This window comes from Choloepus didactylus, chromosome 4 (assembly GCF_015220235.1).
Source record: "Choloepus didactylus isolate mChoDid1 chromosome 4, mChoDid1.pri, whole genome shotgun sequence".
Taxonomy (NCBI): domain Eukaryota; kingdom Metazoa; phylum Chordata; class Mammalia; order Pilosa; family Megalonychidae; genus Choloepus; species Choloepus didactylus.
Window position 1 is genome coordinate 47,716,923 of NC_051310.1, and position 144,179 is coordinate 47,861,101.

Genomic DNA, 144,179 nt, shown 5'->3' on the forward strand with positions numbered 1-144,179 from the left:
TCCTCCAAAAGACCAAAGTCCTGTCCTGAAACCCAGGCTGGAGATATGGACCCTGAACCCTGCTCCTCAAAGCACTAACAACTGTGAATCCAGAGCAACTTTCCCAGCTAGAGTTTTGGTTTTGTTTTTTTACACTGCTTTCTGGAACAGGTGCTAATCCCAAAATATGGATAGCCCGCAGGATAAAATCCTTGGATGCTTCCTGGTCCTGGCTGTTAGGAATCTCAAAAATAATTTTATGCTCCATTGCTGTAGCTTTTCTTTTGCAGCAATTGAGCAAAAAGCTTCTTGATATATTTTCATTTATTCATTTAGCCAATAACGCTCTATGCCATGCACTTTGGAATATGGTAATAAACAAGACTGACAGAATCCCTATCATCCAGAGATTATAGTCTAGCTGGGGTTTGTGACATCAAATTTTCACTAGGTAAGTGCTATAAAAAGGAAGGCGCAAAGGAAGCTTACAACATCCAGTTAACCTCATCTAGTTAATGTTTATGACTTGATTTTTTTTTTTTTTTTTGCCTTTCATTCTGGATTTATTACTTGTTCTATTCTTATAGCATCTAATTTTATTTCAAGTCAACTTAAATTCTTTTTAGTTGTTGGCAAAGAGGTGAGATTGTGCATGTAACTACACAATCACTTTCATCTCTCCCTCCTTTCACAAAGAATTTCATGTGATGCATCACAGGCGTATTGACTGGAATTTCTGAGCTGTATTTTATTGATTCAACTACTGTCTTAACAAATGGCTCCTAAATGTCATAGAAGCCGGTTTGATACCAAAGCACAGCAAGCACATGAGGGTGACAGATAGTACAAATCTTTAGCCAGTCTAGAATGAAGAGAAGAAAGAACAGAGGATTACTTGTCTGCAGGGCCAGGCAAGTGATATCAATGACTGGACCAGGTAAAGATGGGAATGTGTTGAACTGGAGAGGGCCTACTTCAGAAAATTTTTACCTTGTGGCAATGATAGCCTACTGTTGCCAGAACATCCTAGTTTACAAGAGAAGCTACAATTTGGATTTGTATATAAAATCTTTCCATTTTAAAATGGTGTTGAAATAACTAAAACTTCCTTTAAAAAGTGTGCAGGCTGAAAAAACACCCCTGCCTTATTGTGACGTCTATTTTAGACTAAATTTTATGCTGACTTTTTAAGCATGGACTCATCAGCTAGAACAACTGGATCTTGTTTTCTCTCCCATTTTCATCAACCCTCTTTCTGTTGAACCACTAACCTTCAGTCCCGTCCCCATTCACTTGCTTCCAGTATCATAAGATGATCTAACGGGGAATGAATGAAGTGAATCAAAGGGCTTTTTTGCCCTACTCTCCCCAGAGAAGTTTTCCTTACAGAGGGAAAGGGGGAGCAGGTAGGGTAGGTGAACTGCAATACAAGGTAATTTATTTCCCCTTCCTTTCCTTAAGTGGTCCACAGTCTGAAAGGTTTAAAAAACAAAGTCCTAGAATTTCTTCTCTGTCTAAAGAATGGTCCACCTGGAAGACAGTAATCAGTGGAGCTCTTTACCCCCGCAAAATCCTAAATCCAGAATATGTTAGGTAATAATGTTACACTGTACAACTTCTGACTGCTGGATAACTGAATATAGTATAATAATTAGCTGGACAATAACAATGAAACTGCTCTCCGATTTACACCAGCTGTCCCAATATCTGTTGCAATAACACAGAATGGCACTCTAACTTTCAGGCAACTAGGTATTCAAAATTTAGGATTGTCAATTCTCTTGGAAAAATAATTCTATCCATAGATTTCTGTTCACACATTTGTTATGTAAAACTAATGGCAACTGTATACTGAATATACAAATAAATTTGGTATTTTGTAGCAATCCTGCATAAGTCAGGATATATTTAAAATGTTTTTTTCAAATCCTGTGTTCTGATTAGTCCTAAATCAATTCAAACATTATTACTATAAGGTCATATCCTGTGTTGTTTCTAAAAAGCCTACCACACATGACTATGAATTTGAGAAGTTTCAGCAAAAGAGCAAAAAGAATGTGTGCCTACCATCCTAGCTGCTTGCTTTCAGATCTACTCCTTATCCTTTCCCTTCTCTGCTTTTTATCAAGAGACACAATTTTCCTGAAACTCCATTGCCCTATGACTTCCTAACTGGTTTGTCATGGAGAAGCACTGGTAGAAGGTTAGAGGAGGGAAGGAGGGGAAAAGGCAGGGATTGCTGCCCCTATGGCGGTAGCTGTCTCCTCTGTAGATCCAAAGAGGCCCCTTGCTACTCCCACCTTGGCTCTAGCTCCCACTGGGCCTCCCCCACCCCAGCTACCAGGCTCTGATGACGCTCTGATGTCCCCTCAGGACTGGAGGTGGCAATCGCTTGTTGCTGCACTGAGTTACTTCACTGCTCCCTTTGACTTTCAGTCACCTGTGTAACCAATTCCTTGCATTAAATTCTCCCTTTCAGTGTTTTCTATTTTTCTGACTACACCCTCACTGGTACAAAAAGTATGGAGCTCTTTGCAAACACACTCTTAAACTTTCAGGTGTATGTCATTAATCCAATTCCCAGACTAGCATGTCAGTTTTATCTGTCACCAGGAATTCTTATATTTAGTCATATTTTCCACCTAAGTCAATAGCTATTCCCCACATTTTTATTATTCTCGTCTGATACCAAATAATTTTGCAATCTGCTTTTGAGTTATCTATGTTGGTATCTTTTAAAATTTCTTGGTGGAGAAAAAAGTTTAGTACCCAGTCATAAACCTGTACTTTAGCCAAATTAAAATACGATTCAGCAATTAAAAATAGGTTTTATTTAGCCTCTAAAAACCATGGACATTGTTCTTTACAAAGGCTTCAAGGGGAAAAACTCATCTGTAGGCTTCAAAAGTCTTTGTTTACATCATTTTCCTCCTACTTTTCTTTCAATCTACAGAAAAATAGAGATAATACTATAAAAGAGCCATTATATATCTTTTACCTGCATTCACCACCTGTTCGCAATTTAACAATTTGCTTTTTCTCTCTTTCTGAAACATTTGAAGGTAAGTTGGAGGCATCATGACATTTCGCCAATAAACAGTCCAATGTGTATCTCTCTCTTCTTTTTTATTGTGAACTTTAACATATATACATAATAGTGATAATTTTCAAAGTACAATTTCACAAGTAGTTAGCAAATTTCAAAGACTGTCATGGGTCACAGTTCCACAACTTCAGCCATTTCCATTATTGTAAAATATAACACACATACAGAAAGGTGTCAACTCAACAAGCAGTTATATAGGCAATTTCAAAAATTGTTATAATTATAGTTCCACAGTTTCAGTTCTTTCCTTTTTATGCAAAACAGGGTATATACAGACAGGTGAAGACACTCAAGGCACAATTCAACCAGCAGCTAGAGAGCAAATTGCAAAAGATGTTATAGGGTCAGTTCTACTATATCATGTACCTCCCTCCAACCTTTCTGACACCCCAGCGTCCAAAAAAATATATATATATTACATAAATATTTCAGTATTCATAGACCTTTGTTAAATCTTGTTTGTTGCTGCCCCTTCCTCTCACTTAATCTCTTTCTCTATCTTCAGGGGTGTCTAGGCAGTGAGCACCCTAACTTGTTCATATTGAAAGGGGGTGTCAACAGTACGGGGAAGGGGGCTCCATCTGATTGTTGATCTTGAAGAAGCTGTTGCCTCTGGGTGTTAGGACTTGTCTGGTACAGGAACACTCTGGTTGATTTAAGTTTCTGAAAGACAAAACTTAGTGAGTGAATCTTTATAGAATCTCAGGTAGGGATCTAGGTATTTGGGGACTGCTTTTGGTAAGGGCATGGCATACTGTGGCCACTTGGGATGTCTAGCCGGAGCTTGCATAAGAGCAACCTCCAGGATAGCCTCTTCACTCTATTTGGGATCTCTAAGCCACCATGACCTCAGCTTGTTACCTTTCTTTTCTCCCCCTTTTGGTCAAGTAGGCATTTTCAATCTATCACTGCCAGGACCAGGCTCATTCCTGAGAATCATGTCCTACGTCGCCAGGGAGATTCATTCCCCTGGGAGTCATGTCCCTTGTTGGTGGCAGGGGGTGGTGGTGGGGAGGTTAATGAATTTGTTTGCCAAGTTTGTCTTAGAGAGAGAAAGGCCTCATCTGAGCAAAAAAAGAGGTTTCCTGAAGGTGTCTCTTAGGCATAATTATAGGAGGACTCAGCCTCCTATTTAAAACCTAAATTTCACAAGAGCAAGCCTCAAGTTGAGGGCTTGATTTATTAAGTAGTGGGTTCCTAATTTCACTTAATATATATTCTATCCCAAAATAAATGGTCAGTTTCTTACATTATCTTCATTTAGTTGTATAATCATCATCACTCAACTTGAAACAAATATCATAACATAATACATCCCAGAGCTTTTATCAGCTGCTAATTATTCACCACTAGTATTAGTGTAGAATTGTTAAGATATTCCTATTAAATACAGTCTTTAATATGTAATGGGTACTTTTTCCATACCACACTGCTGTTAACCCTCTGCACCAGTGTCATGCCTTATAAGTATATCATGCTAACACTTATTTAGGTTTGTGGTGCTACTCTGTGGGTTACATGTCTTTAAACAACCATTTACAAACATGTTCACCTTCAATGTGTCACTGATACTCATAATCCCATTAATGAACCAGTGTCACACCTGACCATTCCCATACCATTAAGATCTCCCTCATTATCATATCTGTACATTTTAGATTATCATTCCCCCTTCACTAGCTTCTATCTCTAGGTCCTCTATATTCTACATTATAAGACACTTATTTTACATTTTTCACAGAGTTCACATTATTGGTAACCTACAATATCTCGTCTTTTGCATCTGGCTTATTTCACTCAGCATTATATCTTCAAGGTTTATCCATGTTGTCATATGTTTTAGAACCTCGTTCCTTCTTACTGATTCATACTATTCCTTCGTGTGTATATACTACATTTTGTTTATCCACTCATCTGTGGAAGAACATTTGGATTGTTTTCATCTCTTGGCAATTGTGAACAATGGTGCTGTGAACATCGGTGTGCAAATATCTGTTTGTGTCACTGCTTTCAGATCTGGGTATATATCGAGAAATGAAATTGCTGAATTGTAGGGTAACTTAATATCTAGTTTTCTGAGGAACCATCAAATTTTCTCCCAGAGTGGCTGTACTGTTATACAGACCCAACAGCAATGAATAAGGGTTATAATTTTTCCACATCCTCTCCAGCATTTGCAGTTTCCTGTTTGTTTAATGGCAGCCATTCTTATTGATGTGAGATGATATCTCATTGTGGTCTTGATTTGCATCTCCCTAGTAGCTAGTGAGGATGAACCTTTTTTCATGTGTTTTTGGCCATTTGTATTTCCTCTGCAGAGAAATGTCTTTTCATATCTTTTGCCCATTTTATAATTGGGCTGTTTGTACTACTGTCATTGGGTTGTAGCATTTCTTTATATATGGAAGATATCAGTCTCTTATCAGATACATGGTTTCCAAATATTTTCTTCCATTGAGTTGACTGCCTCTTTACCTTTTGACAAATTCCTTTGAGGTACAGAAGCTTTTGATTTTAAGGAGTTCCCATTTATCTATTTTTTCTTTTGTTGCTTGTGCTTTGGGTGTAAGGTCTAAGAAGCTACCTCCTAATACTAGGTCTTGAAGAAGTTTTCCTACATTATGTTCTAGGAATTTTATGGTAATGTCTCTTATATTGAGGTCTTTGATTCACTTTGAGTTAATTTTTGTATAGGATGTGAGGTAGAGGTCTGCTTTCATTCTTTTGGATATTGATTTTCATATGTTGAAACACCCTTGCATGACTGGGATGAACCCCACTTGGTCATGGTGTGTGATTTTTGTAATGTGTCTTTCGATTCAATTTGCAAGTATGTTGTTGAGAATTTCTACATCTATATTCATTAGGGAGATTGGCCTGTAGTTTTCCTTTCTTGTAGCATCTTTATCTGGTTTTGGTATTAGAGTGATGTTGGCTTCATAAAATGAGTTAGGTAGTATTCCACGTTCTTCAATTTTTTGAAAGAGTTTAAGTAGGGTTGGTATCCTTTCTTTTTGAAAAGTTTGGTAGAATTCCCCTGTGAAGCCATATGGCCCTGGGCTTTTATTTGTAGGAAGCTTTTTGATGACTGATTGGATCTCTTTGCTTGTGATTGGTTTGCTGAGGTCTTCTGTTTCTTCTCTGGTCAGTCTAGGTTGTTCATGTGTTTCCAAGAAATTATCCATTTCCTCTAAATTATCTAGTTTGTTGGCACACAGTTGTTCATAGTATCCACTCATGATTTTTAAAAATTTCTTCAGGATCCGCAGTTATTTCCCCACTCTCATTTATTATTTTGTTTATTTGGGTCTTCTCTTTTTGACTTTGTCAATCTAGCTAAGGGTTTGTCAATCTTGTTGATCTTCTCAAGGTACCAACTTTTGGTTTTATTTATTCTGTTTTTTTTTTTTGTTCTTCATATCATTTATTTCTGTTTTAATCTTTGCTATTTCTTTTCTTCTACTTGCTTTAGGATTAGTTTGCTGATTATTTTCCAGCTTCTTCAGTTGTTCTATTAGTTCTTTGATTTTAGTTCTATCTTCCTTTTTAATGTATGCATTTAGAGCTATAAATTTCCCACCACCTTCGCTGCAGCCCATAAGTTTTGATGTGTTGTGTTCTTATTTTTGTTTGTCTCTAGATATTTAGCAATTTCTCTTTCAATTTCTTCTTTGACCCACTGATTGTTTAGGAGTGTGTTGTTTAACCTCCAGATATTTGTGAATGTTCTAGACCTTTGATGGTAATTGACTTCTAGTTGCATTTCATTGTGGTCAGAGAATGTGCTTTGAAGAATTTCAATATTTTTAAAATTATGGAGCCCTTTTTTTTTTATGCCCCAGCATATGGCCTACCCTAGAGAAAGTTCCATGAGCACTAGAGAAGAATGTATACCCTGGTAATTTGGGATGTAATGCTCTATATATGTCTGTTAAGCATAACTCATTTATCACATTGGTTAGGTTCTCAATATCCTTATTGGTCCTCTGTCTGGCTGATCTATCTATAGGAGAGAGTGATGTATTGAAGTCTCCCACAATTATTGTGGAGACATCTATTGATTTCTTCAGTTTTGCCAATGTTTGTCTCATGTACTTTGGAGCACCTTGACTAGGTGCATAAACATTTATGATTGTTATTTCTTCTCGGTGAATTGTCCCTTTTATTAGTCTATAGTCCTTCTTTGTCTCTTATGACATCCTTGCATTTAAAGTCTACTTTATCTGAAATTAGTATTGCTATCCCTGCTTTCTTTTGGCTGTAGCTTGCATGGAATATTTCTTTCCATCCTTTCACTTTCAATGTCTTTGTGTCACTGAGTCTAAGATGAGTCTCTTGTAAACAATATATTGATGGTTCATATTTTTAAATCCATTCTGCCAATCTATATCTTTTAATTGGGTGCTTAATCCATTCACATTCAATGTTGTTACTGTGAAGGCAATTCTTAATGAGCCATCTTATCCTTTGGTTTTTATTTTCCAGATCTATTTTTACTCTCTCTCTCTTTATTTCCTTTAAGGTACCCTTAATAAAACTCTTCAGTTCTGTGCCCTTCTCCAGACCTCTCTCTCCTTTCTTTTTTTCTCAGCCGGTAGAGCTTCCTTTAGTATTTCTTTCAGAGCAGGTCTCTTGTTAACAAATTCTCTCAACATTTGTTTGTGAAAATTTTAAGCTCTCCCTCAATTTTGAAGGAGAGTTTTGCTGGATAAATAATTGTTGGCTGGCAATTTTTCTCTTTCAGAATTTGAAATATGTCATACCACTGCCTTCTCACCTCCATGGTGCCCACTGAGTAGTCAGTACTTAGTCTTATGTTGTATGTGATGAATCGCTTCTCTCTTGCTGCTTTCAGAACTTTCTCCTTCTCTTCAGCATTAGGCAATCTGATCAGAATATGTCTCAGAGTAGGTTTATTTGGATTTATTCTATTTTGAGTTCCTTGGGCATCTTTGATTTGCATATTTTTGTTGTTTAGAATGGTTGGGAAGTTTTCCCCAACAATGTCTTTGAATACTCTTCCTAGCCCTTTACTTTTCTGTTCCCCTTCTGGAATACCAGTGGTTCTTATATTTGCGCGCTTCATGTTGTCCATCATTTCCCTGAGACCCATTTCAAATTTGCTGTTTTTCATCATTCATTCTTTTGTGCTTTCACTTTCCATCACTCTACTCTTGAGTTTGCTAATTTGTTCCTCTACATCTTCAAATCTGGTGTTATGTGTCTCAAGAATATTTTTAATTTGAACAACAGTATCTTTTATTTCCATAAGAGCCACTATTTTTTTTATTTACTCTTGCAAATTCTTCTATATGCTCTTCTAGGGTCTTCTTCATATCCTTTATATCCTGAGTCATGATACTGATGCTTGTGTGTATTACTTTGATTAACTGCTCCAAGTTCTGTGTCTCCTCTGGCTTTTTAATTTGAACATATGGGTTGTCCATATCTTCTGGTTTCTTCATAAGCTTTATAATTTTCTGTTATTTTTGGCCTCTTGGAATTTGCTTATCTTGATATGATACACAGGATTATTTGAACCTTCATCTATATTTGGCAGAGCTACAGCTTAGTACTTTCCCTGACCTACAAGCAGGTGGCATTCTTGAGCCACCTCTTACCCTCAAGCCAGTTCTCCCCCAACTTCATCTATACACTGAGAGGGGAGGTCAAATCATGCTGATGTCCAATCAATGCACCAATTTTCCATGTGCACTGGGGACCACCAGCTCTGTGGGTGGGGGCATGCCCTTTGCAGTTTGGCAGGAAGTCTGCTCCAGGACTCGGAGGTCTTGGCCATTCTTGAGGCTGCAGGTGGAGTACTCTGGGGCTGCAGGGCTGCACATCTCACCTTCCAGCTCAAATACCCCACAGTCCCTCTCTGCCATGGGTCCATGTGTCCCTGTGATTGGAGGGAGGGCTCCTGGCACTTCTGTATGGCACCTCTGACTCTAGGCTGTGCATACCACGGGCTTCCATGGAGCAAGAGTGGGTGCCATCACAAGCCTGTGAAATCCCAAAATCTGTCAAGGAAGCTCTTGGCTGTGGGGCTGTGAAGGCTTGTTTCCCAGCCAGCTGCAAAGATGGCTGCGTGGGGCATGGAAAGGTACCCCTTTCTGTGATCATCTGCCAGCTCCCATGGCTAGTCCCTGGCACAGCAGCTCTCAGCCATGGGTCTGTGAAGGGTTATCACTCATGCCAGGTACTGAGGAGGGTGCCCAGGTGGTAGAAGGCTACTCCCCTCCATGCCATCAGCTGGCTCCAGCTGCCCATTCCCCAGCAGCATTCTGGGCCACTCACCCATCTTAAGCACAGCCTCTTGGTTTCCCCAAGTACACACTCAATATGGGTGTAGAAGTCCCTGCCCAGCTGGTGAAACTCTGGAACTGCTATCTTGGAGCAGTTTCTATCCTTTATCTATTGTTTTTCATGGAGGAGAATTTTGCTCTCTCTCTCCCAATCGGCCATCTTGGATTCCCGCCCCCTGCCCCCCGCAGTGTGTATCTCTTAAGAGCAAAACTTCTCTTACATAACCACAATACCATATTATACACAAGAAATACAACAATAAAGTCCATTCCAGTTTCCTGAATTGCCCCCCCCCAAAATGTTCTTTATAGCTCCCCTCCTGCAAATAAACTTTTTAAAAGGGAAGTATTACGCAAATATAGTCAACTGGATGATACATGAGAATGATAAACAAATGTGGGTATTACCCAGGTCTTGCTTATGTCATTACTTATTTGCTTATCCTACAAGCAGATAGATAAAAGTTAAATCGCCCAATTTTGCTTCTCTTAAATAGTTTTGACTAAAATTCTGAAAGTAAAGAATAAGGTTGATTAATTTGACTTAGATTTGGATATAATCCACTTGTTCATGCCATAAATGTAGACTGAACTTTTCACTGTGGTAGGTGCCTTGGATCCAAAACAACATTTTATTTGGAAATACCAAATATAATATATCATAATGCTTTTAAATATAGAGATATGAATATGCTGTGGGGAAACAGGAAAAAAATATGTGGTGGCATTAAGAAGGCTTCACTTCCAAGTAATATTTGGGGTGAATCTTTAAAAAAATAATGGAAGTTTATCTATCTTATCTCTAACCTTCAATCTCTAAAGGGGAGTTAAATGCAAAATCAAATCTCTGTTGCTGGTGGAAATTCTATTTGTGAAAAAGAAAAAGATGATTGTGTTTTCCTTTCAGTTTATTACCTCCCCAATCCTTTCTATTTAGATTATTGACCTAACATTGATTTGGTTTATTAAATATAAGTTTAATAGTTGATAAACCTCATTCCTTAATATTTTATTGTATCAGGGAACAAGGTTTCTTTTCTTCAAGGACATTCAATTTTTTTCCTCTTCATATGGCTTCAATATTAACTTCCCATCCCCTTATTTATATGTCTGTCAGAAAATGGAGATTGCAGAGATTGGAAACGTCTTTTGAACTCCTGCTTGAATTCCCTGAAATGTTTTCTTATGCTTGAGGAGTGTCCTACTGTCTTACAAGGCTAAAAGTAGCAGCCAAAAAATATTTTCACTCAAACCAGTAGTACTTGTCTTTCCACAATGACAGTTCCCAGATCATGTGCTAAAGTGAGTCTAAGACAGGTCCTATCCTTGCTCTGTCCACAACTTCTAGAATGTGGCCTTTCCTATAAAATTCTATAAAACATAATTTTTTATTAGAGAAGTGGGTTTACAGAACAATCATGCATAAAATACAGGATTCCCATATACCTATTACCACCTCATATTGGTGTGGTACATTTGTTACAATTGATGAAAGCATATTTTTTTTAAATTTTATTCTGAAATAAATTCAAAGTTACAGGAACAGTTGCAAAAACAATACAAACCCCATACGCAGCATACCCTGACCCCCCTCCCCGATACCCCGATTCATCAACTTTAACATGCTGTCACACCGCCATTGATGAAAGCACATTTTAATAATTGCACTATTAACTATAGTTCATGATTTAACTTAGGGTTAACTGTATTGTGCAGTTCCTTGTTTTTTTTAAAAAAATTTATTATATTACTATATATACAACCTAACATTTCCCCTTTTAACCACATTCAGATATGTATTTCAGTGCTGTTCCTCATGTTCAAAATGTTGTGCTACCATCACTACCATCCTTTACCAAAACATTTCCGTCATTCCAAATAGGAACTCTGTACAGCTTAAGCTTTGACTTCCTATTCCCTATCTCCACCCTGTGCCCTGGTAATCTATATTCTAAATTCCGACCTATGAGTTTGCTTATTCTAATTATTTCATTTCAGTGATATTATACAATATTTATCCTTTTCTGTCTGGCTTATTTCACTCAACATGATGTCTCAAGGTTCATGCATGTTGTCACACATATCAGAACTTCATTTCTTTTTACAGATGAGTAATATTCCATTGTGCATATATACCACATTTTGTTTATCCATTTATCAGCTGATAGACACTTAAATTGCTTCCATCTTTTGGCAATTGTGAATAATGCCACTATGAACATCAGTGTGCAAATATCTGTTTAAGTCCCTGTTTCAATTCTTTTGGTATATACCTAGAAGTGGAATTGCCAGGTCATATGGTAATATTATACTTTATGAGGAACCTCCAAACTGTCTTCTACAGTGGCTACACCATTTTACAGTGCCACCAACAATTAGAGAATGTTCCTATTTCTCCACATTCTCCCCAACAATTATAATTTTGTTTTTTTAATAGTAGCCATTCTAGTGCGTGTGAAATGGTATCTCATTGTGGTTTTGATTTGCATTTCCTTGATGGTTAATGATGTTGAGCATCTTTTTATATGCTTTTTGGCCATTTGTATATCTTCTTTGGAAAAATGTCTATTCAAGTCTTTTGTCCATTTTTGAAATTGAGCCATTCATCTTTTTGTTGTTGAAGGATTTCTCTCTATATTCTGGAGATTAAATCATTATTGGACATGTGGTTTCAAAATATATTCTCCCATTGTATAGGTCATTTTACTTTCATGCTAACTTTCTTTGAGGCACAAAAGTTTTTAATTTTGATGAGGTCCCATTTATCTACTTTCATTGCTGTTGTTGCTTGTGCTTTGGATGTAAAGTCTAAGAAACCATTGCCTAATACAAGGTCCTAGAAGATGTTCCCCTACATTTTCTTCTAGGAATTTTATAGTTATGGCTCTTATATTTGGGTCTTTGATCCATTTTCAGTTGATATTTTGTATCAGGTGTGAGGCAGGGGGTCCTTCTACTTTCTTTTGCAAATGGAGACCCAGTTTTCCCAGCACCATCTGTTGAAGAGACTATTCTTTCCCAATTGAGTCATCTTTGCCCCCTTGTCAAAAATCAGTTGGTGCTAAACATGAGGGCTGATATCTGAGCTCTCAATTCAATTCCATTGGTTTACATGTCTGTCCTTGTATCAGTACCATACTGTTTTGATTACTGTAGCTTTGTGATAAATTTAAGTTCATGGATTGGAAGACCAAACATTCCTAAGATGTCAATTCTACCCAAAGTGATTTATAAAACATAATTTTAAGTTGGGAATGCCAAGTTTTGAAACTGAATAGTAGATAAACTCAAGTCACTAAAGGAGAATGCAAAACATTGCCCTCATTTTCTTTCCAGCATTTACTCTGAAATCTTTTGTAAGTAAATGTAAAACCCTAATGATATTTGACTTTTTAGTTTTCTAAGGCAATGGTCTCCCAATTCCGTAAGTGTCCTTCAGAGCTACACGAGACAATCCACTGGTGCATGGGAAGAAAATATTAAGTAAATGTCTATTTACATCTTTATCTCATCCTTAAAAATGTCTATTTTCATATAATTCATAAGGTACATTTTATACTATACATCAGTACAGTAATACATATATATATAATTTATAAACAAAGGTGCAAAAAAGTTTGGAGAACACTCTTAAAGTTGGTACATTTTAATTTAGTACATTTTGTTCATATCTTAAGAATATTGTGGAATAAACTTTCTTTTACAAAAAAGAATAAACTAAAATGCACCACCAGACATAAAATGTCAAATTTTTCTTCTTGGACCATTGCAATAGTCATTGTATACTAAAAATCCTTGTATAGCTCTATGGATAAGCTAAAAGAATATTTTTAATTTAATTTTTGCAAATTCTAAAAGCAACACTCATAGAGAATTTGCAAATGATAAGAACATAGAATGGAGAACTATCATGAGGCAATCACTGCTATCTTTTTATGTACTTTCTTCTAGTCTTTTTACCTGTGCATTTTTGTTAACCTAGATCAGATCATATGTCTATATAAATCGCTTACTTTTTTTACTTGTTGTAAAATATACAGCTTTTATATATTCATAAAAATTTTTTAAGAATTATATGGTAGTTGAGTTTGCCATATATGCCCTTACAAATCTGGAATGGATAGATTGATATGTAGGAAGACTGTGGTGCTGATGATATTTCCAGTCAATCTATCCCAGATGGTTTTATAGGACAATGCTCTCTTGAAAATACTATCTAGATAGACATGATAACCTGTAATAAATTTTCATTAATTAGGTGTGTGTGCTTTTGTTGTGCAAAGTAGATCTTATTTCACATCTATATTTCTGTTCTATTATCTATCTATCTATCTATCTATCTATCTATCTATCTATCTATTGACACCAAGGAGAGATTCCTTAGGGTCTATTATACTAAAGGCATTTACCAAAGGAACCTCTTTCCAGGAGACCTGAAGGAACAATGAATGTTAACTGTGGAATCAGGCAACTGTATTTCTTCCATCAGTGCCCTCAAGCTGCTGGCTAGAATTTCTATTAAAAAAAAAAAATTAGCCTTCTTGTGTGAACAAAACTAAGAAAGAGTCATCAAAAAACCAGGTTAGGATGCAGGGTGAGGAAAGGCTATAAGTATAAAAGAAACTAAGCCAACAAAGTCAGTGAAAGGAAATAAAAGCAGATATCCAAAACAAAGAAGTGCTGTCAACAGCAGCCACTGAAAAAACTTGTCAAACAAAATAAGCAGCTTAAGCTTAAGACATAGAAAGCACTCTTTGAAACACGAAACAACTATTCCCACAACTCTAATCCTTCTTTAAGCCACATATTCCTCTTTTTAAGCCATGTATTCCTTTTTTTGGTCATTTGCCCTTAAGTACTGAAAATAAATACTTGACATCTGAAGTGAATTAAACCTTTAGTTCTCAGTTAACCTAAGATGAGGTTAGCAATTCTAACAGCATTTAATGGATAAGTCTTTGAATAGGTGTGGGGCCAGTTAATATCTGAGTCTGATTATTTTTAACATGCATGGTAACATAGTCTTACTCCAGGAAACATTAGGTTCTCTGAGCAACCATGACTAAGAAAAAGTATGGTTTTTTTAACCTACTAGGAGTAAAACTCATTGATCAGGGACATGACTAAAATTTTTATCCTTTACAATTTCCAACATTTGCAATGTTTAGATATTCAGAATATCCCAAAACTTCCAGTTTATAATGTTCAATAAATGTGAAAAACTAATAGAAATCTTTAAAATTGACTAACTTTCATTAGAATATGACAGCAAATAACAAAAGGGATAAAAATAAAAGCAGGTGTTCATTTGCTCAGGTTCTTTTATTAATAGCATCAGGAATGTTTTTAAAAACTATTTTAATAAAAGACTTAGTATGATACAAGCATTGAAGTAATACTTGACACCTTTAAATGCCTACCTACTTAAATTTCCTGGTTAAAAAAAAAGTATAAACATAGTACAATGTAGACCTGGAGGAGTATTTCTCAATTTAAACGAATTTATCTAACCAATTCAGTACAAAATGTTTATCACACACATGCCACTCCCATACACAGTCCCAATTAAAAACATTATGCATTCTTCAGTGTAGCAATATTTATTGCTATGCTTCCTACACTTTCACAGTATCTCTTCCTTCATCTTTTTTCTTTTCGAATGCAAATGTCATGAAAGAAGCTATACAACAATGATAAGGAGATTACCTTATCACTACCTCTGGGCTATAAGTTTCTAAAATTTCACAATTGTGGTCATCTATGTATTTGATAGACAGGCTGACTTTTTTTTTTTTAATTTTATTTTATTTTGAAATAAATTCAAAATTATAGGAACAGTTGCAAAAACAATACAAACCCCATACACAGAACTCCAGCATACCCTGACCCCCCTCCCCTGATACCCCAATCCACCACCTTTAACATGCTGTCACACTGGTATTTCTTTTCCTCCCTCCCTCCCTCCCTATCTATCATCCATCATCTATTGCTGTCTTCTGAACATATGAGAGCTAGCTGCACCCATCCTTGAACAAACACTATAATTCACATATACAATTCCCATGAACAAGAACATTCTTTTATGCAATCCCATTAAATGCAGCTAAGAAGTACTAGATATTCAACATTGATACAAAGCATACATTTCTATATTTCCTTTTTTTTTCCCCCCTGTTTCTCAACTGTATCCCTTTGAGCCTCCTGTCCTCCATCCTCAGAACCCATCTAGGGTCATCCTTGGCATTCAATTGTCATCTATTTAGACTGTCCTTTTTTTTTTTTTTCCCTCAATTGTGGAAACATATATACAGCCTAAATCTTCCCATTCTACCCCCTCCCTAGCATTCCATTAGTGGGATTAATCACATTTAGAACATTGTAATGCTATCTCTTTCCCACCATCCATTACTAGAAATTTCCCTTCACCTCAAACAGCAAACTTACACTCATTTCTTAACTCCCCATTGCCCCTTCCCCCATTTCTCTTAACCCATACTCTACTTTTCATCTCTATGGTCATATTCTCTGATAATTTCTTTGTGTTTACTGTGGGGCTTAAAATGAAACTCTTAAATCCATAACAATCTTGTTTTTCTTTGATACCAACTTAACTTCAATAGGACATATAAACTATGCTCCTATACTCCTCCATTCCCCCACCTTTATATAGTTCTTGTCAAAACTTACATATTTTACATTGAGTTCAAAACCACTGATTTGTCATTAGAGTTTGTGTATTTTATATCATGTAGGAAGTAAATAGTGGAGTTACAATTCACAAATTATTGACTTCTATTTGTATTCCATTGTGGTCAGAGAATGTGCTTTGAGTATATCCAATTTTTTTTTTTTTTTAATTTATTGAGACTTGTTTTATGTCCCAGCATATTAGTCCATTCTGGAGAAAGATCCATGATCGCCAGAGAAAAATGAGTGTCTTGGTAATTTGGGATGTAAGGTTCTATATATGTCTGTTAAAATTCTCTGTATCTCTTTCTCCTTTTTTTCTCTGTTGGTAGGGCTCCCTTTAGTATCTGAGGTAGGGCAGGTCTTTTATTGGCAAAATCTCTCAGCATTTGTTTGTCTGTGAAAAATTTAAGCTCTCCCTCAAATTTGAAGGAGAGTTTTGCTGGATAAAGTATTCTTGGTTGGAAATTTTTCTCTCCCAGTATTTTAAATATGTCATGCCACTGCCTTCTCACCTCCATGGTGGCCACTGAATAGTCACTACTTAGTCTTATGTTGTTTCCTTTGTATGTGGTGAATTGCTTTTCTCTTGCTGCTTTCAGAACTTGCTCCTTCTCTTCAGTATTTGACAGTCTGATCAGAATATGTCTTGGAGTGGGTTTATTTGGATTTATTCTATTTGGAGTTCACTGGGCATTTATGTTTGTGTATTTATATTGTGCAGAAGGTTTGGAAAGTTTTCCCCAACAATTTCTTTGAATACTCTTTCTAGACCTTTACCCTTCTCTTCCCCTTCTGGGACACCAATGAGTCTTAAGTTTGGACATTTTATTTTATCTATCGTATCCCTGAGATCCATTTTGATTGTTTTGATTTTTTTCTCCATTCTTTCTTTTGTTCTTTCATTTTCTGTTCTGTGGACTTCTAGGACACTGAGTCATTGTTCAGCTTCCTCTAATCTTGTATTATGAGTATCCAGAGTCTTTTTAATTTGGCCAACAGTTTCTATTTTTTCCATAAGATCTTCTATTTTTTTTGTTTACTCTTGTAAGGTCTTCTTTATGTTCTTCTAGGGTCTTCTTTATGTCCCTTATATCCTGTGCCATGGTCTTCTTCATGTCCTTTATATTCTTTGCTATGTTTTCATTTCTCGATTGTAGTTCTTTGATTAATTGTGCCAAGTACTGTGTCTCTTCTGATATTTTGATTTGGGTCTTTGGAATTGAGTTCTCCATATCGTCTGGTTTTATCATATGCATTAAGATTTTCTGTTGTTTTTGGCCTCTTGGCATTTGCTTTGCTTCATAGGATTCTTTCAAGTTGTAAAAAAAAAAAAAAATCTAATTTTTCAGAAATACAAGTTGGTGGCATACACTTTCTCTAACTAACCAGCAGATGGCGTCTGCGAGTCACCTATACCCCTCAAGTCAGTTCTCAACTTTGTTCTTGTGGTGTGTGGGGAAATGATACTTGTGGGGTTCAGTTGGTGAACTCAATTTGGGTGTGTTGCTGGAGCTGTCCACTCTGAATGTGGGGCGTGTCCGGGTGGCTAGGGAGGCAGGGCAGCTTTAATATTCAAACCTCTCAAGTGTTCCCGGAGATTCAAGGCTGTTGCAAGAGTCTAAGCCTTCATTTCAGTTCTGCCCCCGATCCTCTCTGACGCTGACCCACGAACCACTGGCATTGATGTAGCGTCCCTGGGTTTTCCAAGTGGGCCCCCCCTTCTCAGATGTGATCTTCCAGGACCTCTGCTGAGGGAAGGCTATGCTACATCACAAGTGTGAGCCATCCCTCAAGGGAAGCCCCAGGCCCCCGGGTCATGCAGGGAGGCTCTCAGCCTGATGCAAAGATGGCTGAATGGGGCTTCTGCACCCCTCCCCTCTCCTCGCACAGTTCCTCCTTCCCAGCTCTGGGACAACTGGCGCTGCTCTGGGCTGTGGGCACAGCCCCAGGCAGGAGTATCTCCAGCCTGCCGGGGAGCGGCTGCAAGCAGCGGGGTTTCTTTCTCCTTCCGGCTCTCCCCTCTGCTCCCCTGGCCCTGAGGGAATCTGCAGTCAGCTATCCGCCACACTAGACACCGAGAGGCTGGCTCAGACTGCTTCTGCTGTGCTTCACTGCGTGGTTTTCACCATCACAAATGCAGCCACTCCTGGGTTTTTCCCTTTTTTTTTTTAAAAGAACCAGTCCATCTCCAAATGCCAACCCCCGGCTTCCCCATACTGCAGTGTGGCTGCAGGTCTTTCAGCTGGCTTACTCACTCGTTTCGGAATGCAGACTCCCATTTTCACCAAGTGTACGGCCCCTGTGGTTCTAGCATACCTTGTCCAGCTGGTGCATCACTGAAACCGGTATTCTGGGTCACCTTCTGGTTTTTATCTAGTATTTTTCACGGAGGTGTTATTTTGCCCTGTCTCACCTAGCTGCCATCTTAGGTTCTCCCAGGTTGACTCTTTATGTATCATGTACCTCATAACTGCCAACTCTAGAAACAAACCCTAAACAAAACTGACTTGACAAACAAATTCATTTTACTCTCTCTGTGAGTTTTTCCTCAAGTGCGGTATTGAGATATTTTAGGATCTTTCATTGTCCAAATAAACTTCCTTTCTGTGATCAGAAGAAACCATAATAATAAATATGGTAAAATAGAAACTTTACAATGAATGCATTGAAGGAAGAAAAATAACAATTTTAGCCTGTTGTAAAAGGGGAGAGGATCAACAATAATAAGTACAACTTACTAAGTGTTTCCCATCTGCCAGGCACTGTGGTAAGCTTTTAACATAAAGAACCTCATTTATTGTGCACAAAATCCCTATGAGGTAAGTATTATTACTTATTCCAAGATCACACAGCTAATAAGGGACAGAGCTAGGAACTGAACCTCCTTCTAATTGTCTCTAAAGCTTAGATCCTAACCACCAAAAATACTGCATTCAACACAACATGTATTGGATATCTAATTCTGTAAACATAATGAAATGGCTCTGAGTGACATGAGAGGTAGAGAGTAAGTTTATTGTTTACAAATCAAAATGAAAATCAGGAAGAAAATTTGAGAGGTAATGGACAAAACTGTTATCTAAATGAGTTCCAAAATCTAGTCACTTAGCACTTGTCTGGTGTCTTGGTCAAAAATCCCTGCTTTAGGCAAATGTAAAATAACTAGTCTATGATCAAGCAATAAAGCCAAAAAAAAAAAAAAAAAAAAAAAAAGAAGAAAGAAAAGAAAAGAAAGCTATGGTTGTTGAAGTCATGGAGCCATTGATCAGAAATCTGTATGATTTATTTTTCATAAATAAAAAACTTCTGACATTATGCATTGCTACAATAGATGACTTTCTTGAGAAATTCTATTTGTAGAGCTGATCCTTGAACTATAATATTGTTGAGTACTTGCCAGATCCAGGTACAGAAATATTTCATATATCATAAGGAAAATAAATTCTTGGAGATGATTCCATAGTTAAAGAATTTGAGACACAAGTGCATATTGATGATCTGAAATTGTTTTTGAGAGCAACAAGTGCAACATGCTGCATACCAAAAGCCACTTTAATTTTGGTAGTGGACGGTGATGGTTATAGTTTTTTGTTTTGTTTTGTTTTTGTTTTTTTCTATCCAGTAGCCTTTTCCTCCCTATTTTCTTGTGGGGTTTCCATTTCTTACGGTTCAGGTGGGGCTGATTCCACACTCCTCACCACTATGCATAAACTTTCACATATACCATCACACAACCATCACCTTCAGAGTAAACAACGGTGCAGACAAAGTCAGAGAACTGCACACCTGTGCTATAGAGACTGGTTCAGGGAAGGACCAAGCAGGGGCAATCATAGTCCTTTTTGGTACATTTGCTAACAATGTTGAGGGAAAAAAAACACTCTCCTGTTGCTGGAATCACTAGCTGCAAGGAAATTATAAGCCTAGAGCTGCAGATGGCCATCTTTGCCACCACATGGAGAAAGCCTGTAAGAGAATACAGCCAAAAACAGCAAGAAGAGCTGAGAGGGTGAGACTCTGAATCTGCCTGTAATTGAAGTCAGCAGCAACCTTGTGTTTCCCGATTACAGCCCAGAGAAGCCCTTCTGTGTTTAAACCAGTTTGAGTTAGGTTTCTGTCACAAATGAAAGAGAACCTTGACTACTGGTACATTACAAATATATACTATGAATATCATATTACCCAGATATTATTACAAACACAGATGCCTGCATATCAGAAGTCCATAATCTTTGGCAAATGTAACAGAGCCTTTCCTTAGGTATGATGAAACACAACTCTATCATCATGGTCCTAATGTTAAAAAATTTGTTTTAATTTATTTTGTTCTGAAATGTGTCATACTTACAAAAGGCTACGAAATAAGTCTGTACAATATAGAGAATATTAATAAAATGAACATCCATATGCCAATCCCCAGGTTAAGAAATAGAAGGTCATCGGTACCTTAGAAGCCCATTTTCCACTCCTTCCACCTTCCCTGAGTTAACTGCTGTGTATTATTTGAGTTTGCATTTCTTTAGACTTTGTATAAATGAAGTCAAACTGTTTTTCTTATGACTTGAATTTTTCTCTCAACATTCTGTTTTTGAGAATCATCTATGTTGACAAACAGTGAAATTTGGTTCATTTTCACTGCTCTGTAGATTATTCCAATGTGAGAATATAAAACAATTTATTTGTCTATTGTACTGTTGAAATGATATTTAGGTTTCCCATTTTTTTTTGCAAACAATGCATCTATGAACATTCTTGTATGTGCTCCTAGGGCACATGTGCAAGATATTCCTTAACGTGTATCTAGGAGTGGACATGGTGGGTTGTTGGGTGTGCCTATGTTATTGTTTCTAGAAAGTGCCAAATTATTTTCCAAAGTGGTTGTATCGATTTACACTCCTACCAGCAGTGAATCAAAGTCCCAATTGCTCCACATCCTTGCCAACCCTTGGTATTAACCAATTTTAAATTTTTGCTAATCTGGTATCAAGATGGATTTCCAACCGTGAAATGGTATCTCTGTTTGATTTAAATTTCCTTTTCTTGATTACTAATGAGGTTAAGTATCTTTTTATAAGGTTATGAGCCATTTGGTTTCTTCTTTGGTGAAAAGTCTATCCAAGTCCTATCTATTTTTATTATTAGTTTATTTTTATTAATTCATAGGAGTCACATTTATTCTGATACTAATCTTTATGAGTTTTCTGTGTTTCAATATCTTCTCAGTTCATTACTCTTTTGGATAAACAGAAGTTCTTAATTTAAATCTAGTTGAATTTATTAGTTATCTTTTATTGTTTTATTCTGACTTAAGAAATCCTAACCTACCCCTAAAGTAATAAAGATATTTTCCTACATATCATTTAAGAAATGTGATAGTTTTGCCTTTCACATTTAGGTCTTAATCCACTTGGCATTTTCTTTTGTATTTGGTGAGAGGTAGTGATCCATTTTCTCCCATATGGATTTACAGTGACCTCAGCATTATTATTTATATATTAAATATTACTTAAATATTATTTATTGAATTTATGGAATCATATAAATGATATTGACTCTATCTTCCACTGACCTGCAATGATGATTATGCTTGAGGATTGTTCTGTTTGGCCTCCATTGTGTTCCATGGGTGTTTGTGTACAAGCACATGCCAATCCCATTCTGCCTTAATTAGTCTAGCTTCATAATAAATCTTTTATCTTTGAGGGAAAGTCACCGCAACTCTGTTCTCCTTCTTCAGGAGAGCCTTGGCTACCTTTGGTCCTTTGTCCTTGCATATAAATTTCAGAATTAGCTTTCAGTTTCCACTTAAAAAAAAAAAAAAAAAACATCTGGTTGTTAATTTGAATTTAAATGGAGCTGTAGATAAATTTAGGGAGAACTGAGACCTCTATCTAATGGAGTCTTCTTATCTAATAACATCACATTTATCCATTTAGATTTTTAATGCCTTTCATAATGTTTTATAACTTTCTTCATAAAAGGCTTGTATATGTTTTATTAAATTTATTCATGGGTGCTTTATTTTTTCTGTTGCCATGGAAAACAGAATCATTTTTTAAAATTACATCTTCTAACTGATATCTGCTGTTTGTGTAGCACTGCAATTGACATTTGTATACTGATTTTTCAGACAACAATCTTGCCAATTTCTCTCATTTAAATAATTTATTTCTGGATCATTTATGTACAAAGTTTTATCATCTAAAATAATAACAGTTTTGTTTTCTCCATTCTAATTTTTGTTCCTTTCTTTTCTTTAACTTGTCTTACTGAAGAGACTAGGATTTCTAATACAATGTTGAAGAGAAGTGGTAATATTGGATCTCCTTTACTTGTTCCTGATCTTAAAAGAAATGTGTTCAATATTTCACCATTAAGTAAAATGTTTAGTATAGGTTTTTGCAGATACCTTTTATCAGGTTAGGTAAGCCCCATTCTTTTCCTAATTTTTTAAAAGATTTTGTTGTGAATGGATTGAATTTTATTGAATATTTATTCTTCATCTGCTGAAATGATCATGTTTTTCTCCTTAGATATGCTACTGTGGTAAATTACATTAATCAATTGTCTACTATAAAATCAACCTTGTGTTCCTAGAATAAAAGCAATGTGTTAGCTTTTTCATGCATTGGTGGATGTGGTTTGCAGGTCAGGGAAGAACTATGTATTGATTTGGGGTCCTCGAATCCTTGAGATTTCCTTATATTCCAAGGTCTCTTTGGAGCCTCTTGTGTGGCCCTACAAAAATCAGGAATTTGAATTGACCTAAAACACTCATGTCCAATTCAGAACTATATCAGGGGGACTTTGATTTTGTTCACAGAATTGCAAAAAATTAGATCTGCACAAGGACCACACTAGGGATAAAATTCTATGACCATAATTTCCACATTAAACCAGACTCTAGTAATTTATTCCAATAGATAATGCACCTACATATGAATGGACTGGGATTCCCTACTTTACATCAGAGGCAGAATAGAACCTTTCAGTATCCCAGCATTTTTAAAGATACTTTTGTTTACCTTTCTAAGGTGTACTGGGAAGCAGGTATTGTATTACTGTTGCCCAAAATTCAATTCAGTGCTGCTTCTTTGGGCCATAGCCTGAAAGACAGAAAACAAGGGAAGTGAATTTAAGTCAATAAAAATTGGACTATGTCTTTTTAGAACAGAAAATTGTTTCCTATGAGTTTCAAATTTTTGTTCAGCTCATGCTACCATTATAATGCCAACATATAGTAAAAAAAAGAATGCAAATTAAACTGCAAAATGATACTACAAAAAGCAACCATAAACTACATGCAGAAAGCAGCTGTATCATAATGATCTCTTCTCAGGCTGAATTTTCTAACTGACCCCTCCCACCATCTTCAGATATCAGTCAATTACTGTGAGTGAAATGGAAGTTAAGATTACACTGAGAAATCTCTTTGCAGCTTACATTAAGACATCAAGTGGAGTTGTCTTTACTAACAATGCTTTTGATATAAGGGTTTTGGATTTTGAAAAAAAGAATGTTCTTAAGTAATACACTCTTGAATTTATCAACTTATCCTGGTCATCATTCTGGCCTTAAACTAGTACAGGTGACTGAAATGATAGAGATAAGATATCCTAACTCAAATCAACAATATCCCAAATCAATTACATATAGAGCTAAACTCTCTGGCTGCCATCCATGCATTTTCCTTCAGTACATATCTTTAATAGGTATGACAAGTAAATCTTAAAACTCAATGCCTTAAAGTTTTTTTTAAAAAATAAAGTTAAAAAAAAAACAAAAACAAAAACTCAATGCCCTAAGTTTACTGTCCTGTTTTATTGATTCAGTAAAATGTGGCTGTAAATCTTTATTATTAGTTACCCATTTGATTTCTGATTTTCACAGTATTGAGCTCATGAATCACCTAAAATTATGATCCTACATTCAGATATCTATGTTCAGATGTATAGTCATAAAGTACCATTCTAAACTTTCTTTTATGGACTGAAAATACATTTAAAATGGTCAACCAAAATGTGTATCAATTACAGTCTTAATCTAAGTTTTGATCCTTCTAGAAATAATGCCTACTCTCCTCTACTTGTAAGCAATATAGCTCTGGAATTGAAATTTAAACCCAACAAGAGTTACTGATTAATTAATTAATCATTATCATTATGGAATGGTACATCTAGAAACCATATCAGCTCTAGAGTTCTCAAAATAATAGAATAGTAAATTAAGTTATAGCATACATCCCTAAACAATCATTCAATCCCTTTCCATTAATATACTGACAAACAGGAGTGCCACCTAACCATAGAAAGAGAACCTACATATTTGTATATACAAATATTATTCTTCTATGAATAAGAATTTCTGAATTAAGTCACAGTTGAACCAGTTAAAGAATGCATTAAGGCAGATGTATTAAACATAAATGCCTTTACCTACATTATCATTTATAAATAATCTTTTTGCACTTTACATAGAATATTTTTCTGATTATACAGTATACAGGGCTGTGTAATGAAAGGAAAACAGTACTCCACTAATACCCAAATACTTAATTCTTATTCCAGCTCTGCCACTTTCCAAGTTTCTTCAACTATAAAATGTTGATAGTTCATTACAATATCAAATAAAATAATTTAAAAATCATTTTTATGGGAATGCACTATATAAATTATGAAGTGTCCTTATTTGTATATTCTGGTATTTTTGATAACATGACATAGGAGTATTTCATTTAACTTCTTTTTCATTTAAATATATTTTTATTGAAAATGTACTGTAATGCATTGTTTTAGTTTCTTGGCTGCTAAAACAAATACCATACAATGAGTTTGCTTAACAACAGAAACGTATTGGCTCATGATTTCAGAGGCTAGAAGGCTTGCTTCTTCCTGGAGTCAGTATCTTTTGGCTGGCCAGCAATTTTTGGGGTTCCTTGGCTTTTCTGTCATATGGCAATGCACATGGCAGTGTCTTCTTTCTCTTCTGGGTTCCACTGACTTCATCTTCTGGCTGACCCCTGTGGCTTCTCTCTGTCTGACTTTCAATATTAAGCCTCCAATATTATTTTTCATGTTGCCAGCAATATCACCTTCCAAAAGATGTCTACAATCCCAGCACTCTTTTATTCTTTGCTGGCTCTCTATTAACTCCAAATTCCTTAACATAGTTTTAAAATCTTTCTATAATCAGGCCTAACCTCATCTATTCTTCCTCCCATGAACTTTTTAACTGTTTTCTAAAAATGATTTTTTATTAGAAGAGTTGTATGTTTACAGAAAAATCATGCTGAAAATACTGAGTTCCCATATAATCCCCCTCACACAGAGTTTTCCTTATTATTAACACTTTGCATTGGTGTGATATTTTGTTACAATTGATGAAAGAATATTACTGTATTTCTACTATTAAGTATTGACCATAATTTACATTAGAGTTCACTGATTGGGTTTTTTAAAGATTTTTTGTTCTAGTAATATATGTACATATAACCTTTTAACCACATTCAAATATATAATTCAGTGGAGCTAATTACACTCACATTGTTGTGCTACCATCACCACCATCCTTTACCAAAACTTTTCAATCAACCCAAATAGAAGCTATATACAATTTAAGCATTAACTCCCCCTTCCCTACCCCCATCTCAGCCCCTGGTAACCTATATTCTAGTTTCTGACTCTATGAATCTGCTTATTCTAATAATTCACATCAGTGAGATCATACAGTATGTGTCCTTTTGGGTCTGGCTTATTTCATGAACATGATGTCCTCAAGGATCATCCATGTTGTTGCATGCATTAAAACTTCGTTTCTTTTTACAGCTGAATAATATTTCATTGTATATATACCACATTTTGTTTATCCATTCATCGATTGAGGCACACTTGGATTGCTTCTGTCATCATTGTGAATAATGCTGCTAGGAAACCAGTGTGCAAATATCAGTTCAAATCCGTGCTTTCAGTTCTTTGGGGGTATATACATAGAAATGGAATTGCTGGGTCATATGGTAATTCCATACTTTCTGAGGAATTACCAAACTGTTTTCCATAGTGGCGGCACCATTTTATAAGAACTACTATTATTTTTACCATGAATCTTTTGTTAATAGCTAAGACCTTGTCCTTATCATTAACAATGGTTTATTGTACCAATAGCAAGTGTCAACCCCTTCAAGTTTTGTTAACTTGCATAATTTTTTTTCTTCAGTGTAGCCGTAGGCCAAATTCCCATTTGCCTACTATCCATGTTCCCATTAACTTTAAAGAGAATATTGTATTCTGACAAAATGTACCAGTACCAAAGGAGTCAAAATCTAGCCTTGGGGTATAAAGGTCTATTCATTTTATGTACTTTCCTCTTTCTGTGTCATCTTTAGGGCAAGTAGTAACCAAAATTAGAAATTCCTTGGATGAATCTGAAAAATTCACTTGTAAACAAATTATTCTGACAGAAAAGCATGTGTAAACTCATGTGTAGAGAGATGAGGCTGTTCCCCTCATCTCTCTACAAACCAAGTAGCTCCTCGTTTTCAAATGAATCATTCATGGATAACCCTATGCATCCTCTCTGCTTATTTCACGTAGTGATTACTTTATGTCTGATTTCCAAGAGCAATTTGATGCCTGGCTTTTCATTTTCTTTTAACATACTAAGACCAGTATTGTTGCCCTTGCTAAATGGGAAATGCCTCAGTATTAGACACAATGTGTTCCAATCAGGATGTCCCAATATTTACCTGCAGACCTATGAATTCAAATGAAATTCTTTAACTTTTTCTTAGCTCCAAAATCTCATTCAAATCTATCCCCTGCCTTCCAATCCCCCAAACCCAGTCCTATTCCAGTCTCCATTCTCTCTCACCCAGATTACTGCAATCGTCCAATTATTTACCTGGCCTTTGGTTTCTGATCTCTGGCAATTCATCTCCGACTTCTTCCCAGTTCTCTCTCTAAAGCACAGTTTCGATGGTGTCACTCCTTAGCTTAAATGCCTTTTGTGGCTCCCTACTACCTACAAAATAAAATCCCTAGCATAGCATTCAAGGCCTTTCAATCTGATCCTATCTTTCCTTTCTAACTCCTTTTCCAACCACTTATGCTATCTACTCTGTATCATATGGTCTATTGTTTACCAAATACATCTCTGCACATTACCATGCCCTGTCCATTTTCTGTCTCCCTAAGATGGGCTTCTCCACCTATTCATATCTTGCTCTTTAAGATCCAGCACAACAGGATCTCACCTCTTAGCACCTTTGCTGCTGTCCTACACAAAAACTTGCTCCTTGTCCTCAGGGCACATTGTTTATTCTTAGAGGGGTCCTGTCTAGCTCTATCTCCCTTTATTGTTGAACTCCTCTAGGGCAGAGACAATGATCTAGCAGTCATCTTTCCATGGCCACAGCCAAGTAAGTGGATCCAAAGAGGGAGAGTAACCCTCACTGGGAAATGAAAATATTGCTAATGACATAAGGGTAGGGGAATTTTCCAGCCTCTTTCTTGGAAGTAGTTCAAATTATTTAATTACATTCATTCACCTTACCAGAAGTAACTTTCTGGATTTATGAAATTCAGAGACCGTCTAATAAAAACCATTCATTTAGAGTCAAGATTGTAACTTGTAAGATATGGAAGTCTCTACACCATCCTTATCAAATTCACCAATCTACATGTCCCATTCAAGCTACCAATTACATTTCTTCTGTGCAAACTCTCTAGTTATTAGAATTTATTAAAAGGACATTCTACATGTAACTGTAATACTGTAGACTTACATGTAGAATTTCTGTTTAATAAATATTTGATCACTGACATACTAGTTTGAACTTGTAGGTGACCGGTTTTTCTTTTGTATACCACAGCTGTTGAGTCTTACCAGTCATATATCCTTGCTGTGTCCTGGGTTCTACGTCTAGTCTTACCACCACTGGTCACTGGCACGTCGCTTTCCGGACACCAACGGTCGGAGGCACTCAATAATTACTTGTAATTACTTGAGCTGAACCATTCTGGGGGCACGGTGGTTACTTCTCATCCATTCATAAATCACCATTTGATTAGGTGCCAGCAGGATGTCCGGGTTCTTGGCGTTGGCACCGCCAAAGCTGGCACCAGGATAGTGGCCTCTCCAAGTCAACGTCCAGAGAGAAGCGGGTGACGCCCGGCAGGTCTCAGGGAGAACTTCACGGGCACTACCCTCCAGAGCCTCAGCGCCCGGCCACGGTCCAACGCGCTCAGGGAGGCCTTGCGCGGCGGTGCCCCCGCCCCCAGCAGTCAGGAAGGGGGGGCGGGGCGCGCGCCAGACGGTAGAGGCGGCGTGTGGCGGCCTGACGCGAGCGCGCGGCGAGGGAGGGGCGCGCGGGACGCGAACGCGCGACGTGAACGCGCGACGGCGGCTGCGGCCTGTGGTGCCGTCATCCGGCTGAATCGAGCGGGTTGAGCTGCGGCTTCCCAGGCGCGCGGGCACGGCTCGGAGCTGCGCCCGCTCTGTCGCCCTCCCGCCGCCTGTATTCTTGTCCGCCGGCCGTACAGGTCCCGTTATCATGTCGCTGAGGCAACGCCTGGCCCAGCTGGCGGGCCTTCTGCAGGAGCCGCAGAAAGTGGCCAGTTTCCAGCGGCTGTGCGGGGTGGAAGCGCTGCCGAGCCGCTCCCCCGCGGCCGCCGCCGACCGGAGGGAGGATGAGGGAGAGGCGGAGGTGCCCCTAACCGGAGATCCCCGACGACGAGGGCGGCAGCCAGGGCCACCCGGGGACCCTCAGCCCCCTGGGAGCGACCGCAATCAGTGCCTGACCAAGCCAGCCAGCGGCGGCGCCCCCAATGGTGTGCGGAACGGGCTGGCGGCGGAGCTGGGCCCAGCCAAGTCGCGGGTCGCGGGCGCTCTGCGCCGCAACTCGCTGACCGGAGAGGAGGGTGAGCTGGCCGGCGTGAGCAACTGGCCTCTCTACTACCTGTTCTGCTTCGGCACGGAGCTGGGCAACGAACTCTTTTACATCACCTTTTTCCCCCTCTGGATCTGGAACCTGGACCCTCTGGTGGGCCGGAGGCTCGTAATCATCTGGGTGCTGGTCATGTTCCTGGGCCAGTGTACCAAGGACATCATACGCTGGCCGCGGCCCGCTTCGCCGCCTGTGGTCAAGTTGGAGGTCTTCTACAACTCCGAGTACAGCATGCCCTCCACCCATGCCATGTCCGGCACCGCCATCCCCATTGCCATGATCCTCCTAACCTATGGCCGCTGGCAGGTAAGGTTCCCTCTCCTCGCCCCTCTCGGCCTGGTGGTAGTTCAAGATGCCCGGGTGAAGGGTGGATTAACAGAATCTCGGAATTCTCCTTGCTCTCTAGTTATTTTCATCTGGACGTTCCCCTCCAAAACCTTTCTTTCCACAGGTTTCCACGGTACCCACAAACAGACCCTTTCTAGGTTTTAAAAAATTAAATAGTATGAGAGGGGGATATAAGGGAGGGATATGGGATTCTTGGTAGTGGTGTTGTTTTCTGTCCTTTCTAATGTATTGTATGACACTTTATTTTTCTTTGTATTACTGTCTTTTTTATTCACCAAAAAAAAAAAACAAAAAAAAAACCTCACACACAAACACTTTTTCATAGTAATCAGTATGTTCAAGGTGCTGACTGTGGTGATGTATGTACAACTATATGATGAAACAAATTAAATAACCAGAGAAAACCTGTAAAACTGTATTGTAACTGTCAAACTATAGCTATCAGACTATATTTTAGTAGCAGTGCCTTTCTTAGAACCCAAAGGAAGTGCATTTTATAGAATACTATATAAACATTGGTCTTTGGTTGAGTTTTTAAACTTTTAATTCCTGTGATGCACAGTGGAAGTGAATTTTCCCTATAATTAATCACTAGGACCTTGTTTTCACAGTAATATACAGTGCCACCCCCAACATTGAATTCTTTATCAGATACAGGTAAAGTCTTTAGCTTTACTGTGAAACAATGTTTACAAAACCTTACTTTATTCAAAACCTGCCTTGTGAGTTCCAGGCAATGAAGGAATGATTTTTAAATGAAAGCTGCCCTTTATGGAAGTTAATGCAGCACGGTCTACCTGAGTAACTTTAAGGAGTGTGGTTGCTAATTTGCTGGCAGACATAAAGTTCATCTTCTGATCACTATCTGTAATATCAGTTGTTGACCTGTGGCAGTATTCTTGTACTGACTGGAATAAAAGCATGAGTTTAAGGTTATTCTTAAAGATAGGGTTCTTGAGGAGACTTGTAGGTGCGTAAAAATGGCAGCTGTGACAACAGGGTTATTCTGACAATCAGGGATGAGTTTTTAAAAGGGTTTTATGTTTTGATTTCTTCTTTTGGCCTCCCATTTTTCAGTTTTCTATGGTCCATAAGTGTTACTTAGGTTTTAAAAGTAAGTTGCTTTCACGTAGAAGCAAATGTTATTCTTAAACTGCTGTGCTTGCTTTATCTGTCCTTTAAGTTGTAAAGAGATTTATTGGTCCTGCAGACCAGTTCCCTTAATTTAACAATGAAGTGCAAAGTTATGGAGAATCTTTGTTAGGAAGCATACTTCCTCTGTTTTTCTTCCCTTATTGCATAAAATCATCTTATGTTCAGAAATTCACATTCTGTGTAAAACTACATTATGATAAGCTTCCTTATCCCAGATTAAATGCCAGTAGATAAAATCGTGTCCCCATGGATATGTCTATATAGTATATTTCTCTTACTGTAAAACAGAAAATATGTAATGTACATAGTAAGAATGGCAGAATTACTAGTGAAGAGTACCATAGAAGGTTTTTCTAGAGGAGACATACAGTGATATTCAGATTGTAAAGTAGTGCCACCTATTTTGCATGATAAATAATATCTCAAAATTTTTAGTTAAATTTAAATATTTCAGAATTTAAGATTGTCAGTGGATTATACTTGGCATGATAATTACTGGTAAGCTAATGATGTTTCTCTTAATTTCATGAGACACTCAGGATTCTATAACTATAAGGCCTTTTATAACAAACTCCTCCTCAGAGAGTAGCTATGTTTCATACTGGTAATATTAGCAGTCCAAGTAAGAGAAAATAGTTATTTTTGCTCTTCACTTATTCAAAGCACATGCTAAGCAGGAAGTCTGTAAACAGTACTGTCAAATTGTTTAGGGGTTACAGCTATCAATATAATATTTCTGCTTATTTGAATTATCAGAGTAAGTTTAAATTATAGTTTTTGAACAACCTAGTGTGTTTAATTTAAAGTTTGAGGCATTTGTATATTATATAATTTTACAATTTTAGAATTTGAGCTGGATAGGACTTTGAAAATCGAGTCTGAAACTGTCATTTTATAGATGTGGAAACTGACATCAGAGTTAACCTTGTAAAATTAGTTTAAGTTTCTATTTTATGTCTTTTTTATCCATGAAAACATACGTTTGAATAATTGTTTACTTTTCAGTTAGCTGTTTTGAAATAAAGACTCCCTTAGATGAAAATTTTGTCTTTATATTTGACTGTAATAATCCAGTACATAAACCAAAATGACTAATACTTTTTTTTTTTTTTTTACTTCTTTTTGTCCTTGTCATCAAATGAAAACAAAAGTACCTTCCTTTCCTTAAGTCATTTTAGTTCTCTGTCAGTTAGTGTTTTATATTTGCAAAGGGGGCCCCTTGCATTTCCAGAATGCTAATGAAAAAAATTTTAGAAACCGGAGTAAGAATGAAAACAATGAAGACCTGGTGTTTTTCTAATTAACAGCAGTTTGGGTTGACTGTCCTGTCCTTCTGCTGTGCCTCTGCTGCTTACTCTGGACAAGCATGGTTTCTTCTGTATGCCAAGGTTGCTGAAATAGCTCTAGAAACTGAGTTAGCTCACGTACATCCTTTTGGCTTGCAGTAGCTACTTCACTCCCCACCACTTAATGTTCCTACCCTACTTGAAATTTGTTCAGGATTTACCTCCTACATTGAGCCTTTTTAATTAACTCTTTCTGTTTCATTATTCCTTGGTTCTTAAAATGACAGGGTAGCAAAAAATTGCCTGGGGACTTATTAAAGGACAGATTTCTGCACTTCACTCCCAGAGATATTCTGATCCATTAGAAAAGTGACAGGCATTGCATTTTACTAATTTCCCCCAAATATTTTTTTAGGAAGAAATGTACCTTCTTCAACCCCTTCCAGTAAAATTAACTCTTGATCCTTAGAATATATGTTATATTTGTCCAAGATTGCTGTCTTAGCTCCTTTGCAATTCCAATCTTTCCGTCTTTTTGAGGTATGTTATAATACAAAAAGGGAGATTGGAGCAACATAGTGCCAAGCAGTTATTTGATATTGGAAGATTTTAAAATATTTTTGTGGTGAATATAAGATAAAAAATGTTATGGCATTTCTTCAGGAATTAAATAACTTGAGATCCACTACCCAGGATAGTAATTATTGTTCTTATACTATTAGTTGGATTGGTTTTTGTAGCCTGAATTGGAAAAATTTAAGAAATAAGGGGTACCAATATTAAAAAAATAGTCCTTGAAGAATAATCTGAAGTAAAAAATAAAACACTCCTTTTGTATTTATTTATTTATGTATTATAATTCTTTCCAGAAATAAAAATCCGTGATTTAAAAATAATCATATAATCAGTTCTAATGATCCTTATTTAATTATTTAATTATTGGTTAAGGAGGTTTTAGGTGAATTTCATTTTCAAAAAATTAGTCTTTTTTAAAAAGACTTAAAATTAGCCAAACCCATTCCCAACTCGTCCACATGCCTTCACTGCTTTTTACAATAATAATAATTATTATATAATAATAAACATCATCCTTACTATTAACATTTATTAAGCACTTACTTTGGGTCAGACATTATTCCAAATGTTGTGTACCTATTACTTCATTTAGTTGACTCTATAACACCTTGGTGTTTGGTGCTACTATTAATACCAGTTTACAAGAAGAGGAAACTGAGGTACAGGGAGGTTAAGCAACTTACTCTGTAAGTGACAGAGACTGGATTTAAACAGACAGACTGACCCAGGAGCTTACAGAGAAAACTTTGCAAATCACACTTTGTATGTGATTTTTAAAGTATCTTTGCAGCAATATATACCATTTAAAAAATAGATATGACTGCTAAGATACAATGATATCTATAATATGATTCAATATATATTATGAACTTATACATATATATGATTAAATACATAAATATACGTTTATACTTATATGCTTGAGAAGGTGAAATGTGTATATGTATATATATATATATGCACTATCCACAAATAGTTGTGTTTTAACAGATATTAAGATGGCTGAATATTAAATGCTGATTTGATCAATCTTCCTTTTCCTTTATCTTCCAAATATAACTATAAACAAAATTCATTAAGCATAATAACAGCTTTGGAAAAGAAAGGCACATAAGATATTGTCTTGGCCCAAGAGGGCTTTTGTAGCCCAAGGACGAAAGAAAGCACCGCACAAATTCTAAGACCTGAGCTTTTATTATAGGGCTTACCTACAGGGTGGGGAAGTCGAGCCACATTGCCCTGAAATCAGGAGCTTCTCTGGATGGATTTTAGGAGCTGCTCTGAATGGCGGCCAGTTCAGAGCACAATGTGTAAATAGTCCGCACTTTGAAGGGCTGAATAAGCTGCTTATAAGGGCTCCACGTTCCAATGGGTATGAGAACATAAGGCAGGGAGCAGGGGTTGTGCAGTGTAGGAAGGGGTTAGTTGTCAACAGGGAAGAGGAGAGGATTATAGAGATAACAGTATCTCAGGGAATCTCAGGGAGGAGCTAGTTTCAGTTACAGATTACAGTTAGCATCTGATATTACAAGGAGAAAAGGTCAAACCTCAGCTGTCCTAGGTCAAGCAAAATGCTGTGTGCAGTTCTCATGACACTCGGGGGCCAGGGGCTCCTACAGATATCCTATCAAAATAAAGTATTAAAGGAAGCTACCTGTGAAGTCATGAATAGCTTACAAGAAGAAAGACAGAAAGTAAGAGTTACAAAAATAGGTCAAAAATGGCAAAGACTAGAAGAGGCTTCATGAGCCAAGGGAAACTGATCATTGTGGTAATTCTGAGAAGAAACATAGTTTACTGAAAAATAGAATTGATTTGCTACACTTGATTTATTTTTTTACCTAGCCAGATAATTTGAAATGGACATTTTCCTGATTTTATAAATGCCTAATTCTTAATTTAAAAATAATTTCATTTATTTATTTCAATATACATGGTACAAAATTTACATAAAAATATGAAGAGGAGAGTACATTTCTCCTCATTCTCTGTAGCACAGCTACGTAGGTCTTTTTCCCAGAAGAAATCGTTACAAGTTTCTTGTTTAGCCTCCCAGAGATATCTTTTATTTTTGTAGAAATATATTTATATACTTTACTTTTCATACAAATGATAATGTGCTATACCATTCAGGACCTTGCTTTTTTCCCTTAGAAATATATTGTGGAGATTTTCCTTTTCTTTTAGCCAACAATTTCCAAATATTAATTGTATTTGTCTTAAATGCCTTACGTGGCTTAACTCTTTTAATCCACATAAAATCCTGAGAGTGTTATCACTGTTTTACCAGCAGTTTGGCTCCAAAATGGTACTATTTTACTGTATTATGTTGCCTCTCCTTGTTAACACATTCCATATTATACATAGAATTATCTAATTTTTTTCACATTTTCCTGATGTTCTAATATATTAATGTAGCATAATTTGTTAAACGTATTGGCTATTCCAGGACTGTAGGATTACAGTCTTTTCCTAGTACAATGACATAGTGACTGTTTTTATATACAGTCAATTCTTGTTGTTTTGTAAAGTCACCACTAACACTGAGTTAGCAAATACTGAACCATTACCCCTGGGGAAAATACAGGGTTAGGTTCCGGCTAGCCTCTGTTCAACATTGTCAATACAAAACCTTATATGTGTTTCTCTTTAAAGATACCTTATGTCATTTGCTTCCTCTTTTAATTTGTATACAAAGATTCCCTAGGAAGTTCTGTTTCATCAGCTTTTTAGAGACTGCCCCCTTTTAACCCCATCCAGAAACAGTATCATTGCTTTCAGAACATTTCAGAGCAGTATTTAAACAAAGCCTCTGAAAACAAATTTAAACAAGTTTAATATCATTGGGAGTTGGGTGTTGGAGCTGATTAAATAAGGTGTTGATTCACTGATACTGAACTCATGACCACTGTAACTCATGTTTGGAAAAAGCATGTACTTTCTCAGAACAGCATATCATAGTCTTCTTGCACTTAGGTATACTAGACAGCACTTCAGCACTTGTGAGCTATTTTAAACAGTGAAGTGACTGAAGAAAAGCACAAGAATGAGAAAAATGTGGCATATGTACCATGAAAAAGACACTGGTTTACAGTATGAGAGCAGAAACAAGAAGACAGAATTTCATGTTGTTTGCCCTCAGCTGGGAATGTGCCTCTCAGGTGACTCACCCCCCCCCCCCCCCCGCCGCTGCTCTGAGCATGTCCACGAATGACCAGAAAAGCGCTGCAAATACTGATTTTGAATGGTTTCAGTATTTGATATGGGGATTACAAATACATTTTAGCAAGTAGGCAAACTGGAAAATTCTGAATCCATAAATAATGAGGATCAACTATGTATGTATTTGAACACATTGCTGTGTCAAAGTATATGCATTTGAAGTTTAACAGATAATGCAAAATTGCCCTCCCTAAAAATTATATCAACTTACATTCCTCTCAGCAATATATGAGAGTACCTGATTTCCTACACTTTTATTAATGTAATCAGACTATTTGATTTTTTGCCAATCTGGTAAGTGGAAAATAATTTTAACATTATATTAATTTGCATTTCTCTTATCAATAAAGCTGAACAGCTTTACCTAAATTTATTGGTCCTTTATCTTTAGTTTTCTGTGAACTACCTATTCAAAGCCTTTCTCTACTTTTTTTGTTTGATTGTTGGTATTTCACTTTACTGATTTTTAAAACTTTCCCCATCAAATTCTGTTGTTGTTGTTGTTTTAAGACATTGCTCTACCTTCAAGTAATACACTGCTTCAAGTATAACATAAGGACATGTCTTCCAATTTCACCCCTCCTTTTCTTTGTGGTATTGTCAGATATTTTATATCTATATTATAAAACTCAATAATGCTTTGTTAGTTTTTGTATATTATTGCAGTATATAATGTGGAATGTGCTAATATAGAGTTTGGGAGATGGTACAATTTTTCTTCTAATGAGCTTCTTTTCACATTTTTTTTGTACTACAAATCTGCTGGCAACTAATTTTCATCTTAGCTTTTTTCTCTGAAAAGTATTTTTTCCACAACCACATCAACACTGTAAATTTCTGTTTTAATAGTAGCCATTCTAGAGGGTGTGGTAGCTCATAATGGTTTTGATTTGCATTTCCCTGGTGGCTAATGATGTTGGGCATCTTTTCATGTGTTTTTTTGTCATTTGTGTATCTTCTTTGAAGAAATGTCTATTCATTGCTTTTGTCCATTTTTTAATTGGGCTGTTTGTGTTTTTATTGTTGAGTTGTAGGAGTTCTTTATATATTCTGAATATGAAACCCTTATTAGATATGTGGTTTCAAAATATTCATGTGGGTTGTCTTTTTACTTTCATGATGAAGTTCTTTGATACACAAAGGTTTTTTTTATTTTGATGAAGTTCCATTTATCTATGTTTTCTCTTGTTGCTTGTTCTCTTGATATAAAGTCTAAGAACCTTTGCCTAACACAAGGTCCTGTAGATGCTCCCTTATGTTTTCTTCTAGGAGTTTGATAGTTCTAGCTCTCATATTAAGGTCTTCAATCCATTTTGAGTTGATTTTTGTATATGGTATGAAGTAGCAATCCACCATCATTCTTTTGCCTGTGGACATCCAGTTTGCCCAGTACCATTTGTGGAAGAGACTGTTCTTTTCTCATTGACTGGAGTTGCATCTTGTAAAAAATCAATTGGTCATACATATGAGGGTCTACTTCTGACTCCTCAATTTGATTCCATTTCTCTATGTCTGTCCTTGTGCCGGTATCATGTTGCTTGGTAGTAAGTTTTAAAATCTGGAAGTGTGAGTCTTCCAACTTCATTCTTTTCTTTAAAGATGGTTTTGGCTATTCAGGGCCCTTAACCCTTCCATATAAATTTGATGATTGACTTTTCCATTTCTGCAAAGAAGACTGTTGGAATCTTTATTGGTATTGCAGTGGATCTGTAATAGCTTTGGGTAGAATTGACATTTTAACAATATTTAGTCTTCCAATCCATGAACATGGAGTATCCTTCCATTTATTTAGGTCTTCTTTGATTTCTTTCAAAAACTTTTGCAGTTTTCCATGTACAAGAACTTTACATCCTTGGTTAAATTTATTTCTAGATATCTAATTCTTTTAGTTGCTATTGTAAATGTAATTTTTTTCTTTATTTCCTCTTCAGATCATCCATTGCTAGAATATAAAAACATCCCTGATTTTTGTGTGTTAATCTTGAACCCTGCCATTTTGCTGAATTCATTTATTGACTCTAGGCGCATTGTTGTAGGTTTTTCAGGATTTTTTGTATATAGGATCATGTCATCTGCAATAGGGAGAGTTTTACTTCCTCCTTTCCAATTTGGATGCCTTTTATTTCTTTTTCTTGTCTAGTTGTTCTGGCTAGAATTTCCAGTACAATGTTGAATAACATTGGTGACCATGGGCATCCTTACCTTATTCCTAATAATAAGGGGAAAGCTATCAGTCTTTCACTATTGAGTATGATGTTACCTGTGGGTGTTTCATATATGCCCTTTTTCAAGTTAATGATGTTCCCATCTATTCCTAGTTTTCTAAGTGTTTTTATCAAGAAGAGATGCTGGAATTTGTCAAATGCCTTTTCTGCATCGAGGATAATGTGTTTTTTTCCTTCGTTCTGTTAATGTGGTGTATTACATTAACTGATTTTCTTATGTTGAATCACTCTTGCATACCTGAGATAAATTCCATTTGATTGTGGTGTCTAATTCTTTTAATGGGATGTTGGATGTGGTTTCCTTGTATTTTGTTGAGGAATCTTGCATCTATATTCATAAGGAATATTGGTCTGTAATTTTCTTTTCTTGTGGTGTCTCATCTGGCTTTGGTGTGAGGGTGGATGCTGGCCACATAGAATAAGTTAGGAACTGTTCCCTCCTCTTCAATTTTTTTGAAAGAGTTTGAACAGGATTGGTGTGAATTCTTGAAATGTTGGTAAAATTCACCTGTGATGCCATCTTGTCCTGGGGTTCACTTTGTTGGGAGGTTTTTGATGACTGATTCAATCTCTTTACTAGTTATTGTTCTGTTGAGAGAGTACTTCTTGAGTCAGTGTAGGTAGTTTTTGTGTTGCTAGGAATTTGTCCATTTCATCCAGTTTACCTAATTTGTTGCCATTTAATTGTTCATAGTATGCTCTTAACAATCCTTTTATTTCTGTGGCTTCATAGTATATTCTGAAAATCCCTTTTATTTCTCATTTTATTTTGTTTGCATCCTATTTTTTATTTGTTAGCCTAGCTAAAGGATTATCAATTTTGTTGATTTTTTCAATGAGCCAACTTTTGGTTTTATTGATTCTGTCTATGGTTCTTTTATCTTCTGTTTCATTTATCTCTTCTCTAATCTTTGTTATTTCCTTCCTTTTGTTCACTCTGGTTTTAGTTTGCTCTACTTTTTCCATGTCCTTCAGTTTTGAGGTTCGGTCTCTGTTTTGAGATCTCTTTTTCTCTTTTAATTTAGCACTTAGAGCTATATATTTTCCTCTCACCACTGACTTTGTTGTATTCTGTAATTTTTGATATGTTGTATTTTTGTTTTCATTTGCCTTGAGATAATTTCCTAATTTTCTGGTGAGTTCCTCTTTGACCCATTGGTTATTTAAAGGCATGTTGTTTAATTTCCAAATATTCGTGAATTTTTCAGTTCTTCCTCTTTCCAAATATTTGTGAATTTTCCAGTTCTTCCTCTCTTTGATTTCTAGCTTCATTCCATTGTGGTTGGAGAAGATTTTATGTTGTATAATTTCAATGTCTTTTAATTTACTGAGACTTGTTTAGTGACCTAACATATGGTTTATCCTGGAAGATGACTCATGTGCACTAGAGAGAATGTGTGTTCTGTCCTTGATTGGTGAAGGGTTCTATATATATATGTCTGTTAGTTGTAAGTTGGTTATAATATCATTCAAGTCTTTTATTTCTTTATTGATCTTTTTCCTGGAGTTTGATCCATTATCAAAAGTGGTGTATTGAAGTCTCCTCCTATTAATGTAGAACGACCTCTTTCTCTCTTGAAGTCTGTCATTATTTGCTTCATATATTCTAGACTCTGCCATTAGGTTCATATAAATTTATAATTGTTGTTGTCTTCTTGTTGAATTGACCCCTTTATCAGTATATAAAGACCTTTGTCACTCAAAACAGTTTTTGACTTAAGTCTATTTTATCTGATTAATATAGCAACTCCAGCTCTAGTTTGGTTACTGTTTGCCTGGTTAATATTTTTTACTTCCTTTCACTTTTAACCTACTTGTGTCTTTGAATTTAAGGTGAGTCTCTTGCAAACAGCATATAGTTGGGTCATGCTTTTTTATCTATTCTGTAAATCTGCCTTTTGACTGGAGATTTTGCTACTTGAGCTTTGTAAGTCTTATACATTTTAGTCCTTCAGTTCTTCCATTAATGTGTACTTTCATATTTATTTGATTTTTTGTAGTGAACCATTTTGAGACCTTTCTCATTACCTTCTGTGTATATGTTTCAGATATTTTCTTTCTGGTTACCATGGAGCTGAAATTTAACATCCTTAATCTATAGCAATCAAGTCTGATTTGTTACCAAATTAACTTCTATAGCATACACAAACTATGTTTCTGTATCTCTGTCCCCCCCACCTTTTTGTTGTATTTGTTACAAGTTATATCATTAGACATTGTATGTATGTATACATAGATTTTTCTTTGCTTTTTATGCATTCACATTTTAGAACCTGTAAAAAGTTAAAAGTGGAGTTACATACCAAAAAAAAAAAAAAAAAACAATACTGGTATTTAAAATTCCCATATCATTACTTTTACTGGAGATCTTTATTTGTTTACATCACTTTGATCCTCTGTCTGGTGTCCTTTTCTTTCAGTCTGAAGAACTCCCTTTAGCATTGCTTGTAGGGCAGTGCTTGTATAAGCTTTTGTTTACATGGTAATGTCTTAATCTTGCTTTCATTTTTTTTTTTATATACAATTTTTTTAGTAACAAAATTAAAAAAGGTAATGGCAATCTTCATCTGTTTTGAACAACGTACTTTGAAAGGGTTAAACTTCAGAAATTACTTAAAGGTAAATAAGATTGGCATCCATAAAGAATACTATTTATAAAAGAAACACAATTATAGAGGCTACTTTAGAAAAGACTGAACTTTGGGCTTTTGAATAGGAAGAGTGCACGATGATCGACAGCTGTTCTGGGAAGCACATGGGTGCAGGAGTGCAACACTACACCACACAGACTGGCACCACCTGTGGACAGCACCTCTTCACTGTTTTTCAGAAAAAAGGAGAGTATATGCATTGGTGAGCTGTCTCTGTTTCCAGTGAGCAGTATATGCCTAACATCATTAAGAAAACAAAAATAAAAATTGAAGGAAGGCAGCCCTTTTAAACAGGAAGGTGGAATGTGGTTTATGTGTCCCCATTTAACACGACCAGGCGGTTCTGCTGTAATGTAGGTTACCCTTGGCATGCTTCAGTTCTAAGTCTGCCGGTTCCACTAAATGTTTTCTGAATGCAGCAACTCTTCTTGTCTTGAAATCTATAAGTTCTTGTTTTGCTGATTCAGATATTTTTTCAAATTTCTGACAACATAACTGTTGGGAAGTTTCAACCTGCAGTACATCTTTATTTTTCACTCTTGCTTTATCAAGTGCTTTATTAGCATTTTCATAATCCACTAGTGACCTCCTCTATAAAGGAGATCCTTAGCAGCTTGAGATTCTCTTAAGTAATATTTTAAAAGGTCAGAAAATTTGAAGTCTTCATCAGCAGACTTTACTTATGCTTCTATTTTTCTTGTTTTATCAAACAGTTCTGAAACTTTGAGAAAAAACTTGCATGTAGTTGTAGAATCCTGAGTTCCTAAAGCGTATAATGAAGAACCAATCCTATTGTAATCATCTACAGCACTTTTGTATGATCGTGCCATCCTATGAGATTTAGCAGATGCATCCTTAACTTGGTTATGATATTCTAAAAGAAATGTTCGTTCATGCTCAAAGAAATCATCTACATCCTTTACTCCTAAAACAATTACTCCATCTGCTGATTTCACCATGTTTTTAAAAAAATCTTCAAGTTTTTCTTTTTTATTTTTTCCTCATACACTCAAATCTTGATTATATTCCAAGAAGACATAGAAATTTAAATCTTTTCTCAAAATTGGATGTGCTGCCACATGGCACAGGAATACTTCATGCATTGCAACTGAATATTGCCAAATATTCAGCTTCCAGTTCCTGTTTCATCTTTGTGAATTCTTCTTTCGTCATCAACCCTTCTCGTCCTCCAAGCTTCTGTAGTTTTTCCCTTGAAGCATCAAAATCAGGTCTTGGTGGTGCTGGTGGAATAATGTAACCTGCATAGTCTTCATTTTCGATGAAGGAATCGTGAAGCCAGATAAATTCCTCATGTTGTTGAACAACAGAAAATTCATTTTGTTTAAAATTTGGCAATGAACTCTTTGTGTGAAACAGTGAATTTTACTTTATCCCTTTCACTAAGAGCATCAGAAATGTCCACCTGCAGAGCAGCATCACTTTGAAGATCTACATTTATTGCTTTAAGTCCGTTGTCCTCCTTGGAGAGGAGGTCGGGGCTGTTGTCCAGGCCTTCCTGTGGGGTCATCAGGACCTGGCATGCCGGAAGAGAGGGTGGAGTGGGGGAAACACAAAGTGAAACATTGGTGCCAGGCCCGCACTGCCCCTGTGCCCACCCGACGCCCATCGCCCCCACTGCCTCTTGCTTTCATTTTTTAAATACTCTGTTCCTGAATATAAAATTCCCTGTTGGCAGTTGTTTTCTTTCAGTACTTTAAATATTTCATCCCACTCCCTTCTTGCCTCCATGGTTTCTGATGAGAAATCAGCATTTAATCTTATTGAGTCTTCATTGTACCTGACACGTTGCTTTTCTCTAGCAGTTTTCAGAATACTCTCTTTTTCTTGGGTATTTGACAGTTTGATTATAATATGTCTGAATGTAATTTTTTTTCAAGTTGATCATGCTTGGGGTTTGTTGGTCTTTTTGAATGTGTATATTCATATCCTTAATTAAATTTGGGATGTTTTCTGCTATTATTTCTTTGAATATTCCTTCTGATCCTTTCTCTCTTTGTTCTCCTTCTGGGACTCGGCTAGTGTGTGTATTGGTGGTGTTCCACAGTTCTCTTAGCCTTTGTTCACTTTTCTTCTTTCTTTTTTCTTTTTGTTTCTCAGACTGAATCGTTTTATTTGTCTTATCTTCCATTTCACTGATTCTTTCTTCTGCCAATCAGCCGTGAAACTCTGTAGGGAATTTTTCATTTAAATTATTGTGGTCTTCAACTCCAGTATTACTGTTTGGTTCCTTTTTGTAATATTCATGTCTTTATTGAGATTCTCCTTTTGTTCATTTATTGTTTTCCTTCTTTCGGTTCTATCTCTGTGTTTTCTTTTAGCTCTTTGAGTATTTTGAAGATCAATTTGTATCCAGCTATTGATATGACAGACATTTCTTTGAATGCCAGTTGCTAATAAAAATAAGCAAACCAAAACAAAAAAACACCTTTTGCAGCCTTTGCAAATGGCTCTGTGTTGCTGGTGCTGTCCTTCAGAGTTTAGTTCTCCTACCAAGGAGATCATCCAGAGGTGAAAGTGTGGGGTCCTCCCTGTCTTTTCTGAGCATGAGTCTTGTCCTGGGCATGTGCTCATGGCCTTAGTAATTCCCTTGTCTACAGGGATCTGAATGCCCCCTCTATTCCTTTTCAAACTGATTTTCCCCCTCCTGGGTGCTCTGTTGTATATCTTGAAGGCAATAATTCCTTGCCCCAGGTTGCTTCCATTAGGTTGTTTTTTAACACTGCTTTATCTGTGAGAAAACTGCTTCTTGGATGGCAAGCCAGAGGTGAGTGTCTTGGTTCAGTCTTTCAGGCTGGCAGCCAGTAGATTCATTCCAACATATAGGCGCCTCAGTATGTGCTTGGGTTTACTCTTGAACAGAGCCAGGACCCACAGTGAGAGCACAGGCCCACTCCACACCTTGCTGTGGAGGGGCTGAGAAAAGGGTCAGCCAGGGCGCCACAAGCTTCTACTATGCTCTTAAGTTGTGTTTTCTTGATTCAGTGCTCAACCAGTTACTGAAATTCTTTAACCTTTTTCTGGGGCTCTGAGGATGATGACTCTGCGAGTTTTTGCTAGTCGTTGAGAGATTCTGTAGGGGAATAACATCCTGGAGCATCTTATGCCATTATTTTGGTCAACTGGAAGTCTGTTTATAAGATTTTTAATAGCTGTTTTAAGCTCTTTGTCTACTAATTCCAATATCTCTGTCATTTTTTTGTGTGTTACTGATTTTTCTACTGGTTTTGAATCATATTTTCTTGCTTCTTTACTTGGTAATTTTTTAATTGGGTTGAGATTTCATTGTATTCCTTTAAATAGTGTTGGTCTTTGTTCTGTTGTGCAGGAAAGTTATTTCTTGTTATTTTAATCCTTTTTAGCCATGTGTTTAGGTTTGTTAGGGTGGGTCCAGAATAACCACAGTTAAGAGCTAAATTAGAATCACTGTTAAGGTGATAACCTTCTGAACACTAGGCAATGCCCTTTCCACTCTGCCTGATGGGAAAACAAACTGTTCCCAGGCCTATGTGAGTTTTAGCAATTGTTTGGCCTAATACTTTCCAGTGGTTCTTTCCCCCTGCCTGGTGGAGCTTCATCCTCTGTTTGCACAGAATAATGCTTAGTCAGTGATTTGTCGTTGTTCCTCTTCATATATCCGGGGCTTGTTTTCTGTGCAGATTCTTCTCTCCATACTCTGTTCTGCAGATTATGTAGCTGCTTTGGTCTCTGGGACCCACCCTCACCTCCTATGTCCCCCATTCCCTCTCCATAAATCTGTGAGGTTGCTATACTCTGAGTTTCATCTGTGTTACAACCTGAAAACTGCCTTTACCTGCAACCTGGGATATACATAGTGCTCACCTCATTTGTTACCCTTTTCTCATGAATCATAGTCCTGTGCTCTCTGTTGTCCAATACCTGAAAACAGTTGTTCCATGTAATTCGCCCAGTTTTCTGGTTGTTTATAGTTGGAAGGCTGTTCTTACAGTAGTTAATCCTTCATGAGCAGAAACAGAAATCCTCTCCTGTATTTATTGATTTTTTTTGTTTTTTAATATATAATAACTTATTAACTTATAATTTACATTCCATATAATTCACCCATTTAAAGTGTACATTTCCATGGTGCTAGGAAAGTCTCAGACGCACTCAGCAGCCATCTCCCAGCCCTTGCCTACCCTGCTCCATTTCCCCTCGTCCTCATATGTATGCAGGTGTTTGTTATGTTTCCACTCTTGTGTGTTTGCCTGTAGGTGTTTGGTATGTCTCCATTTGTCCTTGTTTGCATGCAGCTGTTCAGTATGTTTCTATTTCTTGAGAGACCACAGGCAGCAAGGGAAGATGTTAAATCTTTAGCTGCTTCAGCTGCTAGCCAGGGCAAGAGGGTTGCTCACTGGCAGGGCCCTTCCCCCTGGAGTGTATAAAATTCCTGTCCTTAGGTAGTGCAGGTGTCTCTCATCTCCAGCGTGGTGTGCGCATGCTCAGCTGCCATCGACCAGTCCTGACCAGAGCAGTCGGCCTCCTTGGGGGACTGGCCACAGTGGAATCTTTGCCTCTGGTCTTTTAGACCTTTTGTGCTGTGTAAGTAGTAAAGCTGTCATTTGCTGGGAACCTCTGTTGAGCCTGAGCATGTGTTACCACAGCGCGCCATATAGCAACTTGCTCCACAAATGGTTTTAGCATATTCTCAGAATTGTGCAGTTGTCACTACAATTAAGTTTACAACGTTTTCATCACCCTCAAATGTAACTCGCACCCATAACGATTACTCCCATTTCCCCCCAAACCCTAAACAACTCTAGGCAACCACTAGTCTATTTTATATCTCTATAAATGTGCCTATTCTGGACATTTCATATTAATGGGCTCATACAATATATTATCTGTTGTGACTGGTTTCTTTTACATAGAATAATGTTTTTAAGGTTCATCCACATTTTAGCATATACTAGTACATTATTCCTTTTTCATTGATGAATAATATTCAATTTGTAGGATAAACCATATTTTATATGTTCTTCCTCAGTTGATGGACATTTGAGTTGTTTCTGCCTTTTGGCTATTATGAATACAATGCTGCTAGGAACATTCATGTACAAGTTTTTTTGTGAACATATGTTTTCATTTCTCTTTGGCTTGCTGTTCCAGTTTGCTGAAGCTTCTCTGAGGAAAGGCCGATGGCATCTGGGGTCCCTCTGTCACAGGGGAAGTCACATGGTAGAGTCTGCTGGGCCTCTCCTGGAGTTAGCTGCTGGTTTCTGTTGCTTTCTTCAAAATGTCTCTGGGCTTCTGTCTTAGCTCCTCTCCCTCAGCTCCTGTGCATCCTTGCTTGTTTCTCCTGGGGCATTTCTCTCTAAGCATCTGGGGGAGCTTCTCTGGCGCAAACTCTCGATTTCATCTCTTAGCTTCTCTCCTGGTTCTGGTTTCAACAGCTGTCTCAAAAATGTTCCTGGCGAGGCGGGGCAAGATGGCAGACTGGTGAGCTGTATGTTTTAGTTACTCCTCCAGGAAAGTAGGTAGAAAGCCAGGAACTGCGTGGACTGGACACCACAGAGCAATCTGACTTTGGGCATACTTCATACAACACTCATGAAAACGAGGAACTGCTGAGATCAGCGAAATCTGTAAGTTTTTGCGGCCAGGGGACCCACGCCCCTCCCTGCCAGGCTCAGTCCCGGGGGAGGAGGGGCTGTCAGCTCCGGGAAGGAGAAGGGAGAACTGCAGTGGCAGCCCTTATCGGAAACTCTTTCTACTGATTCAAACTCCAACCATAGATAGACTGAGACCAGACAACAGAGAATCTGAGAGCAGCCAGCCCAGCAGAGAGGAGACAGGCATAGAAAAAAAAACAACACGAAAAACTCCAAAATAAAAGCGGAGGATTTTTGGAGTTCTGGTGAACATAGAAAGGGGAAGGGCCCTGAGGCGCATATGCAAATTCCGAAGAAAAACTGATCTCTCTGCCCTGTGGACCTTTCCTTAATGGCCCTGGTTGCTTTGTCTCTTAGCATTTCAATAACCCATTAGATCTCTGAGGAGGGCCCGTTTTTTTTTTTGTTTGTTTGTTTTGTTTTGTTTTGTTTTTAATCCTTTTTTCTTTTTCTAAAACAATTACTCTAAGAAGCCCAATACAGAAAGCTTCAAAGACTTGCTTTTTTGGGCAGGTCAAGTCAAGAGCAGAACTAGGAGAGCTCTGAGACAAAACGCAATAATCCAGTGGCTGAGAAAATTCACTAAACACCACAACTTCCCAAGAAAAGGGGGGTGTCCGCTCACAGCCATCATCCTGGTGGACAGGAAACACTCCTGCACATCGCCAGCCCCATAGCCCAGAACTGCCCCAGACAGCCCAGTGTGACGGAAGTGCTTCAAATAACAGGCACACACCACAAAACTGGGCGTGGACATTAGCCTTCCCTGCAACCTCAGCTGATTGTCCCAGAGTTGGGAAGGTAGAGCAGTGTGAATTAACAAAGCCCCATTCAGCCATCACTTCAGCAGACTGGGAGCCTCCCTACACAGCCCAGCAGCCCAGAACTGCCCTGGGGGGACGGCACTCACCTGTGACATAGCACAGTCATCCCTCAACAGAGGACCCGGGGTGCACGGCCTGGAAGAGGGGCCCACTTGCAAGTCTCAGGAGCCATACGTCAATATCAAGGACTTGTGGGTCAGTGGCAGAGACAAACTGTGGTAGGACTGAACTGAAGGATTAGACTATTGCAGCAGCTTTAAAACTCTAGGATCACCAGGGAGATTTGATTGTTAGGGCCACCCCCCCTCCCTGACTGCCCAGAAAGACGCCCCATATACAGGGCAGGCAACACCAACTACACACGCAAGCTTGGTACACAAATTGGACCCCACAAGACTCACTCCCCCACTCACCAAAAAGGCTAAGCAGGGGAGAACTGGCTTGTGGAGAACAGGTGGCTCGTGGACGCCACCTGCTGGTTAGTTAGAGAAAGTGTACTACACAAAGCTGTAGATCTGATAAATTAGAGATAAGGACTTCAATTGGTCTACAAATCCTAAAAGAACCCTATCAAGTTCAGCAAATGCCACGAGGCCAAAAACAACAGAAAATTATAAAGCATATGAAAAAACCAGATGATATGGATAACCCAAGCCCAAGCACCCAAATCAAAAGACCAGAAGAGACACAGCACCTAGAGCAGCTACTCAAAGAACTAAAGATGAACAATGAGACCATAGTACGGGAGATAAAGGAAATCAAGAAGACCCTAGAAGAGCATAAAGAAGACATTGCAAGACTAAATAAAAAAATGGATGATCTTATGGAAATTAAAGAAACTGTTGACCAAATTAAAAAGATTCTGGACACTCATAGTACAAGACTAGAGGAAGTTGAACAACGAATCAGTGACCTGGAAGATGACAGAAGGGAAAATGAAAGCATAAAAGAAAGAATGGGGAAAAAAATTGAAAAAATCGAAATGGACCTCAGGGATATGATACATAATATGAAACGTCCAAATATAAGACTCATTGGTGTCCCAGAAGGGGAAGAAAAGGGTAAAGGTCTAGGAAGAGTATTCAAAGAAATTGTTGGGGAAAACTTCCCAAATCTTCTAAACAACATAAATACACAAATCATAAATGCTCAGCGAACTCCAAATAGAATAAATCCAAATAAACCCACTCCGAGACATATACTGATCACACTATCAAACACAGAAGAGAAGGAGCAAGTTCTGAAAGCAGCAAGAGAAAAGCAATTCACCACATACAAAGGAAACAGCATAAGACTAAGTAGTGACTACTCAGCAGCCACCATGGAGGCGAGAAGGCAGTGGCACGATATATTTAAAATTCTGAGTGAGAAAAATTTCCAGCCAAGAATACTTTATCCAGCAAAGCTCTCCTTCAAATTTGAGGGAGAGCTTAAATTTTTCACAGACAAAGAAATGCTGAGAGAATTTGCTAACAAGAGACCTGCCCTACTGGAGATACTCAAGGGAGCCCTACAGACAGAGAAACAAAGAAAGGACAGAGAGACTTGGAGAAAGGTTCAGTACTAAAGAGATTCGGTATGGGTACAATAAAGGATATTAATAGACAGAGGGGAAAAATATGACAAACATAAACCAAAGGATAAGATGGCTGATTCAAGAAATGCCTTCACTGTTATAACGTTGAATGTAAATGGATTAAACTCCCCAATTAAAAGATATAGATTCGCAGAATGGATCAAAAAAAATGAACCATCAATATGTTGCATACAAGAGACTCATCTTAGACACAGGGACACAAAGAAACTGAAAGTGAAAGGATGGAAAAAAATATTTCATGCAAGCTACAGCCAAAAGAAAGCAGGTGTAGCAATATTAATCTCAGATAAAATAGACTTTAAATGCAGGGATGTTTTGAGAGACAAAGAAGGCCACTACATACTAATAAAAGGGGCAATTCAGCAAGAAGAAATAACAATTGTAAATGTCTATGCACCCAATCAAGGTGCCACAAAATACATGAGAGAAACACTGGCAAAACTAAAGGAAGCAATTGATGTTTCCACAATAATTGTGGGAGACTTCAACACATCACTCTCTCCTATAGATAGATCAACCAGACAGAAGACCAATAAGGAAACTGAAAACCTAAACAATCTGATAAATGAATTAGATTTAACAGACATATACAGGACATTACATCCCAAATCACCAGGATACACATACTTTTCTAGTGCTCATGGAACTTTCTCCAGAATAGATCATATGCTGGGACATAAAACAAGCCTCAATAAATTTAAAAAGACTGAAATTATTCAAAGCACATTCTCTGACCACAATGGAATACAATTAGAAGTCAATAACCACCAGAGACTTAGAAAATTCACAAATACCTGGAGGTTAAACAACACACTCCTAAACAATCAGTGGGTTAAAGAAGAAATAGCAAGAGAAATTGCTAAATATATAGAGACGAATGAAAATGAGAACACAACATACCAAAACCTATGGGATGCAGCAAAAGCAGCGCTAAGGGGGAAATTTATAGCACTAAACGCATATATTAAAAAGGAAGAAAGAGCCAAAATCAAAGAACTAATGGATCAACTGAAGAAGCTAGAAAATGAACAGCAAACCAATCCTAAACCAAGTACAAGAAAAGAAATAACAAGGATTAAAGCAGAATTAAATGACATAGAGAACAAAAAAACAATAGAGAGGATAAATATCACCAAAAGTTGGTTCTTTGAGAAGATCAACAAGATTGACAAGCCCCTAGCTAGACTGACAAAATCAAAAAGAGAGAAGACCCATATAAACAAAATAATGAATGAAAAAGGTGACATAACTGCAGATCCTGAAGAAATTAAAAAAATTATAAGAGGATACTATGAACAACTGTATGGCAACAAACTGGATAATGTAGAGGAAATGGACAATTTCCTGGAAACATATGAACAACCTAGACTGACCAGAGAAGAAATAGAAGACCTCAACCAACCCATCACAAGCAAAGAGATCCAATCAGTCATCAAAAATCTTCCCACAAATAAATGCCCAGGGCCAGATGGCTTCACAGGGGAATTCTACCAAACTTTCCAGAAAGAACTGACACCAATCTTACTCAAACTCTTTCAAAACATTGAAGAAAATGGAACACTACCTAACTCATTTTATGAAGCTAACATCAATCTAATACCAAAACCAGGCAAAGATGTTACAAAAAAGGAAAACTACCGGCCAATCTCCCTAATGAATATAGATGCAAAAATCCTCAACAAAATACTTGCAAATCGAATCCAAAGACACATTAAAAAAATCATACACCATGACCAAGTGGGGTTCATTCCAGGCATGCAAGGATGGTTCAACATAAGAAAATCAATCAATGTATTACAACACATTAACAAGTCAAAAGGGAAAAATCAATTGATCATCTCAATAGATGCTGAAAAAGCATTTGACAAAATCCAACATCCGTTTTTGATAAAAACACTTCAAAAGATAGGAATTGAAGGAAACTTCCTCAACATGATAAAGAGCATATATGAAAAACCGACAGCCAGCATAGTACTCAATGGAGAGAGACTGAAAGCCTTCCCTCTAAGATCAGGAACAAGACAAGGATGCCCGCTATCACCACTGTTATTCAACATTGTGCTGGAAGTGCTAGCCAGGGCAATCCAGCAAGACAAAGAAATAAAAGGCATCCAAATTGGAAAAGAAGAAGTAAAACTGTCATTGTTTGCAGACGATATGATCTTATATCTAGAAAACCCTGAGAAGTCAACGATACACCTACTAGAGCTAATAAACAAATTTAGCAAAGTAGCGGGATACAAGATTAATGCACATAAGTCAGTAATGTTTCTATATGCTAGAAATGAACAAACTGAAGAGACACTCAAGAAAAAGATACCATTTTCAATAGCAACTAAAAAAATCAAGTACCTAGGAATAAACTTAACCAAAGATGTAAAAGACCTATACAAAGAAAACTACATAACTCTACTAAAAGAAATAGAAAGGGACCTTAAAAGATGGAAAAATATTCCATGTTCATGGATAGGAAGGCTAAATGTCATTAAGATGGCAATTCTACCCAAACTCATCTACAGATTCAATGCAATCCCAATCAAAATTCCAACAACCTACTTTGCAGACTTGGAAAAGCTAGTTATCAAATTTATTTGGAAAAGGAAGATGCCTCGAATTGCTGAAGACACTCTAAAAAAGAAAAACGAAGTGGGAGGACTTACACTCCGTGTCGTTGAAGCTTATTATAAAGCCACAGTTGCCAAAACAGCATGGTACTGGCACAAAGATAGACATATAGATCAATGGAATCGAATTGAGAATTCGGAGATAGACCCTCAGATCTATGGCCGACTGATCTTTGATAAGGCCCCCAAAGTCACTGAACTGAGTCATAATGGTCTTTTCAACAAATGGGGCTGGGAGAGTTGGATATCCATATCCAAAAGAATGAAAGAGGACCCCTACCTCACCCCCTACACAAAAATTAACTCAAAATGGACCAAAGATCTCAATATAAAAGAAAGTACCATAAAACTCCTAGAAGATAATGTAGGAAAACATCTTCAAGACCTTGTATTAGGCGGCCACTTCCTAGACTTTACACCCAAAGCACAAGCAACAAAAGAGAAAATAGATAAATGGGAACTTCTCAAGCTTAGAAGTTTCTGCACCTCAAAGGAATTTCTCAAAAAGGTAAAGAGGCAGCCAACTCAATGGGAAAAAATTTTTGGAAACCATGTATCTGACAAAAGACTGATATCTTGCATATATAAAGAAATCCTACAACCCAATGACAATAGTACAGTCGGCCCAATTATAAAATGGGCAAAAGATATGAAAAGACAGTTCTCTGAAGAGGAAATACAAATGGCCAAGAAACACATGAAAAAATGTTCAGCTTCACTAGCTATTAGAGAGATGCAAATTAAGACCACAATGAGATACCATCTAACACCGGTTAGAATGGCTGCCATTAAACAAACAGGAAACTACAAATGCTGGAGGGGATGTGGAGAAATTGGAACTCTTATTCACTGTTGGTGGGACTGTATAATGGTTCAGCCACTCTGGAAGTCAGTCTGGCAGTTCCTTAGAAAACTAGATATAGAGCTACCATTCGATCCAGCGATTGCACTTCTCGGTATATACCCGGAAGATCGGAAAGCAGTGACACAAACAGATATCTGCACGCCAATGTTCATAGCAGCATTATTCACAATTGCCAAAAGATGGAAACAACCCAAATGTCCTTCAACAGATGAGTGGATAAATAAAATGTGGTATATACACACGATGGAATACTACGCGGCAGTAAGAAGGAACGATCTCGTCAAACATATGACAACATGGATGAACCTTGAAGACATAATGCTAAACGAAATAAGCCAGGCACAAAAAGAGAAATATTATATGCTACCACTAATGTGAACTTTGAAAAATATAAAACAAATGGCTTATAATGTAGAATGTAGGGGAACTAGCAATAGAGAGCAATTAAGGAAGGGGGAACAATAATCCAAGAAGAACAGATAAGCTATTTAACGTTCTGGGAATGCCCAGGAATGACTATGGTCTGTTAATTTCTGATGGATATAGTACGAGCAAGTTCACAGAAATGTTGCTATATTAGGTAACTTTCTTGGGGTAAAGTAGGAACATGTTGGAAGTTAAGCAGTTATCTTAGGTTAGTTGTCTTTTTCTTACTCCCTTGTTATGGTCTCTTTAAAATGTTCTTTTATCATATGTTTGTTTTCTTTTTAACTTTTTTTTCATACAGTTGATTTAAAAAAGAAGGGAAAGTTAAAAAAAAAAAAAAAAAACAAGGAAAAAAAAAAAGATGCAGTGCCCCCTTGAGGAGCCTGTGGAGAATGCAGGGGTATTCGCCTACCCCACCTCCATGGTTGCTAACATGACCACAGACATAGGGGACTGGTGGTTTGATGTGTTGAGCCCTCTACCACAGGTTTTACCCTTGGGAAGACAGTTGCTGCAAAGGAGAGGCTAGGCCTCCCTATGGTTTGTGCCTAAGAGCCTCCTCCCGAATGCCTCTTTGTTGCTCAGATGTGGCCCTGTCTCTCTAGCTAAGCCAACTTGAAAGGTGAAATCACTGCCCTCCCCCCTACGTGGGATCAGACACCCAGGGGAGTGAATCTCCCTGGCAACGTGGAATATGACTCCCGGGGAGGAATGTAGACCTGGCATCGTGGGACGGAGAACATCTCCTTGACCAAAAGGGGGATGTGAAAGGAAATGAAGTAAGCTTCAGTGGCAGAGAGAATCCAAAAGGAGCCGAGAGGTCACTCTGGTGGGCACTCTTACGCACACTTTAGACAACCCTTTTTAGGTTCCAAAGAATTGGGGTAGCTGGTGGTGGATACCTGAAACTATCAAACTACAACCCAGAACCCATGAATCTCAAAGACAGTTGTATAAAAATGTAGCTTATGAGGGGTGTCAAGGGGATTGGGAAAGCCATAAGGACCACACTCCACTTTGTCTAGTTTATGGATGGATGAGTAGAAAAATAGGGGAAGGAAACAAACAGACAAAGGTACCCAGTGTTCTTTTTTACTTCAATTGCTCTTTTTCACTCTAATTATTATTCTTGTTATTCTTGTGTGTGTGCTAATGAAGGTGTCAGGGATTGATTTGGGTGATGAATGTACAACTATGTTATGGTACTGTGAACAATCGAAAGTACGATTTGTTTTGTATGACTGCGTGGTATATGAATATATCTCAATAAAATGAAGATTTAAAAAAAAAAAAAAAAAAGACATAATGCTGAGCAAAATAAGCCAGGCACAAAAAGAGAGATATTGTATGTTACCACTAATGTGAATTCTGTGAAAAATGTACAATGTTTTATACTGTAGAATGTAGGGGACCTAGAGATACCAATTAGTGGAGGGGGAATGATAATCTAATAAGAACAGATAAACTATGGAGGGTAATCTCAATGTTATGGGAATGCTCAGGAATGATTATGGTTTGTAAACTTTCTTGGATATAGTAAGATCATGTTGGAAGCAATAGAGTTATTTCAGGTTTTTTTTTTCTCTTATTCCTTTGTTTTCTTAGGGGTTGTTAATTTTCTTGGGGTATGGTAGGAACATATTGGAAGCAAAGTAGTTATTTTAGGTTATTTGTTTTCCTTAATCCATTGCTTTGTTTGAAATGTTGTGGGGTTTTTTTGGTTGTTGTTTGCCTGTTTGTTTTTAATTTTTTGATAAACAAAGTTAAAAAATTAAAAAAAAATCAGTAGAAAAATGGGAGTAAAAACTAAATGACAAATAGGGTGGGATGGGGGGATGGTTTGGGTATTCTCTTTTCACTTTTATGTTTTATTCTTATTCTGATTCTTTCTGATGTAAGGAAAATGTTCAGAAATAGATTGTGGTGATGAACACATAACTATATGATCATACTGTGAACAGTTGATTGTATACCATGGATGACTGTATGGTTTGTGAATATATTTCAATAAAACTGAATTAAAAAAAAAAATGTTCCTGGCATTTTATCACAAAGCATTTCTGAGCTCTTGTCAAAATGTCTCTGCCTTGAGCTTGGGCAAGATGGTGGCATAGAGAGGAGTAGAAGCTAAGTAGTCCCCCTGGAACAACTAAAAAAAATAGAAACAACTAGTAAATAATCCAGAATAACTGCGGGGGGACAAACAAGACCATCCACTCATCATACACCAACCTGAATTGGGAGGAATGCCCAAGATGACAGCATAAAATCTGTAAGCAAAACCTGCGGATCCAAGTCGTGAGACCCCCTCACCCATAGCCCAAGCTGCAAAACCTCGTGGTGCCACAGAGAAGCTCTCTCCCAGCAAGCGAGTATAGCTCAGCTGAACTCCAACTGGGGTTTTAAGTAGCAAGTGTGAACTGCTCACTACAGGTACACATCCCCAAAAAACAGACAGAGGCTTTGGGTGATGACTGACCTTGGAGAGCCAGAGGATTGCCTTGGACTAGGTCTGAAGGGGACTATCTGTTTCTTTTTTGGCTCAGTGGAGAAAGCCCCAGTCATTTTAAGTTTCCAGGGCTGTTACTCAGAGAAGGGTGGAGACAGCACAAGCAGAGAGCGAGACCATTGAAATGCTAATGGCCTCCATCTGGGAGCTCTGTCTTCTCTAGGAGGAAAGGGGTGGGGCCCTTTCCATTCAGAACCAGACCCCAGAGCCTGGGGGAACAAGGCCATACCTCCTCACACCAGTCAAGAATTATAGGCTAACAGGCATCACCTGCTGGGCAGAAAAGCACAGTGACCTGAGGCATCAAAGGGTGGAGCAATTTTCTAAGACACACCCGCAGGGAAACCAGATACTGAATATTTCTTCCCTCTGGGACCTGAGCCTGTTCTGGTCTGGGAAAACCTGATTTCGATAACCAAGGAAACCATGCTAGAGAACAGAAAATTACAACCTACACTAAGAAAAACAAAGTTATGGCCCAGTCAAAGGAACAAACATACACTTCAGCTGAGATACAGGAATTTAAACAACTAATGCTAAATCAATTCAAAAAGTTTAGAGAAGATATTGCAAAAGAGATAGAGGCTGTAAAGAAAACACTGGGCATACATAAGGCAGAAATTGAAAGTTCAAAAAAACTAGTAGAATCTATGGAAATGAAAGGCACAACACAAGAGATGAAAGACACAATGGAAACATACAACAGCAGATCTCAAGAGGCAGAAGAAAACACTCAGGAGCTGGAGAACAAAACACCTGAAAGCCTACACGCAAAGGAGCAGATGGAGGAAAGAATGAAAAAATATGAGCAACGTCTCCGGGAACTTAAGGATGGAACAAAATACAATAATGTACATATCTTTGGTGTCCCGAAGGAGAAGAGAAGGGAAAAGAGGCAGAAGCAATAATAGAGGAAATAATTAATGAAAATTTCCCATCTCTTATGAAAGACATAAAATTACAGATTCAAGAAGCGCAGCGTACTCCAAACAGAAGAGATCTGAATAGGCCTACGCCAAGACACTTGATAATCAGATTATCAAATGTCAAAGACAAAGAGAGAATCCTGAAGGCAGCAAGAGAAAAGCAATCCATTACATACAAAGGAAGCTTAATAAGACTATGTGCGGATCTCTCAGCAGAAACCATGGAGGCAAGAAGGAAGTGGTGTGATATATTTAAGATACTGAAAGAGAAAAACTGCCAACCAAGAATCCTATATCCAGCAAAGCTGTCCTTCAAATATGAGGGAGAGCTCAAAATATTTTCTGACAGACAGACAATGAGAGACTTTGTGAACAAGACACCCGCCCTACAGGAAATACTAAAGGGAGCACTGCAGAGTGATAGAAGACAGGAGTGTGTGGTTTGGAACACAATATTGGGAGATGGTAGCACAACAATGTAAGTACACTGAACAAAGATAACTATGAATATGGTTGAGAGAGGAAGGTTGGGAGCATGTGAGACACCAGAAGAAAGGAGGAAAGATAAAAACTGGGACTGTATAATTTGATGAAATCTAGAGTGTTCAACAATTGTGATAAAATGTGCAAATATGTTCTTTTACGAGGGAGAACAAGCAAATGTCAACCTTGCAAGGTGTTAAAAATGGGGAGGCATTGGGGGAGGGATGCAATCAGCATAAACTAGAGACTGTAACTAATAGAATCATTGTATTATGCTTCCTTTAACATAACAAAGGTGATATATCAAGGTATGTGCAGGTAAGAGGAGGGGATAGGGGAAGCAAGTTAGACGCTTAACATTGGTGGTATTGTCTGATTCTTTATTCTACTTTGATTTAAGGTTATTTTTCCTTTTGCTGCTTCCTATCTGTCATTTTTTTGTTTCCTCTTTCTTTTGCCTCTCTACCTTCTTTGACTCTCCCTCCTGCCTTGTGGAAGAAATGTAGATGCCCTTATATAGATAGTGGTGAAGGTGGTGAACACATAAATATATGACCATACAGAGAACCATAGATTATTTACTTAGGATGGAATGTATGGTGAGTGAACAAAACCATATAAAAAAAAAAATAGGTTGATGACAAAACCTTGAGGGCAATATACTGAGTGAAATAAGCCAGACACATAAGGACAATTATTGCAGGGTCTCACTGATAGGAACTAATTATAATATGTAAACTCATAGACATGAAATATAAGGTACCAAGATATAGGACGAGGCTTAAGAATGGGGAGTGGTTGCTTAGTATGAGCAGAATGTTCAACTAGGATGAACTTAAATATTTGGAAATGAACAGACATGTTGGTAGCAAGATGTGAGAATAACTAACAGTGCCGAATGGTGTGTGAATGAGGTGGAAAGGGGAAGCTCAGAGTCATATATGTCACCAGAAGGAAAGTTGGAGGTCAAAAGATGGGAATGTAGAAAACTGAATCCTATGGTGGACAATGTCCATGATCAACTGTACAAATACTAGAAATCGCTTCCGTGAACCAGAACAAATGTATGACAATATGATTAGAAAATTATAGAGGGGCATATAGGGAAGAAATATATACCTATTGCAAACTATATACTACAGTTAGTAGTATTTCAACATTTTTTTATGAACAGTAACAAATGTACTATACCAACACTATGAGTCAACAATTGAGGGAGGTTGGTTAGGGAAAGGGGAGGATTTGAATTTCCTTCTTTTTTCTTTTTTCATCTTTCACTTTATTTCTTGTCTGGAGTAATGAAAAGTTTCTAAAAATTGAACAAAAATTAAATGTGGTGATGGATGCACAGCTGTATGAGGGTACCCAGGGTCAAGTGATTGTACACTTTGAAGATCTTTGGATAATTGTATGGTATCTGAACAATACCAGTAAAAATTAGAAAGGAAAAAAAAAATGCATTAACTTGAACTGCAACCCAGTACCCTTTATTCTTAAAGACGACTATATAACGGTATAGCTTACACTGTGTGACTGTGGCATTGTGAAAACCTTGTGGCTCCCACTCCCTTTATCTAGTGTATGAGGAGGAAAAGCGAATGAATAATAGGGAGGGGTGGGGAGTATGGGATGCTTTGGGTGTTCTTTTTTACTTTAATTTTTCTTATTCTTTTTTGTGTGTGGTAACGAAAATGTTCAAAAATTGATTGTGGTGATGAATGCAAAACTATGTGATGATGATACTGTGAACAATGATTATACACTGCACATGATTGTATGGTTTGTGAATATATCTCAATAAAATTGAATTTAAAAGGTGAAAAAAAAATGTCTCTGCCTTTTATCCTCTCATAGAGGATGCCAGTAAACTAATTGAGACCTACCTTGAATGGGTGGGTCACATCTCCATGGAAATAATCTAATCAAAAGGTCCCACCCACAGTAGTCTGCACCCACAAGATTGGATTAAAAGAATATGGCTTTCTGGGGTACATAATAGATTCAAACCAACACAGTTACTGGTTTTTTTGAAGCCTTTTTTATTGTGTTTAAACGAGCCTTTTTAAAGTCGTATGATTTGGAGATGTGTTTTCCTAAGTTGTTTTTTTTCTTCTGATTTTATGATGTTTTCTGCCAAGCAGAAATTTTTCCTTTTAATGTGTTACTCTTTTCTTTCATGGTTTCTTGATTTCTTGATTTCTTTATTTAGAATGGTTTTCTACCATGGTTTCATATAGTGGTTTTATAGTTTCCTATTTTATGCTTAGATCTTTGAACATCTTTTGGTTTGAGGGAGTACCCAATAATTTGTTGAATAATCTATTTTCCCCTACTTATTCAAACTGTCACTTTTATAATATAAGAATAAGTACATATTTGGATCTATTTAAATATTTTGATTTAGAATTTATGTCTGATAATTATGAGTTCTATAGTATCATATTTCTTTTATCTTTATTTTTTCAGAATTATCATTGCTGTTCTTGTTTATTTTTCTATATGTACTTTAGATTTAGTTTGGTTCCAAAAGAAAAATCCTTTTGTTATTTTTTTAATTGGAAAGATAAGATTACTTTCACATTTAAGTCTTTAATCTACCTTTAGTTAATTTTGTACATGTTCTAGGATTTGAATCCCTTTGATTTTTCCATATGGATAATTAATTGACCAAATACCATTTTTTGAATAGTTTATCCTTTTTCCACTTGTCTATAATGTCATCTTTGTCACCTCTGTGTCTGATTCTGTTTCATGGGTCTATTTGTCTATCTCTGTATCAATACAGATACAAATATCTAAATTGCTTTAACTGGTTTAGAGTGGCTCTTGATACCTATTAATGCAAGTTCCCTACTATGTTCTTTAAGAGTGTCTTAGCTATTTTTGGATCTTTGCCTTCAATATGCATTTTAGAATCATTTCTTTAATTTTCATTAAAAACCCTGTCTTAACTGCAATGAATTTATAAATTAATTTGGAGAGAATTGATAGCCTTACAGTATTAAGTCTTCTTATCTACGAATATGGTCAGTGTACTTATTAATTTAGATTTTCTTAAATGCTTCTCAAGGAAGCTTTGTAATTTTCTCCATACAAGTTAGGCATATCTTTTTTGTTGTATTTATTTCTAGTTACTATTTCTAGAAATAGTTCTAGTCTATTTATATTTTTCATCCCTATTTTAATGATATATTGTTAGAATTCAAATGTTTTAATTTTCTGTGGCTAGAATATAGAAAAGCACTGGAGTTTTGTACATTGACACATATACAACAACCACTTGAAAACCTCCCATTAATAATTTTTATGTAGATTCTTATGTGTTCTTTACAGAGAAAATCATGTGAACTGAGAATAATAAGTATAGTTCTTCCTTTGCAACTGTACATTTTGTTTCTTTTTCTTGTTGACTAAAAAGCTTTAATCAACAGAGTGACATTCAATTCAACAAATATAATTTTTTAGATTCTAGTAAGTAATATGCTTAGGCACTATGGTTTGCCTACAGCTATCGGGGTGAATAAAACAAACATGGTCTGTTTCCTCAAAGAGATTGGGTTGGTGTTTTAGGAAGATACTTCTGACTATAGTATGGAAAATGGACAAGAGGGAATAAAGGCTGGAGGCAGGGAGACCAAACCAGGTAGGAGGATATTATCCACTAGACCGAGTGAGAGATGACAGGAACCTCCAGAGTCAGCAAACAACAGCCTGCTGCCTGCTTTTATATGATCCATGAACAAAGACTGGTTTCTACATTTTTAAATAGTTGAAAAATAGTCAAGAGAAGAATAATATTTTGTGGCATGTGAAAATTATATAAAATTCAAAATCTTAATGTCCATACATAAAGTTTTATTGGAACATAGCCATGCCCATTCATTTACATATTGTCTGTGGCTGCTTTTTTGCTACATTAGTAGAGTTGATTAGTTGTGACATAGATTGTAGTCCTCAAAGCCTAAGACACTTACTGTATGGCTCTTTACAGAAAAACTTTGGCAACCCCTGACCTAGATAGTGTCGGTGGCAGTAGAGAGCAAAAATTGGATGAATTTGAGAGATGTTACGAAATAGGATTGACAAGACATGGTGATTAATTGAATATGGAAGCAAAGAGAGGAAAAGAGGACTAAAGGATTATTCCCACGTTTCCTTTTGGGAAAGCTGAGACATAGGAGTTTGATTTACAGAAAATACTTGAAGTAGGTCAGATTTGGGGAGGGGCATGGAGAGAATGCTAGGTCAACATAATTTTTGGTATGTTAAGTTTGAGGTGCCTGTAAGACATCCACCTGGAGCTATCCAGGAGACAGTCCTGTACATGAAAGAGATCTGGGCAGGTTTTGGGTCATCAGCACCTAGACGTGGATGGAAGCAATGAAAGTGGATGATAGTGTCCAGAGAGAGTACACACAGTGAGAGGAACAGAGGGCCTATGAAAAAAATCATTTAAAGACATCAAAATTTAAGTGATGGGTGGAGTACAATGAACCTGTAACAGAATCTGACAGGTAGCAATTTGAGAGGTAGGAAAGTATCTTAGGGATGTCCAACTAAGGCTGTTTTTTTTGTTTTGTTTTGTTTTTGTTTTTTTTTCCTTTGCAGGGTTTGGGGGAGTGGAAGAAGAGGAAGGGATTCTAGAACAGAAATCCACTTGAAGTAGCTTAAGCAACAACAACAAAAAAGTAAATTTATGTGATGGCTAGGGGATTATGAAAGCCAAGGAGCCAAGGGCAAGAAAGTGCTGCCAGGCCTCCTAAAGAATTGGAGCCAGACTCTGGACTGCTGTCAGACTGAGTCACGATGTCTACCTTGCTTCTTGCTATTGAATAGTTATTGCTGACAGGGCAGCGCAGGAATGAAACACGGACACAAAATATAAAGTTCTGGGAGCAGGGGACTCAGAGCCTTGAAGGCAAAAAGCACCTCTGCTTGCTTCACAGCATATTTATTAGCTTCACTTTCTCACAGAAAATAGGGGAGTTACTAACAGGCTAGGGAAAGCAAGATAGGGAAGTTAGCAAAACAGGGAAGTCAAGGACAGACCATCCAAGACTTGCGTGCTTCTGGTGTCAACAATGCGGGTGCTACGGAAGTCAAGGACGCATTCCCAGCTCAGGCTATTTTCCCACAAATGGTCTCTAATTTCTGCTTTTTAATTCTCTTTCTCTCTGCTTGGGTGTGTACACATCTTCCTCACTCCTAGTTCTACATAATTTCCGAGTTCAAGCACACACCAGGGACTGATTTTATTTCTGTTGTACTTTATCAAATTACTTAGGAAAAGAATCTGATTGTTGCAGCACAGTCCATGGATTTGCTGCCCCTGGGCCAAGTGTCTGCCATGATCCAGTTAGCTGTGGCCAAGGGAGCAGGTCAGTATGTGAACGTGTCTCCAGGGCCATACTGCTGTGCCCCGGTGGGGAGATTTGCAGAAGAGAGGGCTGTTGGTTGGACAGGGTCATAAAAAGGATACGCTAGAAAGGGAAACCAGAAGTGAAAGAGAAAGGGAGGTGTTTCTAGAAAAGGAAAGTAGTTAACATTGTTAAATGCTCCTGAGAGGAGAAACAAGGTAAATGCTGAAACTTTTAGAAGACTTGTAAAAGTGAATAGGAAAAAACTACTGTAACATTTTATTGTATTTCCTCACAATTTGAAAATAATTGGGACTATATTGTATGAGTTTATTCTTTTTTTGATTTAATGTTGTCATGTAAATTTTCACATCAGTAAATATTCCAAGAACACATTTTTAATGACTAATATTTTCATATTACTGCAAAACAGTTTTATACTGGATTGTTGTTCCTATAGATGATGGTCTCCTCATTTATGGATGAGGAAACTGAGGAGCAAAAGAATTATGTAACTAATCCATGGTCTCAAAATTAAGGAAGTTGACATCTTTTGGGGATTCTGCCCAGCTCACAACCCTCTAATACTCCTTCACCTATAAGGCAGCCATATGCTCTCTTGGTGAGTGTGTCTCTTAAGAATTGAGAATAGGTGCACAGTCTGGGCTAGTTTCCTCAATGAAGAAGTAAATTCGGAAGCTTTCATCTCCCATGTGAATTGAAGAGCAGAGAAGCTGGTCTGCAGAAAAAGAAAAATGAAGCAGATGTGTAGAAAGAAATATAGGCAAGAGATAGTCCTTTGACCATCCAGTTTACAGTTATAGTTTCTTACGAAAGCTTAGCTTCATTCTACCTTAAGGTTCTGTGAGACACATTTGCCCTTCTTTCTTTCTTTTTTTTTTCCAAACTTAAGATAGTTCAAGTTGGTTTCTATTATTTACATCTTTAAATTCTTAATAAATGCATGTAGTACATGGCTACAGCCAGCTCTGTCTAGCTCTAAAAATCCAAAATTTTAACTACTGCATTATAATTAGCATTGATTTATTCATTTTGTATATTATAAGTGATTTTACAGGAAACATTTTTGTATAGGAATCCTTGCCCACATTTCTATCTCTTTAGTATAGAATTATAGGACAGTGATTACTTGGTCAAGGTAATAAGGTATATAAATATTTAAACCTCTTTTGTGTATTGACAAAATACCTTCCAGAAAGGTTATAATGTATTTTCATTCCACTAGCAATGTGTGAGAACAAGGCATGTATATCTTTAATGTGTCATTCTTCTCACCTGTTGTTTATATATATGCTATCAATTCTTAAAATATAAATTAGAACATTTTTCCTGGTGCCTGCTGTTGCCCCATATTTAAGTTACTTTGAAATTTTTAAATTCCTGTGAAAGACAGTTTTTGTAATTTCTTTAATTCCAAATTATTTTATTGACTTTATCCTAACTTCAATTAATATGAACAGAAAATGCCCCAATATGTAAAATCTGATTATGTTTGATAAACAGTTGAAGAAATCATATCAGGAAGAATAAAACTGGTAGAGATTCATATTCCCTGTCCGTTGGTCCTCAGTTGTTAGATTTTGTGTGCTATCGGACCAAAAAGCTGACAGCCTTGCTAGGATGAAGCTTGTGAGATTTTTGATGAAATTGAGTTATGAAACTGTAACAGTTGTTACGGTTCTTTCTCGTGCTTTTAGAAACTGAAGTCCCTTGGATCAGGGTCTACAATTGATTCTCCTTCCCTGAGTTTTACTTCATGGAGACTTGGAGACTTGGGTACTTGGTAAAAAAATGATAGTCATCTTCTAAATCAGAAGTCAGTGATTTTGTTTGTTTTATAATGGGTTTTCAATAGAATAGTTTTAAGTTTCCCTGAGTTGAAACTGCAGATAATACCTAGTTGCTTATCAGTTGTGACCAGTGTTAAGACCTCATGTTAATTTGGAGTGTACCTGTTAGTGGCTTTATCAAATACTTTTACAAGGAATCTTTTAAGAACAAAATGAAAGAAGCCTACTTTATTTTATAGCAAAACTAGATTCTTTTCAATCACAAATAAGAAATTAAAAAAATTTTAATTGAATAAGTTTGACAAAAACTGTATACACAGGCTTTTTACTGTTTTTATCAAGCTTACTACTGTTTCTGTACTAAGAAAGCAAGCTAACTTTGAGGATGTGGGGGAGCTAAATCTTTATTTTCATTTAATTATGCATTGTTGGCTTTTTTTTTTTTTAATGAGAAGAAAATTTACTGCAAGGATTGTTACCTGAAAATACAATTACTTAATTTGAGAGATGGCAAGAGCACTGTGTGTGCATACACACATGTGTGTATTTTAAGGAAGTTACTATGAATCTGGGAGATATATATATATATATATATATATATATATATATTTTTTTTTTTTTTTTTTAAAGTATCTTGCTCATGTCCTGAAGATAATTCCACAGTTGACATGTTTTTTCTCTTCCTAAGTCATTGAAACTGTCCCATGGTGCTTAGCTGTTTTATCACAAGTTATCTGCCAGTGGTTAGACAGTTTTATCACAAGTCCTATGATCCAAAAAAAGGGGGTGGTGGTGGTATATGAAATCCATGATGATTAAGGCAACTTTATATGAATATTTTTTAGTGGTAGATATATTAAACTTGAACCCACATGACATGACAAGCCACAATCAATATGTAATTTTCCTCTATACCTTTTGTAAATTAAGACATTGAGGGAATAAATTCATTCCCCCCCCCCACACACACACAAACAGTTTGGTAGAAAAACTGAAGAAAATGCTTAGATAAGTTTTCCAGTGCAATAGGATGTGCAATGAAAAGATTAGATTGTGGTATGAAGTTAAAACCACATAGGAAGTCAGTAATTTGTTTTCAGTTTGGTGAATTTTTATTCATTGGAAAATAATGTAAAGTACTTGTAATTTTTCCTTGCATTCTTTTTGATAAGTGCTAAGCATTTAATTTTAGTAAAAATATTATTAGAGGAAATAGATAAATTTAATAGTTAAAACTCAGATTCTTTAAGAAAAATGAAATAGGAGCTAGGAACTCCTATCAAACTTAAAATTGCTACTTATTTTGGAGTGATGAAAGGGAAAAACATAGCTGATATTCCTTCAAATGCCTTGCATTCCACCAAAGTAGATGTGATTTTTTAAATATTGCATAGATTTGTGGAGATTTATCACCATCTAAAAAATGTATTTTTCCTAAAGCAATTAAATTTGCTAATATTTGGGTTTGTGTCATCATATTATTTCTTGCCCAAACAAGCAGAATTGTACATTTGCCATATTATAGTTTTTGATAAATAAGGTTTTTCTGTGGCCTTACATCATTGCACCTTTGACAGAGAACATCCTTTCCTTCAAAAATCTCATGGGGAAGAAAAGGATGATATTAGTTCTGTGTTTAGACTAGCTATAGGTAAAATAATAAGCATGATAAATTGGAAAAGGCATTAGAATATGCCACTTGACTATAATACTAAATACAATTTAACATCATTGGGTCTGTTTCTTTATCTGTAAATATGGAGGTGGGGGGGGCTAGAATTAAAATCTTCACGATCCCTTCTACCTCTAATTAAGTGAAATTAGTACCTAGGCTCCATTCTAAGAAACACTTAAATGAAAAGTATTTGAGAGACACTGTGTTTGATCCTAAGGATACAAGGTATTAATCAAACACAGTTTGAAGAACTTTATACCCGAGAGGAAGCATAGAATAATGGCTAAGAGCTCAGACACTGGAATCAGACTTTCTGGATTTGAATCCCGGCTCTGTGACTTAATACTGGATGGTCTTGGGCAAGTCACTTGACCTCTCTGTGCCTCTGTTTCATTTATAAAATGAGGTAAATTATAGTACCTATCTCATAAGGTTGTTCTGAGGTTTGAGTGAGTTGATATTTGTAAAACTCTTAGAATATTGTCTGGTACATAATAAGTTATATGTTGAATAAAATTATTTAATCTTTATAGAACAAATCCACATTCATTTCTCCCAATGCTACCTAGAATTGTATTTAGGCTTTTAAATCTAACCAGATTAATGGTCAGGAATAAAGGATTCGGTTAGGTAGGAATTGAGAGAAGTGGAGAGTGAGAATGAAGTGGTGGAGGACAGTACAAAAATACGTATCAGAAGTGAAAGAAAGGTTGGTGAGATTGCTGTGGCAGAGCAAAGTGGGGAGAGAGAGTCCCCCCTAGTTCTAGTTTTGACTTTCTTTAAAATAGAAACTAGGGCTCTTATACAACTTGCTAAATTTGCCACTGTGGAAAAGACAGAATTTGAGATTTCCATTATAATGCCTTTTGCATTTTCAGAATTACTGTACTTGATTGGCCTTCCTCCAGTCCCTCTCCCAAGTGCTGCTCCAGAAGAGCTGTTGTCACCACAGATTAGATTTGCTCCCAACCCTGGATTCTTCAATAGAGATTTAAAATAAACACTAAACACCGGAGATGTTTTCTAGGGCCTTGTCGAAAGAGACCATTAGATAAAAAAAATACTTTGATATGTAAGGAAGGGCTATTGGTGCATTGGAAAGCACCTAGAAGTCTGCATTTACTGTTTCTGTTTGCTTGAGAAACAACCAGAAATTTTTTGTACATTTAAGCTACCTGCAAAGCTCTGTCCTACTTGCACCTCTAAAATGATATAAGATACAACATGTAGCCCTTCTCTTTATTTCCCCAAAAAACATTTCCTTGAAATAGGAATTGGTAAGTGGATACCATTTTGCTAACATAAGACCAAATCAGCTGGTATGGTAATAAATGGTTCTTTATTGTGGTTTGTGGTGTAAAATACATTTAAAATTATAATTAATATTTATATGGTGAGATCTATTCCTAAATTGTTACTTTGTGACTTAGAGTTTGAAAGAGAAGCAGTAACTAAACTGCTGTCAGTTGTAAGTAGGTCAAAACTATAGACTAAGATTAGAGGTGAAAATGATTTGTTTGCACTTTTCTCATTATTGTGTATATTACATGACTAGTTTTTGTTTTATTTATTTTAACCCATATATTATTCTGCATTAGCCTAACTATGTGGAAAGAACCATAGAGGAAAAAATGCAATTGTGATTGAGCTTTTTTTGTTGTTGTTTATGCTTTTAGTATAGAAAATATGATATTTCCTAATATGCTATTTTACAGAGTAGTTTTATTTTTCTATGCAACTTGGGTTATTTTTTTTAAGAATGTATATTATTAAAAGCTTATTTTACAGAATCCTTAACTAATGATGCTTGTTGTAAAGCAAGCTTTGGAAATTCCCTTTATTAAGTTTACTGAAAAGAGTTTTTAGAATTGCAGTTTATTTTGGTGGATTCTGCAGATGTTTGGGTAGCACAGCCCAGGTTTGATGCCAGGAACTGAAAAATACTACGGGCTTTGACCCCAAGTTATCATGAAGGTGATAATGTAAGACTGAGATCCCCATTGGCTGAATGCTTATGTTTACTTCATTCAACAAATTTTTATTGACTGCCTGCTAGTGCCAGACTCTGTTCTAGTCACTGATAATACAGCCATGAACATTCACAGCAGTGAATACAGCCCTGTCTCCGTGGGACTTAAATTCTTGAGGAGGGAGATAACACAATAAGTAAAATATATCATAGGTCAAAGATCAGGGAAGTGGAGGAAGATAGAGCTGAGAAGGCCCTAGGGCGCCCTAGAGAAGGAAGGTTGCAATTATAAACAGGGTGATTTTGCAAGGCCTCACAGATGAGGAGCCATTTAAAGAATTCCTGAAAGAGGCAAGGAAATAAGCCATGTGAATATCTAAGGGGAACATTTTCCAGGCTCAAGGTATAGTGAGGAGACCATTGCTGGAACATAGGCATTAGAGGAAATGAAGACAAAGAGATAGGGCAAAGGAGCCAATCTTTCAGGTCTTTTAGGCTATTTAAAAGGACTTTAGATTTTACTCTGGATGAGATGTGAAGTCATTGGAGGGTTGTTTTTTTTCCATATAAATAAACCTACTTTATTTGAAAAGTTAGAAATGACAATATTATTGAAAGTCTTGGAACACAGGAGTGGCAGGATTTGCTTTATTTTTTGTAATGATCTCTGACTGTAGAGACTAGATCATAGATAGGGGAGCAAAGTTGGAAGCAGAGAGAGAAAATAGGAGGCTATTTTCGCAGCAGAGTTGATATTGGCTTAGAGCAGATGATAACGGTGAAAGTGGTGACAAGTGGTCATATTCTGGATATATTTTTAAGGTAGAACTGACACTATTCTACCTTAATGGATTGTATGTGGGATATGGAAGAGGAAGTCAAGGATAACTCCAAGATTTGGGGGCTGAGGACTGGAATGATGGAGAAACCATTTTCTAAGAAGATGGTATATTCGGTGTATATCTGTTTGTCTTACAGTTACTTCTAAATGAGGAGTGGCCCTAATTTTTTTTTTTAGACAGTTTAACATAAAATTAAAGGTAGGTATAATCTGTGTTTTCTTCAATATAAAATAAATGTGTCAGATGAGTTCTTTAGATATGTGTAATTCTTCCTCCTCCCACATTATCCTACTTTATAAATACTACTTTTATAGTCTATCTCATTTTCTTTATTTCCTTTAATCATTAAGATCTGTGATCTTGTTTATCTTCTGCAGGATTACTGATGAAATACTTCTTGCTTTCATACTGTTTGTGGTTCAGTATTCTATTATTCAATAAAGAATAAATATGAAAGTTATCATGTACTCAGAATTAGATCAGGTGTTCCCCAAAATGTTTATTTCCAGAAAGAAATCTAGAGAATATATTCTGAAGGTAGAAACTTATAGCCCCTAAATTGATTAATTAATAAAATTAAAATGATATATTTAAAGACTTAACCAAACAGACTGACTCCAGTGCTTATACATTTAGCAGTATCTTTATTTCTTCCAAATTTAAAAGGCAAGGTAGTGAGGAGCATTTTAAGATTTTGCTAGTTTCAATGGGTAGAGTTAATTAGGAATCTTAGATTACAAAGCACCATTTTCTCTGTACTTACTTCTCTATGATGCAGTTCAGATGACTTAATTGACTTCTGTTTCCTAAGGAATATCATGTGTTCAGCATGTACTGAGGCTTCCTTTTTAATGGGTAAACTTCATTCTGCTGTCTAAGAATTAGGAAATAATCTAGAAAGCTCTAATATGTATCACTAAGAAACTAAACTTTGATCACTGCAGGAATGTGAAAAAGACCCACTGTCTTGCATGAGTTGTTTTGTATAAAACACATTCTAAATTCAAATAGAAAAAGCTTTTTGAAACGAAGAAAAAAAGGAACTGAAATTAATCCAAGATAAGCCTTCCCTTAGTTTTATCATTTCCTCTCAGTTCTTCTAAATCTCTTTCCTCTTTAGAAAGTATACTTTTCTCTGGTTTGAACAATATATTTTATACATTTACTTTCATTTATAGCGAACATGCAATCCTTATTTTATGCTAAATAAAAAGGAAAAAAAGAACAGAAAAAGGTATGCTATTTAAGTAACTCTCAATCATAAAATCATTATATTTTATTAAGGATACTTCTAATCTGTTGTCAAAACTCCGCCACCAAAGAATATATTATCTTTTGTGTATCATGTTACTAAGTAAAAATGGTCCCTATCAATTGGCAATGTTTTATTTCTTACTCAGGATAGTGCCCATATGGGTGCTTATTGTATTATTCTTTATACTTTTTTTGTGTTTCACTTATTGTGAAAAGAAAATTAAAACAAACAAATGGTTCCTGGCTATTTTTTTCTTTATTGGTGTAATCCATGGTTGTTAAAGGTAAAGGACTATTTGAAAACAATGAGAAAAATAGATGATCAAGTGGAACTGGGATTTCCAGGGGCTGGTGGGGAAGGGGAATGGGGAGTTAATGCCTAATGGTTGTAGGGTTTCTTTCTGTTTGGGGAGATGGGAAAGTTTTAGTAATGGGAGGTGGTGAGGCTACCACAACATTGTGAATGTGACCCATCCCATTGAATTGTGTGCTTGGGAGTGTTTGAAATGGGAAAGTTTATGTTATGTGTGTGTGTGTATGTATGTGTGTGTGTGTGTGTGTGTGTGTGTGTGTGTGTGTGTGTGTGTGTGTATACATATTCATATTACCACAATTAAAGAAAAAAAAAAGAAAACAAGAACAGCTAAAGAGACAATGGTAATTAGATACAATTCATGATCCTCGAAGGGATCTAACAAAGGGAAGAGAAAAGGCTCAAAGGTACTTTCTTGGGGCATATGAAAAATTGGAATACAGACTGTAAGCTTTATATCAATCTTAAATTTCTTGAACTTGATAACTGCACTTAAGCTGGTTACATAAATGAATATCCTTGTTCTTGGGAAAAGTTCATGGTAGTATTAAGTGTTCAAGAACCATGATATATACAACCTATATTCAAATTTTCAGAAAATGGATTGATAGATATATGGATAGATAGATGATGGATAGATGGTATAATATGTCAAATGTGGCAAAATGTTAAAATTGGTGGATCTGGATATCTGGGGGAGATGGAGGTGAGTTGGAATTCTCTGTGTGGGGTTTGTATTATTTTTGTAACTGTCCTATAACGTTGAAAGGGTTTCAAAAATAAAGTTTTATTTAAAAAAATAGGGGTGGGGAGGCCTAGGACAGTGTGATGCTATAGGAATCAAGAATATTTAAGGTTTCAAGAAGAAAGTGGTAGGCCATGTTAAATGCAGTAGAGAAGCCTAATCAAGACCACCATGTACTAAATCCTTACCACTCATCTCACAATTTCATTTAACTCCCTAATTTCAAGCCCACTTTTGCCTTGCCTCCAATATCACTGAGAAATTTGAAGTCATCAGGCATAAACTTCCTCAAAAGTGCCCTCCCCTTCTTCCTTTACAAGCTTACCTGTATGCCCATTCATTCTTTCATTCTTTCCTCCTTCCCTCTCATGTCAGAAGATTCAGAGTCAATTCTTAAATTAGTGCCATTGACACCAAGTGGTGTCCATACTTTCTTTTTCCCTTTTTATGGCTTTCTGCTCCAAATATTTCACGAAGATCCTTTTCAGTAAGGTTAGTGGAGAGGCAGAAGTGAAAGTTAAAACATAAGGTGTCAAACATTGAGTACAAGATGGGGAAATGTCAACAGAAATTATATAGCATATAGCAGTTACTGATGTAAGTGAGAGAAGGTGACGATGCCTAAACTTCTCCCCAGGGAAGTGAGGGCACTTAACCTAGATCTGACTCAGGTACTGTTCTGGAGGCTTTTTAATTTGGAGCCCTATTAAAAGAACATCTCCTACCCATCCTTCTTCTTCTGTAGCTCATGGGCATTTGAATCTTTCTTGTAGAAGCAAAAATGAGCCAATTCCCACATTGAAGAGGGTAGAAATGTGAGATCTCATTCATTCATACATTCATGCAAAAAAATATTTCTTGAATGCCTTTAATGTGCTATGCTCTGGGTTAGGTGCCAAGAATACAAAGGGGAATAAAAATACATAGTTCTTGTTCTCATGGCACTTAATGGTATTGTGATTTGTTTTTTATTTGCTTGATTGTATTTAACATATATTATTTACTTAACTAATTTTACTTTTTTCTCCCTTTTAGTATCCTCTTACATATGGACTGATTCTTATTCCCTGCTGGTGTTCTCTAGTATGCCTAAGTAGAATTTACATGGGAATGCACTCCATTCTGGTAAGGAAAACATATTCATAGTGCCTTATTTTTTTCTGATATTGACAGGCAATTTTATAGTTTTAAATCATTTATAAACCTACATGAAACATAAATGAGAAAATATAGTTATTGTAAATAGTCTAACTTTGTTTTGCAAAAATATCAACATGATTCTTTGCCAGGTTTTAATGTAATAATCATTTATTTCATAGAAATATTTGCCAGCCATCACAGTAGCTAAGTATTATACTCAGGATAGTATTTCTTCCTCCTTTCAGTCTCAGTTTTATTTTCCTTTACTATCCCCTCTATGCCTTTCCTTATGCTGAGTCAGAACCAACCATGTGGGTACAGAAACTTAGGAGAACTCCAGGAGGTAGAGAAGGCCCAGTGATTGAAAACTAAGTGAACTTCAACTGCCTTGGTGCCATTCATATTTCCATATTAAACTCTAGTTTTCTTCTTTCATAACAGTATTTTAGGACTTACATCAGATATTTTATTTTGAGAATGCAATTTAGTTTCAAAAGCAGCAGCATAGCGACCTGGAGCTATGTACAACCACACCTGTTCACTTCCCTTTCTCTGCTGACGCTCACTTAATTCTGGCTTGCAAAATCTCTTGACCAGATTACTGCAGCTTCCTAAACAGTAGCTCTGCTTGCAGCTTGACTCCCCTCCATCCAGTGTTCAGTCTCCTGTTGTAGTGGACTTCCTATGACACAAATATGATGCTATATGAATTTATGCTTCCTTAAACATAAAGGGTGTGTCTCACCTCCATGCCTTAAGGAATGCTGCAACCTCCACTTAAATGCCCTTTTCTCTTTCTTTGCCTAGCTAACCATCCCATTTATTGTTCAAGACTCACTGTAAGTGTTCTTATCCCCCTAAAAGCCTCTTTGCCATGACTGGTTAGGTGATGTTTCTCCTAGAGTGTCTTGAGCATAATTCTGTCATAGCACTTACCTTAAATTACAGTTAACGTTTTTCTTTATCTGTCACCCCTAGTAGACTATAAGCTCCTTGAGAGCAGTAACTATGTGCTTCATCCTTCTATCCCCAACATCTAACATGGTTTCTCAAGATACTCTGTGACTGTATTATGTATTATCTTTGAAGATAAAGGATGAGGAGAAAAAGGTGGAGAAATTGTGAATTTACGGACTCCTAAAATTTCTAATGGAGTACATCCAATTTTTTTTGCCCTTAACAGCTTAAATTTTAAATTTAAAAATGTTCTACTCATAAAAATATCTCATTTAGTTTGTTTCAACCTGTAGAAGTAATATTGATTTCTGTTTGTTTCTTAGATTTCTCATCTCCAGCATCCCCTTCATTAGTAAATTTACAGAAGTTCCAAATACTATTTTAATAAACATCCTATTTATTTATAACTATTTATATTCAGTAAAATTGTGAATTTACTTAATTTAATCTTTCTGCCTAAGCTCTAGTGATTTTACAATCAAAGTATCATATTTTTATATCAAATCTAATGTTTGTCATAAGAAAATGTTATCCATTTGCTGTGCCTTGTTAGAGTCATTCCCATCCACACTCAAAAATTAGCAACTTCTATCCTGAAAAACTACCAAATAGTTATGAATCATTGAGTGATGAAAAATGAACCCCTAATATTTCTTGGAGGAAAATATATTAGATAATATTACTCCCAGATTCATTAGCATCATACAAAGAGGAAGAAGAATCTAATTATATTCAATATATAATCTCAAAGATCGTTTTCTTTAAAAAAAATGAAATGTTTAGTGGATTGGTCAAATATCCAGCCTGAATTCAGTTTGTTTTTTACATATGAAATAACATCTGTTCTTTAAGCAGCAGAAATGAAAACAATATTGGTATGTTATTTTTCAAATCATGAGTCTGATAACCCAGTCTTTTAAACTATTCAAAGACCATCTTGTCCCATAGATTGTCTTATAAATGGTATTCAGACTAGCTACTGATTTTTATTATATGTAGTATTACATGTTTTTTTTTTCTTTTAAAAGAATCATCAGTAAATCACTGCTCTAATATTTTGTGCATTTAGCACAAGTAAATGTTACATAAAAATGCAGTATTGTTGGGGACCTGAGGTCTACTTTCCTCTGAAGGGTTGCTGTGACCTCCAAGTCAGTCTAATGCAATAATTCTCAAGGTGATTTTGGACCAGCAGAATTCAGCAGCAGCAGGGAATTTGTTAGAAATGCAAATTTTCAGGCCTCACCCGCAATCTACTGAATTGGAAACTCTGTGACTCCGGGTGATTCTGAAATGCACTAAATTTGAAAAACCACTGATCTAAGGAGTATTCTTAAGCTTGTGGGACTTTCAGTCTGAGTAAGTAGTAGCTTGGTTTTGGAGTGGCTAATGTCACATTAGAGCCTTTTCTTTTCATCTACTAGAATCTAGTATGGTTTATAATCTCCATCTGAAACAACGTCTCTTATATAGGCTGGCTTTCTGAAACCTCATCTAGATGCTTGGCGTGGGTTAGTATGAAAAATATTTCTACATTACCACATATGTGCTTTAAAAATATGTTTTAGCTATTTTCCTCACTTTGCCACTGTTATGTGATCTTGAAATTAAAAAAACCTTGTCTTATTTTAGGGCCCTGTTTTGCCAAAAATAGTTATAGCTTTCCCAGCTTAGCCCGGATAGGAAAGCTGCAGGGCTTTGGTTTATAGCAAACCGACTTGCGTAGGTCAAGAAGGGCTGTGGAAAAATCTGAACTGTGACTCTTTCCCAAGCTGAATTCAGGCCATGGTCCAAGAAGAGAGAAATAAAGCATTCAGGTGAAGATTGTCATGGCCCAAGAGGGCTTTTGTAGCCAAAGGATTAAAGAAAACACCTGACACATTCTGAGACATGAGCCTTTATTATGGGGCTTACCTACAGGGTGGGGAAGTCGAGTCACGTTGCCCTGAAATCAGGAGCTTTTCTGAATGGATTCAGGAGCTGCTCTGAATGGCAGCGAGTTCAGAGCTCAATGTGGAAGTAGTCTGCACTTTGGGGGGCTGAATAAGCTGGTTATAATAGCTTGATATTCCAATGGATATGAGAGGATAAGGTGGGGAGCTAGGTTATGCAACCTAGGGAGGGATTGATTGTAATCAACAGGGAGGAGGGGAGGATTATAGATTATTTTGTAGATAACTGTATTTCAGGGAGTCTCAGGGAGGAGGTAGTTTTGGGTATAGATTACATTTAGCACCTGATATTACAAGGAGAATAGGTCAAACCCTAACTGTCCTAGGTCAAGCAAACTGCTGTGTGCAGTCTTCAAGGCCCTTGGGTGCCCGGAGCTCCCACAAGATAATTGTCCATTTCTTCTGTAATATTTAAAAGATCTTTCCTAAGAAAGCTTGATTTGACATCAGATAAATATGAATAAAAATAAAGCTTTAATGGGAACAGGTGATTTCAAAATTTCAGTTGGGCAATACCTTATTTCCAGACTGTTTGAAATCTACGTTTCATTTTGGGAGTAATACCTTGTTAGTAGCCTGGAGGTCTTTAGTTAATTTAGTATAGATATATTCTGAATTTACCAAATTACCATTGTTGTTATTTTGAAGGATGTCAATATAATTTGGGCAGTTTTGTAGATTTATTAAGAAAACCTTTTGTATGTTTTTAGACCATATTATTTTCTAAATAAAAAGATGATTTTTCTATTAAAAAAAAAACTGAAGTCAGGAACAACTTGCCATCAGTTATGATTCTATTCTATAAACATAGCTATTATGATTCTATGCAATATTCTATGATTCTGTGCTATGAATTATGATTCTTTGCTATAAACATAGCTATTTCAAATCAATAATATATTGCTTATCAATTTTAAAACTAAATATTTGAAATTATACCCACAATGAACCCATTTTTTGTATTATAGGTCTAATAGTCTCATGATTTATACTTCATCTTATGTATTGTTTCAGTAATAACCTGCACTTTGAACTTTTTCTTAAACATAATTTGTATTATAGGCAGAGGGTGCTATAGAAGTTGCTAGTAGGTGCTCAGATGCCATATTATCTAAGCTATGTTTTCATTAGTATTAAGAAGACAGTGCTGATAATGTTTTAAATAATTTAAAGGAGTATTTCATTCAGTATTTTCCATATGCAGTTACTGTTGTTATTACAACACAAAGTGTAACAACTTAGCTCACTTTTAACATCTGTCTACTTTCCTACTAATTTGGTTTTCTGAATGCCTAGAAATGTAGAGAAAGAGTTACTACATCCATTTCTCTTCATTTCTTATCAACCTGTCTCCCAAAATTTAATTAAAAAAAATAAAACACAAGCCATTCTTAAGTTCTTGAATTGTCAAACTACTATTTTGTTTCTACATTAGTGTAATTGTATGTTACAATTACATTTACCTGAAATTATTCTAAAAGTTTATATGTATATATGTGGGAAACTATTTTTAGAGAGGCATTATGAGATTATAAAGCAGTATGTACCTCTCGAAGCCATTTTTATAACCAGAAATAAAAATCAAATGAACAGAAAAAAACAAAAATCAAAACATGTTATAGGGAAAGGTCTAGAACAGTGAACACTGAGAGTTTTAGCAGTGGTTATTGCTGAGTAATAACTATTATTATTTTTATTTATTTTCTAGTTTATTACAGTGAGAATGCATTAGTTTTCTATTTTAATTAAAGCATGTAAAAACTTCAATATCAAATCATCTTTAATAATGCCTCTATAATCAGAGATCATGCATTGCAAAGACATAGTTTGTTGTCAGAAACCCTTTTGACATGATTGGTTATATTGAAATCAGAATCAGGATGCCTGAAATATACTATAATAAAAAAATTTTTAAACACACTAGGAGACAGAAGATCTTAAATCTAGTTTTGGCAAATCCCTAGCATCTCTAGTTCTGTTTCCTGATCAGGAAAAAGAGAAAATTCCAGCTTTAATGAATAATAAATCTTCTTCAAATGTGTGGTATTTGACATTCTCTATCATAAATTTGATGATAACTGTGAATATTCCATTCAAATGTGTGATTATCTATTGACAACTTTTAGGGCATAAAAGGTATTTATAACTAATAAGTATCTAAAATTATTTGCTAAATTTCCTTTTAGAAAATTTGCTGCTTTGGTCTCTTTATGTGACCTTTAACATTAATATTTCTTTATTACATAGTTTGTGCTCTAATGCTTAAAACTACTTAGTTATACATTTTAATGTTATACATTATGTAAGTATAACAATGATAACCCACAAGCTTATCTCCTGAATTTGATTATTGTCTCCTGGTCCAATAGTATCAAAGTTCAATATGTTATCCAGGGCAATATCTTAAATAATTAATTAATCAATCAGAAAAGGAGAAAAATTTGTATAAAGAGTTCTGTAACAGTCTAAGTTCACTATTTATGGAGCTATGTTAAAAAAACTATAGGACAAAAATATTGGATGTTTTATGTCAAACTGAAATACTTTTGAAATTATAATTGATACCAGAGAATTTATCATTTAAAAAAATTCTTAGAAACGCTAAAGTGATGAAATATAAAAAATCTTGACATTTAATTACCTTTTTCATTTATTTAAGGTTTAATAAAGATTTTATATGAATGAACATGTACTTACATCTATATCTAAACTATGAAGGAAATATAATTTTAAAAAAATAGCTAACCAAAGCTATTAACCATTCCTTTCACTTAACCTTAGAGTAAATATTTTATGTATGGTTTTATATAAATAACTCATCATTTGTCATTTATCAGAAACACTTGATGTGGTACACATTCTGTGTGAGAATTAACAAGGCTCATAACATTTCCTTATTAGCATAAATTAGTATTACATCAGTCATGAAATTTAAAAGCAAAAATGAATTTTATCCAAAATCCTGTTTATTTCTCATGACCTGTGCCTTTAATTATAAGATAAATGGAGGAAAAGGTGCGATAGTAAAGATAGTAGAGAATGATCTTATAAAATTAAATTATTTTGGTAATTTGATGTCTGAAATATGAAGAATAGAAGTTTGACAGTCACGCAATTTTGAGATGTCCATATCCAAAAGCATGGTTGGAGTTTGGGACACTATTAGAATCATTGAGTAGTTGTAGTAAAAATCAGTTAACCAGGTACATACCCAAAGGAATTGAAAGAAGGGACTTGAACACATAATTGCACACCAGCGTTCATAGTGGTATTATTCACAATTGCCAAAAGATGAATGAAACCCAAGTGTCCATCAACTGATGAATGGATAAACGAAATGTAGTATATACATACAATGCAATATTATTCAGCCGTAAGAAGGAATGAAGTTCTGATACATGCTACAACATCTATGAACCTTGAAGACATCGGGTTGAGTGAAATAAGCCAGACACAAAAGGACAAATATTGCATACAATATTTGATATGATAAGAAATAATTAGAATGGGCAAATTCATAGAATCAGAAGCTAGAATATAGGTTACCAGGGGCTGAGATAAGGGTAGGGAATGGGGAGTTAATGCCTAAATTGTAGAGTTTCTATTTTGGGAGGATGGAAGAGTTTTGGTAATGGATGGTGGTGATGATAGCACAACATTATGAATGTAATTAACATTTGAATGTGATTAAAAGAGGAAATTTGGAGAGTTTATTAGTTACTAGAATAAAAAAAATGTTAAAAATATATCCATAGGACTATACAACACAAACAAGGAACTGAAGAGTAAACCATGGACTATGGATAACAGTACAATTATACAAATGTCCTTTCATCAATTGCAGCAAATGTACCACATTAAAGGAACATGTTAGTAAGGGTAGTAAATGGGAATTCTGTATTTTATGCATGATTTTTCTGTAAACCTTCAACTTCTCTAATGAAAAAAAGAATAAGAAAAAAATCAATTAACTAGAATTCTTAGTTAACTATTAGTATATGTCAGTGAATTTAATGGAAGACCATGTTCATGTTCAAAAAAAATATGCAAAATATAGTTTCTCTTCATTCCCAATGTTCATTCCCTAATGCTGAGAAGATGCATTTTTTTCAACAAGTGTGTTGAGCACCTTCAGTCTAAAGTGAGGATAAATAACGTGACCTTATTCCAGGTTTCTTATTGGAAAATTGGAGGTAATCCTTAATATAATTAATGATTTATAATTATTGATGAAATAATTTTCATCAAATTTGGATGCTTTTGACAGGGGAAAATGGTGCTTTTAATTCTTACTGTCCTGGTCCAGCCATATCAGGGTGATTGTGAGGATTAAACGTAACAATACATGAAAAGTGTTAAAACTGTTTTTAGTAAAAAAGTATTTATTATTATTATTATTATGATTATTATTATTATACCCTGAAGATGACTTTAGTCCATGTTCAAGAAACTAAGCATCATCTATTTCTCTTAAAGACTCCTTGACAGGGAAGATTATATAGTATAGTGATGAGTCTAAATATGTAACATATTATGTAAATATGTAATACTGTGCCTGTCAACCCTGGCTGTATAACAGAATCACTGGGGAGCTTTTTAAAAACACTAATGCCCTTAAGCCTACTTATAATTGTGCCTAAGAGTCTCCCACAGAGAACCTCTTTGTTGCTCAGATATGGCCTGTCTCCCTCTAAGCCCATCCAACAGGTAAACTCACTGCCCTCCCCCCTATATGGTCATGACTCCCAGGGGTGTAAATCTCCCTGGCAATGTGGGACATGACTCCCAGGGATGAGCCTGGACCCAGCATAGTGAAACTGAGGAAATCTTCTTGACCAAAAGGGGAAGAGAAATAAAACAAAATAAGGTTTCAGTGGCTGAGACATTTCAAATGTAGTCGAGAGGTCACTCTGGAGGGTATTCTTATGCGCTATATAGATATCCCTTTTTAGTTTTTAGTGTGTTGGAATGGCTAGAGGGAAATACCTGAAGCTGTCGAAATGCAACCCAGTTGCCTTGATTCTTGAAGACGATTGTATAACTATGTAGCTTACATGGTGTGACTGTGTGATTGTGAAAACTTTGTGGCTTACACTCCATTTATCCAGTGTATGGACAGATGAGTAGAAAAACGGAGACAAAAATTAAATGAAAAGTAGGGTGGGATGGGGATGTGTGGAATGTTTTAGGTGTTTTTTACTTTTTTTTTTCTTTTGGAGTAAGGAAAATGTTCAAAAATTGGTCTGGGGATGAAAGCACAACTATATGATGGTACTCTGAATCATTGATTGTACACTGTGGATGACTGTAGGGTATGTGACTATATCTCAATAAAACTGTATGTAAAAAAACTAATGCCCTGCGCCCACTTTAATTCAATTACATAAGACTCTCTGGGGACTGGCCCAGACATTGATATTTTTATAAAGTTCTTCAAGTGATTTTAATCTGCAGCAAGGCTTGTGAATTTAGTTTTCTCAGAAAAAATAGATAAGCAGAGAAATTGAAAACAGTGCAATAGTGATTGTAGCATTTGTGTGGAGGAGGCCATGAAAGCAAAGAGGAAGTTAACTATTTATCAGATGGAACCCAGAAATGTACTAGAAAGATTTAATGCATTAAGAATAAGTTGGATGGTTTAACATTAGAAAATTTGTTAAATTTACTACATTTACACATTAAAAAAAATCTCAAAGGATGCATCAAAAAGAAAAGTTATTCAATAATTTTTAATACCCATTTGTGATTTTTAAGTCATAGCAAAATAATAGTAGAAAGAAACTTCTTTAATCTGATAGAGTAATTTACAGCATATATTATCCTTAGATGATAATCTAAGTATTATCCTTAGATGATAATCTTAGTATTATCCTTAGATGATAGTCTTAGTATTAAAAGTATTTCTTTTAAAAACAGGAACAAGACAAGAGTGCTCACTATTGTTTCTATTCAGTGTTGTATAGATAGAATTAGCCAATGCAATAAGACTAGAAAAAAAAAGATTTAAAGATTGGAAAAGAGAAAACAAAACTGTGGTTTTCATAGATGAGATAACTGTTTACATTCAAAATCCACCCCCCCCCCCAGAAAAAGCTTTACACATACATTACTGGAATTAATAAATGAATTAGCAAGGTGGCCAACTGTAACATCAAATTATAAAAATCAATTGCATGTCTATAAATAGTAAAAAAAAGTTAGAAAACATTAATAAAAGATATATTTACAGAAATAACAACAAAAAAAAACATGGTTACCTAGGAAGAATTGAGAAAGATCTGTTTCAAGAAATTATAAAAACTATTTTAAAAGACATTGAAGAGTCCTGGATATTGAAGACAGATGGATGTCTATCATTTCATTAGTAGGAAGACGCACGATAGTAAAGATGTTATTTCTGCTTAAATTTTCCTGTAGTTTGGTATAATCCCAATCAAAATCTGAACAAGGTGTTTTGAAGGACCTAAGAAGCTGATACTAAAATTCACTTAGGAGAGCAATTGCCTAAGAGCCAATAAACTTCTGAAAAATAAGGTAAGGGACTTGCTAGGATTTCAGAATGTAAAGTCATATTATAAAGCAACAGTAATTAGACGATGGCATTGAAGCAGGATTAAACAAATTAACCAATGAAATAAAACAGGGAGCCTAGAAATACACCCAGGTATATATGCAGACTTAATGTACAACAAAGATGGCATTGCAGATCAGTATTGGGTTGGGCCAATTAGTCTTAAATGTAAAAGTCAAAACTTGAAAAATTTTTGAATAATATACCTTTATGATCTTGGGGCAGGGAAGACTGACTTTCTTAAACAAGAAATACTGATAAATACGACACCATTAAAAGTTAAAATTTCTGTTTATCAGAAGACCATAAAGAAAATGAAAAGGCAAGCTACAAACTCCAAAAAGATATTTGTAACACATATTATTGATAAAAGCTTATATTGTTAAACTATTTGTATGCAGAACAAATAAAGAAATCCTGTAAATCAGTAAGAAAAAGAAAATCCAAAAGAACAATTTCCCAAAAGACTCAAGTATGCATTGCCTAGTGTTCTAGTTTGCTAATGCTGCTGGAATGCAAAACACCAGAGATGGATTGGCTTTTATAAAAGGGGGTTTATTTGGTTACACAGTTACAGTCTTAAGGCCATAAAGTGTACAAGGTAACACATCAGCAATCGGGTACCTTCACTGGAGGATGGCCAATGGTGTCTGGAAAACCTCTCTTAGCTGGGAAGGCACGTGGCTGGCATCTGCTCCAAAGTTTGGTTTCAAAATGGCTTTCTCCCAGGGCGTTCCTCTCTAGGCTGCAGTTCCTCAAAAATATCACTCTTAGTTGCACTTGGGGTATTTGTCCTCTCTCAGCTTCTCCGGAGCAAGAGTCTGCTTTCAACGGCCATCTTCAAACTGTCTCTCATCTGCAGTTCCTGTGCTTTCTTCCAAGTGTCCCTCTTGGTGGTAGGTCCTCTTCAAAACATCACTCACAGCTGCACTGAGTTCCTTCTGTTTGTCAGCTCATTTATATGGCTCCACTGATCAAGGCCCACCCTGAATGGGTGGGACCACGCCTCCATGGAAATATCTCATCAGAGTTATCACCTACAGTTGGGTGGGGCGCATTTCCATGCAAACAACCTAATCCAAACGTTTCAATTTAATCCCCACTAATATGTCTGCCCCACAAGATTGCATCAAAGAATATGGCTTTCTCTGGGGGACATAATACATTCAAACCAGCACACCTAGACAAGGAACAGTACGTAAACTTATGTAAAGATACTTAACTTGAATAATCAGGAGAATGCAAATTAAAACATCAATGAAATGCCATTTCACAGCTATCAGCTGATGGAATGTAATTCTACAAACATTTTGGAAATTCCTTTATTGCCTTGTAAAATTGAACATGCACATATCCCCTGACTCAGCCATTCCATTCTTAGGCATATGCCCTGGAAACTCTTACAGACCTATCCCAGGGAACATCACAAGAAAGAACATGATAGCATTGTTTATAATTTACTTAGTTGGCTTACGAACAGCTGCCAATTGAGAAAACTTTTAAGGTCAGTCATAACCAATTAACTAAACCAAAATCTGGAAACAACCTAAATGACCATCAATGGGAAAATGGATAAACACCATAGCAAAATATTAAACAGTTGTGAAAGTGAATGACCTACTACTACATATAACATTAATGAATCTTAAAACCCAAGTGTGAAAAGCAAATCAAAGGAGACTGCGTACTATATGGTAGCATTTTTATAAAGCTCATAAAGAAACAAAACTAAATATTTTATTTGGAGAGATATGATTAAACAATTCTTAAAAAACAGGTAAGTATTGTGCCAAAATTCAGATAGTAATTGTCTCTGTAAAGGATACTGAGTGATCGAATTAAGAGGCAACACATCAGTAGATTTCATCAGTATTGGTAATATTGTTCTTTTGATGGATGATGATTGCATGGATATTCTTATAATTTCATATGTATATATTACATACATTTTTCTATGTATCCCATATTACATGATAACAATTTTAAAATAGAAGAAAATAGGCAACTGGTTAACTGTGATGAATGCTGTTGAGAAGTGATCATTGCTTTCGGCAGCATGAAAATTGCTGGTTTCCATGGAAAGAGTAGCTTCAGTGCAGTGATGAGTTTAGAAAAAGAAGAAGTGAGGAAGGGGAGGCAGTGAATATTAGCAACTCTTTAGATAAATTTTTCAGTGATAGTAGATTCCAGGGTTTTGTTTGTTTTAAGGTAGAAATTCTGGGACAGTTTTGTAAGCTGTTAGGAATGATTCTGAAGAGAAAATTCTTTTAATAATATCTTGATTTTCCTCCATAAAACATCTCTCCTCTGTCACCATCATCTCAGTAAATTGCTCGTGCCTAAAACTGAGTCATCTTCTCTCTTTTTTCCCTTCCCACATTCAATCCATCACCAAGTTAAAGTTGTCAACTCTAATTTTAAGATATTTTACTAAATCCATCGATGTATTTCTCTTCATGTTGATATGGAGCATATCTAGGGTGGACCACTCTGTTAGTCTCCTGCTAGTGTCTTTCAGAGGTCCTTTGTCTTCCACTCTTTTCCCCTATAATCCATTCTCTACACAGCAGATAGAGTGCTCTTTTGCAAATATCAATCAGATCATGTTACTCCCCTGGTTTAAAATCTTTCAGTGACTTCCTGTCACTTTTGAATTAAAATCTAAACTCCTTACCTAATACAAGTGCCCTACATGATTTGACCTCTGGCTATCTCTTTAACCTCATATTACCTCACTCTCTCCTTTGCTCACTATTTCAGCCACATTAGACTCCTCTCTGTTCATTGAACTCACCAAGTTCATTTCTGCTTCAAGGCCTTGGCACTTTTCTTCTAGACTTGAAGATATAGGGCTGGCTCTTTTTTGAAATCAGGTCTCTCCTCAAGTGTCACCTCTTCAGACAGACTTCCCTGATCACTCTAATAAGCCGTTCATCATCTTTCCCATTGTCCTGTTTTTGTTTCTTCATAACATGGCTATCTAAAATTATAGTGTTCATCTACTTTCTTATATGTTTATTGTCAATTGTCCCCACTAAAATATAAGCTCTTTGAGAGCAGGAATCTTGTCATTCTTGTTTCGTTCTATACCCTTATCCCCTAAAATAGCACCAGGCACGTGTATATACTCACCAAGTATTTGTTAAATAAATGAATGAATGGATAAATGGACAAATAAGAAAAGAAAACTACCCAGGTATTTGTTTAGGCTTTTATACTCTTTGGTCATGGAAATAATTACATATTTAAGTATATGAAGATTGTTTCTTTAAAAAATAAATGTACTCTTTTTCCCAGAAGTCAAAACTACACAACTTAAACATAGATTAGTTTTAAGAATTTGAATATAAATTTGTCTATGTTATATATGTAGTTAATTTATAAAAGTGTAAAACTGAAAACAGGTCTTTTTATCACCAAGAAAACTTTTTTAGTGCATACTATATGGTCAGTAGTTTCCTTTGAGAATCTAACAACTTTATTAAAATTTAAATCTATTCAACATTTGAAATGTGAAATAGATATTATTGTTAATATAAAATGCCAAAAATAGTATTATAGTAAACAACTGTACCTTTTTCTTTTCTCAGGATATTATTGCTGGAGTCCTATATGCCATTTTAATCTTGGCTGTCTTCTATCCATTTGTGGACCTGATTGACAACTTCAATCAAACTTATAAATATGCTCCATTAGTCATCATCGGGCTTCATTTAGCTTTGGGGATCTTTTCTTTCACCCTTGATACCTGGAGCACATCCCGAGGAGACACTGCTGTGATTCTAGGAAGTGGTGCTGGAATTGCATATGGATCTCATGTTACTTACAACATGGGTCTATTATTAGATCCTTCTCTAGATTTGTTACCTTTAACTAGGCCATCCATTACTGTGACTATGTTTGGAAAAGCCATATTGCGGATCTTCTTAGGGATGGTAATTGTACTAATAGTCAGAGATATCATGAAAAAGATCACTATACCCTTAGCCTGTAAAATCTTCAATATACCATGTGATGATGTTCGAAAAGCAAGGCAGCATACGGAAGTTGAACTTCCTTATCGGTATATTACCTATGGAATGGTTGGCTTCTCCATCACGTTTTTGGTTCCTCACATTTTTTTATTTATTGGTCTCTTTTGATGGAGAAATGTTTATGATAAAAGGAGGGTTTCGTTGACTGATATCTAAAAATATGTTTTTGGTAAAAGCCAGATCAGAGTTAGGCTTTTTGTGGGAATTTAACTTAAATAATTATTTAAGTAAATTCATAAATAGTCAGTGCATTTTATCATTGCACATCCAGTTGTTGTTTTAGGTGAGTTGAGCTATTTCAATACTGAGAAAATGATTAAGTATCCATTTAGAATGTTCATGTAATGTTTGGAGAGTTAGTGCTGTTATGGATTCAAGTTATATATAATATATATTAAGGTACATAATATACAATTATATATCTAATATATGTTATATATGAAATAATATACCTGTTTTTAAAAAATGTTGGGATGTATTATAAAATCAATAATAATATGCAAACAGTTGTGCCTGTGTATTTGGACTTAATACAGGTATGTTGTTAACTGATATATTAAACACTCACTTATTTGCTATGGGAGCCATTTCTCAATTGAATTGCATAATTACTAGATTCATGTGCTACCACATATTGATTTATGGCCTCTTTTTATACTGTCATCACTTTCATGTTATCCATTACGTTGAACAGGAGAGGCATTTTTAAAGGACCAGATTTTCAGTAAAATTAGTTTTGGGAAACCTTAATTTTTTTCAGTTCCGTACGCTGTGTTGAATGTACTTTATTTGCAACTGTTCTGGATATCAGTTTAATAATTCAGGTACTGAATTTTATGCTTGCTAATTGTGCCTTTCTGTTGCTTAATTAAGAAATGCCATCTATACTGTGATAAAAAAATAAGATGCCAACTTTATCTTAAGTTACATGTAATCAAGCAAATATTTTTAAAGCATTTATCAAGCTGACATGGTTAAAAGTAAACTTAACTCTTTAGCCTTTATTTAGAAAGAAATGTGGAGTGAGCTAAATTTCTCACTAATTTATTGGAAAACTACATGGATAAATAATTGTTCCATTTTGTAGGTATTTTTCTGTGCATTGTAAGTTATAGGAATAAGATATATTTTTTTGTACATTGTTTTGATTGTTTATACTGCAGGTAGATAGTTCCAATGAATGGAAATGCAATTGAAATTTATAGATGGGACAATGCACATGCTTCATATATAAACAAACCATTTTTCTAAATTATTCAGAAAGGATTGGATTTAGAAGTGTTAACTTTAATATTCATTTATTTGCTACTTAAGGTAAACTATAAAATCTAAAAATAAGTATCAGTTTTTAGATCCTATTATTTTTTTCAACTTTTTATTATTTTCACAGTGAAAAATTTGAGTATAGTATTAAACTATTCTTTATTCTGTCTGTGCCTTTATATTTCCAAGTGTAATTGTAGTTAGGTTAATATTAAGTTTATTTGTAGTAAGTTTTTCATAAAGAAGAAAATTAAATTTCCATATAAATGAGCATGAGATATAGAATCACTGATTTTAGTCCAATATCTATGTGATTCTTTAGAAGTGTCATTTACGATGTTTCTATTTTAAGCAGTTTAACTATTTGAGCTCATGTTTTTATAATTCTGATTGGGAATTTAGGGGTATGGTAATTTTTATCAAAACTGAAAATTTTAAGTAAAGCAGCTTAATTTGGGCCCATTCCCTATTAGTTGAAAGGAAACAAAGGCACATAGGAACATACTGGTACTTTGGAAAATGTAAAAAGAACTTTTCTTTCAAAATTTGTGTTTAATAAATTGAATTTTAGGGACAGTTTTCCATAAGTTGGGTCTATGTTGTCCTATTAATTCTTATATCTATCTTAAAAGGTATTTGAAAATATTTCTTTTTTGTGTGTGTCTTATTATGTTCTCTCCTATGACAGTTCTATGCTAAATGTATTTTAAAATAAAAGCAAACTTAATATTGAAGGTTTTTTTTTTTTCTCTATTGTTTTGTTTTGCTGTCTATGCATTTGTCCTTGGATTACCTGGTAGAGATTTTTTTTTAATTGCCTTGGATTTTCATTCTAGCATGCTTTCTGTCTTAAGCAATTTGTTCAAAATCAAAATACTGTTTTTAGCAGAAGACAATGAAGAAATTCTTTTGCTCCACTTTTTATAATTTTTAATGTACTTCTAGTGAAATTTTTCATCATATTCTTTAAAAACATGCATTCTTTAAAAACCATCTCAGTAAAATCTGTGGCTAATATTATTATAGGTATTTTACTGCTATTCCATTAAAATCAGGAATTAATCATCAGGCTAGGAAAGGTACTTTTTAAAGCAGGATAAAAACAAGTGGGGGGGCGGGGCAAGATGGCAGACTGGTGAGCTGTATGTTTTAGTTACTCCTCCAGGAAAGTAGGTAAAAAGCCAGGAACTGCGTGGACTGGACACCACAGAGCAATCTGTCTTTGGGCATACTTCATACAACACTCATGAAAACGTGGAACCGCTGAGATCAGCGAAATCTGTAAGTTTTTGCGGCCAGGGGACCCGCGCCCCTCCCTGCCAGGCTCAGTCCCGGGGGAGGAGGGGCTGTCAGCTCCAGGAAGGAGAAGGGAGAATTGCAGTGGCTGCTCTCATCGGAAACTCATTCTACTGATTCAAACTCCAACCATAGATAGACTGAGGCCAGACACCAGAGACTCTGAGAGCAGCCAGCCCAGCAGAGAGGAGACGGGCATAGAAGGAAAACAACACGAGAAGCTCCAAAGTAAAAGCAGAGGATTTTTGGAGTTCTGGTGAACACAGAAAGGGGAAGGGCGGAGATCAGGCCTTGAGGCGCATATGCAAATCCCGAAGCAAGGCTGATCTCTCTGCCCAGGGCACCTTTCCTTAATGGCCCTGGTTGCTTTGTCTATTAGCATTTCAATAACCCATTAGATCTCTGAGGAGGGCCGTTTTTTTTTTTTTTTTTTTTTTTAAATCCTTTTTGCTTTTTCTAAAACAATTACTCTAAGACGCTCAATACAGAAAGCTTCAAAGAATTGAAATTTGGGCACGTCAAGTCAAGAGCAGAAATAAGAGAGCTCTGAGACAAAAGGCAATAATCCAGTGGCTGAGAAAATTCACTAAACAACACAACTTCCCAAGAAAAGGGGGGTGTCCGCTCACAGCCACCATCCTGGTGGACAGGAAACACTCCTGCCCATCGCCAGCCCCATAGCCCAGAGCTGCCCCAGACAACCCAGTGTGACGGAAGTGCTTCAAATAACAGGCACACACCACAAAACTGGGCGTGGACATTAGCCTTCCCTGCAACCTCAGCTGAATGTCCCAGAGCTGGGAAGGGGGAGCAGTGTGAATTAACAGAGCCCCATTCAGCCATCATTTGAGCAGACTGGGAGCCTCCCAACACAGCCCAGCAGCCCAGAACTGCCCTGGGGGGACGGCACTCACCTGTGACATAGCACAGTCATCCCTCAACAGAGGACCCGGGGTGCACAGCCTGGAAGAGGGGCCCACTTGCAAGTCTCAGGAGCCATACGCCAATACCAAAGACTTGTGGGTCAGTGGCAGAGACAAACTGTGGCAGGACTGAACTGAAGGATTAGACTATTGCAGTAGCTTTAAAACTCTAGGATCATCAGGGAGATTTGATTGTTAGGGCCACCCCCCCTCCCCGACTGCCCAGAAACACGCCCCACATACAGGGCAGGCAACACCAACTACACACGCAAGCTTGGGACACCAATTGGGCCCCACAAGACTCACTCCCCCACTCACCAAAAAGGCTAAGCAGGGGAGATCTGGCTTGTGGAGAACAGGTGGCTCGTGGACGCCACCTGCTGGTTAGTTAGAGAAAGTGTACTCCACGAAGCTGTAGATCTGATAAATTAGAGATAAGGACTTCAACTGGTCTACAAACCCTAAAAGAACCCTATCAAGGACAGCAAATGCCACGAGGCCAAAAACAACAGAAAATTATAAAGCATATGAAAAAAACCAGACGATATGGATAACCCAAGCCCAAGCACCCAAATCAAAAGACCAGAAGAGACACACCTAGAGCAGCTACTCAAAGAACTAAAGATGAACAATGAGACCCTAGTACGGGATATGAAGGAAATCAAGAAGACCCTAGAAGAGCATAAAGAAGACATTGCAAGACTAAATAAAAAAATGGATGATCTTATGGAAATTAAAGAAACTGTTGACCAAATTAAAAAGATTCTGGACACTCATAGTACAAGACTAGAGGAAGTTGAACAACGAATCAGTGACCTGGAAGATGACAGAATGGAAAATGAAAGCATAAAAGAAAGAATGGGGAAAAAAATTGAAAAACTCGAAATGGACCTCAGGGATATGATAGATAATATGAAGCGTCCGAATATAAGACTCATTGGTGTCCCAGAAGGGGAAGAAAAGGGTAAAGGTCTAGGAAGAGTATTCAAAGAAATTGTTGGGGAAAACTTCCCAAATCTTCTAAACAACATAAATACACAAATCATAAATGCTCAGCGAACTCCAAATAGAATAAATCCAAAAAAACCCACTCCGAGACATATACTGATCACACTGTCAAACATAGAAGAGAAGGAGCAAGTTCTGAAAGCAGCAAGAGAAAAGCAATTCACCACATACAAAGGAAACAGCATAAGACTAAGTAGTGACTACTCAGCAGCCACCATGGAGGCGAGAAGGCAATGGCACGATATATTTAAAATTCTGAGAGAGAGGAATTTGCAGCCAAGAATACTTTATCCAGCAAAGCTCTCCTTCAAATTTGAGGGAGAGCTTAAATTTTTCACAGACAAAGAAATGCTGAGAGAATTTGCTAACAAGAGACCTGCCCTGCTGGAGATACTAAAGGGAGCCCTACAGACAGAGAAACAAAGACAGGACAGAGAGACTTGGAGAAAGGTTCAGTACTAAAGAGATTCGGTATGGGTACAATAAAGGATAGTAATAGAGAGAGGGAAAAATATGGCAAACATAATCCAAAGGATAAGATGGCCGATTCAAGAAATGCCTTCACGGTTTTAACGTTGAATGTAAATGGATTAAACTCCCCAATTAAAAGATATAGATTCGCAGAATGGATCAAAAAAAATGAACCATCAATATGTTGCATACAAGAGACTCATCTTAGACACAGGGACACAAAGAAATTGAAAGTGAAAGGATGGAAAAAAATATTTCATGCAAGCTACAGCCAAAAGAAAGCAGGTGTAGCAATATTAATCTCAGATAAAATAGACTTCAAATGCAGGGATGTTTTGAGAGACAAAGAAGGCCACTACATACTAATAAAAGGGGCAATTCAGCAAGAAGAAATAACAATCGTAAATGTCTATGCACCCAATCAAGGTGCCACAAAATACATGAGAGAAACATTGGCAAAACTAAAGGAAGCAATTGATGTTTCCACAATAATTGTGGGAGACTTCAACACATCACTCTCTCCTATAGATAGATCAACCAGACAGAAGACCAATAAGGAAATTGAAAACCTAAACAATCTGATAAATGAATTAGATTTAACAGACATCTACAGGACATTACATCCCAAATCACCAGGATACACATACTTTTCTAGTGCTCACGGAACTTTCTCCAGAATAGATCATATGCTGGGACATAAAACAAGCCTCAATAAATTTAAAAAGATTGAAATTATTCAAAGCACATTCTCTGACCACAATGGAATACAATTAGAAGTCAATAACCATCAGAGACTTAGAAAATTCACAAATACCTGGAGGTTAAACAACACACTCCTAAACAATCAGTGGGTTAAAGAAGAAATAGCAAGAGAATTGCTAAATATATAGAGACGAATGAAATGAGAACACAACATACCAAAACCTATGGGATGCAGCAAAAGCAGTGCTAAGGGGGAAATTTATAGCACTAAACGCATATATTAAAAAGGAAGAAAGAGCCAAAATCAAAGAACTAATGGATCAACTGAAGAAGCTAGAAAATGAACAGCAAACCAATCCTAACCAAGTAGAAGAAAAGAAATAACAAGGATTAAAGCAGAAATAAATGACATAGAGAACAAAAAAACAATAGAAAGGATAAATATCACCAAAAGTTGGTTCTTTGAGAAGATCAACAAGATTGACAAGCCCCTAGCTAGACTGACAAAATCAAAAAGAGAGAAGACCCATATAAACAAAATAATGAATGAAAAAGGTGACATAACTGCAGATCCTGAAGAAATTAAAAAAATTATAAGAGGATATTATGAACAACTGTATGGCAACAAACTGGATAATGTAGAAGAAATGGACAATTTCCTGGAAACATATGAACAACCTAGACTGACCAGAGAAGAAATAGAAGACCTCAACCAACCCATCACAAGCAAAGAGATCCAATCAGTCATCAAAAATCTTCCCACAAATAAATGCCCAGGGCCAGATGGCTTCACAGGGGAATTCTACCAAACTTTCCAGAAAGAACTGACACCAATCTTACTCAAACTCTTTCAAAACATTGAAAAAAATGGAACACTACCTAACTCATTTTATGAAGCTAACATCAATCTAATACCAAAACCAGGCAAAGATGCTACAAAAAAGGAAAACTACCGGCCAATCTCCCTAATGAATATAGATGCAAAAATCCTCAACAAAATACTTGCAAATCGAATCCAAAGACACATTAAAAAAATCATACACCATGACCAAGTGGGGTTCATTCCAGGCATGCAAGGATGGTTCAACATCAGAAAAACAATCAATGTATTACAACACATTAAAAACTCGAAAGGGAAAAATCAATTGATCATCTCAATAGATGCTGAAAAAGCATTTGACAAAATCCAACATCCCTTTTTGATAAAAACACTTCAAAAGGTAGGAATTGAAGGAAACTTCCTCAACATGATAAAGAGCATATATGAAAAACCCACAGCCAGCATAGTACTCAATGGTGAGAGACTGAAAGCCTTCCCTCTAAGATCAGGAACAAGACAAGGATGCCCGCTGTCACCACTGTTATTCAACATTGTGCTGGAAGTGCTAGCCAGGGCAATCCGGCAAGACAAAGAAATAAAAGGCATCCAAATTGGAAAAGAAGAAGTAAAACTGTCATTGTTTGCAGATGATATGATCTTATATCTAGAAAACCCTGAGAAATCAACGATACACCTACTAGAGCTAATAAACAAATTTAGCAAAGTAGCGGGATACAAGATTAATGCACATAAGTCAGTAATGTTTCTATATGCTAGAAATGAACAAACTGAAGAGACACTCAAGAAAAAGATACCATTTTCAATAGCAACTAAAAAAATCAAGTACCTAGGAATCAACTTAACCAAAGATGTAAAAGACCTATACAAAGAAAACTACATAACTCTACTAAAGAAATAGAAGGGGACCTTAAAAGATGGAAAAATATTCCATGTTCATGGATAGGAAGGCTAAATGTCATTAAGATGTCAATTCTACCCAAACTCATCTACAGATTCAATGCAATCCCAATCAAAATTCCAACAACCTACTTTGCAGACTTGGAAAAGCTAGTTATCAAATTTATTTGGAAAGGGAAGATGCCTCGAATTGCTAAAGACACTCTAAAAAGAAAAACGAAGTGGGAGGACTTACACTCCCTGACTTTGAAGCTTATTATAAAGCCACAGTTGCCAAGACAGCATGGTACTGGCACAAAGATAGACATATAGATCAATGGAATCGAATTGAGAATTCAGAGATAGACCCTCAGATCTATGGCCGACTGATCTTTGATAAGGCCCCCAAAGTCACCGAACTGAGCCATAATGGTCTTTTCAACAAATGGGGCTGGGAGAGTTGGATATCCATATCCAAAAGAATGAAAGAGGACCCCTACCTCACCCCCTACACAAAAATTAACTCAAAATGGACCAAAGATCTCAATATAAAAGAAAGTACCATAAAACTCCTAGAAGATAATGTAGGAAAACATCTTCAAGACCTTGTATTAGGAGGCCACTTCCTAGACTTTACACCCAAAGCACAAGCAACAAAAGAGAAAATAGATAAATGGGAACTCCTCAAGCTTAGAAGTTTCTGCACCTCAAAGGAATTTCTCAAAAAGGTAAAGAGGCAGCCAACTCAATGGGAAAAAATTTTTGGAAACCATGTATCTGACAAAAGACTGATATCTTGCATATACAAAGAAATCCTACAACTCAATGACAATAGTACAGACAGCCCAATTATAAAATGGGCAAAAGATATGAAAAGACAGTTCTCTGAAGAGGAAATACAAATGACCAAGAAACACATGAAAAAATGTTCAGCTTCACTAGCTATTAGAGAGATGCAAATTAAGACCACAATGAGATACCATCTAACACCGGTTAGAATGGCTGCCATTAAACAAACAGGAAACTACAAATGCTGGAGGGGATGTGGAGAAATTGGAACTCTTATTCATTGTTGGTGGGACTGTATAATGGTTCAGCCACTCTGGAAGTCAGTCTGGCAGTTCGTTAGAAAACTAGATATAGAGCTACCATTCGATCCAGCGATTGCACTCCTCGGTATATACCCGGAAGATCGGAAAGCAGTGACACGAACAGATATCTGCACGCCAATGTTCATAGCAGCATTATTCACAATTGCCAAAAGATGGAAACAACCCAAATGTCCTTCAACAGATGAGTGGATAAATAAAATGTGGTATATACACACGATGGAATACTACGCGGCAGTAAGAAGGAACGATCTGGTGAAACATATGACAACATGGATGAACCTTGAAGACATAATGCTGAGCGAAATAAGCCAGGCACAAAAAGAGAAATATTATATGCTACCACTAATGTGAACTTTGAAAAATGTAAAACAAATGGTTTATAATGTAGAATGTAGGGGAACTAGCAGTAGAGAGCAATTAAGGAAGGGGGAACAATAATCCAGGAAGAACAGATAAGCTATTTAACGTTCTGGGGATGCCCAGAAATGACTATGGTCTGTTAATTTCTGATGGTTGTAGTAGGAACAAGTTCACTGAAATGTTGCTATATTATGTAACTTTCTTGGGGTAAAGTAGGAACATGTTGGAAGTTAAGCAGTTATCTTAGGTTAGTTGTCTTTTTCTTACTCCCTTGCTATGGTCTCTTTGAAATGCTCTTTTATTGTATGTTTGTTTTCTTTTTAACTTTTTTTTTCATACAGGTGATTTGAAAAAAGAAGGGAAAGTTAAAAAAAAAAAAAAAAAAAAAGAAAAAAGACAAACAAGGGGGAAAAAAAAAAAAAAAGATGTAGTGCCCCCTTGAGGAGCCTGTGGAGAATGCAGGGGTATTCGCCTACCCCACCTCCATGGTTGCTAACATGACCACAGACATAGGGGACTGGTGGTTTGATGGGTTGAGCCCTCTACCATAAGTTTTACCCTTGGGAAGACGGTTGCTGCAAAGGAGAGGCTAGGCCTCCCTGTATTTGTGCCTAAGAGTCTCCTCCTGAATGCCTCTTTGTTGCTCAGATGTGGCCCTCTCTCTCTGGCTAAGCCAACTTGAAAGGTGAAATCACTGCCCTCCCCCCTACGTGGGATCAGACACCCAGGGAAGTGAATCTCCCTGGCAACGTGGAATATGACTCCCAGGGAGGAATGTAGACCTGGCACCGTGGGACGGAGACCATCTTCTTGACCAAAAGGGGGATGTGAAAGGAAATGAAATAAGCTTCAGTGGCAGAGAGATTCCAAAAGGAGCCGAGAGGTCACTCTGGTGGGCACTCTTATGCACACTTTAGACAACCCTTTTTAGGTTCTAAAGAATTGGGGTAGCTGGTGGTGGATACCTGAAACTATCAAACTACAACCCAGAACCCATGAATCTCGAAGACAGTTGTATAAAAATGTAGCTTATGAGGGGTGACAATGGGATTGGGAAAGCCATAAGGACCAAACACCACTTTGTCTAGTTTATGGATGGATGTGTAGAAAAGTAGGGGAAGGAAACAAACAGACAAAGGTACCCAGTGTTCTTTTTTACTTCAATTGCTCTTTTTCACTCTAATTATTATTCTTGTTATTTTTGTGTGTGTGCTAATGAAGGTGTCAGGGATTGATTTAGGTGATGAATGTACAACTATGTAATGGTACTGTAAACAATCGAAAGTACAATTTGTTTTGTATGACTGCGTGGTATGTGAATATATCTCAATAAAATGATTTAAAAAAAAAAAAAAAAAAAAAAAAAAAAAAAAAAAACAAGTGGACATTTCACTTTGTACTTTTAAAGTGCCATGATATGTGAATTACAAAAACAGTCTGCCAGAAACTCATTATAAGACCAAATATAAAACAATGCTTCCACAGGATTGATATAAATATTTTAATTTTATTCTAGCTTTCTTCGTAAATAATGCTTATTAAATGTGACTTTCCAAAACAGCATAAAAATTTATCAGTGAAATTAATGTAATTTAAAGGCATATTTTCACAGATAAAGATGAGTAGATGCTAAAAGTTTTCATTTTGAATTTATAATCATACTCACAATTTTATATGGCAAAAGATTTTTTTTGCTAATGCAATTTTATTCTTAACAAAGAAGGTTTATTCTGTATTTCAAAACCAAAATGTTTAATCTGGGCATCAGTAAGAACCAATTTTTAAAATTCAGCTTTACAGCTGAGTTAGTTTTCATGAAGGGAGTTTTGTTGTTGAGATTTTTTTGAGAAAGGGAAGACACAACTGTTTGGGAAAGAATAATTGAATATAATGGGTGTTACTATGTTGGATATTTTGTAAAATTTTGGTCTCATTCTTCCAGTTCCTTGTGAAGTGTATATAAGTTAAAAAGAAAAACCCTTTTACCCTAGAATTTTAATTGTGGTTACATAATCTATACATAGCACAATAAAAACGAGTTTTAACATACTAGTTATAAAGGACATTTAAGAAAGCTTTTCTCTTCATTTTTAAATCCACCAGACCACTACAGATCTTTATATGGGAAGATACATGTTTTCCTTTTGAGACACACAGGAGGAAAATGCAGAGGAAAATAAAAGAAATATTTTAAAATAAAATAATTAAGGAAATAAACACTACTTTTCCACTACAACTAACTGGCTTTTCTCTTTTCTCATATTACTAAAGTGAGCAATTCTCTTGCAGATCCTAATTAGTCCTTTCCCTGAACCTTTTCTCCTCCAAATATGGAACTGAACATCTGATAGTAGCAACCTTTGGGCAGGATAAAATGTACTTCGGTAACTTACCTACTGTTAACTGACTGTTCACTCTGAGAACTCTGAAATGTGAGTATGAAAGTTCTCTTTGCCTATAATTATGAAAAGCCAGTTTGTTTCATTGCCCTAGAGAGCCTCTAAGAGACTTTTAACCCCTTCATCGTCTTTAGTCTTGATAGATTTTCCACGGATGTGCATAAAGCCCTTCCCCTAGTACTTCAAGCAACGGGATATGACAGAGTACCTGAAGTTTGTTTTTTAAGGGATTTTTTTTTCCTTTCTGTTTTCTAAAAACAGGCATACTAAAAGATGATATAATGATATCTGGCACATAATTAGGTTTATTTTCAACCTTAGGTGTCATAAAGTCCATCTCAAGTTTTAAAATTTCATACCCTTACCTATTATGCTTTTTGCAGTATTTTTTATTTCATATTTTTAAAGTTTCCTTTGTCACTGACACTTTCTTCGGAGATATGAAATATATTCTCTTTTAAAAGAAAATTACCACAGTAGTATTACCTATTCAGGTTTGTGGGTTATCCGTTCTTAAATTTGGGATTCTTTTAACCTGAAATCCATGTAGCACACATTTCAATCTGTAATTTTCGTATTTACATGTTATTTAGTTTTTAAATAATGTAAGCTCCATGAAGACAAGGAGCTCGTGCATTTATTTAGTTCTGGATCCCTGGGACACAGGAATTCAACTAATGTATGTTAATGAATTCATGCATTAGTCAATTCTTAGGCAGGCTTCAGCATACACATTTTTCTGGGGGAGAAGTTTTATGACTTTTTAGATTCTTAAAGAGATCAATGAACTAATAAAGGTAAAAGTTGTTTATTTAATAGTCTACCTTTTACTTCTTGTTTTAGCTGTCTTAAAACTTTCATTTGTAAATAAATGCTTCCAATTTCTCTGAATTCTGTCACTTTTTATGCAAATATTTAAGAATTTAGATTCTTGAAATTAAGTTTGCATGTAGTAACCACAATACTCTGTTGTATAGAATGTGATTTGTGTCCAAATTAGTTTTAAGATACCTTCTGTAGAATTAAAATCAAATCCATAAAGTAACTATTCTGCATATATTGGGATATAACATCTTCTAGTAATAGGTATGTAACTGTGTGCTTGAGAATAAAATTTAGATAAATATATGCAGTACTTACATATCATTTTTTTTTACCTACATTTAAAGGCTCCCTTTGCTCTTCAGAGTTCTTCAGGTCCAAATTTATGGGACTCAGTAAGGCTGAGCAAAGATTGATGGTCATGACATGGAGTCTAAATCTCCTACTATTTAAAGACTTTCCCCCCTTTATCTGAGTTAACTTAAGGGGAAATATTAAATCAAATTCATTTTAATGGACAGAATTATTTTCCTCATTTTTGAATGGAATGCTATGTAAAAAATCTTGAATTAGTAAAAGTAAAAAACCTGAAGTAATAATCCCTTAAAATTTTCAACTCTGCGAAATGTTTCAAATAACTTTACAAAATAAAATTTTAAAAAATATTTCTGTTTCTTAGCAGTGTATTCCAAAAATCTTATTTAAATTATTCATGTACTCAGGGTATAAATTTTAAAAACATATAACTAGATTTATTCGTATTAATTGATTATAAATCTGAATATGGCATTTTCATTTGAAATAGTTTTTTTACCCCTTCTAAAAAATAAATTGTCCACGTTTTCCCAGTGTCACAAATGTTAAGGGTAGTCAAAGAATTACAAAATATTTTAGAAATGTTTTGCCTCCTATATGGCAACCTCTTAATCCAGAAATCTCTTCTACAATATCATTAACAGATAATCATGTAGAATCTTCTTAAATACTTCCTCAGTCAGGCAGACTACAACATATGAGGCACTCTATTCCACTGTTGAATACTTACAAATGAAATAAGATTTTTATGGACTAAGGTCAGTGTGGTGGGGCAGAAGATAAATTTTAGGTAGAATAAAAGGGATGAACCAAAGTGTGGAAAAGGGGTGTATAAGACATGTTTGGCTAACAAACAGATTGCAGTTTGTCTGGAACATCAAGCTATGTAGAAGGGAGCAATAGATTATAAAACTGAAAAGTTTGTTAAAATATTCAGTAAATAATGTATATAGTGAAGTGTTCCCTTTCTTTTCCAGTAGAAAAGCTGCACGATTTATTGTTCACTTAGCTCTTGAATGAAATTACAGCCAACTTGAAGGTAATCAAGACTGTTGTTGAGAGATAATTATTAATCATTTGTTTCTTGTTTATTTATATGGTCTGTAATAAAGCAAGAGAATTACTTGTTTGCTTTAAGTCTTGTTTACTTATAAAGAGGAGAAATAAAGCAATTTCATATATTGACCCCACAGTTTATATAAAAAACCCAAGGCCTTGAATTTTAGTGACATGATATCAAGACTTGCCATAGTAGCAGTTATTTAGAAAAGGTGTCCCCAGGGAGTAAAGAGAACTTTCAATGTAAAGCTATACTCCCTCATCCTACAAACTATCACTAGAGGGTTGTAAAATAAACTAATGACACCCAGAAATCTCTCACCATGAGGAACTACACCACGAGCTTAAAGTATACAGACCATCCATAAGCGGCCTTTATATGTTCTACAACATGAAGAGTAGCAAAGGGACTTTGGGATTTCCAGGCACGATCTGGGAATAAGTCTGGTGTTCCTGAACTTATCTCTTATCCCTCCATACTTAAGAGATTGTGGAATTTCCTCTGTGGATTGACGTCAGAACCTAACACACATCTGGCTAACCCCAGTTGCTGGAGAGGTGAAATTTGCAGGATACGTGTAGGAAGGGTGTTTGCCAGTAGAATCATGGAGACACCACAGATATATTCTGGGTGTTTGAGGTAATCCATAGCACACCCAAGACCACCTAATTTTTCTTATTCAACAATACTGTCAAAAGTCCCTAGGTTGTCTATTACCTGTAAAAAAAACATGATGACCACACCATCTCACATTTATTCTTAATTAGCCCACAGGTTAAAAGCCATTGCATATCTGTGAGTATAGCCATTCCATGTTATGATTCACCTGAGACCCCTATCCCAAAGAAACCTTTGGTAATTTCTCCATGAGATGCTTTCATAAGTAGGGAAGATAGAAGAGGAAAGACTATGGACTTCTGCCCTTGGGAGTGTTAAACTGTTCCATGTCATAATATGTTATGACATATTATGCAAACCTGTCATAAAGCAAGCTTCGGATTCTAGGCCTGCAAGCAGTGGCTTTTCCAAAATCCTGACACTGCCACTTTATACACCTATTTTGTTTATTCTTGCGAAAATACTTGCATGTGAATTCCATTCTGTATGAAGATGCTAGTGCTACTGGAAGATACCAGTGCAACTGGTATTGACTTTCATGTTCCCTTTCTGTATCTTTTTTTTCCCAATAAATACAGAAACAAAAGATAGGCACATTGATTAAAAGAAATCAACTCAAGCCAGTATGTTATGTATGAATAAGTGTTTCAGCCGAAGTCAGAAGACCATCATTAGTATAGCAATGTGTCATTCACTTAATTACAGGTCTTAGTGTGTCGTTGCCAGGAATTTCACTACAGGAATAGACTTGAGAGAGCAAGTCTTATCCTTGAAGTAATCTTCCCCTCATTTCAAAGTGTGTCTATACCCCCTCTAAGGAAGACAAAAGTTTCACCAAAGATTAACAATGGAATAATTGCTTTACAAGGCTCATAATAGGTGACAACTCTCCATCATAACTTTTGTTTAAATCACAAGGTTTAAAGCAGCTGCTGGGTGTTACCTTATTCAGCCTACTCTCCAAATACTTCTGAACTGAAATCACCCCAAACAGATGTTCTTTGTGAAAGGGAGAAAGAATGAAAAAGAGAGAGGGAAAGAAGAAAAGGAGGGAGGGATGGAGAAAGCAAGGGAGGGAGGAAGGAGAAAGGAACAGGGAAGATACACAAAAACCTCTGTAATTCTATAATTCATTCAATAAATCCAGCTACAGCTATAATTCATTCAATAAATTATACAATTTATAATTCATAAAATAAATTTATACAATTTATTGAATTATACAGCTATAATTCATTCAATAAATCCGTTTTGTAAACGGAAAAAGAAAACAAAATCTCTTCTTTGGGAATCTCAGTCTGAATTAAAAAGTAAAACAAGGAAAATGCTGGATAATGTAAAACTACCTCTTTATAAACATAAAGCTCATATGAACCTTAAAGATTCATGTTACATTTTGGAAAATAAGACCCTTGTAAAAAATTCAAAACTAATTTTAGTATTGGAAAGCACATTGTCAAGTTATAGAGGTTTTTTAAAATAAAAGTGAGCAGAACATAAAATCACTGCCTTTATTAGAAAATTTCTAGAATGTAGCAATGCTAACTGCAATTTTTATATTTTATAAGTTCTGTTAGAAAACATATTCTTGAAAGTCAGCCTTTTTCTTGCATAGTGAAATTATTTCACAGAAATGAGTTTACTTGCCACTAAATATTACACAAGATATACATAGATACATTCTTGTAGTTCAGAATATTTTAATGACACCAGAAAAGCAGGAATCCCCTTTTGCCCATTATAATAATTGCATTACCCTCCCAGAAGTAACCACGGTTACCAATATGGAGTATTTCCTTTTTCTGTGTAATTATGTATGTTGAAATATGTAATTGTGTTTTATAAGAGCTGGGTGTTTTTAAGCAAAAATGGGATACTGTAAATATTGTTCTGCAAATCCCTTTTTTAATTCCAATTAATGAGAAATCTTAAAGTTTATATATGATTTTTCCTCTGGAATCATCTTCTTTATCCTGAAACATCAATTTTCTCTCTCCACTGAATTACTCCCAATAGCACACTCATGTGCTCTGCCTTATTTCTCTGTTCTTTTTCCTCTACTTCTTGAGAATTTTCTGTGTTTTCTGTCTCCACTTCCTCACCACCCATTCCCTCTGTTTTGTTTGAGAAATTTAAGAATTATGGTAAGGTTAAAAGAATAATATTTATAGTCCCGCTACTTAGAATGAGCTACCATTAACTTTTTGTTAATTTTCTACCAGTCTTTTTTTATGCAATTTTACTGAGATATAATCACATAACATATAATCTTTCAAAGTGTACAGTCAGTTGTTCACAGTATCATCATATAGTTATGCTTTCATCACCATAATCAAACTTTTGAGCATTTTCATTACTCCCAAAAATAAAATTAAAATTAAAATTAAAAAGAATATCCAAAGCATCCCATTCCCCTCCTCCTCCCATTGTTCATTTACTTTCTTTTTATATAGTTTTATTGAGATATATTCATAAACCCAACAGTCATACACAGTGTACAGTTATTCACAGTGCCATCATACAGTTGTGTGTTCACCAGAATCAATTTTTGAACATTTTCCTTACTCCAAAATAAAAATAAAAGCAAAATAGAACATTTAAATCTTCCATCCCCTCCATCCCACCCTATACTTCATCTAATTTTTGTCCCTATTTTTCCATTCGTCTGTCCATACACTGGAAAAAGGGAGTGCGAGCCACAAGGTTTTCACAGTCACACAGTCACACTATGCAAGCTACATAGTTATATGATCGTCTTCAAGAATCAAGGTCACTGGATTGCAGTTTGACAGCTTCAGGTATTTCCCTCTAGCCATTCCAACACACTGAAAACTAAAAAGTGATAGTGACCTCCAGAGTGACCTCCTGACTCCATTTGAAATCTCTCAGCCACTGGAACCTTATTTTGTTTCATCTCTCTTTCCCCTTTTGGTCAAGAAGATCCTCTCAATGCCACAGTGCTGGGTCCAGGCCCATCTCCAGGAGTCATTTCCTGCATTGCCAGGGGGATTTATACCCCTGAGTGTCATGTCCCACGTAGCGGGGAGGGTAGTGTGTTCACCTGCCAAGTGGGCTTAGAGAGAGGGGGGGCCACATCTGAGCAACAAAGAGGCTCTCTTCTACCAGTCTTTTTATTTTTAAAGAAGTAAAACATAACAGATGAAGTTAAAGCATCTTATTCATACCATATTCCTATCTTCCTCTCTTGCTGTGCAAAGGCAACTCTTATCATGAATCTGTCCGGTCTGTTTTTTATATTTTTATGTAAATATTTATATCCTAACCAATATTTAGTATGATTGTATTGTTTTAAATTTACATCAATGGTATCATTCAACAAATTGCCTTTCTTCACTCAACTTTATATTTTGAAATATATCCATGTTGATAAGTAATAGACCTAATTCATCCCTAATAGATCTAATTAATCTCTACTACCTACTTCATAGTATTTCATCATAGAAATATACCATAATTGATTTATCCATTCCCCTGTAATAGACAATTTAGATTGTTACCAATGTTTGTATATGAAAAACAATTTGCTGAGAGAGAGATAGACATGTGATAGAGGGAGAGATTGAATTATGCCTCTACAAGTCAAGGAATGCCATGCCCTCTGGGCCATCTACCAGAAGCCAGGAGAAAGGTATAGAAGGGATTCACCCCTTTAAGAAGCATGGCCCTCTAAGAGCCTCCTCCCGAATGCCTCTTTGTTGCTCAGATGTGGCCCTCTCTCTCTAGCTAAGCCAACTTGAAAGGTGAAATCACTGCCCTCCCCGCTACATGGGATCAGACACCCAGGGGAGTGAATCTCCCTGGCAATGTGGAATATGACTCCCGGGGAGGAATGTAGACCCGGCATCGTGGGACGGAGAACATCTTCTTGACCAAAAGGGGGATGTGAAAGGAAATGAAATAAGCTTCAGTGGCAGAGAGATTCCAAAAGGAGCCGAGAGGTCACTCTGGTGGGCACTCTTACGCACAATATAGACAACCCTTTTTAGGTTCTAAAGAATTGGGGTAGCTGGTGGTGGATACCTGAAACTATCAAACTACAACCAAGAACCCATGAATCTTGAAGACAATTGTATAAAAATGTAGCCTATGAGGGGTGACAATGGGATTGGGAAAGCCATATGGACCACACTCCCCTTTGTCTAGTTTATGGATGGATGAGTAGAAAAATGGGGGAAGGAAAAAAAAAAAACAAACAAAGGCACCCAGTGTTCTTTTTTACTTTAATTGCTCTTTTTCACTTTAATTATTATTCTTGTTATTTTTGTGTGTGTGGTAATGAAGGTGTCAGGGATTGATTTTGGTGATGAATGCACAGCTATGTAATGGTACTGTGAACAATCGAATGTACGATTTGTTTTATATGACTGCATAGTATGTGAATATATCTCAATAAAATGAATATTAAAAAAAAAAAAAAAAAGCATGGCCCTGCCAACATCCTGATTTCAGAGTTACAGTTTCCAGAATGGTGAGACAATAAATTTTTGTTGTTTTTTAAAAATTTGCTTACAAAAATTAACTCAAAATGAATCAGAGAACTAGTTGATTGCTAAAACTGTCAATCTCTTAGAAGGAGTCATAGGGATAAATCTTTGTCACATTGGATTAGACAATTAGTCAATTACAAAATAGGTAAATTGACTTCATCAAAATTTAAAAATTTTTAAATTTCTGGGCTTCCAAGGACACAACAAGAATGGGAGAAAATATTTGCAGATCATATGTCTGAAAAAGGAGTTGTATCCAGAATATATAAAGAACTCTTGCAAATCAGTAATAAAAAGAAAAATAGCCCAATTTAAAAATAGGTAAAGGATTTCAATGACATTTCTCCCAAGAAGATATACAAATAACAATAAGCACATGCGAAGCTCAACATCAGTCATTAGGGAAATTCAAATGAAAACCACAATGAAATATTTCTTCACACCCATTTGGATGATAATAAAAACAATGGATAACAATAGGTGTTGACAATTATGTGTGGAAATTGGAACGCTCATATACTGCTGATGGGAATATAAAATGGTGCAGACATGTTGGGAAACAGTTTGGTATTTCCTCAAAAGTTAAACACAGAGTTGCATATAACCCCACAACTCCACTCCTAGGTATTTACCCAAGAGAATAAAAAACATATGTCCACTCAAAAGTTGTTCACAAATATTCGTAGCCACATTATGCATAATAGCCCAAAAGTGGAAACAACCTAAATGCCATCAACTGATGAATGGATAAACAAAATGTGGTATATCCATGCAATGGAATAGTACCCAGCCAAAAAAAAGGGGTACTGATATTTGCTACAAAATGGATGAATCTTAAAAATATTATGCTAAGTGAAAGAAGCCAGACATAAAATACCACATACCATAGAAATCCATTTATATGAAATGTCTAGAATTGGCAAATCTATAGAGACAAAGTTGATGAGTAGTGCCATGGACTGGGGGTGGATGGAGGGGATGTGAAATAACTGCTTAAAGGTATGGGGTTTCTTTTTGGAGATGTTCTGGGATTACATAGTAGTGATGTTGCACAACTTTGTGAGTATAATAAAAACTGAATTGTACACTTTTAAGAAATAAAAAAAACAAAAACAAAATAGATGTCCTATAAACACTTACGTACACGGTTCCTTGTGGTCATGTGCAAGAATTTCTCTTGGATGTACATCCAAAGTGGAATTGTTGGTTGTGATTTAATTTAGTAAATTTTAGTAGAAATAGCCAAATTGCTGTCCAAAGTAGTACTCATTTGCACTCCCAATAGCAGTACTTGTTGCTCCGCATCCTTGTCAACACATTCTATGCTTTTTAGTTTTTGCCTATCTTATGGCTATGAAATGGTATCTCTTTGCTTTTATTTTAATTTCTCTACTCCCTTTTCCCTCTTTTAGCCATTTGAGTTTCCTTTTGTGGTTTGCTTGTTCATGTGTTTGAACCATTTTCCAATTGGGTTGTCTTTTTAAAAAATAGATTTGTAAGACACATTTATCTATTCTTTATTTATGTAAATTGCAAATATCTCCTCCCAGCCTGTCATTTATCTTTTAACCTTTTTGTCATATCTTTTGCATTATGGACCTTTTTTCTTTTTTAATATATAATAAATTTACTAATCTTCTGCTTTATGGATTATGCTGTTCTAGTCTTATTTATGAAAGCCTCCCCTGCTTTGACAGTACAAAGATATAACCCCATATTTTCTTCTACTATTTATAGAGTAGGTAGAATAATGGTAGAAAAATGTCAGTGATAGTGGACATTTAGGTATTTTATGTTTCTTCTGACTTTAATGGGAATATTTCTAAAGTTTTGCTATTAATTATGGTGTTTATTTTAGTATCCCTTTATCACTTTGGTGATATCCCCTTCATCTTCTTGTGTGCTAAATGGGTGTTATTTAATGCTTCTCCTACATCTATTGTGAAATCTATCTATTGTGATAATCATATGGTTTTACTCTAGCTGTAGTTATTTCTATTATTTGTGCCTAATAATGTTTATCTCGTCTTTGTCTTTTCAGAGGTTTTTATATTTTATTGGTCTTTTCAAAGAAGAATCTTTCAGTTTTTAAATTTTGCCTTGTTTTCCCTTTCAATAATTTCTGCTCTTTATTTCTTCCTTAGATTTTCTCAGGATTTACTCTTTTGTTCTTTTTATAGCTTCTTTAGTTGAATGTATAGTTAATTAAATTTAAATATTTTTTGCTCCCTAATAAATTCATTTAAGGCTATAAATTTTTCTCCAGGGAACTGTAAGCTATACTCATAAGTTTCATTAACATAGGGTTTTAATTTTCATCAGGTTCTAAATATTTCATATTTTCTTTTATCTCCTCTTTATGCCATATATTATGTAGAAGTTTATTTTCAGTTTTCAAATTTATAGGTCATTTGGGGAGGTTTAAAGGTATTTGTGCTGTTGACTTCTACTTTTATTAAAGTGCACAGAAAAATGGGCTGAATACTATCTTTGGATTTGTTAACATTACTCTTGTAATTTTATATGTGGTAAGTTTTTAAAACTATTCCATGAGTTCTTGAAAAAAATCTTTGGAGGAAAAGATCTCTGTATTTATTTTATTAAACTTGTTAATCCTGTCTTCAAATCAGTCTAACTAAATTAGGCTATTTGGGAGCTGCTTGATCTATGCATTTCTTAGAGAAGTTTGTTAGAATTTACTGTTTATGATTAAGGAAGTATCGATTATTTTCTGTAACTTTGTCAGATATTTTTCATTTCAGCACAAAATATCCCTATTTTTCTCTTATATTTTCTGCTTGTTTTTGTTTAAGGTATGTCTCTTTTAAATAGAAAATACTCAGATCTAGTGTTTTTGATCTAATCTGAGAGTCTTGCCTCTATCCATATATCTAGCTAGCTAGCTAGCTATGAATCTAATTCATTTACATTTATAATAATATTTGAATATCTGGGCTTATTTCTGCCATCTTATTTTGCTTTTTCCATTTGTAAGACTTTCTCCTGTCCTCCCCATCCCCGCCTTCGACTCATTCCAATTTGACTTCCTCACCACTCCGCTGAAATTGATCTTACCAAGGTAAGCAGCAATCTCCATTTTGTCAAATCCAATGATGTCTTCTCTGTTCTTATCTTCCTGAACTCTCAGCAGAATTCCTCACAGTTGACACTTTTTCTTTTCATGAAACACTCTCTTGTAACTTCCATATGTTTTCGTCTTTCTTCATTGGCACTTCAGTCTCTTTTGCTGGCTACATCTCTTTTGCCAATGCCCCAATGTTGAAATGCCTCAGGGCTTATTCCTGGACAAGTTTCACCTCTCTATCTACACTCTTTCCCTATGTAATTTCAACTAGTCCTTTGGCTTTAAATACACAGATAATTTCACCCGAATCTCTCCCCCTGCAAGCTTCAGATACATATATCCCGCTGTTTACTTGACCTTTCCACTTAGATGTCTAATGGACATCTCAAACAACACATCCAAAAGAGAACTCTTGCCCTTCTCTACCAAACCACTAACACAGTGGTACCATCAACCCCTTATTTGCTCAATAAAAAATAGCTGCTAGTCATTCTTCCCTTCTCTTACCCATGACATCCAATCCATTTACCTTCAAAATATAACTTCAGTACATCCGCTCTGTTGCCATTGCCTCCACCCAGGTCTAAGCGACCATGAGCTTTTGCCTAGACTGTGGTAATAGCCCCCTAATTGGTCTTCCTCCTCCCAACTAGGTTCCCCTCCCTCCAATGACTCATTCCTCACACTGCTGGGGAAGTCGTGCCCACGCTCAGTGGTAATCTCCCAGCCCTCGCCTATCCCCCCCTCTTGCTTCTTTGCATGCAGATGTTTCTACTTTGCAGTCTGGGAGAGTAGTTAGGTCTCAACCAAGAAAAACAAGCTGCTCAGAAATGGAGTGACCTGACCATACCTCGATCCCAAAACCATGAATAAGCAGCCTAGCTGCTTATCAGGGCAGGAACGCCGCACAAAGTTTGCTTGATACGTGCTTTCTGTTCAGTGTCAAGGCTCCCTCCCTCTGGGATGTATACAAACCCATCCCTCAAGCAGCACAGTTCCCTCATCTCCAATACAAAAGTAGGGCCTATGGAGCTGCCATCCATTGACCCTGGCCTAAGCAGGGGGAACAGTCACAGTGGGATCTCTTCCCCTGCTCTTTTGTACTCTGTGAGCTGTAATAAAGTAATAAAGTGGTCATTTGCTGAAAATCTCTGTCACACCTGAGCCTGTGTTTCCACAACACAACTAGAGTGATTCATTCCACACACTGACTAAATTTTATGTCACTCCTCTTTAAAACCTTCTAGGGTTTTCCCATTGCACTTGAAGTTAAATCCAAACTCCTTCTTGATTTCTCTAAGGCTCCTACCACTTCTTTGACTTAAACACCATTCCAATCACACTGACCTATTTCTTTAACTCAAGCATTTTGCAATTTCTATTTCCTCTGCTTGGAAAATTCCCCCGAACTCTTCATATGGTGGCTCCCCCTCATCATTCAGATATAGCTTAATTACTGTATTAGACAGGGTTCTCTAGGGAAAAATAATTGACAGGGGTTATATGTAGATACCATGACATTTTTATAAAAATTGTCTCATTTGACTGTGGGGATGGAGAAGTCCATGTTCCATAGGGCAGGCCACAGCTAGGAATTCTGATAAAGATTTTCAATGAATTCTCCAGGAGAAGCTGACTGGCTGAAGTAAAGATGAAAATTCTGTCTTCTGACTGCTGAAATCATCACCTCTCCTTTAAAGCTGATTGGATGAGACCTCTCTCATTATTGAAAGCAGTCTTCTCAGTTGATGGCAGATGTAATGAGCCATAGATGCAATCAAACTGCTGATGATTAAAGTCCTTGAAATATCCTCACAGCAACAATCATATCAATGCTTGTTTGCCCAAACAACTAAACACCATAACCTGGCCAAGAAGACACAGGAAATTAACCATTCATAGTCCACCCCTTGTCAACTTAGCACTCATGCACATTTCCTTCATCTCTAAATAAAAATAATGATCATATTTTCATGTAACATACTCAACTTTCTTCCATACAACCAGAAACATACTATCTTTCCCCAGAATAGGGTGCAAGTCTTTGGATAATGTTCATTCTTAAACTTGATATCCTATAACTTAAATTCTACACTGTGGAGTTAATGCAACTTATATCCTATGATAAGGGGATAAGATAGGGAAGAAAACAAACATATTCACTTTATGTATATATTTAAAAACATATAACAAAACAAGGAAGAAATATTCATAACCATTACAGTCCTCATTTCTGTAACTAGTTATATGGTTGTATATCGAATTTATAACTACCTTCTTCCACTACCTATTCCATATTCACTTTACCCTCAGCAACACTTCGGCTGGCTGGGGTTCTTAGCCAGGTGGGATTACCCAACCTTCATTCCTGAAATTGCTGGGCCATTGGTAGTCCTGTCTGGATTGGGTTGTTGCAGTTTCCCATTGACTATAATCACGGGGCATGGTAGTACTACTAAGAGACACCCTAAGGGATCTCCTTTATTCCAGCAAGACCAGTAAATTCCAGTAAGACCACTAAATTCCAGAAGCATGTGCCCATTCCTGCACTTCATTTTCTGTCAAGTGGGTTACATGATCAGAAGCAATGTTATGTGGAGCACCGTGATGGTGGAAAAGGCATTCTGTAAGTTCACAGATGGTAGTATTGTCAAGCATTGCATGCATGGAAAGCAAATTTACATCCAGAGTATGTGTCTGTTCCAGGTAGAAAAAAACACTACCCTTACATGATACAAGTAGACCAATGTAAATAACCTGCTACAAGGTAACAGGCCGATCACCTCAGGGAATGGAGCCAGGTTGGGGACTGAACATCGGTCTCTGCTGCTGGCAGATTGGACATTCAGCAGTGGCTATAGCCCGGTTGGTCTTGGTGAGTGGAAGTCAATGTTGCTGAGCCCATACATAACCTCCATCCCTACCACCATAGCCACTTTGATCATCCTCCCATTGGGAAATGACAGGAGTGGCTAGGGAAAGAGGCCAACTGGTATCCACAAAATGAGTCATCCACTTGATTAGTAAAATCTTCCTTTGCTGAGATCACACTCTGGTGAGCATTCACATGGGATATAAACATCTTCATGTTTTTTTGCCCACTCAGGTCTAGCCATACATAGCTCTTCTCCAACCTCCCTGTCACCAGTTTCCCAATGTTCCTTCCAAGTCCCTGACCATGCAGCCAACCCATTGTCAGCAGCCCATAAATCAATATACAAATGCACCTCTGGTCATTTCTCCTTTCCAAGCAAAATGAACAGCTAGGTGCACTGCTCAGAGTTCTAACCACTGGGAGGATTTCACCACTGTCCTTCAGGGATGTCCCAGAAAAGGGCTATGTTGCTGCAGCTCTCCATTTTTGGATGGTACCTATGCACTGCACAGAAACATCTGGAAACCAGGCCTGAGTTTTCTCTTCCTCAGTCAACTGAGGAATGTTGCCAAGATGTCATAGCTGTGTGCCGGGGAAGCAAAGGTGATGTAGCAGGAGTTGGGGCCATGCGCATTTGGGCCATTTCCTCATGTAAATTGTGTCTCAGGACTTGCTTGAGCCTTATCTCATATAAGCCACTTCCACTTTATGATGGAGTGCTGCTGTGCACACCAAACTTTATGGCTTGGTGGGTCAGAAAACACCTAGTTCATGATAGGAAATTCAGGTCTCATGGTAACCTGGTGGCCCATGGTTAAGCATTTGGTCTCTACTTAGGCCCAGTACCAGGCCCAAAGCTCCAGACAGCATCTCCATTTGCATCTGACACTTTCAGCACCAGTGGATGTATTATATAGCCCAGGTGGCAAAGCAGCTTGCACAGCAGCCTGGACCTGTTGCAGGGCCTCCTCTTGTTCCCATCCGCACTCAAAACTAGCATATTTTTGGGTCATTCAGTAAACAGGCTGGAATAGCACACCTAAATGAGGAATATGTCACCTCCAAAATCCAAAGAGGCCAAATAGGCATCATGCCTCTTCTTTTGGTTGGGGGTGGGGGCAGATGTAACAGCTTATCCTTCACCTTAGATAGGATATCTTATCACCTGAATTTTTGTGGGATTTCTCTCACATCCTCTGAAACACACAAAAAATTACCAATCAGCCTTGAGTATTTGCTACTTCTTGCTGACTAGGTCCAACCATTATGATATCAATATAATAACCCAGTGTGAAGTCTTGTGGGAGGGAGAGATGATCAAGGTCCATGAGGAATCGATTATCACATAGGGCTAGAGACTTGACACACCCTTGAGGTAGGACAGGGAATGTGTGCTGCTGGCCCTGGAAGCTGAAAGCAAACTATTTCTGGTGGTTTTTACTAACAGCAATTGAGAAAAAAACATTTGCCAGATCTATAGCTGCATACCAGATATAAGGGATGTTGATTCGCTAAACAGTGATACCACATCTGGAACAGCAGCTGCAATTGGAGTCACCACCTGGTTAAGTTTACAATAATCCACTGTTGTCCTCCAAGATCCATCTGTTTTGTGCACAGGACAAATAGGAGAGTTGATTGGGAATGTGGCGGGAATCACTACCTCTGCCTCCTTCAAGTCCTCAGTGGTGACACAAATGTCTGCAATCCCTCCAGGCAGGTTGTATTACTTTTGATTTACTGTTTTGCTAGGTAGAGGCAGTTCTAGTGTCATCCACTTGCCCTATCCTACCATAATAGTTCTTGCTCCACAAGTCAGGGAACAAATCTGGGGGTTCTGCAAGTTGCTGAGTATGTCTATTCCAATTATGCATTCCAGAACTGGGGAAATAACCAAAGAATGGATCCAGGGACCCACTGGACCCACTGTTAGAGGGATGTGAGCTAAAACATCAATGACCACCTAACCTCCATAAACCCATACTCTGGTGGACCAGTGAGGTTATGGCTCTCCTAGAATTAATGTTACTTCCAAGCCAGTGTCTAATAGTCTCTGAAATGTCTGGTCATTTCCTTTACCCCAATGCACATTTACCATGGTAAAAGGCCTTAGGTCCCTTTGGGGAAGGCTCAGAGAAAGATTAACAGTATACATTTTTGGCAGTGTAGCAGCATCATTTCCTAAGTAGACCTGGCCTTCCCTTCATTCAAGGGACTCTGGGTCTGTAAACTGTCTCAAGCCTCATAATTGATTAAGGGGTTGTGACTGTCTATTTTTGTATTTCAAGTTAGACTTTTGTTCACTTGATCTAGAATTCTTCTGCTTATACAGATCAAGTAAGAATTTAGTAAACTACCCAGCTATTTTACTTCTAGGTACCCAATGATGTTCTAGCCAATGTCATAGGTCTCTGTGAGTCAGACTATTTTGATTACTACTTTGAGTTTGCTGTCCATTATGGTAGCCATGCCCACCTTGTCTTTGGTGATTAAGGGCTGCCACTTGGCTTCTGACTACTCAGGATCCAATTGTTCCCATTGTGTTTAAGAATCTAAGCTCACTTGTAGCAGTTCCCACAGTAATATCTCACTTAACAGAGAAGAGAAACCACAGAGCTCTTCGAGCTCTTCAGGGATGATGGAGTTAGTCTCACAAATGTGTTCATCACTGTCCTGGTGAAATAAATCCACTCTAACATTCCAATTTCTCTAAACCTTTGGATCCCCTCATCTACTTTACAGCAGGACAGTTCTGGCATTTCTACCTCAGGCAGTGTAGGCCACCTTCTGGGACATGTTTCAGCCAACTATCCAAACAAACTGTTAGAGCCCTTTCTAACCCCTTGAGCTTCAACATTGAATCCAGAATCTCTGCTTCACGGGCCCATATCAATAAATTCAACCTGATCCAACTTTATATTCCTTCCATCATTATCCCACACCCTTAAAATGCATTTCCATGCATATTCCCCTGATTTCTGACTATATAAATTAGAAAAATCATGCATTTCTTTTGAAGTATATCATACCTCATCATGGGTCACACTTGTGCCTCATTTTTGGGGGCATATTGGACTTCAGTCTAGTTATAGGTCTGGAAGAAAAGAGGGGTGGTGGAAGTGGGTCAGAAAAAGAAGTAGAAGTGTCTTGCAGGTCAGCTACCTCAGGGTATTGCACTGAAGTTTCTGCCAGTGTAGGATTAAACTCTCCAAACAGAGTTTCTTCAGGGGAGGAGGTGACAGTTTATCATGCACAGCAGAGATCATCTCTTCAAGTGGAGGTGGGGTGGTAGATTCCTCGGGGCAGACTGGAGGTCCTTGGCTGATTCTTCTGGGCAGACCATTTCAGGTTTATCCGGCAAAAATGCAGCAGAATCTAGGGTTTCATTGTCCCTTCTGCCATCATTATTTACCCATCTGTCCCATTCCAATTTTTACGATCTCATTCCTTTCAATAAATTTCCTCACTTTAACAGCAGACACCCTGCAACTTTGGGAATTTAGTTTATTTTGTAATTCAGCCACTTATACAATGAGACCGTGGGTCTGAGTTTCAGAAATTTCGTCTGTGGTTACAGGATAGAAGATTTTTTTTCAGGGCATACATAGAAACTTTCATATCCTTCATGTGGCACTTAAGTTGAGAAGTCAAAGCCTTGAGGTCATTCCTTTCTTTTACAACTGTATCCAGCATATTTAGGAACAGCTAGTCAATATCATTATACCTTTTGACTCCATGAAACTCAAAAACATTCTCACCCAGAGCCTTACCTCTTATAAGCAAATCTAATTAAATTAGAGAATCAATTACAAAAACTCCAGAACCAGTTCAGAAATCTTACCTTTAGGATTCTGATTCTGTTTTTCAAGAACCACCGCTGGTGCTAAAGCAGTATTAGGATTCTCTAGGGAAACAGAACCAACAGAAGATACATGTAAATATTATGAGATTTTTAAAAGAATTGTCTCATACCACTGTGGGGATTGGCAAGTCCAAATACAGTACTGCAGGCCACAGGCTCTGAACTCTGATGAAGGTTTTTGTGAATTCCCCAGGAGAAGATAACTTGCTGACATAGAGATGGAAATTTTCCCTTCTGACTGCTGAAATCATCACTTCTCCTTTTAAAGCCTTCTACTGATTAGATGAGACTTCTCTCATTGTTGAAAGCCATCTCCTCAGTTGATAGTAGATGTAATCAGCCATAGATGCAATCAACTTACTGGTGATTTAAGTCCATGAAATATTCTTACAGTAACAATTATGCCAATGCTTACTCAACCACACAACTGAGCTCCACAACCCAGCCAACTTGACAAATGAAATTAACCATCACAAATACCATCTTTCCAACGAGGCTTTCCCTGGTCATTTTATCTAAAGGAGCCCCACGTACTCCAAGTTTTTCTTTATCATATTATCTTGTTTTATTTTGTGCATAGCCCTGAGATTCTCTTGTTTATTTTCTTATTATATTCTTCCCCCACTAGCATGTAAGCTCCATGTTTATCATGTTCTCTGCTATATTCACAGCACCTAGAATTAGTAGGGTATTGTGCCGGTTTGAATGTATTGTGTCCCCCAAATGCCATTATCTTTGTGGTCTTGTGGGAGAAACGTTTTGGTGCTGGTTAGATTTGCTTGGAATGTGCCCCACCCAGCTGTGGGTGATGATTTTGATGAGATGTTCCCATGGAGGCATGGCCCCACCCATTTGGGGTGGGCCTTGATCAGTGGAGCCATATAAATGAGCTGACTCAGAGAGAGGGAACTCAGTGTGTGCAGCTGGGAGTGATGTTTTGAAGAGGAGCAAGCTTGCTAGAGAGGAGCATCCTGGGAGAAAGCCGTTTTGAGGCCGGAGCTTTGGAGCAGACGCCGGCTGCCTTCCCAGCTAACAGAGGTTTTCCGGACGCCATTGGCCATCCTCCGGTGAAGGTACCCGATTGCTGAGGTGTTACCTTGGATGCTTTGTGGCCTTAAGACTGTAACTGTGTAGCAAAATAAACCCCCGTTTTATAAAAGCCTATCCATCTCTGGTGTTTCGCATTCCGCAGTGTTAGCAAACTAGAACAGGTATCAATCAATATTTGCCCTATGAATGACTAATTGCTTTTTAGGGCTGCAAAGTATTTAATTACATAAATCTACCACAGTTTTTTTAACTTTATTTATCAGAAAATTAAAAAAAAAAACATTTCAAACAGAACAAAGGAATAAGAAAAATAAATATCCTAAAATAACTACATTGCTTCCAATATGCTCCTACCATATCCCAAGAAAATTAATGAACCATAGTCATTCCTGAGCATTCCCATATGATTAAGATTACCCTCAATATATTATCTGTTCTTATTAGGTTATTGTTCTCCCTTCACTAGTTGTTGTTTATCTCTAGATTCCCTATATTCTACAATATAAGGCACTTGTTTTATGTTTTTCACAAAGTTCACATTTGTGGTCTCATACAATGTCTCCCTTTTGTATCTGACTTATTTTGTTCAACTTTATGTCCTCAAGGTTCACCTATATTGTCATATGCTTCATGACCTCATTCTTTCTCACTGCTGCATAGTATTCCATTGTATGTACGTACCACAGTTTATTTATCCACTCAACTGATGTAGGACATTTAGGTTGTTTTCATCTATTGGCAATTGTGAATAATGCTGCCATGAACATTGGTGTGCAAATATCTGTTTGGAAATGTTCATCCTATGAATGTCTCTCCTTCATATATTGGAAGCACATAACTTGTTCTAGGTTCACAGATCTACAGCTATAGGGGAATTATGCCTTAGGACTGACCAAGCCTAAACTGATTTTGATGGGATTTTGTACTTAACTTTTGTTACTGAAATAATTTAAGTTTTTGTGATATTGTGATGGAATGAATATATTTTGTATTTGGAAAGATAATGTCATTTTGGGGTCCAGGGGGTGGAATGTGCCGGTTTGAGTGTATTGTGTCCCCCAAATGCCATTATCTTTGTGGTCTTGTGTGGGGCAGACGTTTTTGGTGATGGTTGGATTTGCTTGGAATGTGCCCCACCCAGCTGTGGGCAATGATTCTGATGAGATGTTCTCATGGAGGCGTGGCCCCGCCCATTCAGGGTGGGCCCTTATCGGTGGAGCTATATAAATGAGCTGACTGGGGAGGGGGGAGAAAGGAAGTGCAGCTGGGAGTGATGTTTTGAAGAGGAGCAAGCTTGCTAGAGAGGAGCGTCCTGGGAGAAAGCCGTTTTGAGGCCGGAGCTTTGGAGCAGACGCCGGCTGCCTTCCCAGCTAGCAGAGGTTTTCCGGACACCATTGGCCATTCTCGGGTGAAGGTGCCCGGTTGCTGATGTGTTGCCTTGGACGCTTTGTGGCCTTAAGACTGTAACTGTGTAGCGAAATAAATCCCCGTTTTATAAAAGCCAATCCATCTCTGGTGTTTTGCATTCTGCAGCATTAGCAAACTAGGACAAAGATGATAGAACAAAATCCCTAAAATTACATCTACAAATAATCTTATCTTTAATTATGATCTTTCATCTCATAGGTTTATTCATTTCTTGTTGGCTCCCTACCTGTATATGTTCAGCAAATTATACTAGAATATTTAAAAGCCCTATACTGAACATTTTATTACTATTAATTGCTTTATATTAATGTTTATATTTTAAATTCTTGATCTATCTAAAAAATCAAGAAAATGTATAATTCATTTTAAAAAAATTAGTAGCAGGAGTTAAAAGACAAGCAACAGATCTGCTAATGTTCTTCTTTATGGCCAATAATTTATTGTATTCTTCACTCCTTCCCCTTTATTACTGTTTCCCTAAGTTTATTCCTAAAAAGAGACAATGTTTTATTCCTTGTGAAGACTATATTATGTACCTAACCATAATAGTTCAGTTGGAGAATATGTAGCTTTAGCTATTACAGAATTTTTTATCCTACATATTATATTAAGATTAAAGAACATTAATTCTCAGATATAAATTCCAAAAAATTCCCCATGTTTCATCAGTTCAAACCCAAGAATATATTGCAAAATAATGCCTACTAGTATTCACTATTCATGATTTGCAATGGATGGAGGTGGCCTAAGGGTACATCAACTGATGAACAGAATGGTGAACTGTTTTATATGCATACCATAGAACACTGAGCAGCTGCAAAAAGGATTGAAGTGAGGCATGCAACTAGGTGGATGGGTCTTGAGGATAACATTTTGAGTGAAATAAGCCAGAAACAAAAAGATAAACATTATAGTACCTCACTAATACGGAATAACTATAATGTGCAAACTCTGAGAATTGAATCTTAGAGCACAGGTTATCAGGGGAAGGTTTATTGTAAAGGACCCTAGACTGTAAGCTCTTACAGCAGTCACAACTATTCCTGAGTTGTAATGGTTATCTCTAAATTCTGAGATGCTGAGCTCTTTGTGTATAAACTGGTCTGTCCCTAGAACTTCAAATATCTGTGTGACACCTGAGACTCAGAGCTAGTGTCTGGCAGCTTTGAATGTCAGAATTATCCCATACAGCCACTGTTAAAAAAGCTGAAAAAGAGTTCAGAATTCAATTAGAGATATGAATGAAGGGGATCTGGTTAGGACTAAGGCAAGTCAGATTAAAGGGTAAAGGACAATATTGTTTGTGTTTCAAAACTTCAAATTTTGTGTGAGACCAAAGGAAGATATGTTTATTTGGTGCAAAATCTATATTTTCTGTAGCACACTATATAATTTAACTTGTACAGTCAGTTTAGTCAAACACCATAATTACATGGAATTTGAATAGGGAGTGAAATCTGGTGGGTTTGTACAGGTTAGTGTGAAGCCCTGATACATCCCAAAGTAATTTGGACAGATAATAAAAATGTATTTGCAAAGCTCCTCTGAGGGACTGGGGGGAAATGCAGAAATGTTAAACTTCCCACCTGTGGAATTACTGATATTCTCACAAGCATCGGGAACTACCAATTTACAAGGTCAAGCCCTTGATCTTGGGGCTTGTCCTTATGAAGCTTGTTACTGTGAAGGAGAGGCTAAGCCTTCATATAATTGTGTTTAAGAGTCACCCCTTTTGTTGCTCAGATATGGCCTCTCTCACTAAGCCAACTTGGTAGGTAAATTCACTGCCCTTCCCCCCCCACCCCCCACCCCCAACATGGGACATGATTCCCGGGGATGTAAATCTCCCTGGCAATGTGGGACATGACTCCTGGGGATGAACCTGGACCCAGCATCATGAGACTGAGAAAGTCTTCTTGATGAAAAGGGAAAGACAAATTAAACAAAATAAAGTTTCAGTGGCTGAGAGATTTCAAATAGATTGGAGAGGTCATTCTGGAGGTTATTTTTATGCATTATATAGATATCTCTTTTCAGTTTTTAGTATATTGGAGTAGCTAGAAGGAAATATCTGAAATGGTTGAATTGCAATCCAGTAGCCTTGATTCTTGAGGATGATTATGTACCTATGTAGCTTACACGGTGTGTCTGTGTGATTGTGAAAACCTTGTGGTTCACACTCCCTTTATACAGTGTATGGACAGATGAGTAGAAAAATGGGAAAAAAAATTAAATGAATAATAAGAGGATGGGGAATAGGATGTTTTCGGTGTTCCTGTATATTCTTGTTTTTCTTTTTTTCTTTTTTCTTTTTTTTTTTTTTGGAGTAATGAAAATGTTCCAAAATTGATTTTGGTGATGAATGCACAACTATATGATGGTACTGTGAACAACTGATTGTACACTGTGGATGATTGTAGGGTATGTGAATATATCTCACTAAAACTAAATTTAAAAAAAGTAATGCCTACCAAATGAACTGTAAAAGAGCCATGAGGACTAATTAATGTATTTGGGGCAGATATGAGACAGTCTTTAGGGGGTTTTATTACCAATTAACCAAATAAAACATGTATTCAAAGTAAGATGTGAATAAAACATAGAACTTGAAGTATATTAATAAAAGTAATAGAAATCTAACTCAAAGTGGTTTTTAAAAATAAAGGGAACTAAACTGCCTCATTTAACTGAAATTCCAGGTACAGTGGGTATTTTGGTTTGTTAAAGCTGCTGAAATGCAATATACCAAAAATGGACTGGCTTCTAACAATGGGGGTTTATTAACTTACAATTTATAGTTCTTAGGCCATGAAAATGTCCACATTAAGGCATCAACAGGAGAATATCTTCTCTGAAGAAAGGCCACTAGCATCTGGGACACCTGTGTCACATGGGCAGGCACATGGCCAGTATCTGCTGGTCCTTCGTTCCTGGGTTCTGTTGCTTTCAACTTCTGATTCTGGTAGCTCTCTCTCTCTCTCTCTGAGCATCTGTGGTTCCTCTCTTGGCATCTCTGGGGCTTTTCTCCCTCCATGAGCACTTCTCTCTGGTTCTCTCTGGGTGTTTCTCTCTGATCTCTCTTGGCCTTTTCTGTCTTTTATTCTCTTCATTGAGGATTCCAGTAAGAGGATTAAGACCCATCTTGAATGGGGTGGGTCACTTCTCAATTGAAATAACCTAACCAAAAGGTCCCACCCACAATAGGTCTACACCCACAGGAGATGATTAAAAGAACATGGACTTTTCTGGGGTACATAACAGTGGGCTTCAGATCAGTCCTGATCCAACACCTGCATGCTGTCACTGAGCACCCAGTTTCTTTTCAGTTGTTCATTCTGCCTTCCATGATGTGGAATTGATTCTAAAGTGAGCTTTCCTCATAAGATAAGATGGCTGACAGCAGTGACCAAGGTTATGCTTTCTTATTCACATTTAGCAGTAGAGAGCATCTCTCTTTCCCCTACCACTGAACAGAAATCTTAGGCTTCATTCAATTTGGACTAACCAATTACAAGAGCCAGGGAAATGCCATGTACTGATTGCTTTGAATGAGTCAAGGACCACCCCAGCAGCAGAAAGGGTGAATCCTATGTAAATCACATGGCTGCTACACTTTGGGGATGGGGGGGGGTAGCTGCTGTGAGTAACCAAAAAATCCATTTTAGAGGGTTAAATCTATGTTCTCCCAAGATGATAGCATAATCAGCTCTCCAGAACTCCTTTAGCTTTACCATCTTCTCAGGAATATACTTCCCAAGAGCATTTAAAGGGCCCATCTAGAGTCATATTCAAAAGGATTCCTCCAATAAGATTCTCCAACTGTCCCTGGGGTACATATATACCTTTTTCACTTTTCTTACTTCAGAGTTGATTCTCTGCCTTCTTTTCACACTCTTCCCCCAAAGACTGGGGTAGCATTTATCATCTCTCCTTCAAAGTCTAGTACACCACATCCTGGGGAATAAATAGATAAGCAAAACAAAAAAGGGGGGAGCGGATGAAAAAACAAAGTGCTATGAGAGAGAGTCATCGAGACTACAGTGGATGAAAATTTTATTCAAATATAAAGTAGCATTTGGTTGTTGACTCAAAAATGAGTACTGTTTCAAATGGATTTGAGAGGTCTGGGGCGGGAGTATATGCTTATTATAAAAGATAATACAAATGAGGTAATCTACTGTGACTACATTTTTCAGGCCAAGATTCTGGAGTGTCATGAATGCATGTGAGAAATTTTGAAGGTTCTTTGTTTAAACTTTGAGCCGGAATGATTTAATGAGCTCCATATTTTAGGTAGTTAATTCTGCCAACAACTGAAAGATAAATTGGAAAAGATACAGTGAAGAGAGGCAAATAGACAAAGAAGGGGGCAGGAACTAAGACAGTGATAGTGGGAAGAGAAAGAAGCAGGGAATTCAAGAGATGTGTTAAAGGTAGAATTGACAAGACCCTTGTGACTATCAAATGTGAGAGTATATAATGAGACAGATTATTTTGTAGTTTTTATTTGGATGGAATCATGAACTGTAGGAGGAAAAGGACCGGATATAAGGGAAAAATCACACATTTGATTTAGAACACGTTGCCTTTGAAATGCTGGCAGAATATACATGGGGAAGTCATTAGCATACTATTCCAAATATGTGTCTGAGACTTGGAAACATAGTCAAGACTGGAGATGCAGAAGTAGGGGAAGTATGCATTGTGAAATTTGAAGCCATGGAAATAGATAGGATTGTTTTAGAAGAGAGTTTAGAGTCTTCACAACAAATGTTTCATCTCAATGACCAACACCAGTCAACTAAGAGTGTTTTCCTGATGGGCTATATTAGAGGAATTACTCAAATTCTGTTGATAGGAGTGCTATGATTAGTTAATGATGTCTGCCAAGGGCAAAGTTGGGAGAGGGTAAAAAGTAGATTAAGGAATATACTGAAGATCTGCCATTTCCCTGAAGAATGCCTACAGTTTCAGGGAGAAGGAAGATGAGCCAATGAAAGATTCTCTAAAATCCATACTGAAAGGGAAGAGAGAGTTTCCAGAACAAAAGGGTCAACAGTGCTCAATGCTGGTGGAAGGATTCAGGACAAGGGCAGAGAAAAGACATAGGTTTCTTGTTTACCTCTAAGAGAACAATTTCATTACTGTGTGTGGTAGGGGCCATAGTCAGATTGTAGTCAGTTGAGGAAAAAATAAAAATAGGAATTGGGGAAATGATACATTAAGTACATTTCTGAAATTTTGAAATTGGTAGGTATTACGTGCTAGAACTGATTTCATTTATATAGTTTTTAAAATCCACGTTAAATCTTTTTATGATTAGACTGCATCTGTATCAGGAAGAATGTAAAAACTAAAGCCAATAATAGCCACCAAATAACTTTATAGCATCCAGTCTTATGTAATACATTTTAGGACCATTAATCCACCTTTTCAGAGCTATCTTATATTATTCAAGCAGTAAAGAAAAAAGATTATGGAACCATATCAAGGAAATTAGCTAAACTATCTGGAGCAGTCATTCTAAGTGTGGTCCCCTGGCCAGCAGCATCAGAATCACCTGGTGATTGTTAGAAATACAAATTCAGAATCGGAAATCTGCAGGCAGGACCAGGAATTCATTTTAACAAGCCCACTAGGTGATTTGGAGGAACACTCAAGTTATTGTACTGTAACTACACTTTCTCATTAAATAAGCCACATAGTTACTAAGTTACTAATCCACTTGGTTCTGCCTGACCTGGATTCTGCAAAGCCAAACTTTTCAAGGAGTTAGGGCCAACAGAATGTTTCTTAAGGGTATTGTGGACTAGGTTGGCCAGCTTGTCTATTTTGAAAGTTCTAACCTGGAGGAAAAGTCATTGTTCACATTAGGAGCCCAAGAATTCCTTAAGATCAGCAGTCCCCACAGGTGAGAGGTGCAACTCCCCCTAACTCAGTATGGCTTTAACTCAGAAGTCTCAGGTAACAAGAGCCAGTTCCTAACAGATCAAAATTGCATGCAGTCATTTTTTACATACTTGTCTGCAGAGAATGTATTGCTTTTTTGTGTTTTTGACTCTACCTGGAAGGTTAAGTTCAAACTTGGCCAGGTTATGGTGTTCAGTTGTTTGGTTGAGCAAGCATTGGCATGATTGTTACTGTGAGGGTATTTCATAGACTTAAATCACCAGTAAGTTGATTCCATCTATGGCTGATTGCATCTACAATCACCTGAAGAGATTCCCTTCAACAATGAGAGAAGTCTCATCCAATCAGTTGAAGTCTTTAAAAGAAGAACTGATGATTTCAGCCATCTGGAGGAAGAATTTCCATCTCTACCTCAACCAGCCAGTTTCTCCTGGGAAATTCATTGAAAACCTTCATTGGAGTTCACAGCTTGCAGCCTGCTCTATGAAATTCGGACTTCCAGATCCCCACAGTCACATGAGCCAATTCCTATAATAAATTTCATATAAACCTGACTAATATACTGCCTGTTTGCAACATCTGCTTTGCAAAAATAATTCATCTTTTTTTAATAATAGTTTGTTTATACATCTATTACATTGCTTCTTTATATGTTATACTGCATTTCAAAATTGTAAGACCCCTTAAAGCATCACCTGAAAAGCATACTTCTCTTGCCTAGTTCTGCCTTTCAACCTTATAATTATTTAAGGTGTTCATCCAAAGTAACTAAAATCTGGCTTTTTCGTATAATGTCAACCCAGTCTCATAAAATAGAATATCTAGCCAGTATTTATATGTCGTAGAGTTGACTCTACTGAACGTGTGTCCATGACCCAACACCCGCTATGGCTTTCTCTGCTGACTGTCGTTTGTTCCTAGTTATTCCAACTGTTCAATCTGTGCTATGGGCATGGGCTGGAAGGGGCAGCCTAGCATTTACCAACACTGTGCACAAGGGAAGAAAGTCAAAGACAGAACCCCTCCCCCCATTTAGTGCAATAATTGTGTGACTTCATATTGACGTAACTTGCAAAGAACATTAACTTCTAGTGTTTTTTAAATAAAAAATTGAAATCCCCTTTAGTAATGAACATTTTATTTATAATAAAAATTATAGTATGGTTTAATGGATATCTGCACCATCAGTTTCAAAATGTTCTTTATAACAACCTTGAATAGCATCATTGTTCCTCCTTCTAAACTTATTTCATCTTTGATTTGTCCTGTAATTATATGAATATTTAGATGAGCTGTGCTTCGGAATTATTAGAACTTGAAAGGTTGATAAGTTTTTTTGTTTTTGTTTTTACTGATTAAAAGAAAATCAATGTTTATTAGCCATAACAAATCAATAAAAACAATTAGCTGGAACAATAATAATAATAGCATGGCCTGTTACCATGAGATGTAAGTTTCTAAGAATTTTGAGACACTCCATAGCAAATTTTAGTTTATTGTTTCATTACCTGATTTTCTACAATTTCTGCACCCTTGATACCCAAAGTTGTTTCTGGAAGTATAATTTTAATATGTTTCACAATCATTTTATATCATGGTCCCAGAATGACCCTGTCTCCAAGGCTTTGAATATGTTTACTGGTGCGGGCTTTTGAAACTCTTTACTCCAGGAAATAGATTACATAATGTAGCAGAGAACAAACTAGGCTAGAAATGCCAAGCAGGATTTAGTTGAGGTACCAAGCTAGTAGTGTGCACATAAGGCAGTTAGCATTTCACTTCTAGATAATACCGCTGTACTGGGCAGAATCATTCCTTTTGAGCAACCATCTCGATCTGGGCATCTCCCTCCTCAGTACATTATGAGAGCCACTCGTCTATCTGCATAATCAGCTTTCCATGGGACCCTTCTGTGAGGAAAGGCTGCTGGCATCCGGGGTTCCTGTGTCACATGGGAAGGAACATGGCGACGTCTACTGGTCCTTCTCTTCTGGGCCCTGGTTTCTGCAATGGCTCTCTCAGTGTCTGTGGCTTCCTCTTGCTTCTCCTGGGGCATTTTCTTTCCTCATGTAGGTTTTCTTGGGAGCATACTGGAAGACTTCCACAGGAGATATGGTTCCATGGTGGCAGCCGGGAAAGATGGAAGTTAGCACTCCACCTGTGATTCAATTTTAAATTCATTCTTCAACATATTTACAATTAAAGATTTTGTTTGTCAATATATTTTAAATTCACTGCCCCCAATCAAATTCAGGTGCTTTATTCCTCTCTTTTTTAAATCCAAATTTCATTTGGTTCAATGAGAAATCACGTATCCTAATGTCCATTAACAATCACACAATAGCAAATACTACCACAATTCAGAAAAAATTCTAAATATTTTATGAACTTCTATCTCAAGACCATTTTATTGAAAAATTGTCAATATAAAACAATAATTTCTCCTGCCTCAAAATTAGCAATTCTTAGAGATCATGGTTTGGTTTGAAAGAAAGAAGAGATTACAAAACCTCATATAAAACCACATCTATTCCCTTCAATAATGTGTATTTAATAAATTCATTTTCTTCTTCTAGAGTAAATTGAACAGAGATTTCTGACTTCTGCCTAAATTTGTCCAGATTATTTCAAAGTCAGCATGTTATTTTCTGCTGTGCAAGCTCTCCTTTAAAGTCCTGAACTTGAAGTATTTCATTTGAAAGACATTTCTATTGCAGGAACAAAAATTAGTATCATAATAATGAAGTTAAATAGCCAAAAAAGAAGCACACAATTGTCTTATGCTGCTAGAGCTTAAGACACCACTGGAAAATTTCATCTGTTCTAGGACCAAGCAGAGGTGAGTAACGTTTTACCAAGTTTAAAACAAATCAATAATAGGAGGATAAAGACTTTCCATTTGTTAATTATTAACTATCAGTTCAAACCATAAAGGGCTAAAATGTGTTATTACCAGAGTGGAGATTAACCTTTGTTGCCAGGCTTCAACAGGTCTTCCTTTCTATAGTGTTCAAAAGAGAGGATGTCTAATGCTTTGGAAGTGGTTTCCAATATTATATTTCTACAATGTTACCATTAGTAACACCGATGAGCCTTTAACTTACATACTTTACCTCTTCCAAAGCTTTCAAGATATCAGTGTTTCACAAATATCATTCACTACAAATCCTGGTGATATAGGTTGGCACTTCTTAAAACAATTCCTGTTCTGTTCCTGGTATATCTAGAATAGCAGCCTCAGTATTTTTAACTTATGAAAACAGTGCTCTCGGTAGAATCACAATTACATTTTTATTTTGAAACATAAGTCATATGTGTAACCACATAAGAGTAGAACAGTAGTTGTTTTCTCCAGAAAAAGAACTTCTCTATTTCTTTGCAAAACACTATATTGGACTTCTGCAGAACCGGGAAGTAAAATTAACAGCCTACTTTTACTGTCCTCGATAGAGAAATTTTAAAATTAATCAGCAGGAAGTTGTAAATGTAGACATTATCTATATTTAAATTAAACAAAGTTAACCAGAATGCTTTGAGGTGAAGTATTTGATTAACTTTTATCAGTTGAGTGTTAGAAAGAAATCCCCTTTTTATGAAAATTTTTTAAAATTCATAAATAAATACTTCCATAACTTTGTAATTATACTTTAATCTTCCTATGACAATGGAGACTCTAATCTTCCCTTTCAGTCAATACCTGAAACAGCACATTTTCATGTGCTGTTGTAGTCTCCATACAGACCCTGTTTTCAGAGCTCAGAGGCTTGCTTTTTCTGAAGACAGGACTGCAGCAAAGATTTCTGATTGGGGGGAAGCGCACATGGAAACCCCCAACCAACACAAATTATGCAATCAAGTTTCCCTCTCGTGGGGGAAATTGCAGGGGTCAGCAGATCACAACTGCAATGAATCAGCCTCACCCTAGGAAAACCACCTTCGGGATCATGGTATCTCCCCTGCCAGGTAAGTACAGTTATGTGATATTTTAACATAGCCATTTTATGGGGTCATTTTGATGTGTGGATAATTTAAACCTTTCTTACCACAAAATTAATAAGATTTGCATATGGCAAAAAAAAAAAAAAAAATTAAAGCAGAACTGTGAGGTATAAAAGGAAAAAATAAAATCTTGCCCTTGAACCAAATAGTCTCTTTCCTGGGAGTAAGCTGTTACTTATTGTGCTGGTTTGGATGTATTATGTCCCCCAAAACACCGTTGTCTTTGATGCAGTCTTGTGTGGGTAGAAAATCTATTGGTGTTGATTGGGTTGGAGACATTTGATTTGATGTTTCTGTGGAAATGTGATCACTCAACTGTGGGCGAGATCTTTCACTGGATAGTTTCCATGGAGGTGTGGCCCCGCCCATTCAGCATGGGCCTTGATTAGTTTACTGGAGCACTATATAAGTTCAGACAGAAGGAGTGAGCTTGCTACGGCCAAGAGGGACACTTTGAAGAATGCATAGGAGCCGAGAGAGGATGCAGTTTACAGAGACATTTTGGAGACAGCGTTTAAAAGCAGACTTTTGCTCCGGAGAACCTAAGAGAGGACAAACCCCCAAGAGCAACTGAGAGTGACATTTTGAAGAGCAGCTGCAGCCTAGAGAGGAACGTCCTGGGAGAAAGTCATTTTGAAACCAGAACTCTGGAGCAGTCGCCAGCCACATGCCTTCCCAGCTGACAGAGGTTTTCTGGACACCATTGGCCATCCTCCAGTGAAGGTACCCAATTGTTGATGTGTTACCTTGGACATTTTATGGCCTTAAGACTGTAACTGTGTAACCAAATAACACCGTTTTATAAAAGCCAATCCATTTCTGGTGTTTTGCATTCCGGCAGCATTAGCAGACCAGAACACTTATTAACAAATTCTTCTCTAAACTTTCTTGATGTATATGTGAGTATATATATACATACATCCTTTTCAAAGTTAATTTTAACAAACTGAGCTATACATATGGTTCTGTCAGTTCTCTTGACTTAAAAATGTCTGAGGGTTCTACCTAATTTTAATGCCTGCATATTATTGTATTCTTGTAGCCTAGTTTAATTAGCTCTTATTCTATGTGTTAGTTTAATTAGCTCTTATTCTATGTGTACATTTAAGATATTGATAGGTTTTTTAAAACTACAAACAGTGATGCGATAACCACCCTTGTCTATACATCTTTATGCATTTATGGGAAAAGGAATTGATGAGTGAGTGGTCTTGTGCATTTTTCATGTTTATAGATAGTGCCAAATTGCCCCCCAGATAGGTTGTACCAATTTACAATGCAACTGATGGTATATGAGAATACCAGTTTCTCTAGTCATCACCAACACTGGATGAATATTATTGAACTTTCCACTTGTTCACTCTGAGGAGTGAAAAATACCAAAAATTATTTTTATTTTGAATTTATTTATATATAATGTTAACTATTTTTTCAAATATTTATTTTTTCTTTGAGCTATATGTTCATGTCTTTGTCGATTTGTCATTTGATTTTTTGTTAACTCATTGAATTAGTGAGAGCTCTTGTATATTAACATTTTCTGTGTCATATATATTGTAGATTTTATTCTAAACAACTATTCTATATAGTCAATAACAAAACAGGGGGCCACACTATATATACTAACATGCAATTATTTTCAAGTAAAAAAGTAAAGAGAATAAAAGTATGCTGCTTTTGTCTACCAAAAACAGACTCTCTCTATATATGGTCATTTTAGTTTCTTAGGCTGCTTAAAACAGAGACCATGAAATGGATTTAGCTTAAACAATGGGAATTTATTTGCTTACAGTTTTGAGGTCAAGAAAATGTTCAAATCAAGGCATCATCAAGGTAATGTTTTCTTCCTGAAGACTGATTGCTGGTAATCCTTGGCTCCTCCGCTACATGGCGAGACACATGGCGGTGTCTGCTGGTCTCTCCCTTCTCTTCTAGGTTTTGTTGCTTTCAGCTTCTTGCTTCCATGGCTTTTTCTCTCTATCCCTGTATTCATTTATAAAGAATCCAATAATAGGATTAAGACCCATCCTGAATGAGGTGGATCACACCTTAACTGAAGTAACCTCATCAAAAGATCCTACTTACAATGGGTTTATACCCACAGGAATGGATTAGCTTTAAAGCATGATTTTCTGGGGTAGCTACAGTTTCAAACCACCATGATGGTATAGAATATCTCTGGGAAAATATCCAAGAAGCTGGCTGTAATGATTGCCTTTGGGAGGGGAATTCACTTTTTAATGTTTTAGTTTCCTCCTTGTTATAGCAAATACCATGCAATGGGTTGGCTTAGGCAATAGGAATTTATTGGCTCATGGTTTTGAGACTAAGAGAAGTCCAAAATCAAGGCATCATCAAGGTGAGATTTTGTCCCAAAAGACTGTGGCATTTTAGGGCTGATTGCCAGCAATCTTTGGTCTTTGGCTTTTTTGTCACATGGTAATGCATTTGGCAGCTCTCCTGGCTTCTCTCTTCTCTTCTGGGCTCTGATGCTATTCAGTTATTCCCTCTGTGGCTTTTTCTCCCTTTGTGGTTGTGCTGGTTTGGAGCTGTTATGTACCCCAGAAAAGGCCATGTTCTTTGAATCCATTCCTGTGGGTGCAGACCTATTGTAGGTGGGAACTTTTGATTAGGTTGTTTCAATTGAGATATGACCCACCCAATTCAAGATGGGTCTTAATCCTTTACTGGAGCCCTTTATGAGAGAATAAAGGACACACACACACACACACACACAAAACAGACAGCTCAGAGAAAAACACCCAGAGAGCTTGGAAAGAAGGCCCTGGAAGTGCTAAGAAAGAACCCACAGACACTCAGAGAGGAGACCACTGGAACCAGAAACTGAAAGCAATGAGACCCGAGAGTGAAGGACCAGCAGACTCTGGCCATGTGCCTTGCTATCTGACAGAGGAATTCCAGATGCCTTTCTTCAGAGAAGGTATCGGTCCTGTTGATGCCTTAATTTGGACATTTTCATGGCCTTAGAACTGTAAATTTGTAAGCTAATAAATTCCTACCATAAAAGCCAATTCATTTCTGGTACATTGCATTCTGGCAGCTTTAGCAAACTGAAACAGTGACCTTCCCTGTAACTCTTCAGTAATAGGATTAAGACCCATCCTTTGTTGGGCCACACCTTAACTGAAGTAGTAACCTCATCAAAATGTCCTATTTACAGTGGGTTCACACCCACAGTAAAGGATTAAGTTTAAGAGTATGTTTTTCTGAGGTACAATGCTCCAAGCCAACACAATATCTTTGTACTACAAGTTTTTAAAAATTTTTACCACGAATATGAATCACCTATTCAAAAATTCAATAATTTTCTTAAAGAACTGACATAGTTCAGCATTTTCCTTTCTAGACTGTTTTCCCAAAACTATTTGTTGAATAATCTATTACCCATTGATCTGAAATATCATCTTTATTATATACTAAATTCCCAAATAAATTTTAGTTTATTTCTAGACTCTATTCAGTGTCATTGATTTGTTTTTCTGGTTGCAAAGTGTTTCAAATACTGTAACTTTATAGTAAGTTTTAATTCCTAATAAGGTAATCCCCCACAATGCTCTTTATAGAATATTTCAGTATCTTAAATATATCACCCCACTTCCATCTTGCCTCCATGGTTTCTATTGAGAAATCTGCACACAGTCTTATCAAGCTTCCTTTGTATGTGATGGATTGCTTTTCTCTTGTGGCTTTCAGGATTCTCTCTTTATCTTTGATGTTTGATAATCTGATTATTAAGTGTCTTGGTGTGGGCCTATTCAGATTTATTCTGTTTGGGGTATGCTGCACTTCTTGGATCTGTAATTCTATGTCTTTCATAAGAGATGGGAGATTTTCATTGATTATTTCCTCTATTATTGCTTCTGCCCCTTTTCCCTTCTCTTCTCCTTCGGGGACACCAATGACATGTACGTTCCTAATTTTCATTTTGTCCTTAAGTTCCTGGAGATGTTGCTTGTATTTTTCCATTCTTTTCTCTATCTGTTCTTTTGTGTGTAGGCTTTCAGGTGCCTTGTTCTCCAGTTCCTAGGTATTTTCTTCTGCCTCTTGAGATCTGCTGTTGTATGTCTCCATTGTGTCTTTCATCTCTTGCCTTTCATTTCCATGGATTCTGCCAGTTGGTTTCTCACACTTGCAATTTCTACCTTATGTATGCCCAGTGTTTTCATTATACGGTCCATCTCTTTTGCCATATCTTCCCTAAACTTTTTGAATTGACTTAGTATTAGTTGTTTAAGTTCCTGTATCTCAGTTGAAGTGTAAGTTTGTTCCTTTGACTGGGCCATAACTTTGTTTCTCTTAGTGTAGGTTATAGTTTTCTGTTGTCTAGGCATGGTTTCCTTGGTTACCCCAATCAGGTTTTCCCAGACTGAAACAGGCTCCAGTCCCAGAAGGAAGAACTATTCAGTATCCGATTTCCCTGAGGGTGTGTCTTAGAAAATTGGTACATCCTGTGAGGCCTTGGGTCACTGTGCTTTTCTGCCCAGCAGGTGGGGCCTGTCAGCCTGTAACTCCAGACTGGTGTAAGGAGGTGTGGCCCTTGGCTGTTTTTCTCAGGGTCTGGGGTCTGGTTCTGAATGGAAGGCAGGTAGGAGAGCTGGGCCCCACCCCTTTCCTTGTAGGGAAGATAGACCCCTAGGGAGGGGTCATTAGCATTTCAATGATCTCTCTCTGCCTGTGCTATCTCCACCCTTGTCTGGGAACCCTTGTCAGAGCACTGGGAACTGAAAATGGCTGAGGCTTTCTCCACTGAGCTGAAACAGGGACAGAAAGCCCCCTTCAGGGCAAGTCTGCAGCCACCCTCCAGCTCTCCAAGGTCAGTCTTCACCCAAAGCCTCTGCCTGCTAGTTGGGGATTCATATCTAGCAGTCCACACTTGTTAATTAAAACCCCAGTTGGAGCTCAGCTGTGCTATATTCGCTCACTTGTAGAGAGCTGCTCTCTGGCTCCACAAGGCTTTGCAGCTTGGGCCATGGGGTAGGGGGCTCCCAGCTTGGATCTGCAGTTTTTACTTACAGATTTTATGCTGCAATCTCGGGCATTCCTCCCAATCCAGGTCAGTGTATTGAGGGGATGGTCACATTTGTCCCCCTGCAGTTATTCTGGATTATTTACTAGCTGTTCCTCATTGCTTATTAGTCATTCCAGGGGGGCTAACTAGCTTTCACTCCTCTCTATGCTGCTATCTTAGCTCTACCTTCATTATTTTTTAAAATTTTGGTTTAACACTTGGGATATATATCTCCTTGAAGGTCTGACTCTGAATTAGCTTTATATCAAGATTTGTTCTAATGTTCCTCATAACTGAAAAACATACCTCAAAAAGATACTAAAATTCAAAGAGAAATAGTACAAAACCAGGATACTCATCTTTTATGGAAAGGTATTTGTTGAAATTCCACTAAAGATATCCATCTTCCCTAATGTCAGTCAGAAGGTAGCATTTTTATATTTCACAAAATGGATTAAAATCCACTGCAATTCTTCATTTGGAAAATGTTCAAACAGGTTAGATAATGCTATATCCTAATTTCAGTGCACAGACATGATTTTTGATAGTGACAAACTAACATCATTTTCAGCAATAAATGAAAAATGATAGCAACATTTCCAAATATCTGTTTCAAATTACACTTGGCTTTGAATAAGCAATTACTTTTCCACTGTTAAAAGGTCATCTTTTCCTTGAAGAAACAGATAAAGTGTTCTTTTTATTCCTTCCAAATATCTGCCAACATTGCATACTACAGCGAGTCACTTGTCAGCACAGGAAAGGCCAGTAAATTTGGAACACTTTCATTTTTTGTAAAAGGTAAATGTGTAACACATCTTCACTTCGGCAACTTTTTTAAGGGTTTTGCAACAAAATATCAGTGAGCCTGTTTGTGGTATGAAAAATGTTTATATCCATGCTGCAGATAATTAAAAAGTATTGTAAAGATTCGACACTAAATTTTTAAAGTCTTGTTTTTATTAAAACAACTGGATCGATGATATTCTGTAGAAGTTTGTACAGTTCTGGCTCTGACTTTTTTTTTTTTTTACAATAACTTGCCAATAAAGAATTCAGGAATTTTATTTCACATATGTTATTCATACTGTAACCATATTCCTAAAGATTCGCTTATTCTAGTGAAAGCAGTTGCTCCACTAAAAAAAGTCTTATATTTCTATTAAAAATGATTTTATTAAACAAATTATTTATGATTGAAAATATATCTTCTCTTGGATATCTTTCTTTTAATGGCTTATAAAAATAGTTCTTCCTTATTTCACTATTGACCCAGGAGTTGGCAGATAACATAAAGAGACATACTAGAAACATCTGTTCATCCAACTTCATAAGAACATCCTACATGGCATAGTTTTTTCAAAAACCTGTTTCTTCAAATTTTTCACAATATTTTCTATGCATGTTCTCTGTAGTATCTGTTAACTAGAGAATGGTTTTTTGTTTGTCTCTTTTTAAAAATTCTATTGCTTATTTTAGTGATCTCAACTGTGGCAGAAAAGACAAATATTTTACTAGTGATATGCAAGTTGGCTTCTTTTTAGCTGCTTTTGTTTTTTTGTTTTTGTTTTGTGTTTCACTATTAAGAAACCTCAGAAGCAAAAAAGATTAGAACAGATTCTAAGCATATACCATTTAATTTAGTGAAATTTTAGGAAGTATTGCATTATGTGTCATATAACTTTATAGTGGGAAAGATTGTTGAAATTTAGCTTCATATTCTGGATGCAGAGATTTAAAATACCTTGCTAATAGTGATGTTTCATATTATCATTAACTAATGTTTCAAGCCATTAGAGTCACTTATGGCAAGATTCATTTGCTAGAAAAAGTGGGTTGAAATCTGTATTTTAAATTGCTTCTTTATAGTTTCTAATTCTTTTAGCAGCCTCCTTGTTTGATCTGATTAAACTGTCATTTTTATCACATATTTTGACTAAGAGAAGACTGTACTGGAAGAAGGAAAAGAACTAGCTTAGCCATTTTATTATTGTTGCTTTAGCTTTTATTATTGCTCTTCGGCTTCTTTGCATAACTATTTTAAAATCATTTGTCCATTCTCCTGGACTGCATTCCCAAGAAGCAGAGCCTGCAGTGGGATTCTTGTGTCAATGATTTTTTGAGAGTGCTCTCAGATGAGACCTGTAAGGGAGTGAGGGAAACAGAATAGGATAGGGGAAGAGGCTTAGCAAAGATCGGGGTTCAGCAGAAGTCCGTACTCAGTCTGATCCCACAAGGAGCCCTGGAGTGTGGGTGGTATCACAGAGTTGTCCCACTTTGAGGCAAGGAAAGCCTTTGTACCCCCTTATCATTCAGTCATTGGCTATAGGTCGCCCAGGGTGGGAGTGGAGGGGAGGTGGTACACACAACCTCCCTGTTTAGGTAGCTCTCATCATTTAAGGGCAGTTCTCCCAAGGAGAAGGGTACAGTCAAGCAGCCAAGAATTCTTGGCAGCCAAGAATTATGGCAAGTCAGAATGGGTGCAAAGACCAGTATGGGATCTGGGCATGTTACCAACACCCATTTTATGAGGTTATTTTAGTTAAAGCTAGATATTATAATTTGTAAATCTTTTACTTAACCATTGTACAATGTATCACAATGTGCTGAAAATGAGCAAAACAGTGAGGATGACACTTTTGTTATCCCTGTTCTTGTTCCTGGATACTCCCCACCATATGTGACCGTCTGACCTTTAGACTGAGTGAAGAAGTAAGGGTCAACTCATATATTTAATATTAGTAAGAATTAATTTTCTGTTTTTTAGATAAAAAAGAAATGTAAATAGGAGTTCTAATATCTTTTTTTCCTGAAGCTCAGCGAGTCACTGTGCAAACCCCATTTTGGAGATCACTGCACCAGACCTTCATTTTTAATTCCCAGGAAGCACAGGCTATAAAATGGGTGGAATAGAAAAAGCTGGCCTTCCATATCCTTTCATCTCCCCTTTCAGTGTTTTTTTCCCCCTGTGTGGGCACCCTGTCCCATATTTGCCCAGTCTTTTCATACTACCTACCTTCAGGCTTGCCAGAATCCCCCACTTCCAGCACTAACTGTCTTTCACATAAATGTATAATGCAATATGCAATATATATATCACATTATCATGGTGATAATACAATATAATGGAACAAAGCACAGTCCTGAAGTAGGCACAGATACACATGACAATTTCATATATGATGAAGATAGCCTTCATATTGTTGCTGATGGCGGCGAAGGAATGAAACACGGACACAAGGATAAGTTTTTATAGGAGCAGGGGACTCAGTGCCTAGTTGACAAAGAGTGCCTCCACTTGCTCCACACCATATTTATTAGCCTTATTTTATCACAAGAATTAGGGGAGTTAGTAACAGGCCAGAGAAGGCAGGATAAAGAAGTTAGTAAGATAGGGAAGTCAGGGACAGGCTACGCTTCTTGTATCAACACTGCGGGTGCTGCCCTGGAGTGTTCCGTCCGGGCAGGATTTGGTGTTGCGATATCTGTATCCTTGAATATGTCAAGGATGCATTCAAAGCTCGGGCTATTTTCCCACATTTCCCCCTTTTTTATTTTAGCTGCTGGCCAAGTCTCTGTCTGCTACTTGGTCCGGATCTGAGCCGGGTGTGGGAAACAAAGTAGCCACAGGGCAGGAGACCTCCCTTAAAAGGGGTGAGGGTTCAGACCCTTGCAAAGTTGGGGGGGTGAGGATCCATGCCCCACCTCTGTTGGCCCCCAAGTTCTCTCCTGATGGCCCCTCTGCGACTGTGCCTGTCTTAGGTTGTTCCTTCCCTGAGGAATCTTACCCGTCTCTGGCTAACCAGCCATCCTCCAGGGCCATGCAGGGTGATGTAAGGGAGGGGCAATGTCCCCCAAGAGAGTTAGTTCCGTCTCCTTGACAGCCTATGCCCCCATGGTCTCCACGCCCAGCAATGGTCTGGACCCAGGCAGCCAAAACAAAAAAAGGGAAAACTGAGCGATCTGTTTTCTTTTGCATTGTCAATGTTTAAATCTTGTTGCATAATTGAAGGAACAATTTAGGTGCAGAACAATAGTAAAACGTTGTTGTCAAGGTCCCAAGACACATATCTTTACGAGGTGTACCTGCACAGCTTTCCATTCAGGCATGTGGCTTAGCTTTCCAAGCCACTACCTCAGATATGACTTAAGCATCATGGAAGACTGTTTCCCATATGTTCCCCTCTTTTGCCTTTTCACTGTTGACAAGATGGACCAAGCAGCTTCTTTCTGCTTTAGGTCTGAGAGGGTTTTTCTTGTGCATCTGAAGACTAAACAAAGACACAACAAGATTAATAAGATTATGAAAATGCTACCTAGGAACCCACCACCAAGGGATTTAACCCATACCATAGGATTTAGCCATTCGAAGCCATCAGCAATGCCTTGCATCGTTTCTGATTTTGAAAGGATATTGAAGTTTACACTTTGTATATCATCCACAGTTTCTTGAAATTTTAAAATGTCTAGTGTAAGATTATTATAATGTCCAAGTAGATGTTTTTTAACTTTATTCCAATTAAAAAGTGTGTGTTTATATTCATGAGGAGTGACACAAAATGTTGACGTATTCCAGTCACATTTTAACTTAAATTGATACCGCAAGTTTTCCACCTCCTCCCCCAAAAGGAGAACAGCATTTTCTAAGTCCATGAGGTGGGCATTAACCTCCTTATCAATTTGCAACTGGTCGCCCCAAGCTTTGCTTGCATTCTTATGCCATTTTTGAACAAATTCTGTGGTTTGAATAGATTGATGTAATGCTGTCCCTGCAACAGCAGCTGTTGTTGTAATAGCTATTAAACCAATAAGAAAAGCTATTAATGATCCAAGAAATCTTTTTGTTCTTTTGTATACTTTTTCTAAAATTTGCGGTAACATATGCATATCAGGTGACGATTCCCAAGGTCTGCGCTGTGAAACAGGGAGCCATAGACCTTTTCGTCATCTGAGAATTAGGATAGTAACATTAGTAGAATCTATAGTATTATTTACACACATATATAATGAACAACTTCTGTTTTTCACACAACTAACTTCTTTAGTAGTAGTATTAATGGTTAGGTTTCCTATCCAAAACACATAAGAATCGCTAACACAGGCTTGTATTCCAAAAGTATCTATCTTTGTAAATTTTAGACTATAATTAGTCTTATCCGTATAATTTCCATCCCATTGGGAGATGTTATGTAAACTAATGGGGAGCCTCCAAAGCGTATCTTGAATGTAGGAATTATTTAAAGTAGGTCTGGGTGGGGACCAGCCAATGCCGTGCCAAATGATAGGATATTTAGCCTGGGTTTGACTACTAACAGGGTGGTTATAGTTATGGACCTTCCATCTCCACTTCTTATGACTAGAGCAATTTGTGTTGGTACAATTCTGAACCGCATACCCCTTAGGGGACCAGTCAGTTGCAATTCCATAGGAACCATTCTGCACCAACACTCCACTAGTTGCTCTACAATCATCCCAATGTACCCTTTGCATTTCCAGCAACCAATATCATGGTATGTGACAAATAGACCATTGGGGAGCATGATCAGTAATAGTAATGTTTTCATTATAGGCAAAACTATATCCAGATATTAAAAATAAGGATGACTTTGAAGTATTATTTTGTTTGGGTATGATTGATAACCATGCCTGCCAGGTTAAGATTAAACACCATTCACCCCAGCCCACACATAAAGGTAAATGCTTGAAAGCCAATGATTGCGAGTAATTTTTTCCTTCATCCTTAGGAAACTGGGGAAGTCTTTCATTAATTGGAGGAGGCAGCCAAGTACTGTTGCTAAAATATATGGTGGGGGAGAGATGATCCCACTCTACAGGTTGTAGCAACGGGGGATTAGGAATGTAAGCCCAATAGGTATAATTTCTAGAAAGAGTACATGCCGGAGATATACTCACAGCAACGGCAATAAGAGCCAACATTGCTGCCATCAGGTTAGGACCTCTCATAGGCAACTGAGCTTGCTGAACTTGTTTTTCAGCATCCTGACACAATTTCTTTATCTGCCCCCAAGTTGGATGTCTAACTTCTCTAGTTCGGGGCGTTGGCCCAATCACCGTTGTTTTCAGAGTCAGTCCCTGCGGCCCCATCACTGGTGGCTTGACGTCCCACAGCCATTTCCTTTTCTTTTCTGGAGTCATGATACGGCTTCAGTCGTTGGGCCAGGACCCAAATTAGTGCATGTCCGTCACCTGGGGAAACACAAGCATAGCCTCTTCCCCATGTTAACAAGGTACCCATTGTCCATTTATTGGTTAACATATCTCTCCACCATATAGGAGGTACTTTGTGAAAGTAATGTTTCAGTGTTATCTTTTCTGCTGGGAAATGATGTTCTGCTGCAGTTCCACCCAGCTTTTCATAAAAATTAAGAAAATTAAGAGTAAAGAGGGCTTTGGACAAGCACTGATGGGGAGAGCCTTCATCTCCCCCTTTTTGTTTAGTTAACATGGATTTTAAAGTACGGTGAGCACACTCAATAGTTTGACCCTGAGGGTTATACGGAATACCGGTGGTGTGATGAATCTGCCAAGCAGCCATGAAAGCTGCAAATTTGGTGGAGGAATAGGCAGGGCCATTGTCAGTTTTGAGAGTTCGGGGAAGCCCCATGGAAGCAAAACATGCAAATAAATGAGCATGAACGTGATGAAAAGTTTCGCCAGTTTGAGCAGTAGCCCAGAGAAAACCAGAATAGGTGTCAATGCAAACATGGACGGTTGCTAGATGGCCAAAAGACGGATGTGAGTAACATCCATTTGCCATAGATCATTAGGAGCAAGACTGTGGGGGTTAACTCCGGCCTCCTGAAGAGGCAGAGCAGCGATGAGCTGACACCTTGGGCAAGAGGAAACAATATCTTTAGCTTCTTCAGGTGCAGCCCACCAGATATCATCCATATAATGAATGACATAAGCCTTGGGAAAGTGCAAGTAGACCAGCTGTAGGGGTCGGTCTACATAGTACTGGACAGATTGTAGGGCTATTTAACATGATCTAAGGTAAAACTTTCCACTGATACCATTTAGAAGGAGTTTTATTATTAATAGACAAGATAGTAAATGCAAATTTTTCTTTATCTTGATTTGCTAAAGGGATAGAGAAAAAACAATCTTTAATGTTAATAACTACTAAAGCCCAATTTTCAGGGATCATACTAGGATTTGGAAGGCCAGGTTGTAAAGGTCTCATAGGCTGAATGACAGCATTGACACTCCATAGATTAGTTAACGTTCTCCATTTCCCTTTAGCCTCGATTCTATTCCAAGCTTTTAAACAACAACACTGAACTTGTCCAATGGCCTGATTATTATAAACAGATTGATTTTCAGTGGTAGAATAAATGCCAGTTATTAATTGCTCACTTGATATGTTTACATTACATATGTTTATATTATTTCGGCGATTATCAGCAGCCTGTATTTCTGCATGTTCCATTCACCAAGTTTTAAATTGCAAATACTCTCCCGAACTAAGAACTGTAGGAGCTAGGGTGGTCCAATCAACAGGGATTAACTGTTAGCCTTCAGCCAAACCTTGAATAATACCAAATGTGAAGGGAGAATGAAGTCCATAAGTCTGAATTGATTTTTTGAATTCTTTAACGACCTCAAAAGGAACTGCCTCATGAGCAAAGCCATAAATTCCATTAGGATGATTAGCATCTTGGCCAGGAGGCACTTCCTCTGTAACCAGGACTGGGAAAGCAACAGGATAACTCATAGCCTCTAAATTTCCACACCGTTTCGCCTCCACAAGGCCCTGCTGAACGCCTGATAAACGGGCTGGCTTGGTCAGTGGAGCACCGCCAGGCACAGGAAGAGGTGGTGGTGGGGGGGAGCGGAGGCCATTCCTCACAGCAAGGAGCTGTGGGAGGAGGTAAGTCAGAATAGGAAAGTTTCTTGTGCTTTTGAAAAGCAGTTTCATTTTCTGAAAGAGTATCAAGACCTGAATCATCCTCAAGTTCCTCCCCCTCTTCCTTGTCATCAGTTTTTAAAGGCTCAAGAACAGATTTAATTAAAGTCCAGGTAGACCAAATAGTAATAGGTAGGTTAACTCCCTGCAAATGTTTTTGTTTTAATTCCTTGCCTACCCTTTCCCAATCATGTAATTCCAGAGAGCCAAGAGTAGGGAACCAGGAACAATATTTTTCAATAACCTGCAATAATTCCAAAATCTGTGATTTCTCCACCTTAATGCCACTGGCCCACAGCAGCTGTTGTAGGAGGGAGATATATGGCACATATTTATCATGTCCTTCCACATTACCCATTACCCTGCTATTATGCTCGGGGTCGTTCTACAAGGAACGCATACAAAAGACAGCCGTTACCTCCACCCGAGTTCCAGCGCCGCTGTACCTCAGTCGTTCAAGTGATTCTTCTGTCAGGAACCAGATTTGGTTCTTCTGGCCCCACGTTGGGCGCCAATTGTTGCTGACAGGGCGGCGAAGGAATGAAACAGGGACACAAAGATAAGTTTTTATGGGAGCAGGGGACTCAGTGTCTAGCTGACAAAGAGTGCCTCCACTTGCTCCACACCATATTTATTAGCCTTATTTTATCACAAGAATTAGGGGAGTTAGTAACAGGCCAGAGAAGGCAGGATAAAGAAGTTAGTAAGATAGGGAAGTCAGGGACAGGCTACACTTCTTGTATCAACACTGTGGGTGCTGCCCTGGACAGTGTTCCATCCGGGCAGGATTTGGTGTTGCGATATCTGTATCCTTGAATATGTCAAGGATGCATTCAAAGCTCAGGCTATTTTCCCACATCATATGAGTGGGGGAAACATAAATTAAATAGATGGACAAATGGTAAAAGTAAATTTATGTTCTTAAATCACTCCGTACCCCAAGTAAACTCCAAATCATGTTGGATTTAAATGTAAAAAATGATTTTTTTTTCTACATGGAAAAAAAAAAACATCTAATCAGACTAGGAAAACTATTTGCAACATAATACAAAGAGCTTTCCTTCCTATATAAAAAATTTCTACAAATCAGTAAAACCAATTATCCAATAGAGAAATGAGGAGCAAATAGTTCATTGAAAAGGAAAAACGTTCATAATAGAAATGCAAATCAAAATCATAATGCAATAGCATTTTTTTAATGTATCAGATGACTAAGATAAAATGATTTGGTAATACACTATGCTAAAGAAGTTTGGAGAAAAAGGTATTTTATGGAGGTCAAATCTGGCAGTAGCTATCAAAATGCAAAATGCATATCCCCTTGACCCAAAATTCTATTTCTAAGGATTTATGCATAATATATGCTTGCATATGTATGCATAAAGATGAATGAAAATGGGTGCTTATTGCAGCATTGTTGGTAATAACAGAAAAGTAAGCAATTACAGTACACCCACAATAAGCGACATTCTAAAAGAATATGTTTTGTATGGGTATATGAACAAATCTCTAAGGTATCTTGTTAATTGAAGAAAAGTCAAATGCAAACCAGACTGGTCTGGCACCATTATATGCCACATACTTGTACAGGCATAGAATATGTCTGGCAGGATAGACAAGAAGCTGGTAATTCTGGTTGTCTCCTGTGAGGGGATCTGGGTAACTGAGGGTCTGGGTAGGATGGGAGAGTCTCTTCTCATGGATACCTTTCGAACTGTGTGCCAGATGCTTATTGCAAAAAAAGGGAATTTTTTTTTTAAATAACTGACAACAGTTTCGTCCTCTTCTATTAGCTCCCACCCTGGTATTGATGAGGGTAATTACCTAACCAACAAATCCTAGAAATCTAGAAATCTAGAAAAATGATTTTCAAAATGTGGACCAAGGACTCCTGGGGGTCCCCAAGACCCATTCAAGGAAACTACGAGCTCCTCCCTTTTCCAACTCTATATATGTGTGAGGCCAGACTTTCTTCAGATACTTAAATCAACATATCACAACAGATTGATTGTAGAAGCAGCTATGAAAATACATGTGTCTTCTATATGACAGACGTTAAAGAGATTTGCCGGAATGACTTTTCTTACTACCTTTTGTTTGTTTGTTTTGGAAATAGTTATTTTTACAAAATATGTTTATGTTATATGTAATAGATTTAACATTGTTATTTTAAAATAAATATATATTAAAATTTCTCTTTGAATTTCTAAGATGGTAAATAGTGATAGACATAACTCACATAAACAAAAACTCTTCGTTGTCCTCAATTTTTAAGAGTATAAAGGGGTCCTGAGACCAAAAAATTAGAAAAACACTTGTCTGGAACTCTCTCCTTTTCATCCACATTCTCTCTCTCTCTTTCTCTCTCTCTCTCTCTCTCTCTCTCACACACACACACACACACACACACACCTCCCTCTGTTTTTGTCTGTCTCTCCTTGCCAGCATTATCATGTTCCATCTTGTAGCATAGACATTTGCATACCTTTATTTTGAAAAGAGGTAACTATCTAGTGCATTGCTTGTAATAGAGGCTCAATAACTTTGCTGAATTAAAAAACTGAATGTTGCTCTTTGTCTTCTTCCAAATTTGCTCTCCTTTTCAAATGGTATCATCACCGGACTCTGATGCTCTTTATAAATAACAATTGACTGGGGTCTCTTTCTTTCATTACTAAACCTTCTAAGGTACATGGTCCTTAACTCCCAGCTAAGGGTGGTGACTGGGTGTGGAGAGGCCAGGAATTCAGCCTTGCATCCTGCCAAAGTACAAACTAACCTTCCTCAAGTATTGGTATTGTCATACTGTTCTTCCTCAAGAGCCTACAGGGTTCTTGTTTACCACCTCAGGTATAGATACCTCTGCCTGTGTTTATCTCACCTATCAACTTTTTCTGTTAAACCAGCTCACACCCTCTTCAGCTAGGCTCATCTCCTCACTGGCTCCCACAGGCTCTTTCCCAATGACATACTTTGTGAGCTACTCACTCTCACCATTGGCTAGATGTTAGCCATCCTTTAATCCTATTTCAGTTCCCATATTCTCCATTAAGTCACCTTGGACTACTTTTTCTTCCTTCACATATAATCATAGCAAATATGTACCTGGCTTGTGTCAGGCTCTGGGCTAGAGATTGGTGATAAAAAGTAGAATTAAGCAGAGTTCCTGTCCTCCTCAGGAGTGCATCCAGTGGGGAAGACAGATATGACCATAATGAATACTACATTCCAAGCATTTAAAATGCATTATCTCACATCATTCTTAAAATAACTCTATTAGATCAGTAGTCCTATTGCCCCCATCTAAGAAATGAAGCAAGTGAATGCTAAGTGGTTATGCAGCCTTCCCTGCCACTTATCCAGGAATTATCAGTTTCTACAAGTCAGGAGCCAGAGTTCTTAATTACTGTCTTATAATGCAATAGAATCACAGCATCTGGGCAAAGCCTTTGCGGAGCAAGGAGGAAAAAGTCTTTGTTTCTGGGGGAGGGAGAGGGCAGGACTGGTAAGAAAAAGTTTCATGTTGTCCTTCCATAGAACCACAAACCAAACAACCAACATTATCAAGGGCATGGAACTATGACAGGGAGAGACAAACTTGGGGCAGCATGTTGCTCTTTCTTTTGGATTTTCTCCTGGAATAGACAATTGTCCATACTGTAACCAAGAAATTAAGAATTAACAAATGATTATGATCACTGAATCATTACATACATGTTTTTCTTTCTATATTGTAGACTAGGCAGAAGTTAATACCTGAAATTACTGAAACTCAACTAGTCTCACCCTGTTTATACTTACTATTATAATGGTTATTTTAGCCTGGTCTCAGCTCTGTGTATACATGATATTGTAATGGTAACAACTCCATCTCCCCTTGCTTGAATACATAAAAATTGCAAACTCCTTAGACTTGGGGGAGACAGAGTTTTGGTTCCACAGGACATCTGATCTCCTGCTTTGCATGTGACGTTAAACTCTTTCTCTCTTCAAAACCCCAGTGTCATGGATTGGTTGTTACATGCATTGGGTAGAGGACCCACCACTTTTTTTGGTATCAATTCTTCTATTAAAGCATCAAATTCATTGAAGGGTATTTATTTTTTATGCATCTGTTTTTGTCATTAGGCAGTTCAGTGAGGATGGGGAGAGTATCTTATTCATTCTTCTGTATCCACAACCTGGTATACAGTAGGTGCTCAATACAAGTTCTAAAGGAATGAGTGATTGGCATGCAGGATGTGTGAGGATGGCAAGAGAGGACTGGTAGAAGAGATTGAAAGATGGGGTGAGACCCGATTTTCAAGAGCCAGAAGAGCATGCTGTGGAGATTTAAGCATCATGTAGGCAAAAGGGAACAGGGAAGCTAGAAAGGTTTTTTATTAATCATATTTACTTTTTCCAAAGGAATACATGTTTATAGTTTTTAAAAGTTAGTACTAAAAGGCTTAAAATTAAAAACATCTGTTTCTTGCTCCACTTATCCCTATTCCCTAGGCTATTCCACCAGGCAACCATTCTTAACTCTTCTGCCTATTTACCCCACATTTACAGCCTTATTTCTTAACAAAATTCTTAAAGGGTTATTTTTGATAAATTAATTTTAGACATTGTCTTCACACCGTAGTGGATTAACACATTGCTCTGCCATAGTCCACCCCGTATACACACATACACAAAATTATTTCCCCTCTCTTCATGATTATACATCACAATTTTTGGTTAAATCAATAATTATCATTTGCATTATAACTATGCAAATGTATTTTACAGTGAGCTAAGCCTTGCAATGTGATCCCTGCTTTTTCCCAGACTTCATAATGATCTTTCTTTTTATTTGCCTGATTTTTCTACACACCTAACTTAATTTTTTCCCTAAATGTTCCCATATATCTGCCACTCACTTGTTTTCCGTGGACTTCCTCTGGATTTTGACTATTATTCCAGACCTCTCTGTCTTCTTGCTCCAGTATGAACTATTAATGCCTTAGGTCTGCTATGCAGCTGTCATCTTAGGACTTCCCTTGACAGCCATCCAAGGAAATCCTTTTGCCTCTGCTGAGTTGGAGTCCCTCTTTCTAGATTCCAAGTCTCTTTCTTTGTTTACTCCATTGTTTTGCTGAAGCATATCTTCCAGCTGTTGCTTAAGGAAGAGTGCATAGGAGGTAAAGTTTTTGAGCCCCTGCATGTCTGACTATCTCTTTTTCTACATATATTCTTACATGTGACTGCTTGGATAGATACAGAATTCTAGCTTGAAAATCATTTTCCCTAAGAATTTAGAAGTCATTGCCACTTCTTAAAACCCGTATTGATGTTGAAAGCTCCAATACTATTCTGATTCCTAATCCTCAGCGGATGTCTTGTTTTTCTTTCTGGATGCTTTCTGGATCATCTCTTTATGCTCAGGATACTGAAATTTCACAATG

The 144,179-nt window shown here is 36.9% G+C and overlaps 1 protein-coding gene, 1 long non-coding RNA gene, 1 other non-coding gene and 1 pseudogene across 3 annotated transcripts; 1 reads left to right on the forward strand and 3 right to left on the reverse strand.

Moving 5' to 3' along the window:
- Positions 1–3,696: 3,696 nt before the first annotated feature.
- Positions 3,697–28,392, reverse strand: LOC119533231. The gene is made up of 3 exons (XR_005216609.1): positions 27,964–28,392; positions 23,109–23,189; positions 3,697–3,748 (listed from the first exon to the last, which is right to left on the reverse strand). It is a non-coding gene; the product is annotated as an uncharacterized LOC119533231 (long non-coding RNA).
- Positions 28,393–28,469: 77 nt separating this feature from the next.
- Positions 28,470–86,995, forward strand: SGPP1 (sphingosine-1-phosphate phosphatase 1). Its single transcript, XM_037832570.1, has 3 exons — positions 28,470–29,329; positions 71,393–71,482; positions 84,568–86,995. The coding sequence occupies exons 1-3, from the start codon at positions 28,631–28,633 to the stop codon at positions 85,117–85,119; spliced, it is 1,341 nt and encodes a 446-aa protein (XP_037688498.1). The 5' UTR covers positions 28,470–28,630; the 3' UTR covers positions 85,120–86,995.
- On the reverse strand, positions 40,797–42,113 carry LOC119530874 (annotated as a pseudogene).
- Positions 86,996–125,600: 38,605 nt separating the features above from the next.
- Positions 125,601–125,766, reverse strand: LOC119533710. The gene has a single exon (XR_005216821.1). It is a non-coding gene; the product is annotated as a U1 spliceosomal RNA (small nuclear RNA).
- Between the last annotated feature and the right edge of the window lie 18,413 nt (positions 125,767–144,179).

Coding starts and splice junctions, on each gene's coding strand:
- SGPP1 (XM_037832570.1), top strand. CDS start 28,631: ATGTCGCTGAGGCAACGCCTGGCCCAGCTGGCGGGCCTTCTGCAGGAG. Junction 29,330..71,392: donor TAACCTATGGCCGCTGGCAG/GTAAGGTTCCCT, acceptor TCTCCCTTTTAG/TATCCTCTTACATATGGACT. Junction 71,483..84,567: donor TGGGAATGCACTCCATTCTG/GTAAGGAAAACA, acceptor TTCTTTTCTCAG/GATATTATTGCTGGAGTCCT.